Consider the following 144179-nt stretch of genomic DNA (forward strand, 5'->3'; position numbering starts at 1 on the left):
GCACATAACTCGGAAACGAAGCGAGCTATGGCAAAATGTGAAGAGACCTTTTGTGTAGAGAATTAAGTTTCCTACTTTTTATCTTCTATGATATTTTTTGATCAGATGCGTAGTTCTCGAGATATATCAAGATATTTAAAAGTTCCGAAGCCGCACCAACATAATACAGATACAGAAACACCGTGGCCCCTCTCTTTGAGATAACTCTGCACTATTGCGAGCTGGAAATGCCACTTCCAGTTTAGCTGTGCAGAAGAAGAACAACAAGAAGAAGAAATATCTCGAAATATGTCCGTTAGGCCCCTTCCCTTGAGATAAATGTGCAAATATCTCGGAAACGAAGCGAGCTATGGCAAAATGTTGAGAGACCTTTTTTGTAGAGAATTAAGTTTCCTACTTTTTATGTTCTATGATATTTTTTGATCAGATGCGTAGTTCTCGAGATATATCAAGATATTTAAAAGTTCCGAAGCCGCACCAACATAATAGAGATACAGAAACACCGTGGCCCCTTTCGTTGAGATAACTCTGCACTATTGCGAGCTGCAAATGCCACTTCCAGCTTAGCTGTGCAGAGGAAGAACAACAAGAAGAAGAAATATCTCGAAATATGTCCGTCAGGCAAGGTCCTTTGAGTTGAATCTGCAAATATCTCGGAAACGAAGCGAGCTATGGCAAAATGTTAAGAGACCTTTTTTGTAGAGAATTATGTTTCCTACAATTTATGTTCTATGATATTTTTTGATCAGAAGCGTAGTTTTCGAGATATATCGAGATATTTAAAAGTTCCGAAGCCGCACCAACATAATAGAGATACAGAAACACCGTGGCCCCTTTCTTTGAGATAACTCTGCACTATTGCGAGCTGGAAATGCCACTTCCAGTTTAGCTGTGCAGAAGAAGAACAACAAGAAGAAGAAATATCTCGAAATATGTCCGTTAGGCCCCTTCCCTTGAGATAAATCTGCAAATATCTCGGAAACGAAGCGAGCTATGGCAAAATGTTAAGAGACCTTTTTTGTAGAGAATTAAGTTTCCTACTTTTTATCTTCTATGATATTTTTTGATCAGATGCGTAGTTCTCGAGATATATCAAGATATTTAAAAGTTCCGAAGCCGCACCAACATAATAGAGATACAGAAACACCGTGGCCCCTTTCTTTGAGATAACTCTGCACTATTGCGAGCTGCAAATGCCACTTCCAGCTTAGCTGTGCAGAAGAAGAACAACAAGAAGAAGAAATGTCTCGAAATATGTCCGTCAGGCCCCTTCCCTTGAGATAAATATGCAAATATCTCGGAAACAAAGCGAGCTATGGCAAAATGTTAAGAGACCTTTTTTGTAGAGAATTAGGTTTCCTACTTTTTATGTTCTATGATATTTTTTGATCAGATGCGTAGTTCTCGAGATATATCAAGATATTTAAAAGTTCCGAAGCCGCACCAACATAATAGAGATACAGAAACACCGTGGCCCCTTTCTTTGAGATAACTCTGCACTATTGCGAGCTGCAAATGCCACTTCCAGCTTAGCTGTGCAGAGGAAGAACAACAAGAAGAAGAAATATCTCGAAATATGTCCGTCAGGCCAGTTCCTTTGAGTTGAATCTGCAAATATCTCGGAAACGAAGCGAGCTATGGCAAAATGTTAAGAGACCTTTTTTGTAGAGAATTATGTTTCCTACAATTTATGTTCTATGATATTTTTTGATCAGAAGCGTAGTTTTCGAGATATATCGGGATATTTAAAAGTTCCGAAGCCGCACCAACATAATAGAGATACAGAAACACCGTGGCCCCTTTCTTTGAGATAACTCTGCACTAGTGCGAGCCGCAAATGCCACTTCCAGCTTAGCTGTGCAGAAGAAGAACAACAAGAAGAAGAAATATCTCGAAATATGTCCGTCAGGCCCCTTCCCTTGAGATAAATCTGCACATATCTCGGAAACGAAGCGAGCTATGGCAAAATGTTGAGAGACCTTTTTTGTAGAGAATTAACTTTCCTACTTTTTATGTTCTATGATATTTTTTGATCAGATGCGTAGTTCTCGAGATATATCAAGATATTTAAAAGTTCCGAAGCCGCACCAACATAATAGAGATACAGAAACACCGTGGCCCCTTTCTTTGAGATAACTCTGCACTATTGCGAGCTGCAAATGCCACTTCCAGCTTAGCTGTGCAGAAGAAGAACAACAAGAAGAAGAAATGTCTCGAAATATGTCCGTCAGGCCCCTTCCCTTGAGATAAATCTGCAAATATCTCGGAAACGAAGCGAGCTATGGCAAAATGTTAAGCGACTTTATTTGTAGAGAATTAAGTTTCCTACTTTTTACGTTCTATGATATTTTTTAATCAGATGCGTAGTTCTCGAGATATATAAAGATATTTTAAAGTTCCGAAGCCGCACCAACATAATAGAGATACAGAAACACCGTGGCCCCTTTCTTCGAGATAACTCTGCACTATTGCGAGCTGCAAATGCCACTTCCAGCTTAGCTGTGCAGAAGAAGAACAACAAGAAGAAGAAATATCTCGAAATATGTCCGTCAGGCCAGTTCCTTTGAGTTGAATCTGCAAATATCTCGGAAACGAAGCGAGCTATGGCAAAATGTTAAGAGACCTTTTTTGTAGAGAATTATGTTTCCTACAATTTATGTTCTATGATATTTTTTGATCAGAAGCGTAGTTTCCGAGATATATCGAGATATTTAAAAGTTCCGAAGCCGCACCAACATAATAGAGATACAGAAACACCGTGGCCCCTTTCTTTGAGATAACTCTGCACTAGTGCGAGCCGCAAATGCCACTTCCAGCTTAGCTGTGCAGAAGAAGAACAACAAGAAGAAGAAATATCTCGAAATATGTCCGTCAGGCCCCTTCCCTTGAGATAAATCTGCACATAACTCGGAAACGAAGCGAGCTATGGCAAAATGTGAAGAGACCTTTTGTGTAGAGAATTAAGTTTCCTACTTTTTATCTTCTATGATATTTTTTGATCAGATGCGTAGTTCTCGAGATATATCAAGATATTTAAAAGTTCCGAAGCCGCACCAACATAATAGAGATACAGAAACACCGTGGCCCCTCTCTTTGAGATAACTCTGCACTATTGCGAGCTGGAAATGCCACTTCCAGTTTAGCTGTGCAGAAGAAGAACAACAAGAAGAAGAAATATCTCGAAATATGTCCGTTAGGCCCCGTCCCTTGAGATAAATGTGCAAATATCTCGGAAACGAAGCGAGCTATGGCAAAATGTTGAGAGACCTTTTTTGTAGAGAATTAAGTTTCCTACTTTTTATGTTCTATGATATTTTTTGATCAGAAGCGTAGTTCTCGAGATATATCAAGATATTTAAAAGTTCCGAAGCCGCACCAACATAATAGAGATACAGAAACACCGTGGCCCCTTTCTTTGAGATAACTCTGCACTAGTGCGAGCCGCAAATGCCACTTCCAGCTTAGCTGTGCAGAAGAAGAACAACAAGAAGAAGAAATATCTCGAAATATGTCCGTCAGGCCCCTTCCCTTGAGATAAATATGCAAATATCTCGGAAACGAAGCGAGCTATGGCAAAATGTTAAGAGACCTTTTTTGTAGAGAATTAGGTTTCCTACTTTTTATGTTCTATGATATTTTTTGATCAGATGCGTAGTTCTCGAGATATATCAAGATATTTAAAAGTTCCGAAGCCGCACCAACATAATAGAGATACAGAAACACCGTGGCCCCTTTCTTTGAGATAACTCTGCACTATTGCGAGCTGCAAATGCCACTTCCAGCTTAGCTGTGCAGAGGAAGAACAACAAGAAGAAGAAATATCTCGAAATATGTCCGTCAGGCCAGTTCCTTTGAGTTGAATCTGCAAATATCTCGGAAACGAAGCGAGCTATGGCAAAATGTTAAGAGACCTTTTTTGTAGAGAATTATGTTTCCTACAATTTATGTTCTATGATATTTTTTGATCAGAAGCGTAGTTTTCGAGATATATCGAGATATTTAAAAGTTCCGAAGCCGCACCAACATAATAGAGATACAGAAACACCGTGGCCCCTTTCTTTGAGATAACTCTGCACTAGTGCGAGTCGCAAATGCCACTTCCAGCTTAGCTGTGCAGAAGAAGAACAACAAGAAGAAGAAATATCTCGAAATATGTCGGTTAGGCCCCTTCCCTTGAGATAAATGTGCAAATATCTCGGAAACGAAGCGAGCTATGGCAAAATGTTGAGAAACCTTTTTTGTAGAGAATTAAGTTTCCTACTTTTTATGTTCTATGATATTTTTTGATCAGATGCGTAGTTCTCGAGATATATCAAGATATTTAAAAGTTCCGAAGCCGCACCAACATAATAGAGATACAGAAACACCGTGGCCCCTCTCTTTGAGATAACTCTGCACTATTGCGAGCTGGAAATGCCACTTCCAGTTTAGCTGTGCAGAAGAAGAACAACAAGAAGAAGAAATATCTCGAAATATGTCGGTTAGGCCCCTTCCCTTGAGATAAATGTGCAAATATCTCGGAAACGAAGCGAGCTATGGCAAAATGTTGAGAGACCTTTTTTGTAGAGAATTAAGTTTCCTACTTTTTATGTTCTATGATATTTTTTGATCAGATGCGTAGTTCTCGAGATATATCAACATATTTAAAAGTTCCGAAGCCGCACCAACATAATAGAGATACAGAAACACCGTGGCCCCTTTCTTTGAGATAACTCTGCACTATTGCGAGCTGCAAATGCCACTTCCAGCTTAGCTGTGCAGAGGAAGAACAACAAGAAGAAGAAATATCTCGAAATATGTCCGTCAGGCCAGTTCCTTTGAGTTGAATCTGCAAATATCTCGGAAACGAAGCGAGCTATGGCAAAATGTTAAGAGACCTTTTTTGTAGAGAATTATGTTTCCTACAATTTATGTTCTATGATATTTTTTGATCAGAAGCGTAGTTTTCGAGATATATCGAGATATTTAAAAGTTCCGAAGCCGCACCAACATAATAGAGATACAGAAACACCGTGGCCCCTTTCTTTGAGATAACTCTGCACTAGTGCGAGCCGCAAATGCCACTTCCAGCTTAGCTGTGCAGAAGAAGAACAACAAGAAGAAGAAATATCTCGAAATATGTCCGTCAGGCCCCTTCCCTTGAGATAAATCTGCACATAACTCGGAAACGAAGCGAGCTATGGCAAAATGTGAAGAGACCTTTTGTGTAGAGAATTAAGTTTCCTACTTTTTATCTTCTATGATATTTTTTGATCAGATGCGTAGTTCTCGAGATATATCAAGATATTTAAAAGTTCCGAAGCCGCACCAACATAATAGAGATACAGAAACACCGTGGCCCCTCTCTTTGAGATAACTCTGCACTATTGCGAGCTGGAAATGCCACTTCCAGTTTAGCTGTGCAGAAGAAGAACAACAAGAAGAAGAAATATCTCGAAATATGTCCGTTAGGCCCCTTCCCTTGAGATAAATGTGCAAATATCTCGGAAACGAAGCGAGCTATGGCAAAATGTTGAGAGACCTTTTTTGTAGAGAATTAAGTTTCCTACTTTTTATGTTCTATGATATTTTTTGATCAGATGCGTAGTTCTCGAGATATATCAAGATATTTAAAAGTTCCGAAGCCGCACCAACATAATAGAGATACAGAAACACCGTGGCCCCTTTCTTTGAGATAACTCTGCACTATTGCGAGCTGCAAATGCCACTTCCAGCTTAGCTGTGCAGAAGAAGAACAACAAGAAGAAGAAATATCTCGAAATATGTCCGTCAGGCCCCTTCCCTTGAGATAAATCTGCAAATATCTCGGAAACGAAGCGAGCTATGGCAAAATGTTAAGCGACTTTATTTGTAGAGAATTAAGTTTCCTACTTTTTACGTTCTATGATATTTTTTAATCAGATGCGTAGTTCTCGAGATATATAAAGATATTTTAAAGTTCCGAAGCCGCACCAACATAATAGAGATACAGAAACACCGTGGCCCCTTTCTTCGAGATAACTCTGCACTATTGCGAGCTGCAAATGCCACTTCCAGCTTAGCTGTGCAGAAGAAGAACAACAAGAAGAAGAAATATCTCGAAAAATGTCCGTCAGGCCCCTTCCCTTGAGATAAATCTGCAAATATCTCGGAAACGAAGCGAGCTATGGCAAAATGTTAAGAGACCTTTTTTGTAGAGAATTAAGTTTCCTACTTTTTATGTTCTATGATATTTTTTGATCAGATGCGTAGTTCTCGAGATATATCAAGATATTTAAAAGTTCCGAAGCCGCACCAACATAATAGAGATACAGAAACACCGTGGCCCCTTTCGTTGAGATAACTCTGCACTATTGCGAGCTGCAAATGCCACTTCCAGCTTAGCTGTGCAGAGGAAGAACAACAAGAAGAAGAAATATCTCGAAATATGTCCGTCAGGCAAGGTCCTTTGAGTTGAATCTGCAAATATCTCGGAAACGAAGCGAGCTATGGCAAAATGTTAAGAGACCTTTTTTGTAGAGAATTATGTTTCGTACAATTTATGTTCTATGATATTTTTTGATCAGAAGCGTAGTTTTCGAGATATACCGAGATATTTAAAAGTTCCGAAGCCGCACCAACATAATAGAGATACAGAAACACCGTGGCCCCTTTCTTTGAGATAACTCTGCACTATTGCGAGCTGCAAATGCCACTTCCAGCTTAGCTGTGCAGAGGAAGAACAACAAGAAGAAGAAATATCTCGAAATATGTCCGTCAGGCCAGTTCCTTTGAGTTGAATCTGCAAATATCTCGGAAACGAAGCGAGCTATGGCAAAATGTTAAGAGACCTTTTTTGTAGAGAATTATGTTTCCTACAATTTATGTTCTATGATATTTTTTGATCAGATGCGTAGTTCTCGAGATATATCAAGATATTTAAAAGTTCCGAAGCCGCACCAACATAATAGAGATACAGAAACACCGTGGCCCCTTTCTTTGAGATAACTCTGCACTATTGCGAGCTGCAAATGCCACTTCCAGCTTAGCTGTGCAGAAGAAGAACAACAAGAAGAAGAAATATCTCGAAATATGTCCGTTAGGCCCCTTCCCTTGAGATAAATCTGCAAATATCTCGGAAACGAAGCGAGCTATGGCAAAATGTTAAGCGACCTTTTTTGTAGAGAATTAAGTTTCCTACTTTTTATGTTCTATGATATTTTTTGATCAGATGCGTAGTTCTCGAGATATATCAAGATATTTAAAAGTTCCGAAGCCGCACCAACATAATAGAGATACAGAAACACCGTGGCCCCTTTCTTTGAGATAACTCTGCACTATTGCGAGCTGCAAATGCCACTTCCAGCTTAGCTGTGCAGAAGAAGAACAACAAGAAGAAGAAATATCTCGAAATATGTCCGTCAGGCCCCTTCCCTTGAGATATATCTGCAAATATCTCGGAAACGAAGCGAGCTATGGCAAAATGTTAAGAGACCTTTTTTGTAGAGAATTATGTTTCCTACAATTTATGTTCTATGATATTTTTTGATCAGAAGCGTAGTTTTCGAGATATATCGAGATATTTAAAAGTTCCGAAGCCGCACCAACATAATAGAGATACAGAAACACCGTGGCCCCTTTCTTTGAGATAACTCTGCACTATTGCGAGCTACAAATGCCACTTCCAGCTTAGCTGTGCAGAAGAAGAACAACAAGAAGAAGAAATATCTCGAAATATGTCCGTCAGGCCCCTTCCCTTGAGATATATCTGCAAATATCTCGGAAACGAAGCGAGCTATGGCAAAATGTTAAGAGACCTTTTTTGTAGAGAATTATGTTTCCTACAATTTATGTTCTATGATATTTTTTGATCAGAAGCGTAGTTTTCGAGATATATCGAGATATTTAAAAGTTCCGAAGCCGCACCAACATAATAGAGATACAGAAACACCGTGGCCCCTTTCTTTGAGATAACTCTGCACTAGTGCGAGCCGCAAATGCCACTTCCAGCTTAGCTGTGCAGAAGAAGAACAACAAGAAGAAGAAATATCTCGAAATATGTCCGTCAGGCCCCTTCCCTTGAGATAAATCTGCACGTAACTCGGAAACGAAGCGAGCTATGGCAAAATGTGAAGAGACCTTTTGTGTAGAGAATTAAGTTTCCTACTTTTTATCTTCTACGATATTTTTTGATCAGATGCGTAGTTCTCGAGATATATCAAGATATTTAAAAGTTCCGAAGCCGCACCAACATAATACAGATACAGAAACACCGTGGCCCCTCTCTTTGAGATAACTCTGCACTATTGCGAGCTGGAAATGCCACTTCCAGTTTAGCTGTGCAGAAGAAGAACAACAAGAAGAAGAAATATCTCGAAATATGTCCGTTAGGCCCCTTCCCTTGAGATAAATGTGCAAATATCTCGGAAACGAAGCGAGCTATGGCAAAATGTTGAGAGACCTTTTTTGTAGAGAATTAACTTTCCTACTTTTTATGTTCTATGATATTTTTTGATCAGATGCGTAGTTCTCGAGATATATCAAGATATTTAAAAGTTCCGAAGCCGCACCAACATAATAGAGATACAGAAACACCGTGGCCCCTTTCTTTGAGATAACTCTGCACTATTGCGAGCTGCAAATGCCACTTCCAGCTTAGCTGTGCAGAAGAAGAACAACAAGAAGAAGAAATATCTCGAAATATGTCCGTCAGGCCCCTTCCCTTGAGATAAATCTGCAAATATCTCGGAAACGAAGCGAGCTATGGCAAAATGTTAAGCGACTTTATTTGTAGAGAATTAAGTTTCCTACTTTTTACGTTCTATGATATTTTTTAATCAGATGCGTAGTTCTCGAGATATATAAAGATATTTTAAAGTTCCGAAGCCGCACCAACATAATAGAGATACAGAAACACCGTGGCCCATTTCTTCGAGATAACTCTGCACTATTGCGAGCTGCAAATGCCACTTCCAGCTTAGCTGTGCAGAAGAAGAACAACAAGAAGAAGAAATATCTCGAAATATGTCCGTCAGGCCAGTTCCTTTGAGTTGAATCTGCAAATATCTCGGAAACGAAGCGAGCTATGGCAAAATGTTAAGAGACCTTTTTTGTAGAGAATTATGTTTCCTACAATTTATGTTCTATGATATTTTTTGATCAGAAGCGTAGTTTTCGAGATATATCGAGATATTTAAAAGTTCCGAAGCCGCACCAACATAATAGAGATACAGAAACACCGTGGCCCCTTTCTTTGAGATAACTCTGCACTAGTGCGAGCCGCAAATGCCACTTCCAGCTTAGCTGTGCAGAAGAAGAACAACAAGAAGAAGAAATATCTCGAAATATGTCCGTCAGGCCCCTTCCCTTGAGATAAATCTGCACATAACTCGGAAACGAAGCGAGCTATGGCAAAATGTGAAGAGACCTTTTGTGTAGAGAATTAAGTTTCCTACTTTTTATCTTCTATGATATTTTTTGATCAGATGCGTAGTTCTCGAGATATATCAAGATATTTAAAAGTTCCGAAGCCGCACCAACATAATAGAGATACAGAAACACCGTGGCCCCTCTCTTTGAGATAACTCTGCACTATTGCGAGCTGGAAATGCCACTTCCAGTTTAGCTGTGCAGAAGAAGAACAACAAGAAGAAGAAATATCTCGAAATATGTCCGTTAGGCCCCTTCCCTTGAGATAAATGTGCAAATATCTCGGAAACGAAGCGAGCTATGGCAAAATGTTGAGAGACCTTTTTTGTAGAGAATTAAGTTGCCTATTTTTTATGTTCTATGATATTTTTTGATCAGATGCGTAGTTCTCGAGATATATCAAGATATTTAAAAGTTACGAAGCCGCACCAACATAATAGAGATACAGAAACACCGTGGCCCCTTTCTTTGAGATAACTCTGCACTATTGCGAGCTGCAAATGCCACTTCCAGCTTAGCTGTGCAGAAGAAGAACAACAAGAAGAAGAAATATCTCGAAATATGTCCGTCAGGCCCCTTCCCTTGAGATAAATCTGCAAATATCTCGGAAACGAAGCGAGCTATGGCAAAATGTTAAGCGACTTTATTTGTAGAGAATTAAGTTTCCTACTTTTTACGTTCTATGATATTTTTTAATCAGATGCGTAGTTCTCGAGATATATAAAGATATTTTAAAGTTCCGAAGCCGCACCAACATAATAGAGATACAGAAACACCGTGGCCCCTTTCTTTGAGATAACTCTGCACTATTGCGAGCTGCAAATGCCACTTCCAGCTTAGCTGTGCAGAAGAAGAACAACAAGAAGAAGAAATATCTCGAAATATGTCCGTCAGGCCCCTTCCCTTGAGATATATCTGCAAATATCTCGGAAACGAAGCGAGCTATGGCAAAATGTTAAGAGACCTTTTTTGTAGAGAATAATGTTTCCTACAATTTACGTTCTATGATATTTTTTGATCAGAAGCGTAGTTCTCGAGATATATCAAGATATTTAAAAGTTCCGAAGCCGCACCAACATAATAGAGATACAGAAACACCGTGGCCCCTTTCTTTGAGATAACTCTGCACTAGTGCGAGCCGCAAATGCCACTTCCAGCTTAGCTGTGCAGAAGAAGAACAACAAGAAGAAGAAATATCTCGAAATATGTCCGTCAGGCCCCTTCCCTTGAGATAAATATGCAAATATCTCGGAAACGAAGCGAGCTATGGCAAAATGTTAAGAGACCTTTTTTGTAGAGAATTAGGTTTCCTACTTTTTATGTTCTATGATATTTTTTGATCAGATGCGTAGTTCTCGAGATATATCAAGATATTTAAAAGTTCCGAAGCCGCACCAACATAATAGAGATACAGAAACACCGTGGCCCCTTTCTTTGAGATAACTCTGCACTATTGCGAGCTGCAAATGCCACTTCCAGCTTAGCTGTGCAGAGGAAGAACAACAAGAAGAAGAAATATCTCGAAATATGTCCGTCAGGCCAGTTCCTTTGAGTTGAATCTGCAAATATCTCGGAAACGAAGCGAGCTATGGCAAAATGTTAAGAGACCTTTTTTGTAGAGAATTATGTTTCCTACAATTTATGTTCTATGATATTTTTTGATCAGAAGCGTAGTTTTCGAGATATATCGAGATATTTAAAAGTTCCGAAGCCGCACCAACATAATAGAGATACAGAAACACCGTGGCCCCTTTCTTTGAGATAACTCTGCACTAGTGCGAGCCGCAAATGCCACTTCCAGCTTAGCTGTGCAGAAGAAGAACAACAAGAAGAAGAAATATCTCGAAATATGTCCGTCAGGCCCCTTCCCTTGAGATAAATCTGCACATAACTCGGAAACGAAGCGAGCTATGGCAAAATGTGAAGAGACCTTTTGTGTAGAGAATTAAGTTTCCTACTTTTTATCTTCTATGATATTTTTTGATCAGATGCGTAGTTCTCGAGATATATCAAGATATTTAAAAGTTCCGAAGCCGCACCAACATAATACAGATACAGAAACACCGTGGCCCCTCTCTTTGAGATAACTCTGCACTATTGCGAGCTGGAAATGCCACTTCCAGTTTAGCTGTGCAGAAGAAGAACAACAAGAAGAAGAAATATCTCGAAATATGTCCGTTAGGCCCCTTCCCTTGAGATAAATGTGCAAATATCTCGGAAACGAAGCGAGCTATGGCAAAATGTTGAGAGACCTTTTTTGTAGAGAATTAAGTTTCCTACTTTTTATGTTCTATGATATTTTTTGATCAGATGCGTAGTTCTCGAGATATATCAAGATATTTAAAAGTTCCGAAGCCGCACCAACATAATAGAGATACAGAAACACCGTGGCCCCTTTCGTTGAGATAACTCTGCACTATTGCGAGCTGCAAATGCCACTTCCAGCTTAGCTGTGCAGAGGAAGAACAACAAGAAGAAGAAATATCTCGAAATATGTCCGTCAGGCAAGGTCCTTTGAGTTGAATCTGCAAATGTCTCGGAAACGAGGCGAGCTATGGCAAAATGTTAAGAGACCTTTTTTGTAGAGAATTATGTTTCCTACAATTTATGTTCTATGATATTTTTTGATCAGAAGCGTAGTTTTCGAGATATATCGAGATATTTAAAAGTTCCGAAGCCGCACCAACATAATAGAGATACAGAAACACCGTGGCCCCTTTCTTTGAGATAACTCTGCACTATTGCGAGCTGGAAATGCCACTTCCAGTTTAGCTGTGCAGAAGAAGAACAACAAGAAGAAGAAATATCTCGAAATATGTCCGTTAGGCCCCTTCCCTTGAGATAAATCTGCAAATATCTCGGAAACGAAGCGAGCTATGGCAAAATGTTAAGAGACCTTTTTTGTAGAGAATTAAGTTTCCTACTTTTTATCTTCTATGATATTTTTTGATCAGATGCGTAGTTCTCGAGATATATCAAGATATTTAAAAGTTCCGAAGCCGCACCAACATAATAGAGATACAGAAACACCGTGGCCCCTTTCTTTGAGATAACTCTGCACTATTGCGAGCTGCAAATGCCACTTCCAGCTTAGCTGTGCAGAAGAAGAACAACAAGAAGAAGAAATGTCTCGAAATATGTCCGTCAGGCCCCTTCCCTTGAGATAAATATGCAAATATCTCGGAAACAAAGCGAGCTATGGCAAAATGTTAAGAGACCTTTTTTGTAGAGAATTGGGTTTCCTACTTTTTATGTTCTATGATATTTTTTGATCAGATGCGTAGTTCTCGAGATATATCAAGATATTTAAAAGTTCCGAAGCCGCACCAACATAATAGAGATACAGAAACACCGTGGCCCCTTTCTTTGAGATAACTCTGCACTATTGCGAGCTGCAAATGCCACTTCCAGCTTAGCTGTGCAGAGGAAGAACAACAAGAAGAAGAAATATCTCGAAATATGTCCGTCAGGCCAGTTCCTTTGAGTTGAATCTGCAAATATCTCGGAAACGAAGCGAGCTATGGCAAAATGTTAAGAGACCTTTTTTGTAGAGAATTATGTTTCCTACAATTTATGTTCTATGATATTTTTTGATCAGAAGCGTAGTTTTCGAGATATATCGGGATATTTAAAAGTTCCGAAGCCGCACCAACATAATAGAGATACAGAAACACCGTGGCCCCTTTCTTTGAGATAACTCTGCACTAGTGCGAGCCGCAAATGCCACTTCCAGCTTAGCTGTGCAGAAGAAGAACAACAAGAAGAAGAAATATCTCGAAATATGTCCGTCAGGCCCCTTCCCTTGAGATAAATCTGCACATATCTCGGAAACGAAGCGAGCTATGGCAAAATGTTGAGAGACCTTTTTTGTAGAGAATTAACTTTCCTACTTTTTATGTTCTATGATATTTTTTGATCAGATGCGTAGTTCTCGAGATATATCAAGATATTTAAAAGTTCCGAAGCCGCACCAACATAATAGAGATACAGAAACACCGTGGCCCCTTTCTTTGAGATAACTCTGCACTATTGCGAGCTGCAAATGCCACTTCCAGCTTAGCTGTGCAGAAGAAGAACAACAAGAAGAAGAAATGTCTCGAAATATGTCCGTCAGGCCCCTTCCCTTGAGATAAATCTGCAAATATCTCGGAAACGAAGCGAGCTATGGCAAAATGTTAAGCGACTTTATTTGTAGAGAATTAAGTTTCCTACTTTTTACGTTCTATGATATTTTTTAATCAGATGCGTAGTTCTCGAGATATATAAAGATATTTTAAAGTTCCGAAGCCGCACCAACATAATAGAGATACAGAAACACCGTGGCCCCTTTCTTCGAGATAACTCTGCACTATTGCGAGCTGCAAATGCCACTTCCAGCTTAGCTGTGCAGAAGAAGAACAACAAGAAGAAGAAATATCTCGAAATATGTCCGTCAGGCCAGTTCCTTTGAGTTGAATCTGCAAATATCTCGGAAACGAAGCGAGCTATGGCAAAATGTTAAGAGACCTTTTTTGTAGAGAATTATGTTTCCTACAATTTATGTTCTATGATATTTTTTGATCAGAAGCGTAGTTTCCGAGATATATCGAGATATTTAAAAGTTCCGAAGCCGCACCAACATAATAGAGATACAGAAACACCGTGGCCCCTTTCTTTGAGATAACTCTGCACTAGTGCGAGCCGCAAATGCCACTTCCAGCTTAGCTGTGCAGAAGAAGAACAACAAGAAGAAGAAATATCTCGAAATATGTCCGTCAGGCCCCTTCCCTTGAGATAAATCTGCACATAACTCGGAAACGAAGCGAGCTATGGCAAAATGTGAAGAGACCTTTTGTGTAGAGAATTAAGTTTCCTACTTTTTATCTTCTATGATATTTTTTGATCAGATGCGTAGTTCTCGAGATATATCAAGATATTTAAAAGTTCCGAAGCCGCACCAACATAATAGAGATACAGAAACACCGTGGCCCCTCTCTTTGAGATAACTCTGCACTATTGCGAGCTGGAAATGCCACTTCCAGTTTAGCTGTGCAGAAGAAGAACAACAAGAAGAAGAAATATCTCGAAATATGTCCGTTAGGCCCCTTCCCTTGAGATAAATGTGCAAATATCTCGGAAACGAAGCGAGCTATGGCAAAATGTTGAGAGACCTTTTTTGTAGAGAATTAAGTTTCCTACTTTTTATGTTCTATGATATTTTTTGATCAGATGCGTAGTTCTCGAGATATATCAAGATATTTAAAAGTTCCGAAGCCGCACCAACATAATAGAGATACAGAAACACCGTGGCCCCTTTCTTTGAGATAACTCTGCACTATTGCGAGCTGCAAATGCCACTTCCAGCTTAGCTGTGCAGAGGAAGAACAACAAGAAGAAGAAATATCTCGAAATATGTCCGTCAGGCCAGTTCCTTTGAGTTGAATCTGCAAATATCTCGGAAACGAAGCGAGCTATGGCAAAATGTTAAGAGACCTTTTTTGTAGAGAATTATGTTTCCTACAATTTATGTTCTATGATATTTTTTGATCAGAAGCGTAGTTTTCGAGATATATCGAGATATTTAAAAGTTCCGAAGCCGCACCAACATAATAGAGATACAGAAACACCGTGGCCCCTTTCTTTGAGATAACTCTGCACTAGTGCGAGCCGCAAATGCCACTTCCAGCTTAGCTGTGCAGAAGAAGAACAACAAGAAGAAGAAATATCTCGAAATATGTCCGTCAGGCCCCTTCCCTTGAGATAAATCTGCACATAACTCGGAAACGAAGCGAGCTATGGCAAAATGTGAAGAGACCTTTTGTGTAGAGAATTAAGTTTCCTACTTTTTATGTTCTATGATATTTTTTGATCAGATGCGTAGTTCTCGAGATATATCAAGATATTTAAAAGTTCCGAAGCCGCACCAACATAATAGAGATACAGAAACACCGTGGCCCCTTTCTTTGAGATAACTCTGCACTATTGCGAGCTGCAAATGCCACTTCCAGCTTAGCTGTGCAGAAGAAGAACAACAAGAAGAAGAAATATCTCGAAATATGTCCGTCAGGCCCCTTCCCTTGAGATAAATCTGCAAATATCTCGGAAACGAAGCGAGCTATGGCGAAATGTTAAGCGACTTTATTTGTAGAGAATTAAGTTTCCTACTTTTTACGTTCTATGATATTTTTTAATCAGATGCGTAGTTCTCGAGATATATAAAGATATTTTAAAGTTCCGAAGCCGCACCAACATAATAGAGATACAGAAACACCGTGGCCCCTTTCTTCGAGATAACTCTGCACTATTGCGAGCTGCAAATGCCACTTCCAGCTTAGCTGTGCAGAAGAAGAACAACAAGAAGAAGAAATATCTCGAAAAATGTCCGTCAGGCCCCTTCCCTTGAGATAAATCTGCAAATATCTCGGAAACGAAGCGAGCTATGGCAAAATGTTAAGAGACCTTTTTTGTAGAGAATTAAGTTTCCTACTTTTTATGTTCTATGATATTTTTTGATCAGATGCGTAGTTCTCGAGATATATCAAGATATTTAAAAGTTCCGAAGCCGCACCAACATAATAGAGATACAGAAACACCGTGGCCCCTTTCTTTGAGATAACTCTGCACTATTGCGAGCTGCAAATGCCACTTCCAGCTTAGCTGTGCAGAGGAAGAACAACAAGAAGAAGAAGTATCTCGAAATATGTCCGTCAGGCAAGGTCCTTTGAGCTGAATCTGCAAATATCTCGGAAACGAAGCGAGCTATGGCAAAATGTTAAGAGACCTTTTTTGTAGAGAATTATGTTTCCTACAATTTATGTTCTATGATATTTTTTGATCAGAAGCGTAGTTTTCGAGATATATCGAGATATTTAAAAGTTCCGAAGCCGCACCAACATAATAGAGATACAGAAACACCGTGGCCCCTTTCTTTGAGATAACTCTGCACTATTGCGAGCTGGAAATGCCACTTCCAGTTTAGCTGTGCAGAAGAAGAACAACAAGAAGAAGAAATATCTCGAAATATGTCCGTTAGGCCCCTTCCCTTGAGATAAATCTGCAAATATCTCGGAAACGAAGCGAGCTATGGCAAAATGTTAAGAGACCTTTTTTGTAGAGAATTAAGTTTCCTACTTTTTATGTTCTATGATATTTTTTGATCAGATGCGTAGTTCTCGAGATATATCAAGATATTTAAAAGTTCCGAAGCCGCACCAACATAATAGAGATACAGAAACACCGTGGCCCCTTTCTTTGAGATAACTCTGCACTATTGCGAGCTGCAAATGCCACTTCCAGCTTAGCTGTGCAGAAGAAGAACAACAAGAAGAAGAAATATCTCGAAATATGTCCGTCAGGCCCCTTCCCTTGAGATATATCTGCAAATATCTCGGAAACGAAGCGAGCTATGGCAAAATGTTAAGAGACCTTTTTTGTAGAGAATTATGTTTCCTACAATTTAGGTTCTATGATATTTTTTGATCAGAAGCGTAGTTATCGAGATATATCGAGATATTTAAAAGTTCCGAAGCCGCACCAACATAATAGAGATACAGAAACACCGTGGCCCCTTTCTTTGCGATAACTCTGCACTATTGCGAGCTGCAAATGCAACTTCCAGCATAGCTGTGCAGAAGAAGAACAACAAGAAGAAGAAATATCTCGAAATATGTCCGTCAGGCCCCTTCCCTTGAGATAAATTTGCAAATATCTCGGAAACGAAGCGAGCTACGGCAAAATGTTAAGAGACGTTTTTTGTAGAAAATTAGGTTTCCTACTTTTTATTTTCTATGATATTTTTTGATCAGATGCGTAGTTCTCGAGATATATCAAGATATTTAAAAGTTCCGAAGCCGCACCAACATAATAGAGATACAGAAACACCGTGGCCCCTTTCTTTGAGATAACTCTGCACTATTGCGAGCTGTAAATGCCACTTCCAGCTTAGCTGTGCAGAAGAAGAACAACAAGAAGAAGAAATATCTCGAAATATGTCCGTCAGGCCCCTTCCCTTGAGATATATCTGCAAATATCTCGGAAACGAAGCGAGCTATGGCAAAATGTTAAGAGACCTTTTTGGAGAGAATTATGTTTCCTACAATTTATGTTCTATGATATTTTTTGATCAGAAGCGTAGTTTTCGAGATATATCGAGATATTTAAAAGTTCCGAAGCCGCACCAACATAATAGAGATACAGAAACACCGTGGCCCCTTTCTTTGAGATAACTCTGCACTAGTGCGAGCCGCAAATGCCACTTCCAGCTTAGCTGTGCAGAAGAAGAACAACAAGGAGAAGAAATACCTCGAAATATGTCCGTCAGGCCCCTTCCCTTGAGATAAATCTGCAAATATCTCGGAAACGAAGAGAGATATGGCAAAATGTTAAGAGACCTTTTTTGTAGAGAATTAAGTTTCCTACTTTTTATGTTCTATGATATTTTTTGATCAGATGCGTAGTTCTCGAGATATATCGAGATATTTAAAAGTTCCTAAGCCGCACCAACATAATAGAGATACAGAAACACCGTGGCCCCTTTCTTTGAGATAACTCTGCACTATTGCGAGCTGGAAATGCCACTTCCAGTTTAGCTGTGCAGAAGAAGAACAACAAGAAGAAGAAATATCTCGAAATATGTCCGTTAGGCCCCTTCCCTTGAGATAAATCTGCAAATATCTCGGAAACGAAGCGAGCTATGGCAAAATGTTAAGAGACCTTTTTTGTAGAGAATTAAGTTTCCTACTTTTTATGTTCTATGATATTTTTTGATCAGATGCGTAGTTCTCGAGATATATCAAGATATTTAAAAGTTCCGAAGCCGCACCAACATAATAGAGATACAGAAACACCGTGGCCCCTTTCTTTGAGATAACTCTGCACTATTGCGAGCTGCAAATGCCACTTCCAGCTTAGCTGTGCAGAAGAAGAACAACAAGAAGAAGAAATATCTCGAAATATGTCCGTCAGGCCCCTTCCCTTGAGATATATCTGCAAATATCTCGGAAACGAAGCGAGCTATGGCAAAATGTTAAGAGACCTTTTTTGTAGAGAATTATGTTTCCTACAATTTAGGTTCTATGATATTTTTTGATCAGAAGCGTAGTTATCGAGATATATCGAGATATTTAAAAGTTCCGAAGCCGCACCAACATAATAGAGATACAGAAACACCGTGGCCCCTTTCTTTGCGATAACTCTGCACTATTGCGAGCTGCAAATGCAACTTCCAGCATAGCTGTGCAGAAGAAGAACAACAAGAAGAAGAAATATCTCGAAATATGTCCGTCAGGCCCCTTCCCTTGAGATAAATTTGCAAATATCTCGGAAACGAAGCGAGCTACGGCAAAATGTTAAGAGACGTTTTTTGTAGAAAATTAGGTTTCCTACTTTTTATTTTCTATGATATTTTTTGATCAGATGCGTAGTTCTCGAGATATATCAAGATATTTAAAAGTTCCGAAGCCGCACCAACATAATAGAGATACAGAAACACCGTGGCCCCTTTCTTTGAGATAACTCTGCACTATTGCGAGCTGTAAATGCCACTTCCAGCTTAGCTGTGCAGAAGAAGAACAACAAGAAGAAGAAATATCTCGAAATATGTCCGTCAGGCCCCTTCCCTTGAGATATATCTGCAAATATCTCGGAAACGAAGCGAGCTATGGCAAAATGTTAAGAGACCTTTTTGGAGAGAATTATGTTTCCTACAATTTATGTTCTATGATATTTTTTGATCAGAAGCGTAGTTTTCGAGATATATCGAGATATTTAAAAGTTCCGAAGCCGCACCAACATAATAGAGATACAGAAACACCGTGGCCCCTTTCTTTGAGATAACTCTGCACTAGTGCGAGCCGCAAATGCCACTTCCAGCTTAGCTGTGCAGAAGAAGAACAACAAGGAGAAGAAATACCTCGAAATATGTCCGTCAGGCCCCTTCCCTTGAGATAAATCTGCAAATATCTCGGAAACGAAGAGAGATATGGCAAAATGTTAAGAGACCTTTTTTGTAGAGAATTAAGTTTCCTACTTTTTATGTTCTATGATATTTTTTGATCAGATGCGTAGTTCTCGAGATATATCGAGATATTTAAAAGTTCCTAAGCCGCACCAACATAATAGAGATACAGAAACACCGTGGCCCCTTTCTTTGAGATAACTCTGCACTAGTGCGAGCCGCAAATGCCACTTCCAGCTTAGCTGTGCAGAAGAAGAACAACAAGAAGAAGAAATATCTCGAAATATGTCCGTCAGGCCCCTTCCCTTGAGATAAATCTGCAAATATCTCGGAAACGAAGCGAGCTATGGCAAAATGTTAAGACACCTTTTTTGTAGAGAATTAAGTTTCCTACTTTTTATGTTCTATGATATTTTTTGATCAGATGCGTAGTTCTCGAGATATATCAAGATATTTAAAAGTTCCGAAGCCGCACCAACATAATAGAGATGCAGAAACACCGTGGCCCCTTTCTTTGAGATAACTCTGCACTATTGCGAGCTGCAAATGCCACTTCCAGCTTAGCTGTGCAGAGGAAGAACAACAAGAAGAAGAAATATCTCGAAATATGTCCGTCAGGCCCGTTCCTTTGAGCTGAATCTGCAAATATCTCGGAAACGAAGCGAGCTATGGCAAAATGTTAAGGGACGTTTTTAGTAGAGAATTATGTTTCCTACAATTTATGTTCTATGATATTTTTTGATCAGAAGCGTAGTTTTCGAGATATATCGAGATATTTAAAAGTTCCGAAGCCGCACCAACATAATAGAGATACAGAAACACCGTGGCCCCTTCCTTTGAGATAACTCTGCACTAGTGCGAGCCGCAAATGCCACTTCCAGCTTAGCTGTGCAGAAGAAGAACAACAAGAAGAAGAAATATCTCGAAATATGTCCGTCAGGCCCCTTCCCTTGAGATAAATCTGCAAATATCTCGGAAACGAAGCGAGCTATGGCAAAATGTTAAGAAACCTTTTTTGTAGAGAATTAAGTTTCCTACTTTTTATGTTCTATGATATTTTTTGATCAGATGCGTAGTTCTCGAGATATATCAAGATATTTAAAAGTTCCGAAGCCGCACCAACATAATAGAGATACAGAAACACCGTGGCCCCTTTCTTTGAGATAACTCTGCACTATTACGAGCTGTAAATGCCACTTCCAGCTTAGCTGTGTAGAAGAAGAACAACACGAAGAAGAAATATCTCGAAATATGTCCGTCAGGCCCCTTCCCTTGAGATAAATCTGCAAATATCTCGGAAACGAAGCGAGCTATGGCAAAATGTTAAGAGACCTGTTTTGTAGAGAATTAAGTTTCCTACTTTTTATGTTCTATGATATTTTTCGATCAGATGCGTAGTTCTCGAGATATATCAAGATATTTAAAAGTTCCGAAGCCGCACCAACATAATAGAGATACAGAAACACCGTGGCCCCTTTCTTTGAGATAACTCTGCACTATTGCGAGCTGCAAATGCCACTTCGAGCTTAGCTGTGCAGAAGAAGAACAACAAGAAGAAGAAATATCTCGAAATATGTCCGTCAAGCCCCTTCCCTTGAGATAAATCTGCAAATATCTCGGAAACGAAGCGAGCTACTGCAAAATGTTAAGAGACCTTTTTTGTAGAAAATTAGGTTTCCTACTTTTTATGTTCTATGATATTTTTTGATCAGATGCGTAGTTCTCGAGATATATCAAGATATTTAAAAGTTCCGAAGCCGCACCAACATAATAGAGCTACAGAAACACCGTGGCCCCTTTCTTTGAGATAACTCTGCACTATTGCGCGCTGCAAATGCCACTTCCAGCTTAGCTGTGCAGAAGAAGAACAACAAGAAGAAGAAATATCTCGAAATATGTCCGTCAGGCCCCTTCCCTTGAGATAAATCTGCAAATATCTCGGAAACGAAGCGAGCTATGGCAAAATGTTAAGAGACCTTTTTTGTAGAGAAGTATGTTTCCTACAATTTACGTTCTATGATATTTTTTGATCAGAAGCGTAGTTTTCGAGATATATCGAGATATTTAAAAGTTCCGAAGCCGCACCAACATAATAGAGATACAGAAACACCGTGGCCCCTTTCTTTGAGATAACTCTGCACAATTGCGACCTGCAAATGCCACTTCCAGCTTAGCTGTGCAGAAGAAGAACAACAAGAAGAATAAATATCCCGAAATATGTCCGTCAGGCCCCTTCCCTTGAGATAAATCTGCAAATATCTCGGAAAGGAAGCGAACTATGGCAAAATGTTAAGACACCTTTTTTGTAGAGAATTATGTTTCCTACAATTTATGTTCTATGATATTTTTTGATCAGAAGCGTAGTTTTCGAGATATATCGAGATATTTAAAAGTTCCGAAGCCGCACCAACATAATAGAGATACAGAAACACCGTGGCCCCTTCCTTTGAGATAACTCTGCACTAGTGCGAGCCGCAAATGCCACTTCCAGCTTAGCTGTGCAGAAGAAGAACAACAAGAAGAAGAAATATCTCGAAATATGTCCGTCAAGCCCCTTCCCTTGAGATAAATCTGCAAATATCTCGGAAACGAAGCGAGCTACTGCAAAATGTTAAGAGACCTTTTTTGTAGAAAATTAGGTTTCCTACTTTTTATGTTCTATGATATTTTTTGATCAGATGCGTAGTTCTCGAGATATATCAAGATACTTAAAAGTTCCGAAGCCGCACCAACATAATAGAGATACAGAAACACCGTGGCCCCTTTCTTTGAGATAACTCTGCACTATTGCGAGCTGCAAATGCCACTTCCAGCTTAGCTGTGCAGAAGAAGAACAACAAGAAGAAGAAATATCTCGAAATATGTCCGTCAGGCCCCTTCCCTTGAGATAAATCTTCAAATATCTCGGAAACGAAGCGAGCTATGGCAAAATGTTAAGAGACCTTTTTTGTAGAGAATTATGTTTCCTACAATTTACGTTCTCTGATATTTTTTGATCAGAAGCGTAGTTTTCGAGATATATCGAGATATTTAAAAGTTCCGAAGCCGCACCAACATAATAGAGATACAGAAACACCGTGGCCCCTTTCTTTGAGATAACGCTGCACTATTGCGAGCTGCAAATGCCACTTCCAGCTTAGCTGTGCAGAAGAAGAACAACAAGAAGAAGAAATATCTCGAAATATGTCCGTCAGGCCCCTTCCCTTGAGATAAATCTGCAAATATCTCGGAAACGAAGCGAGCTATGGCAAAATGTTAAGAGACCTTTTTTGTAGAGAATTATGTTTCCTACTTTTTAGGTTCTATGATATTTTTTGATCAGACGCGTAGTTCTCGAGATATATCAAGATATTTAAAAGTTCCGAAGCCGGACCAACATAATAGAGATACAGAAACACCGTGGCCCCTTTCTTTGAGATAACTCTGCACTATTGCGAGCCGCAAATGCCACTTCCAGCTTAGCTGTGCAGAAGAAGAACAACAAGAAGAAGAAATATCTGGAAATATGTCCGTTAGGCCCCTTCCCTTGAGATATATCTGCAAATATCTCGGAAACGAAGCGAGCTATGGCAAAATGTTGAGAGACCTTTGTTGTAGAGAATTAAGTTTCCTACAATTTATGTTCTATGATATTTTTTGATCAGAAGCGTAATTTTCGAGATATATCGAGATATTTAAAAGTTCCGAAGCCGCACCAACATAATAGAGATACAGAAACACCGTGGCCCCTTTCTTTGAGATAACACTGCACTAGTGCGAGCCGCAAATGCCACTTCCAGCTTAGCTGTGAAGAAGAAGAACAACAAGAAGAAGAAGTATCTCGAAATATGTCCGTCAGGCCCCTTCCCTTGAGATAAATCTGCAAATATCTCGGAAACGAAGCGAGCTATGGCAAAATGTTAAGAGACCTTTTTTGTAGAGAATTAAGTTTCCTACTTTTTATGTTCTATGATATTTTTCGATCAGAGGCGTAGTTCTCGAGATATATCAAGATATTTAAAAGTTCCGAAGCCGCACCAACATAATAGAGATACAGAAACACCGTGGCCCCTTTCTTTGAGATAACTCTGCACTAGTGCGAGCCGCAAATGCCACTTCCAGTTTAGCTGTGCAGAAGAAGAACAACAAGAAGAAGAAATATCTCGAAATATGTCCGTCAGGCCCCTTCCCTTGAGATAAATCTGCAAATATCTCGGAAACGAAGCGAGCTATGGCAAAATGTTAAGAGACGTTTTTTGTAGAGAATTAAGTTTCCTACTTTTTATGTTCTATGATATTTTTTGATCAGATGCGTAGTTCTCGAGATATATCAAGATATTTAAAAGTTCCGAAGCCGCACCAACATAATAGAGATACAGAAACACCGTGGCCCCTTTCTTTGAGATAACTCTGCACTAGTGCGAGCCGCAAATGCCACTTCCAGCTTAGCTGTGCAGAAGAAGAACAACAAGAAGAAATATCTCGAAATATGTCCGTCAGGCCCCGTTCCTTGAGATAAATCTGCAAATATCTCGGAAACGAAGCGAGCTATGGCAAAATGTTAAGAGACCTTTTTTGTAGAGAATTAAGTTTTCTACTTTTTATGTTCCATGATATTTTTTGATCAGATGCGTAGTTCTCGAGATATATCAAGATATTTAAACGTTCTGAAGCTGCACCAACGTAATAGAGATACAGAAACACCGTGGCCCCTTTCTTTGAGATAACTCTGCACTAGTGCGAGCCGCAAATGCCACTTCCAGCTTAGCTGTGCAGAAGAAGAACAACAAGAAGAAGAAATATCTGGAAATATGTCCGTTAGGCCCCTTCCCTTGAGATATATCTGCAAATATCTCGGAAACGAAGCGAGCTATGGCAAAATGTTGAGAGACCTTTGTTGTAGAGAATTAAGTTTCCTACAATTTATGTTCTATGATATTTTTTGATCAGAAGCGTAGTTTTCGAGATATATCGAGATATTTAAAAGTTCCGAAGCCGCACCAACATAATAGAGATACAGAAACACCGTGGCCCCTTTCTTTGAGATTACACTGCACTAGTGCGAGCCGCAAATGCCACTTCCAGCTTAGCTGTGAAGAAGAAGAACAACAAGAAGAAGAAGTATCTCGAAATATGTCCGTCAGGCCCCTTCCCTTGAGATAAATCTGCAAATATCTCGGAAACGAAGCGAGCTATGGCAAAATGTTAAGAGACTTTTTTGTAGAGAATTAAGTTTCCTACTTTTTATGTTCTATGATATTTTTTGATCAGATGCGTAGTTCTCGAGATATATCAAGATATTTAAAAGTTCCGAAGCCGCACCAACATAATAGGGATACAGAAACACCGTGGCCCCTTTCTTTGTGATAACTCTGCACTATTGCGAGCTGCAAATGCCACGTCCAGCTTAGCTGTGCAGAAGAAGAACAACAAGAAGAAGAAATATCTGGAAATATGTCCGTTAGGCCCCTTCCCTTGAGATATATCTGCAAATATCTCGGAAACGAAGCGAGCTATGGCAAAATGTTGAGAGACCTTTGTTGTAGAGAATTAAGTTTCCTACAATTTATGTTCTATGATATTTTTTGATCAGAAGCGTAATTTTCGAGATATATCGAGATATTTAAAAGTTCCGAAGCCGCACCAACATAATAGAGATACAGAAACACCGTGGCCCCTTTCTTTGAGATAACACTGCACTAGTGCGAGCCGCAAATGCCACTTCCAGCTTAGCTGTGAAGAAGAAGAACAACAAGAAGAAGAAGTATCTCGAAATATGTCCGTCAGGCCCCTTCCCTTGAGATAAATCTGCAAATATCTCGGAAACGAAGCGAGCTATGGCAAAATGTTAAGAGACCTTTTTTGTAGAGAATTAAGTTTCCTACTTTTTATGTTCTATGATATTTTTCGATCAGAGGCGTAGTTCTCGAGATATATCAAGATATTTAAAAGTTCCGAAGCCGCACCAACATAATAGAGATACAGAAACACCGTGGCCCCTTTCTTTGAGATAACTCTGCACTAGTGCGAGCCGCAAATGCCACTTCCAGTTTAGCTGTGCAGAAGAAGAACAACAAGAAGAAGAAATATCTCGAAATATGTCCGTCAGGCCCCTTCCCTTGAGATAAATCTGCAAATATCTCGGAAACGAAGCGAGCTATGGCAAAATGTTAAGAGACGTTTTTTGTAGAGAATTAAGTTTCCTACTTTTTATGTTCTATGATATTTTTTGATCAGATGCGTAGTTCTCGAGATATATCAAGATATTTAAAAGTTCCGAAGCCGCACCAACATAATAGAGATACAGAAACACCGTGGCCCCTTTCTTTGAGATAACTCTGCACTAGTGCGAGCCGCAAATGCCACTTCCAGCTTAGCTGTGCAGAAGAAGAACAACAAGAAGAAATATCTCGAAATATGTCCGTCAGGCCCCGTTCCTTGAGATAAATCTGCAAATATCTCGGAAACGAAGCGAGCTATGGCAAAATGTTAAGAGACCTTTTTTGTAGAGAATTAAGTTTTCTACTTTTTATGTTCCATGATATTTTTTGATCAGATGCGTAGTTCTCGAGATATATCAAGATATTTAAACGTTCTGAAGCTGCACCAACGTAATAGAGATACAGAAACACCGTGGCCCCTTTCTTTGAGATAACTCTGCACTAGTGCGAGCCGCAAATGCCACTTCCAGCTTAGCTGTGCAGAAGAAGAACAACAAGAAGAAGAAATATCTGGAAATATGTCCGTTAGGCCCCTTCCCTTGAGATATATCTGCAAATATCTCGGAAACGAAGCGAGCTATGGCAAAATGTTGAGAGACCTTTGTTGTAGAGAATTAAGTTTCCTACAATTTATGTTCTATGATATTTTTTGATCAGAAGCGTAGTTTTCGAGATATATCGAGATATTTAAAAGTTCCGAAGCCGCACCAACATAATAGAGATACAGAAACACCGTGGCCCCTTTCTTTGAGATTACACTGCACTAGTGCGAGCCGCAAATGCCACTTCCAGCTTAGCTGTGAAGAAGAAGAACAACAAGAAGAAGAAGTATCTCGAAATATGTCCGTCAGGCCCCTTCCCTTGAGATAAATCTGCAAATATCTCGGAAACGAAGCGAGCTATGGCAAAATGTTAAGAGACTTTTTTGTAGAGAATTAAGTTTCCTACTTTTTATGTTCTATGATATTTTTTGATCAGATGCGTAGTTCTCGAGATATATCAAGATATTTAAAAGTTCCGAAGCCGCACCAACATAATAGGGATACAGAAACACCGTGGCCCCTTTCTTTGTGATAACTCTGCACTATTGCGAGCTGCAAATGCCACTTCCAGCTTAGCTGTGCAGAAGAAGAACAACAAGAAGAAGAAATATCTCGAAATATGTCCGTCAGGCCCCTTCCCTTGAGATATATCTGCAAATATCTCGGAAACGAAGCGAGCTATGGCAAAATGTTAAGAGACCTTTTTTGTAGAGAATTATGTTTCCTACAATTTGCGTTCTCTGATATTTTCTGATCAGAAGCGTAGTTTTCGAGATATATCGAGATATTTAAAAGTTCCGAAGCCGCACCAACATAATAGAGATACAGAAACACCGTGGCCCCTTTCCTTGAGATAACTCTGCACTATTGCGACCTGCAAATGCCACTTCCAGCTTAGCTGTACAGAAGAAGAACAACAAGAAGAAGAAATATCTCGAAATATGTCCGTCAGGCCCCTTCCCTTGAGATAAATCTGCAAATGTCTCCGAAACGAAGCGAGCTATGGCAAAATGTTAAGAGACCTTTTTTGTAGAGAATTAAGTTTTCTACTTTTTATGTTCCATGATATTTTTTGATCAGATGCGTAGTTCTCGAGATATATCAAGATATTTAAAAGTTCTGAAGCTGCACCAACGTAATAGAGATACAGAAACACCGTGGCCCCTTTCTTTGAGATAACTCTGCACTAGTGCGAGCCGCAAATGCCACTTCCAGCTTAGCTGTGCAGAAGAAGAACAACAAGAAGAAGAAATATCTGGAAATATGTCCGTTAGGCCCCTTCCCTTGAGATATATCTGCAAATATCTCGGAAACGAAGCGAGCTATGGCAAAATGTTGAGAGACCTTTGTAGTAGAGAATTAAGTTTCCTACAATTTATGATCTATGATATTTTTGGATCAGAAGCGTAGTTTTCGAGATATATCGAGATATTTAAAAGTTCCGAAGCCGCACCAACATAATAGAGATACAGAAACACCGTGGCCCCTTTCTTTGAGATAACACTGCACTAGTGCGAGCCGCAAATGCCACTTCCAGCTTAGCTGTGCAGAAGAAGAACAACAAGAAGAAGAAATATCTCGAAATATGTCCGTCAGGCCCCTTCCCTTGAGATAAATCTGCAAATATCTCGGAAACGAAGCGAGCTATGGCAAAATGTTAAGAGACCTTTGTAGTAGAGAATTAAGTTTCCTACTTTTTATGTTCTATGATATTTTTTGATCAGATGCGTAGTTCTCGAGATATATCAAGATATTTAAAAGTTCCGAAGCCGCACCAACATAATAGGGATACAGAAACACCGTGGCCCCTTTCTTTGAGATAACTCTGCACTATTGCGAGCTGCAAATGCCACTTCCAGCTTAGCTGTGCAGAAGAAGAACAACAAGAAGAAGAAATATCTCGAAATATGTCCGTCAGGCCCCTTCCCTTGAGATATATCTGCAAATATCTCGGAAACAAAGCGAGCTATGGCAAAATGTTAAGAGACCTTTTTTGTAGAGAATTATGTTTCCTACAATTTGCGTTCTCTGATATTTTCTGATCAGAAGCGTAGTTTTCGAGATATATCGAGATATTTAAAAGTTCCGAAGCCGCACCAACATAATAGAGATACAGAAACACCGTGGCCCCTTTCCTTGAGATAACTCTGCACTATTGCGACCTGCAAATGCCACTTCCAGCTTAGCTGTACAGAAGAAGAACAACAAGAAGAAGAAATATCTCGAAATATGTCCGTCAGGCCCCTTCCCTTGAGATAAATCTGCAAATGTCTCCGAAACGAAGCGAGCTATGGCAAAATGTTAAGAGACCTTTTTTGTAGAGAATTAAGTTTTCTACTTTTTATGTTCCATGATATTTTTTGATCAGATGCGTAGTTCTCGAGATATATCAAGATATTTAAAAGTTCTGAAGCTGCACCAACGTAATAGAGATACAGAAACACCGTGGCCCCTTTCTTTGAGATAACTCTGCACTAGTGCGAGCCGCAAATGCCACTTCCAGCTTAGCTGTGCAGAAGAAGAACAACAAGAAGAAGAAATATCTGGAAATATGTCCGTTAGGCCCCTTCCCTTGAGATATATCTGCAAATATCTCGGAAACGAAGCGAGCTATGGCAAAATGTTGAGAGACCTTTGTAGTAGAGAATTAAGTTTCCTACAATTTATGTTCTATGATATTTTTTGATCAGAAGCGTAGTTTTCGAGATATATCGAGATATTTAAAAGTTCCGAAGCCGCACCAACATAATAGAGATACAGAAACACCGTGGCCCCTTTCTTTGAGATAACACTGCACTAGTGCGAGCCGCAAATGCCACTTCCAGCTTAGCTGTGCAGAAGAAGAACAACAAGAAGAAGAAATATCTCGAAATATGTCCGTCAGGCCCCTTCCCTTGAGATAAATCTGCAAATATCTCGGAAACGAAGCGAGCTATGGCAAAATGTTAAGAGACGTTTTTTGTAGAGAATTAAGTTTCCTACTTTTTATGTTCTATGATATTTTTTGATCAGATGCGTAGTTCTCGAGATATATCAAGATATTTAAAAGTTCCGAAGCCGCACCAACATAATAGAGATACAGAAACACCGTGGCCCCTTTCTTTGAGATAACTCTGCACTAGTGCGAGCCGCAAATGCCACTTCCAGCTTAGCTGTGCAGAAGAAGAACAACAAGAAGAAATATCTCGAAATATGTCCGTCAGGCCCCGTCCCTTGAGATAAATCTGCAAATATCTCGGAAACGAAGCGAGCTATGGCAAAATGTTAAGAGACCTTTCTTGTAGAGAATTAAGTTGCCTACTTTTGATGTAGTATGATATTTTTTGATCAGATGCGTAGTTCTCGAGATATATCAAGATATTTAAAAGTTCCGAAGCCGCACCAACATAATAGAGATACAGAAACACCGTGGCCCCTTTCTTTGAGATAACTCTGCACTATTGCGAGCTGGAAATGCCACTTCCAGTCTAGCTGTGCAGAAGAAGAACAACAAGAAGAAGAAATATCTCGAAATATGTCCGTCAGGACCCTTCCCTTGAGATAAATCTGCAAATATCTCGGAAACGAAGCGAGCTATGGCAAAATGTTAAGAGCCCTTTTTTGTAGAGAATTAAGTTTCCTACTTTTTATCTTCTATGATATTTTTTGATCAGATGCGTAGTTCTCGAGATATATCAAGATATTTAAAAGTTCCGAAGCCGCACCAACATAATAGAGATACAGAAACACCGTGGCCCCTCTCTTTGAGATAACTCTGCACTATTGCGAGCTGGAAATGCCACTTCCAGTTTAGCTGTGCAGAAGAAGAACAACAAGAAGAAATATCTCGAAATATGTCCGTCAGGCCCCTTCCCTTGAGATAAATCTGCAAATATCTCGGAAACGAAGCGAGCTATGGCAAAATGTTAAGAGACCTTTTTTGTAGAGAATTAAGTTTCCTACTTTTTATGTTCTATGATATTTTTTGATCAGATGCGTAGTTCTCGAGATATATCAAGGTATTTAAAAGTTCCGAAGCCGCACCAACATAATAGAGATACAGAAACACCGTGGCCCCTTTCTTTGAGATAACTCTGCACTAGTGCGAGCCGCAAATGCCACTTCCAGCTTAGCTGTGCAGAAGAAGAACAACAAGAAGAAATATCTCGAAATATGTCAGTCAGGCCCCGTCCCTTGAGATAAATCTGCAAATATCTCGGAAACGAAGCGAGCTATGGCAAAATGTTAAGAGACCTTTCTTGTAGAGAATTAAGTTGCCTACTTTTGATGTAGTATGATATTTTTTGATCAGATGCGTAGTTCTCGAGATATATCAAGATATTTAAAAGTTCCGAAGCCGCACCAACGTAATAGAGATACAGAAACACCGTGGCCCCTTTCTTTGAGATAACTCTGCACTATTGCGAGCTGGAAATGCCACTTCCAGTTTAGCTGTGCAGAAGAAGAACAACAAGAAGAAGAAATATCTCGAAATATGTCCGTCAGGCCCCTTCCCTTGAGATAAATCTGCAAATATCTCGGAAACGAAGCGAGCTATGGCAAAATGTTAAGAGACCTTTTTTGTAGAGAATTATGTTTCCTACAATTTATGTTCTATGATATTTTTTGATCAGAAGCGTAGTTTTCGAGATATATCGAGATATTTAAAAGTTCCGAAGCCGCACCAACATAATAGAGATACAGAAACACCGTGGCCCCTTTCTTTGAGATAACACTGCACTAGTGCGAGCCGCAAATGCCACTTCCAGCTTAGCTGTGCAGAAGAAGAACAACAAGAAGAAGAAATATCTCGAAATATGTCCGTCAGGCCCCTTCCCTTGAGATAAATCTGCAAATATCTCGGAAACGAAGCGAGCTATGGCAAAATGTTAAGAGACCTTTGTAGTAGAGAATTAAGTTTCCTACTTTTTATGTTCTATGATATTTTTTGATCAGATGCGTAGTTCTCGAGATATATCAAGATATTTAAAAGTACCGAAGCCGCACCAACATAATAGGGATACAGAAACACCGTGGCCCCTTTCTTTGAGATAACTCTGCACTATTGCGAGCTGCAAATGCCACTTCCAGCATAGCTGTGCAGAAGAAGAACAACAAGAAGAAGAAATATCTCGAAATATGTCCGTCAGGCCCCTTCCCTTGAGATATATCTGCAAATATCTCGGAAACAAAGCGAGCTATGGCAAAATGTTAAGAGACCTTTTTTGTAGAGAATTATGTTTCCTACAATTTACGTTCTCTAATATTTTCTCATCAGAAGCGTAGTTTTCGAGATATATCGAGATATTTAAAAGTTCCGAAGCCGCACCAACATAATAGAGATACAGAAACACCGTGGCCCGTTTCCTTGAGATAACTCTGCACTATTGCGACCTGCAAATGCCACTTCCAGCTTAGCTGTACAGAAGAAGAACAACAAGAAGAAGAAATATCTCGAAATATGTCCGTCAGGCCCCTTCCCTTGAGATAAATCTGCAAATATCTCGGTAACGAAGCGAGCTATGGCAAAATGTTAAGAGACCTTTTTTGTAGAGAATTAAGTTTTCTACTTTTTATGTTCCATGATATTTTTTGATCAGATGCGTAGTTCTCGAGATATATCAAGATATTTAAAAGTTCTGAAGCTGCACCAACATAATAGAGATACAGAAACACCGTGGCCCCTTTCTTTGAGATAACTCTGCACTAGTGCGAGCCGCAAATGCCACTTCCAGCTTAGCTGTGCAGAAGAAGAACAACAAGAAGAAGAAATATCTGGAAATATGTCCGTTAGGCCCCTTCCCTTGAGATATATCTGCAAATATCTCGGAAACGAAGCGAGCTATGGCAAAATGTTGAGAGACCTGTGTTGTAGAGAATTAAGTTTCCTACAATTTATGTTCTATGATATTTTTTGATCAGAAGCGTAGTTTTCGAGATATATCGAGATATTTAAAAGTTCCGAAGCCGCACCAACATAATAGAGATACAGAAACACCGTGGCCCCTTTCTTTGAGATTACACTGCACTAGTGCGAGCCGCAAATGCCACTTCCAGCTTAGCTGTGAAGAAGAAGAACAACAAGAAGAAGAAGTATCTCGAAATATGTCCGTCAGGCCCCTTCCCTTGAGATAAATCTGCAAATATCTCGGAAACGAAGCGAGCTATGGCAAAATGTTAAGAGACTTTTTTGTAGAGAATTAAGTTTCCTACTTTTTATGTTCTATGATATTTTTTGATCAGATGCGTAGTTCTCGAGATATATCAAGATATTTAAAAGTTCCGAAGCCGCACCAACATAATAGGGATACAGAAACACCGTGGCCCCTTTCTTTGTGATAACTCTGCACTATTGCGAGCTGCAAATGCCACTTCCAGCTTAGCTGTGCAGAAGAAGAACAACAAGAAGAAGAAATATCTCGAAATATGTCCGTCAGGCCCCTTCCCTTGAGATATATCTGCAAATATCTCGGAAACGAAGCGAGCTATGGCAAAATGTTAAGAGACCTTTTTTGTAGAGAATTATGTTTCCTACAATTTGCGTTCTCTGATATTTTCTGATCAGAAGCGTAGTTTTCGAGATATATCGAGATATTTAAAAGTTCCGAAGCCGCACCAACATAATAGAGATACAGAAACACCGTGGCCCCTTTCCTTGAGATAACTCTGCACTATTGCGACCTGCAAATGCCACTTCCAGCTTAGCTGTACAGAAGAAGAACAACAAGAAGAAGAAATATCTCGAAATATGTCCGTCAGGCCCCTTCCCTTGAGATAAATCTGCAAATGTCTCCGAAACGAAGCGAGCTATGGCAAAATGTTAAGAGACCTTTTTTGTAGAGAATTAAGTTTTCTACTTTTTATGTTCCATGATATTTTTTGATCAGATGCGTAGTTCTCGAGATATATCAAGATATTTAAAAGTTCTGAAGCTGCACCAACGTAATAGAGATACAGAAACACCGTGGCCCCTTTCTTTGAGATAACTCTGCACTAGTGCGAGCCGCAAATGCCACTTCCAGCTTAGCTGTGCAGAAGAAGAACAACAAGAAGAAGAAATATCTGGAAATATGTCCGTTAGGCCCCTTCCCTTGAGATATATCTGCAAATATCTCGGAAACGAAGCGAGCTATGGCAAAATGTTGAGAGACCTTTGTAGTAGAGAATTAAGTTTCCTACAATTTATGATCTATGATATTTTTGGATCAGAAGCGTAGTTTTCGAGATATATCGAGATATTTAAAAGTTCCGAAGCCGCACCAACATAATAGAGATACAGAAACACCGTGGCCCCTTTCTTTGAGATAACACTGCACTAGTGCGAGCCGCAAATGCCACTTCCAGCTTAGCTGTGCAGAAGAAGAACAACAAGAAGAAGAAATATCTCGAAATATGTCCGTCAGGCCCCTTCCCTTGAGATAAATCTGCAAATATCTCGGAAACGAAGCGAGCTATGGCAAAATGTTAAGAGACCTTTGTAGTAGAGAATTAAGTTTCCTACTTTTTATGTTCTATGATATTTTTTGATCAGATGCGTAGTTCTCGAGATATATCAAGATATTTAAAAGTTCCGAAGCCGCACCAACATAATAGGGATACAGAAACACCGTGGCCCCTTTCTTTGAGATAACTCTGCACTATTGCGAGCTGCAAATGCCACTTCCAGCTTAGCTGTGCAGAAGAAGAACAACAAGAAGAAGAAATATCTCGAAATATGTCCGTCAGGCCCCTTCCCTTGAGATATATCTGCAAATATCTCGGAAACAAAGCGAGCTATGGCAAAATGTTAAGAGACCTTTTTTGTAGAGAATTATGTTTCCTACAATTTGCGTTCTCTGATATTTTCTGATCAGAAGCGTAGTTTTCGAGATATATCGAGATATTTAAAAGTTCCGAAGCCGCACCAACATAATAGAGATACAGAAACACCGTGGCCCCTTTCCTTGAGATAACTCTGCACTATTGCGACCTGCAAATGCCACTTCCAGCTTAGCTGTACAGAAGAAGAACAACAAGAAGAAGAAATATCTCGAAATATGTCCGTCAGGCCCCTTCCCTTGAGATAAATCTGCAAATGTCTCCGAAACGAAGCGAGCTATGGCAAAATGTTAAGAGACCTTTTTTGTAGAGAATTAAGTTTTCTACTTTTTATGTTCCATGATATTTTTTGATCAGATGCGTAGTTCTCGAGATATATCAAGATATTTAAAAGTTCTGAAGCTGCACCAACGTAATAGAGATACAGAAACACCGTGGCCCCTTTCTTTGAGATAACTCTGCACTAGTGCGAGCCGCAAATGCCACTTCCAGCTTAGCTGTGCAGAAGAAGAACAACAAGAAGAAGAAATATCTGGAAATATGTCCGTTAGGCCCCTTCCCTTGAGATATATCTGCAAATATCTCGGAAACGAAGCGAGCTATGGCAAAATGTTGAGAGACCTTTGTAGTAGAGAATTAAGTTTCCTACAATTTATGTTCTATGATATTTTTTGATCAGAAGCGTAGTTTTCGAGATATATCGAGATATTTAAAAGTTCCGAAGCCGCACCAACATAATAGAGATACAGAAACACCGTGGCCCCTTTCTTTGAGATAACACTGCACTAGTGCGAGCCGCAAATGCCACTTCCAGCTTAGCTGTGCAGAAGAAGAACAACAAGAAGAAGAAATATCTCGAAATATGTCCGTCAGGCCCCTTCCCTTGAGATAAATCTGCAAATATCTCGGAAACGAAGCGAGCTATGGCAAAATGTTAAGAGACGTTTTTTGTAGAGAATTAAGTTTCCTACTTTTTATGTTCTATGATATTTTTTGATCAGATGCGTAGTTCTCGAGATATATCAAGATATTTAAAAGTTCCGAAGCCGCACCAACATAATAGAGATACAGAAACACCGTGGCCCCTTTCTTTGAGATAACTCTGCACTAGTGCGAGCCGCAAATGCCACTTCCAGCTTAGCTGTGCAGAAGAAGAACAACAAGAAGAAATATCTCGAAATATGTCCGTCAGGCCCCGTCCCTTGAGATAAATCTGCAAATATCTCGGAAACGAAGCGAGCTATGGCAAAATGTTAAGAGACCTTTCTTGTAGAGAATTAAGTTGCCTACTTTTGATGTAGTATGATATTTTTTGATCAGATGCGTAGTTCTCGAGATATATCAAGATATTTAAAAGTTCCGAAGCCGCACCAACATAATAGAGATACAGAAACACCGTGGCCCCTTTCTTTGAGATAACTCTGCACTATTGCGAGCTGGAAATGCCACTTCCAGTCTAGCTGTGCAGAAGAAGAACAACAAGAAGAAGAAATATCTCGAAATATGTCCGTCAGGACCCTTCCCTTGAGATAAATCTGCAAATATCTCGGAAACGAAGCGAGCTATGGCAAAATGTTAAGAGCCCTTTTTTGTAGAGAATTAAGTTTCCTACTTTTTATCTTCTATGATATTTTTTGATCAGATGCGTAGTTCTCGAGATATATCAAGATATTTAAAAGTTCCGAAGCCGCACCAACATAATAGAGATACAGAAACACCGTGGCCCCTCTCTTTGAGATAACTCTGCACTATTGCGAGCTGGAAATGCCACTTCCAGTTTAGCTGTGCAGAAGAAGAACAACAAGAAGAAATATCTCGAAATATGTCCGTCAGGCCCCTTCCCTTGAGATAAATCTGCAAATATCTCGGAAACGAAGCGAGCTATGGCAAAATGTTAAGAGACCTTTTTTGTAGAGAATTAAGTTTCCTACTTTTTATGTTCTATGATATTTTTTGATCAGATGCGTAGTTCTCGAGATATATCAAGGTATTTAAAAGTTCCGAAGCCGCACCAACATAATAGAGATACAGAAACACCGTGGCCCCTTTCTTTGAGATAACTCTGCACTAGTGCGAGCCGCAAATGCCACTTCCAGCTTAGCTGTGCAGAAGAAGAACAACAAGAAGAAATATCTCGAAATATGTCAGTCAGGCCCCGTCCCTTGAGATAAATCTGCAAATATCTCGGAAACGAAGCGAGCTATGGCAAAATGTTAAGAGACCTTTCTTGTAGAGAATTAAGTTGCCTACTTTTGATGTAGTATGATATTTTTTGATCAGATGCGTAGTTCTCGAGATATATCAAGATATTTAAAAGTTCCGAAGCCGCACCAACGTAATAGAGATACAGAAACACCGTGGCCCCTTTCTTTGAGATAACTCTGCACTATTGCGAGCTGGAAATGCCACTTCCAGTTTAGCTGTGCAGAAGAAGAACAACAAGAAGAAGAAATATCTCGAAATATGTCCGTCAGGCCCCTTCCCTTGAGATAAATCTGCAAATATCTCGGAAACGAAGCGAGCTATGGCAAAATGTTAAGAGACCTTTTTTGTAGAGAATTATGTTTCCTACAATTTATGTTCTATGATATTTTTTGATCAGATGCGTAGTTCTGGAGATATATCAAGATATTTAAAAGTTCCGAAGCCGCACCAACATAATAGAGATACAGAAACACCGTGGCCCCTTTCTTTGAGATAACACTGCACTAGTGCGAGCCGCAAATGCCACTTCCAGCTTAGCTGTGCAGAAGAAGAACAACAAGAAGAAGAAATATCTCGAAATATGTCCGTCAGGCCCCTTCCCTTGAGATAAATCTGCAAATATCTCGGAAACGAAGCGAGCTATGGCAAAATGTTAAGAGACCTTTGTAGTAGAGAATTAAGTTTCCTACTTTTTATGTTCTATGATATTTTTTGATCAGATGCGTAGTTCTCGAGATATATCAAGATATTTAAAAGTACCGAAGCCGCACCAACATAATAGGGATACAGAAACACCGTGGCCCCTTTCTTTGAGATAACTCTGCACTATTGCGAGCTGCAAATGCCACTTCCAGCATAGCTGTGCAGAAGAAGAACAACAAGAAGAAGAAATATCTCGAAATATGTCCGTCAGGCCCCTTCCCTTGAGATATATCTGCAAATATCTCGGAAACAAAGCGAGCTATGGCAAAATGTTAAGAGACCTTTTTTGTAGAGAATTATGTTTCCTACAATTTACGTTCTCTAATATTTTCTCATCAGAAGCGTAGTTTTCGAGATATATCGAGATATTTAAAAGTTCCGAAGCCGCACCAACATAATAGAGATACAGAAACACCGTGGCCCGTTTCCTTGAGATAACTCTGCACTATTGCGACCTGCAAATGCCACTTCCAGCTTAGCTGTACAGAAGAAGAACAACAAGAAGAAGAAATATCTCGAAATATGTCCGTCAGGCCCCTTCCCTTGAGATAAATCTGCAAATATCTCGGTAACGAAGCGAGCTATGGCAAAATGTTAAGAGACCTTTTTTGTAGAGAATTAAGTTTTCTACTTTTTATGTTCCATGATATTTTTTGATCAGATGCGTAGTTCTCGAGATATATCAAGATATTTAAAAGTTCTGAAGCTGCACCAACATAATAGAGATACAGAAACACCGTGGCCCCTTTCTTTGAGATAACTCTGCACTAGTGCGAGCCGCAAATGCCACTTCCAGCTTAGCTGTGCAGAAGAAGAACAACAAGAAGAAGAAATATCTGGAAATATGTCCGTTAGGCCCCTTCCCTTGAGATATATCTGCAAATATCTCGGAAACGAAGCGAGCTATGGCAAAATGTTGAGAGACCTGTGTTGTAGAGAATTAAGTTTCCTACAATTTATGTTCTATGATATTTTTTGATCAGAAGCGTAGTTTTCGAGATATATCGAGATATTTAAAAGTTCCGAAGCCGCACCAACATAATAGAGATACAGAAACACCGTGGCCCCTTTCTTTGAGATAACACTGCACTAGTGCGAGCCGCAAATGCCACTTCCAGCTTAGCTGTGCAGAAGAAGAACAACAAGAAGAAGAAATATCTCGAAATATGTCCGTCAGGCCCCTTCCCTTGAGATAAATCTGCAAATATCTCGGAAACGAAGCGAGCTATGGCAAAATGTTAAGAGACGTTTTTTGTAGAGAATTAAGTTTCCTACTTTTTATGTTCTATGATATTTTTTGATCAGATGCGTAGTTCTCGAGATATATCAAGATATTTAAAAGTTCCGAAGCCGCACCAACATAATAGAGATTCAGAAACACCGTGGCCCCTTTCTTTGAGATAACTCTGCACTAGTGCGAGCCGCAAATGCCACTTCCAGCTTAGCTGTGCAGAAGAAGAACAACAAGAAGAAATATCTCGAAATATGTCCGTCAGGCCCCGTCCCTTGAGATAAATCTGCAAATATCTCGGAAACGAAGCGAGCTATGGCAAAATGTTAAGAGACCTTTCTTGTAGAGAATTAAGTTGCCTACTTTTGATGTAGTATGATATTTTTTGATCAGATGCGTAGTTCTCGAGATATATCAAGATATTTAAAAGTTCCGAAGCCGCACCAACATAATAGAGATACAGAAACACCGTGGCCCCTTTCTTTGAGATAACTCTGCACTATTGCGAGCTGGAAATGCCACTTCCAGTCTAGCTGTGCAGAAGAAGAACAACAAGAAGAAGAAATATCTCGAAATATGTCCGTCAGGACCCTTCCCTTGAGATAAATCTGCAAATATCTCGGAAACGAAGCGAGCTATGGCAAAATGTTAAGAGCCCTTTTTTGTAGAGAATTAAGTTTCCTACTTTTTATCTTCTATGATATTTTTTGATCAGATGCGTAGTTCTCGAGATATATCAAGATATTTAAAAGTTCCGAAGCCGCACCAACATAATAGAGATACAGAAACACCGTGGCCCCTCTCTTTGAGATAACTCTGCACTATTGCGAGCTGGAAATGCCACTTCCAGTTTAGCTGTGCAGAAGAAGAACAACAAGAAGAAATATCTCGAAATATGTCCGTCAGGCCCCTTCCCTTGAGATAAATCTGCAAATATCTCGGAAACGAAGCGAGCTATGGCAAAATGTTAAGAGACCTTTTTTGTAGAGAATTAAGTTTCCTACTTTTTATGTTCTATGATATTTTTTGATCAGATGCGTAGTTCTCGAGATATATCAAGATATTTAAAAGTTCCGAAGCCGCACCAACATAATAGAGATTCAGAAACACCGTGGCCCCTTTCTTTGAGATAACTCTGCACTAGTGCGAGCCGCAAATGCCACTTCCAGCTTAGCTGTGCAGAAGAAGAACAACAAGAAGAAATATCTCGAAATATGTCCGTCAGGCCCCGTCCCTTGAGATAAATCTGCAAATATCTCGGAAACGAAGCGAGCTATGGCAAAATGTTAAGAGACCTTTCTTGTAGAGAATTAAGTTGCCTACTTTTGATGTAGTATGATATTTTTTGATCAGATGCGTAGTTCTCGAGATACATCAAGATATTTAAAAGTTCCGAAGCCGCACCAACATAATAGAGATACAGAAACACCGTGGCCCCTTTCTTTGAGATAACTCTGCACTATTGCGAGCTGGAAATGCCACTTCCAGTCTAGCTGTGCAGAAGAAGAACAACAAGAAGAAGAAATATCTCGAAATATGTCCGTCAGGACCCTTCCCTTGAGATAAATCTGCAAATATCTCGGAAACGAAGCGAGCTATGGCAAAATGTTAAGAGCCCTTTTTTGTAGAGAATTAAGTTTCCTACTTTTTATCTTCTATGATATTTTTTGATCAGATGCGTAGTTCTCGAGATATATCAAGATATTTAAAAGTTCCGAAGCCGCACCAACATAATAGAGATACAGAAACACCGTGGCCCCTCTCTTTGAGATAACTCTGCACTATTGCGAGCTGGAAATGCCACTTCCAGTTTAGCTGTGCAGAAGAAGAACAACAAGAAGAAATATCTCGAAATATGTCCGTCAGGCCCCTTCCCTTGAGATAAATCTGCAAATATCTCGGAAACGAAGCGAGCTATGGCAAAATGTTAAGAGACCTTTTTTGTAGAGAATTAAGTTTCCTACTTTTTATGTTCTATGATATTTTTTGATCAGATGCGTAGTTCTCGAGATATATCAAGGTATTTAAAAGTTCCGAAGCCGCACCAACATAATAGAGATACAGAAACACCGTGGCCCCTTTCTTTGAGATAACTCTGCACTAGTGCGAGCCGCAAATGCCACTTCCAGCTTAGCTGTGCAGAAGAAGAACAACAAGAAGAAATATCTCGAAATATGTCAGTCAGGCCCCGTCCCTTGAGATAAATCTGCAAATATCTCGGAAACGAAGCGAGCTATGGCAAAATGTTAAGAGACCTTTCTTGTAGAGAATTAAGTTGCCTACTTTTGATGTAGTATGATATTTTTTGATCAGATGCGTAGTTCTCGAGATATATCAAGATATTTAAAAGTTCCGAAGCCGCACCAACGTAATAGAGATACAGAAACACCGTGGCCCCTTTCTTTGAGATAACTCTGCACTATTGCGAGCTGGAAATGCCACTTCCAGTTTAGCTGTGCAGAAGAAGAACAACAAGAAGAAGAAATATCTCGAAATATGTCCGTCAGGCCCCTTCCCTTGAGATATATCTGCAAATATCTCGGAAACGAAGCGAGCTATGGCAAAATGTTAAGAGACCTTTTTTGTAGAGAATTATGTTTCCTACAATTTATGTTCTATGATATTTTTTGATCAGAAGCGTAGTTTTCGAGATATATCGAGATATTTAAAAGTTCCGAAGCCGCACCAACATAATAGAGATACAGAAACACCGTGGCCCCTTTCTTTGGGATAACTCTGCACTATTGCGAGCTGGAAATGCCACTTCCAGTCTAGCTGTGCAGAAGAAGAACAACAAGAAGAAGAAATATCTCGAAATATGTCCGTCAGGACCCTTCCCTTGAGATAAATCTGCAAATATCTCGGAAACGAAGCGAGCTATGGCAAAATGTTAAGAGCCCTTTTTTGTAGAGAATTAAGTTTCCTACTTTTTATCTTCTATGATATTTTTTGATCAGATGCGTAGTTCTCGAGATATATCAAGATATTTAAAAGTTCCGAAGCCGCACCAACATAATAGAGATACAGAAACACCGTGGCCCCTCTCTTTGAGATAACTCTGCACTATTGCGAGCTGGAAATGCCACTTCCAGTTTAGCTGTGCAGAAGAAGAACAACAAGAAGAAATATCTCGAAATATGTCCGTCAGGCCCCTTCCCTTGAGATAAATCTGCAAATATCTCGGAAACGAAGCGAGCTATGGCAAAATGTTAAGAGACCTTTTTTGTAGAGAATTAAGTTTCCTACTTTTTATGTTCTATGATATTTTTTGATCAGATGCGTAGTTCTCGAGATATATCAAGGTATTTAAAAGTTCCGAAGCCGCACCAACATAATAGAGATACAGAAACACCGTGGCCCCTTTCTTTGAGATAACTCTGCACTAGTGCGAGCCGCAAATGCCACTTCCAGCTTAGCTGTGCAGAAGAAGAACAACAAGAAGAAATATCTCGAAATATGTCAGTCAGGCCCCGTCCCTTGAGATAAATCTGCAAATATCTCGGAAACGAAGCGAGCTATGGCAAAATGTTAAGAGACCTTTCTTGTAGAGAATTAAGTTGCCTACTTTTGATGTAGTATGATATTTTTTGATCAGATGCGTAGTTCTCGAGATATATCAAGATATTTAAAAGTTCCGAAGCCGCACCAACGTAATAGAGATACAGAAACACCGTGGCCCCTTTCTTTGAGATAACTCTGCACTATTGCGAGCTGGAAATGCCACTTCCAGTTTAGCTGTGCAGAAGAAGAACAACAAGAAGAAGAAATATCTCGAAATATGTCCGTCAGGCCCCTTCCCTTGAGATATATCTGCAAATATCTCGGAAACGAAGCGAGCTATGGCAAAATGTTAAGAGACCTTTTTTGTAGAGAATTATGTTTCCTACAATTTATGTTCTATGATATTTTTTGATCAGAAGCGTAGTTTTCGAGATATATCGAGATATTTAAAAGTTCCGAAGCCGCACCAACATAATAGAGATACAGAAACACCGTGGCCCCTTTCTTTGGGATAACTCTGCACTATTGCGAGCTGGAAATGCCACTTCCAGTCTAGCTGTGCAGAAGAAGAACAACAAGAAGAAGAAATATCTCGAAATATGTCCGTCAGGCCCGTTCCTTTGAGCTGAATCTGCAAATATCTCGGAAACGAAGCGAGCTATGGCAAAATGTTAAGAGACGTTTTTTGTAGAGAATTTTGTTTCCTACAATTCATGTTCTATGATATTTTTTGATCAGAAGCGTAGTTTTCGAGATATATCGAGATATTTAAAAGTTCCGAAGCCGCACCAACATAATAGAGATACAGAAACACCGTGGCCCCTTTCTTTGAGATAACTCTGCACTAGTGCGAGCCGCAAATGCCACTTCCAGCTTAGCTGTGCAGAAGAAGAACAACAAGAAGAAATATCTCGAAATATGTCCGTCAGGCCCCGTCCCTTGAGATAAATCTGCAAATATCTCGGAAACGAAGCGAGCTATGGCAAAATGTTAAGAGACCTTTCTTGTAGAGAATTAAGTTGCCTACTTTTGATGTAGTATGATGTTTTTTGATCAGATGCGTAGTTCTCGAGATATATCAAGATATTTAAAAGTTCCGAAGCCGCACCAACGTAATAGAGATACAGAAACACCGTGGCCCCTTTCTTTGAGATAACTCTGCACTATTGCGAGCTGGAAATGCCACTTCCAGTTTAGCTGTGCAGAAGAAGAACAACAAGAAGAAGAAATATCTCGAAATATGTCCGTCAGGCCCCTTCCCTTGAGATAAATCTGCAAATATCTCGGAAACGAAGCGAGCTATGGCAAAATGTTAAGAGACCTTTTTTGTAGAGAATTATGTTTCCTACAATTTATGTTCTATGATATTTTTTGATCAGAAGCGTAGTTTTCGAGATATATCGAGATATTTAAAAGTTCCGAAGCCGCACCAACATAATAGAGATACAGAAACACCGTGGCCCCTTTCTTTGGGATAACTCTGCACTATTGCGAGCTGGAAATGCCACTTCCAGTCTAGCTGTGCAGAAGAAGAACAACAAGAAGAAGAAATATCTCGAAATATGTCCGTCAGGCCCGTTCCTTTGAGCTGAATCTGCAAATATCTCGGAAACGAAGCGAGCTATGGCAAAATGTTAAGAGACGTTTTTTGTAGAGAATTTTGTTTCCTACAATTCATGTTCTATGATATTTTTTGATCAGAAGCGTAGTTTTCGAGATATATCGAGATATTTAAAAGTTCCGAAGCCGCACCAACATAATAGAGATACAGAAACACCGTGGCCCCTTTCTTTGAGATAACTCTGCACTAGTGCGAGCCGCAAATGCCACTTCCAGCTTAGCTGTGCAGAAGAAGAACAACAAGAAGAAGAAATATCTCGAAATATGTCCGTCAGGCCCCTTCCCTTGAGATAAATCTGCAAATATCTCGGAAACGAAGCGAGCTATGGCAAAATGTTAAGAGACGTTTTTTGTAGAGAATTAAGTTTCCTACTTTTTATGTTCTATGATATTTTTTGATCAGATGCGTAGTTCTCGAGATATATCAAGATATTTAAAAGTTCCGAAGCCGCACCAACATAATAGAGATACAGAAACACCGTGGCCCCTTTCTTTGAGATAACTCTGCACTAGTGCGAGCCGCAAATGCCACTTCCAGCTTAGCTGTGCAGAAGAAGAACAACAAGAAGAAATATCTCGAAATATGTCCGTCAGGCCCCGTCCCTTGAGATAAATCTGCAAATATCTCGGAAACGAAGCGAGCTATGGCAAAATGTTAAGAGACCTTTCTTGTAGAGAATTAAGTTGCCTACTTTTGATGTAGTATGATATTTTTTGATCAGATGCGTAGTTCTCGAGATATATCAAGATATTTAAAAGTTCCGAAGCCGCACCAACATAATAGAGATACAGAAACACCGTGGCCCCTTTCTTTGAGATAACTCTGCACTATTGCGAGCTGGAAATGCCACTTCCAGTCTAGCTGTGCAGAAGAAGAACAACAAGAAGAAGAAATATCTCGAAATATGTCCGTCAGGACCCTTCCCTTGAGATAAATCTGCAAATATCTCGGAAACGAAGCGAGCTATGGCAAAATGTTAAGAGCCCTTTTTTGTAGAGAATTAAGTTTCCTACTTTTTATCTTCTATGATATTTTTTGATCAGATGCGTAGTTCTCGAGATATATCAAGATATTTAAAAGTTCCGAAGCCGCACCAACATAATAGAGATACAGAAACACCGTGGCCCCTCTCTTTGAGATAACTCTGCACTATTGCGAGCTGGAAATGCCACTTTCAGTTTAGCTGTGCAGAAGAAGAACAACAAGAAGAAATATCTCGAAATATGTCCGTCAGGCCCCTTCCCTTGAGATAAATCTACAAATATCTCGGAAACGAAGCGAGCTATGGCAAAATGTTAAGAGACCTTTTTTGTAGAGAATTAAGTTTCCTACTTTTTATGTTCTATGATATTTTTTGATCAGATGCGTAGTTCTCGAGATATATCAAGGTATTTAAAAGTTCCGAAGCCGCACCAACATAATAGAGATACAGAAACACCGTGGCCCCTTTCTTTGAGATAACTCTGCACTAGTGCGAGCCGCAAATGCCACTTCCAGCTTAGCTGTGCAGAAGAAGAACAACAAGAAGAAATATCTCGAAATATGTCCGTCAGGCCCCGTCCCTTGAGATAAATCTGCAAATATCTCGGAAACGAAGCGAGCTATGGCAAAATGTTAAGAGACCTTTCTTGTAGAGAATTAAGTTGCCTACTTTTGATGTAGTATGATATTTTTTGATCAGATGCGTAGTTCTCGAGATATATCAAGATATTTAAAAGTTCCGAAGCCGCACCAACGTAATAGAGATACAGAAACACCGTGGCCCCTTTCTTTGAGATAACTCTGCACTATTGCGAGCTGGAAATGCCACTTCCAGTTTAGCTGTGCAGAAGAAGAACAACAAGAAGAAGAAATATCTCGAAATATGTCCGTCAGGCCCCTTCCCTTGAGATAAATCTGCAAATATCTCGGAAACGAAGCGAGCTATGGCAAAATGTTAAGAGACCTTTTTTGTAGAGAATTATGTTTCCTACAATTTATGTTCTATGATATTTTTTGATCAGAAGCGTAGTTTTCGAGATATATCGAGATATTTAAAAGTTCCGAAGCCGCACCAACATAATAGAGATACAGAAACACCGTGGCCCCTTTCTTTGGGATAACTCTGCACTATTGCGAGCTGGAAATGCCACTTCCAGTCTAGCTGTGCAGAAGAAGAACAACAAGAAGAAGAAATATCTCGAAATATGTCCGTCAGGCCCGTTCCTTTGAGCTGAATCTGCAAATATCTCGGAAACGAAGCGAGCTATGGCAAAATGTTAAGAGACGTTTTTTGTAGAGAATTTTGTTTCCTACAATTCATCTTCTATGATATTTTTTGATCAGAAGCGTAGTTTTCGAGATATATCGAGATATTTAAAAGTTCCGAAGCCGCACCAACATAATAGAGATACAGAAACACCGTGGCCCCTTTCTTTGAGATAACTCTGCACTAGTGCGAGCCGCAAATGCCACTTCCAGCTTAGCTGTGCAGAAGAAGAACAACAAGAAGAAGAAATATCTCGAAATATGTCCGTCAGGCCCCTTCCCTTGAGATAAATCTGCAAATATCTCGGAAACGAAGCGAGCTATGGCAAAATGTTAAGAGACCTTTTTTGTAGAGAATTAAGTTTCCTACTTTTTATATTCTATGATGTTTTTTGATGAGATGCGTAGTTCTCGAGATATATCAAGATATTTAAAAGTTCCGAAGCCGCACCAGCATAATAGAGATACAGAAACACCGTGGCCCCTTTCTTTGAGATAACTCTGCACTATTGCGAGCTGCAAATGCCACTTCCAGCTTAGCTGTGCAGAAGAAGAACAACAAGAAGAAGAAATATCGCGAAATATGTCCGTCAGGCCCCTTCCCTTGAGATAAATCTGCAAATATCTCGGAAACGAAGCGAGCTATGGCAAAATGTTAAGAGACCTTTTTTGTAGAGAATTAAGTTTCCTACTTTTTATGTTCTATGATATTTTTTGATCAGATGCGTAGTTCTCGAGATATATCAAGATATTTAAAAGTTCCGAAGCCGCACCAACATAATAGAGATACAGAAACACCGTGGCCCCTTTCTTTGAGATAACTCTGCACTATTGCGAGCTGTAAATGCCACTTCCAGCTTAGCTGTGCAGAAGAAGAACAACAAGAAGAAGGAATATCTCGAAATATGTCCGTCAGGCCCCTTCCCTTGAGATAAATCTGCAAATATCTCGGAAACGAAGCGAGCTATGGCAAAATGTTAAGAGACCTTATTTGTAGAGAATTAAGTTTCCTACTTTTTATGTTCTACGATATTTTTTGATCAGATGCGTAGTTCTCGAGATATATCAAGATATTTAAAAGTTCCGAAGTCGCACCAACATAATAGAGATACAGAAACACCGTGGCCCCTTTCTTTGAGATAACTCTGCACTCGTGCGAGCCGCAAATGCCACTTCCAGCTTAGCTGTGCAGAAGAAGAACAACAAGAAGAAGAAATATCTCGAAATATGTCCGTCAGGCCCCTTCCCTTGAGATAAATCTGCAAATATCTCGGAAACGAAGCGAGCTATGGCAAAATGTTAAGAGACGTTTTTTGTAGAGAATTATGTTTCCTACAATTTAGGTTCTATGAGATTTTTTGATCAGAAGCGTAGTTTTCGAGATATATCGAGATATTTAAAAGTTCCGAAGCCGCACCAACATAATAGAGATACAGAAACACCGTGGCCCCTTTCTTTGAGATAACTCTGCACTAGTGCGAGCCGCCAATGCCACTTCCAGTTTAGCTGTGCAGAAGAAGAACAACAAGAAGAAGAAATATCTCGAAATATGTCCGTCAGGCCCGTTCCTTTGAGCTGAATCTGCAAATATCTCGGAAACGAAGCGAGCTATGGCAAAATGTTAAGAGACGTTTTTTGTAGAGGATTATGTTTCCTACAAGTTATGTTCTATGATATTTTTTGATCAGAAGCGTAGTTTTCGAGATATATCGAGATATTTAAATGTTCCGAAGCCGCACCAACATAATAGAGGTACAGAAACACCGTGGCCTCCTTCTTTGAGATAACTCTGCACTATTGCGAGCTGCAAATGCCACTTCCAGCTTAGCTGTGCAGAAGAAGAACAACAAGAAGAAGAAATATCTCGAAATATGTCCGTCAGGCCCCTTCCCTTGAGATAAATCTGCAAATATCTCGGAAACGAAGCGAGCTACCGCAAAATGTTAAGAGACCTTTTTTCTAGAGAATTAAGTGTCCTACTTTTTATGTTCTCTGATATTTTTTGATCAGATGCGTAGTTCTCGAGATATATCAAGATATTTAAAAGTTCCGAAGCCGCACCAACATAATAGAGATACAGAAACACCGTGGCCCCTTTCTTTGAGATTACTCTGCACTATTGCGAGCTGTAAATGCCACTTCCAGCTTAGCTGTGCAGAAGAAGATCAACAAGAAGAAGGAATATCTCGAAATATGTCCGTCAGGCCCCTTCCCTTGAGATAAATCTGCAAATATCTCGGAAACGAAGCGAGCTATGGCAAAATGTTAAGAGACCTTATTTGTAGAGAATTAAGTTTCCTACTTTTTATGTTCTATGATATTTTTTGATCAGATGCGTAGTTCTCGAGATATATCAAGATATTTAAAAGTTCCGAAGCCGCACCAACATAATAGAGATACAGAAACACCGTGGCCCCTTCCTTAGAGATAACTCTGCACTATTGCGCGCTGCAAATGCCACTTCCAGCTTAGCTGTGCAGAAGAAGAACAACAAGAAGAAGAAATATCTCGAAATATGTCCGTCAGGCCCGTTCCTTTGAGCTGAATCTGCAAATATCTCGGAAACGAAGCGAGCTATGGCAAAATGTTAAGAGACGTTTTTTGTAGAGAATTATGTTTCCTACAAGTTATGTTCTATGATATTTTTTGATCAGAAGCGTAGTTTTCGAGATATATCGAGATATTTAAAAGTTCCGAAGCCGCACCAACATAATAGAGATACAGAAACACCGTGGCCCCTTTCTTTGAGATAACTCTGCACTAGTGCGAGCCGCAAATGCCACTTCCAGCTTAGCTGTGCAGAAGAAGAACAACAAGAAGAAGAAATATCTCGAAATATGTCCGTCAGGCCCCTTCCCTTGAGATAAATCTGCAAATATCTCGGAAACGAAGCGAGCTATGGCAAAATGTTAAGAGACCTTTTTTGTAGAGAATTAAGTTTCCTACTTTTTATATTCTATGATATTTTTTGATGAGATGCGTAGTTCTCGAGATATATCAAGATATTTAAAAGTTCCGAAGCCGCACCAGCATAATAGAGATACAGAAACACCGTGGCCCCTTTCTTTGAGATAACTCTGCACTATTGCGAGCTGCAAATGCCACTTCCAGCTTAGCTGTGCAGAAGAAGAACAACAAGAAGAAGAAATATCTCGAAATATGTCCGTCAGGCCCCTTCCCTTGAGATAAATCTGCAAATATCTCGGAAACGAAGCGAGCTATGGCAAAATGTTAAGAGACCTTTTTTGTAGAGAATTAAGTTTCCTACTTTTTATGTTCTATGATATTTTTTGATCAGATGCGTAGTTCTGGAGATATATCAAGATATTTAAAAGTTCCGAAGCCGCACCAACATAATAGAGATACAGAAACACCGTGGCCCCTTTCTTTGAGATAACTCTGCACTATTGCGAGCTGTAAATGCCACTTCCAGTTTAGCTGTGCAGAAGAAGAACAACAAGAAGAAATATCTCGAAATATGTCCGTCAGGCCCCTTCCCTTGAGATAAATCTGCAAATATCTCGGAAACGAAGCGAGCTATGGCAAAATGTTAAGAGACCTTTTTTGTAGAGAATTAAGTTTCCTACTTTTTATGTTCTATGATATTTTTTGATCAGATGCGTAGTTCTCGAGATATATCAAGGTATTTAAAAGTTCCGAAGCCGCACCAACATAATAGAGATACAGAAACACCGTGGCCCCTTTCTTTGAGATAACTCTGCACTAGTGCGAGCCGCAAATGCCACTTCCAGCTTAGCTGTGCAGAAGAAGAACAACAAGAAGAAATATCTCGAAATATGTCCGTCAGGCCCCGTCCCTTGAGATAAATCTGCAAATATCTCGGAAACGAAGCGAGCTATGGCAAAATGTTAAGAGACCTTTCTTGTAGAGAATTAAGTTGCCTACTTTTGATGTAGTATGATATTTTTTGATCAGATGCGTAGTTCTCGAGATATATCAAGATATTTAAAAGTTCCGAAGCCGCACCAACGTAATAGAGATACAGAAACACCGTGGCCCCTTTCTTTGAGATAACTCTGCACTATTGCGAGCTGGAAATGCCACTTCCAGTTTAGCTGTGCAGAAGAAGAACAACAAGAAGAAGAAATATCTCGAAATATGTCCGTCAGGCCCCTTCCCTTGAGATATATCTGCAAATATCTCGGAAACGAAGCGAGCTATGGCAAAATGTTAAGAGACCTTTTTTGTAGAGAATTATGTTTCCTACAATTTATGTTCTATGATATTTTTTGATCAGAAGCGTAGTTTTCGAGATATATCGAGATATTTAAAAGTTCCGAAGCCGCACCAACATAATAGAGATACAGAAACACCGTGGCCCCTTTCTTTGGGATAACTCTGCACTATTGCGAGCTGGAAATGCCACTTCCAGTCTAGCTGTGCAGAAGAAGAACAACAAGAAGAAGAAATATCTCGAAATATGTCCGTCAGGCCCGTTCCTTTGAGCTGAATCTGCAAATATCTCGGAAACGAAGCGAGCTATGGCAAAATGTTAAGAGACGTTTTTTGTAGAGAATTTTGTTTCCTACAATTCATGTTCTATGATATTTTTTGATCAGAAGCGTAGTTTTCGAGATATATCGAGATATTTAAAAGTTCCGAAGCCGCACCAACATAATAGAGATACAGAAACACCGTGGCCCCTTTCTTTGAGATAACTCTGCACTAGTGCGAGCCGCAAATGCCACTTCCAGCTTAGCTGTGCAGAAGAAGAACAACAAGAAGAAGAAATATCTCGAAATATGTCCGTCAGGCCCCTTCCCTTGAGATAAATCTGCAAATATCTCGGAAACGAAGCGAGCTATGGCAAAATGTTAAGAGACCTTTTTTGTAGAGAATTAAGTTTCCTACTTTTTATATTCTATGATATTTTTTGATGAGATGCGTAGTTCTCGAGATATATCAAGATATTTAAAAGTTCCGAAGCCGCACCAGCATAATAGAGATACAGAAACACCGTGGCCCCTTTCTTTGAGATAACTCTGCACTATTGCGAGCTGCAAATGCCACTTCCAGCTTAGCTGTGCAGAAGAAGAAATATCTCGAAATATTATCCGTCAGGCCCCTTCCCTTGAGATAAATCTGCAAATATCTCGGAAACGAAGCGATCTATGGCAAAATGTTAAGAGACCTTTTTTGTAGAGAATTAAGTTTCCTACTTTTTATGTTCTATGATATTTTTTGATCAGATGCGTAGTTCTGGAGATATATCAAGATATTTAAAAGTTCCGAAGCCGCACCAACATAATAGAGATACAGAAACACCGTGGCCCCTTTCTTTGAGATAACTCTGCACTATTGCGAGCTGTAAATGCCACTTCCAGCTTAGCTGTGCAGAAGAAGAACAACAAGAAGAAGGAATATCTCGAAATATGTCCGTCAGGCCCCTTCCCTTGAGATAAATCTGCAAATATCTCGGAAACGAAGCGAGCTATGGCAAAATGTTAAGAGACCTTATTTGTAGAGAATTAAGTTTCCTACTTTTTATGTTCTACGATATTTTTTGATCAGATGCGTAGTTCTCGAGATATATCAAGATATTTAAAAGTTCCGAAGTCGCACCAACATAATAGAGATACAGAAACACCGTGGCCCCTTTCCTTGAGATAACTCTGCACTCGTGCGAGCCGCAAATGCCACTTCCAGCTTAGCTGTGCAGAAGAAGAACAACAAGAAGAAGAAATATCGCGAAATATGTCCGTCAGGCCCCTTCCCTTGAGATAAATCTGCAAATATCTCGGAAACGAAGCGAGCTATGGCAAAATGTTAAGAGACCTTTTTTGTAGAGAATTAAGTTTCCTACTTTTTATGTTCTATGATATTTTTTGATCAGATGCGTAGTTCTCGAGATATATCAAGATATTTAAAAGTTCCGAAGCCGCACCAACATAATAGAGATACAGAAACACCGTGGCCCCTTTCCTTGAGATAACTCTGCACTATTGCGAGCTGTAAATGCCACTTCCAGCTTAGCTGTGCAGAAGAAGAACAACAAGAAGAAGAAATATCTCGAAATATGTCCGTCAGGCCCCTTCCCTTGAGATAAATCTGCAAATATCTCGGAAACGAAGCGAGCTATGGCAAAATGTTAAGAGACCTTTTTTGTAGAGAATTAAGTTTCCTACTTTTTATGTTCTATGATATTTTTTGATCAGATGCGTAGTTCTGGAGATATATCAAGATATTTAAAAGTTCCGAAGCCGCACCAACATAATAGAGATACAGAAACACCGTGGCCCCTTTCTTTGAGATAACTCTGCACTATTGCGAGCTGTAAATGCCACTTCCAGCTTAGCTGTGCAGAAGAAGAACAACAAGAAGAAGGAATATCTCGAAATATGTCGGTCAGGCCCCTTCCCTTGAGATAAATCTGCAAATATCTCGGAAACGAAGCGAGCTATGGCAAAATGTTAAGAGACCTTTTTTGTAGAGAATTAAGTTTCCTACTTTTTATATTCTATGATATTTTTTGATGAGATGCGTAGTTCTCGAGATATATCAAGATATTTAAAAGTTCCGAAGCCGCACCAGCATAATAGAGATACAGAAACACCGTGGCCCCTTTCTTTGAGATAACTCTGCACTATTGCGAGCTGCAAATGCCACTTCCAGCTTAGCTGTGCAGAAGAAGAAATATCTCGAAATATGTCCGTCAGGCCCCTTCCCTTGAGATAAATCTGCAAATATCTCGGAAACGAAGCGAGCTATGGCAAAATGTTAAGAGACCTTTTTTGTAGAGAATTAAGTTTCCTACTTTTTATGTTCTATGATATTTTTTGATCAGATGCGTAGTTCTGGAGATATATCAAGATATTTAAAAGTTCCGAAGCCGCACCAACATAATAGAGATACAGAAACACCGTGGCCCCTTTCTTTGAGATAACTCTGCACTATTGCGAGCTGTAAATGCCACTTCCAGCTTAGCTGTGCAGAAGAAGAACAACAAGAAGAAGGAATATCTCGAAATATGTCCGTCAGGCCCCTTCCCTTGAGATAAATCTGCAAATATCTCGGAAACGAAGCGAGCTATGGCAAAATGTTAAGAGACCTTATTTGTAGAGAATTAAGTTTCCTACTTTTTATGTTCTACGATATTTTTTGATCAGATGCGTAGTTCTCGAGATATATCAAGATATTTAAAAGTTCCGAAGTCGCACCAACATAATAGAGATACAGAAACACCGTGGCCCCTTTCCTTGAGATAACTCTGCACTCGTGCGAGCCGCAAATGCCACTTCCAGCTTAGCTGTGCAGAAGAAGAACAACAAGAAGAAGAAATATCGCGAAATATGTCCGTCAGGCCCCTTCCCTTGAGATAAATCTGCAAATATCTCGGAAACGAAGCGAGCTATGGCAAAATGTTAAGAGACCTTTTTTGTAGAGAATTAAGTTTCCTACTTTTTATGTTCTATGATATTTTTTGATCAGATGCGTAGTTCTCGAGATATATCAAGATATTTAAAAGTTCCGAAGCCGCACCAACATAATAGAGATACAGAAACACCGTGGCCCCTTTCCTTGAGATAACTCTGCACTATTGCGAGCTGTAAATGCCACTTCCAGCTTAGCTGTGCAGAAGAAGAACAACAAGAAGAAGAAATATCTCGAAATATGTCCGTCAGGCCCCTTCCCTTGAGATAAATCTGCAAATATCTCGGAAACGAAGCGAGCTATGGCAAAATGTTAAGAGACCTTTTTTGTAGAGAATTAAGTTTCCTACTTTTTATGTTCTATGATATTTTTTGATCAGATGCGTAGTTCTGGAGATATATCAAGATATTTAAAAGTTCCGAAGCCGCACCAACATAATAGAGATACAGAAACACCGTGGCCCCTTTCTTTGAGATAACTCTGCACTATTGCGAGCTGTAAATGCCACTTCCAGCTTAGCTGTGCAGAAGAAGAACAACAAGAAGAAGGAATATCTCGAAATATGTCCGTCAGGCCCCTTCCCTTGAGATAAATCTGCAAATATCTCGGAAACGAAGCGAGCTATGGCAAAATGTTAAGAGACCTTTTTTGTAGAGAATTAAGTTTCCTACTTTTTATATTCTATGATATTTTTTGATGAGATGCGTAGTTCTCGAGATATATCAAGATATTTAAAAGTTCCGAAGCCGCACCAGCATAATAGAGATACAGAAACACCGTGGCCCCTTTCTTTGAGATAACTCTGCACTATTGCGAGCTGCAAATGCCACTTCCAGCTTAGCTGTGCAGAAGAAGAAATATCTCGAAATATGTCCGTCAGGCCCCTTCCCTTGAGATAAATCTGCAAATATCTCGGAAACGAAGCGAGCTATGGCAAAATGTTAAGAGACCTTTTTTGTAGAGAATTAAGTTTCCTACTTTTTATGTTCTATGATATTTTTTGATCAGATGCGTAGTTCTGGAGATATATCAAGATATTTAAAAGTTCCGAAGCCGCACCAACATAATAGAGATACAGAAACACCGTGGCCCCTTTCTTTGAGATAACTCTGCACTATTGCGAGCTGTAAATGCCACTTCCAGCTTAGCTGTGCAGAAGAAGAACAACAAGAAGAAGGAATATCTCGAAATATGTCCGTCAGGCCCCTTCCCTTGAGATAAATCTGCAAATATCTCGGAAACGAAGCGAGCTATGGCAAAATGTTAAGAGACCTTATTTGTAGAGAATTAAGTTTCCTACTTTTTATGTTCTACGATATTTTTTGATCAGATGCGTAGTTCTCGAGATATATCAAGATATTTAAAAGTTCCGAAGTCGCACCAACATAATAGAGATACAGAAACACCGTGGCCCCTTTCCTTGAGATAACTCTGCACTCGTGCGAGCCGCAAATGCCACTTCCAGCTTAGCTGTGCAGAAGAAGAACAACAAGAAGAAGAAATATCGCGAAATATGTCCGTCAGGCCCCTTCCCTTGAGATAAATCTGCAAATATCTCGGAAACGAAGCGAGCTATGGCAAAATGTTAAGAGACCTTTTTTGTAGAGAATTAAGTTTCCTACTTTTTATGTTCTATGATATTTTTTGATCAGATGCGTAGTTCCCGAGATATATCAAGATATTTAAAAGTTCCGAAGCCGCACCAACATAATAGAGATACAGAAACACCGTGGCCCCTTTCCTTGAGATAACTCTGCACTATTGCGAGCTGTAAATGCCACTTCCAGCTTAGCTGTGCAGAAGAAGAACAACAAGAAGAAGAAATATCTCGAAATATGTCCGTCAGGCCCCTTCCCTTGAGATAAATCTGCAAATATCTCGGAAACGAAGCGAGCTATGGCAAAATGTTAAGAGACCTTTTTTGTAGAGAATTAAGTTTCCTACTTTTTATGTTCTATGATATTTTTTGATCAGATGCGTAGTTCTGGAGATATATCAAGATATTTAAAAGTTCCGAAGCCGCACCAACATAATAGAGATACAGAAACACCGTGGCCCCTTTCTTTGAGATAACTCTGCACTATTGCGAGCTGTAAATGCCACTTCCAGCTTAGCTGTGCAGAAGAAGAACAACAAGAAGAAGGAATATCTCGAAATATGTCCGTCAGGCCCCTTCCCTTGAGATAAATCTGCAAATATCTCGGAAACGAAGCGAGCTATGGCAAAATGTTAAGAGACCTTATTTGTAGAGAATTAAGTTTCCTACTTTTTATGTTCTACGATATTTTTTGATCAGATGCGTAGTTCTCGAGATATATCAAGATATTTAAAAGTTCCGAAGTCGCACCAACATAATAGAGATACAGAAACACCGTGGCCCCTTTCTTTGAGATAACTCTGCACTCGTGCGAGCCGCAAATGCCACTTCCAGCTTAGCTGTGCAGAAGAAGAACCACAAGAAGAAGAAATATCTCGAAATATGTCCGTCAGGCCCCTTCCCTTGAGATAAATCTGCCAATATCTCGGAAACGAAGCGAGCTATGGCAAAATGTTAAGAGACGTTTTTTGTAGAGAATTATGTTTCCTACAATTTAGGTTCTATGATATTTTTTGATCAGAAGCGTAGTTTTCGAGATATATCGAGATATTTAAAAGTTCCGAAGCCGCACCAACATAATAGAGATACAGAAACACCGTGGCCCCTTTCTTTGAGATAACTCTGCACTAGTGCGAGCCGCCAATGCCACTTCCAGTTTAGCTGTGCAGAAGAAGAACAACAAGAAGAAGAAATATCTCGAAATATGTCCGTCAGGCCCGTTCCTTTGAGCTGAATCTGCAAATATCTCGGAAACGAAGCGAGCTATGGCAAAATGTTAAGAGACGTTTTTTGTAGAGGATTATGTTTCCTACAAGTTATGTTCTATGATATTTTTTGATCAGAAGCGTAGTTTTCGAGATATATCGAGATATTTAAATGTTCCGAAGCCGCACCAACATAATAGAGGTACAGAAACACCGTGGCCTCCTTCTTTGAGATAACTCTGCACTATTGCGAGCTGCAAATGCCACTTCCAGCTTAGCTGTGCAGAAGAAGAACAACAAGAAGAAGAAATATCTCGAAATATGTCCGTCAGGCCCCTTCCCTTGAGATAAATCTGCAAATATCTCGGAAACGAAGCGAGCTACCGCAAAATGTTAAGAGACCTTTTTTGTAGAGAATTAAGTGTCCTACTTTTTATGTTCTATGATATTTTTTGATCAGATGCGTAGTTCTCGAGATATATCAAGATATTTAAAAGTTCCGAAGCCGCACCAACATAATAGAGATACAGAAACACCGTGGCCCCTTTCTTTGAGATTACTCTGCACTATTGCGAGCTGTAAATGCCACTTCCAGCTTAGCTGTGCAGAAGAAGATCAACAAGAAGAAGGAATATCTCGAAATATGTCCGTCAGGCCCCTTCCCTTGAGATAAATCTGCAAATATCTCGGAAACGAAGCGAGCTATGGCAAAATGTTAAGAGACCTTATTTGTAGAGAATTAAGTTTCCTACTTTTTATGTTCTATGATATTTTTTGATCAGATGCGTAGTTCTCGAGATATATCAAGATATTTAAAAGTTCCGAAGCCGCACCAACATAATAGAGATACAGAAACACCGTGGCCCCTTCCTTAGAGATAACTCTGCACTATTGCGCGCTGCAAATGCCACTTCCAGCTTAGCTGTGCAGAAGAAGAACAACAAGAAGAAGAAATATCTCGAAATATGTCCGTCAGGCCCGTTCCTTTGAGCTGAATCTGCAAATATCTCGGAAACAAAGCGAGCTATGGCAAAATGTTAAGAGACGTTTTTTGTAGAGAATTATGTTTCCTACAAGTTATGTTCTATGATATTTTTTGATCAGAAGCGTAGTTTTCGAGATATATCGAGATATTTAAAAGTTCCGAAGCCGCACCAACATAATAGAGATACAGAAACACCGTGGCCCCTTTCTTTGAGATAACTCTGCACTAGTGCGAGCCGCAAATGCCACTTCCAGCTTAGCTGTGCAGAAGAAGAACAACAAGAAGAAGAAATATCTCGAAATATGTCCGTCAGGCCCCTTCCCTTGAGATAAATCTGCAAATATCTCGGAAACGAAGCGAGCTATGGCAAAATGTTAAGAGACCTTTTTTGTAGAGAATTAAGTTTCCTACTTTTTATATTCTATGATATTTTTTGATGAGATGCGTAGTTCTCGAGATATATCAAGATATTTAAAAGTTCCGAAGCCGCACCAGCATAATAGAGATACAGAAACACCGTGGCCCCTTTCTTTGAGATAACTCTGCACTATTGCGAGCTGCAAATGCCACTTCCAGCTTAGCTGTGCAGAAGAAGAAATATCTCGAAATATGTCCGTCAGGCCCCTTCCCTTGAGATAAATCTGCAAATATCTCGGAAACGAAGCGAGCTATGGCAAAATGTTAAGAGACCTTTTTTGTAGAGAATTAAGTTTCCTACTTTTTATGTTCTATGATATTTTTTGATCAGATGCGTAGTTCTGGAGATATATCAAGATATTTAAAAGTTCCGAAGCCGCACCAACATAATAGAGATACAGAAACACCGTGGCCCCTTTCTTTGAGATAACTCTGCACTCGTGCGAGCCGCAAATGCCACTTCCAGCTTAGCTGTGCAGAAGAAGAACAACAAGAAGAAGAAATATCGCGAAATATGTCCGTCAGGCCCCTTCCCTTGAGATAAATCTGCAAATATCTCGGGAACGAAGCGAGCTATGGCAAAATGTTAAGAGACCTTTTTTGTAGAGAATTAAGTTTCCTACTTTTTATGTTCTATGATATTTTTTGATCAGATGCGTAGTTCTCGAGATATATCAAGATATTTAATAGTTCCGAAGCCGCACCAACATAATAGAGATACAGAAACACCGTGGCCCCTTTCTTTGAGATAACTCTGCACTAGTGCGAGCCGCAAATGCCACTTCCAGCTTAGCTGTGCAGAAGAAGAACAACAAGAAGAAGAAATATCTCGAAATATGTCCGTCAGGCCCCTTCCCTTGAGATAAATCTGCAAATATCTCGGAAACGAAGCGAGCTATGGCAAAATGTTAAGAGACGTTTTTTGTAGAGAATTATGTTTCCTACAATTTAGGTTCTATGATATTTTTTGATCAGAAGCGTAGTTTTCGAGATATATCGAGATATTTAAAAGTTCCGAAGCCGCACCAACATAATAGAGATACAGAAACACCGTGGCCCCTTTCTTTGAGATAACTCTGCACTAGTGCGAGCCGTCAATGCCACTTCTAGTTTAGCTGTGCAGAAGAAGAACAACAAGAAGAAGAAATATCTCGAAATATGTCCGTCAGGCCCGTTCCTTTGAGCTGAATCTGCAAATATCTCGGAAACGAAGCGAGCTATGGCAAAATGTTAAGAGACCTTATTTGTAGAGAATTAAGTTTCCTACTTTTTATGTTCTATGATATTTTTTGATCAGATGCGTAGTTCTCGAGATATATCAAGATATTTAAAAGTTCCGAAGCCGCACCAACATAATAGAGATACAGAAACACCGTGGCCCCTTTCTTTGAGATAACTCTGCACTCGTGCGAGCCGCAAATGCCACTTCCAGCTTAGCTGTGCAGAAGAAGAACAACAAGAAGAAGAAATATCGCGAAATATGTCCGTCAGGCCCCTTCCCTTGAGATAAATCTGCAAATATCTCGGGAACGAAGCGAGCTATGGCAAAATGTTAAGAGACCTTTTTTGTAGAGAATTAAGTTTCCTACTTTTTATGTTCTATGATATTTTTTGATCAGATGCGTAGTTCTCGAGATATATCAAGATATTTAATAGTTCCGAAGCCGCACCAACATAATAGAGATACAGAAACACCGTGGCCCCTTTCTTTGAGATAACTCTGCACTAGTGCGAGCCGTCAATGCCACTTCCAGTTTAGCTGTGCAGAAGAAGAACAACAAGAAGAAGAAATATCTCGAAATATGTCCGTCAGGCCCGTTCCTTTGAGCTGAATCTGCAAATATCTCGGAAACGAAGCGAGCTATGGCAAAATGTTAAGAGACGTTTTTTGTAGAGGATTATGTTTCCTACAAGTTATGTTCTATGATATTTTTTGATCAGAAGCGTAGTTTCCGAGATATATCGAGATATTTAAATGTTCCGAAGCCGCACCAACATAATAGAGATACAGAAACACCGCGGCCTCCTTCTTTGAGATAACTCTGCACTATTGCGAGCTGCAAATGCCACTTCCAGCTTAGCTGTGCAGAAGAAGAACAACAAGAAGAAGAAATATCTCGAAATATGTCCGTCAGGCCCCTTCCCTTGAGATAAATCTGCAAATATCTCGGAAACGAAGCGAGCTATCGCAAAATGTTAAGAGACCTTTTTTGTAGAGAATTAAGTTTCCTACTTTTTATGTTCTATGATATTTTTTGATCAGATGCGTAGTTCTCGAGATATATCAAGATATTTAAAAGTTCCGAAGCCGCACCAACATAATAGAGATACAGAAACACCGTGGCCCCTTTCTTTGAGATAACTCTGCACTCGTGCGAGCCGCAAATGCCACTTCCAGCTTAGCTGTGCAGAAGAAGAACAACAAGAAGAAGAAATATCGCGAAATATGTCCGTCAGGCCCCTTCCCTTGAGATAAATCTGCAAATATCTCGGGAACGAAGCGAGCTATGGCAAAATGTTAACAGACCTTTTTTGTAGAGAATTAAGTTTCCTACTTTTTATGTTCTATGATATTTTTTGATCAGATGCGTAGTTCTCGAGATATATCAAGATATTTAATAGTTCCGAAGCCGCACCAACATAATAGAGATACAGAAACACCGTGGCCCCTTTCTTTGAGATAACTCTGCACTAGTGCGAGCCGTCAATGCCACTTCCAGTTTAGCTGTGCAGAAGAAGAACAACAAGAAGAAGAAATATCTCGAAATATGTCCGTCAGGCCCGTTCCTTTGAGCTGAATCTGCAAATATCTCGGAAACGAAGCGAGCTATGGCAAAATGTTAAGAGACGTTTTTTGTAGAGGATTATGTTTCCTACAAGTTATGTTCTATGATATTTTTTGATCAGAAGCGTAGTTTCCGAGATATATCGAGATATTTAAATGTTCCGAAGCCGCACCAACATAATAGAGATACAGAAACACCGTGGCCTCCTTCTTTGAGATAACTCTGCACTATTGCGAGCTGCAAATGCCACTTCCAGCTTAGCTGTGCAGAAGAAGAACAACAAGAAGAAGAAATATCTCGAAATATGTCCGTCAGGCCCCTTCCCTTGAGATAAATCTGCAAATATCTCGGAAACGAAGCGAGCTATCGCAAAATGTTAAGAGACCTTTTTTGTAGAGAATTAAGTGTCCTACTTTTTATGTTCTATGATATTTTTTGATCAGATGCGTAGTTCTCGAGATATATCAAGATATTTAAAAGTTCCGAAGCCGCACCAACATAATAGAGATACAGAAACACCGTGGCCCCTTTCTTTGAGATAACTCTGCACTATTGCGAGCTGTAAATGCCACTTCCAGCTTAGCTGTGCAGAAGAAGATCAACAAGAAGAAGGAATATCTCGAAATATGTCCGTCAGGCCCCTTCCCTTGAGATAAATCTGCAAATATCTCGGAAACGAAGCGAGCTATGGCAAAATGTTAAGAGACCTTATTTGTAGAGAATTAAGTTTCCTACTTTTTATGTTCTATGATATTTTCTGATCAGATGCGTAGTTCTCGAGATATATCAAGATATTTAAAAGTTCCGAAGCCGCACCAACATAATAGAGATACAGAAACACCGTGGCCCCTTTCTTTGAGATAACTCTGCACTAGTGCGAGCCGTCAATGCCACTTCCAGTTTAGCTGTGCAGAAGAAGAACAACAAGAAGAAGAAATATCTCGAAATATGTCCGTCAGGCCCCTTCCCTTGAGATATATCTGCAAATATCTCGGAAACGAAGCGAGCTATGGCAAAATCTTAAGAGACCTTTTTTGTAGAGAATTATGTTTCCTACAATTTATGTTCTATGATATTTTTTGATCAGAAGCGTAGTTTTCGAGATATATCGAGATATTTAAAAGTTCCGAAGTCGCACCAACATAATAGAGATACAGAAACACCGTGGCCCCTTTCTTTGAGATAACTCTGCACTAGTGCGAGCCGTCAATGCCACTTCCAGTTTAGCTGTGCAGAAGAAGAACAACAAGAAGAAGAAATATCTCGAAATATGTCCGTCAGGCCCGTTCCTTTGAGCTGAATCTGCAAATATCTCGGAAACGAAGCGAGCTATGGCAAAATGTTAAGAGACGTTTTTTGTAGAGGATTATGTTTCCTACAAGTTATGTTCTATGATATTTTTTGATCAGAAGCGTAGTTTTCGAGATATATCGAGATATTTAAATGTTCCGAAGCCGCACCAACATAATAGAGATACAGAAACACCGTGGCCTCCTTCTTTGAGATAACTCTGCACTATTGCGAGCTGCAAATGCCACTTCCAGCTTAGCTGTGCAGAAGAAGATCAACAAGAAGAAGGAATATCTCGAAATATGTCCGTCAGGCCCCTTCCCTTGAGATAAATCTGCAAATATCTCGGAAACGAAGCGAGCTATGGCAAAATGTTAAGAGACCTTATTTGTAGAGAATTAAGTTTCCTACTTTTTATGTTCTATGATATTTTTTGATCAGATGCGTAGTTCTCGAGATATATCAAGATATTTTAAAGTTCCGAAGCCGCACCAGCATAATAGAGATACAGAAACACCGTGGCCCCTTTCTTTGAGATAACTCTGCACTCGTGCGAGCTGTAAATGCCACTTCCAGCTTAGCTGTGCAGAAGAAGAACAACAAGAAGAAGGAATATCTCGAAATATGTCCGTCAGGCCCCTTCCCTTGAGATAAATCTGCAAATATCTCGGAAACGAAGCGAGCTATCGCAAAATGTTAAGAGACCTTTTTTGTAGAGAATTAAGTTTCCTACTTTTTATGTTCTATGATATTTTCTGATCAGATGCGTAGTTCTCGAGATATATCAAGATATTTAAAAGTTCCGAAGCCGCACCAACATAATAGAGATACAGAAACACCGTGGCCCCTTTCTTTGAGATAACTCTGCACTCGTGCGAGCTGTAAATGCCACTTCCAGCTCAGCTGTGCAGAAGAAGAACAACAAGAAGAAGGAATATCTCGAAATATGTCCGTCAGGCCCCTTCCCTTGAGATAAATCTGCAAATATCTCGGAAACGAAGCGAGCTATGGCAAAATGTTAAGAGACCTTATTTGTAGAGAATTAAGTTTCCTACTTTTTATGTTCTATGATATTTTCTGATCAGATGCGTAGTTCTCGAGATATATCAAGATATTTAAAAGTTCCGAAGCCGCACCAACATAATAGAGATACAGAAACACCGTGGCCCCCTTCTTTGAGATAACTCTGCACTATTGCGAGCTGTAAATGCCACTTCCAGCTTAGCTGTGCAGAAGAAGAACAACAAGAAGAAGAAATATCTCGAAATATGTCCGTCAGGCCCCTTCCCTTGAGATAAATCTGCAAATATCTCGGAAACGAAGCGAGCTATGGCAAAATGTTAAGAGACCTTTTTTGTAGAGAATTAAGTTTCCTACTTTTTATGTTCTATGATATTTTTTGATCAGATGCGTAGTTCTCGAGATATATCAAGATATTTAAAAGTTTCGAAGCTGCACCAACATAATAGAGATACAGAAACACCGTGGCCCCTTTCTTTGAGATAACTCTGCACTATTGCGAGCTGCAAATGCCACTTCCAGCTTAGCTGTGCAGAAGAAGAACAACAAGAAGAAGAAATATCTCGAAATATGTCCGTCAGGCCCCTTCCCTTGAGATATATCTGCAAATATCTCGGAAACGAAGCGAGCTATGGCAAAATCTTAAGAGACCTTTTTTGTAGAGAATTATGTTTCCTACAATTTATGTTCTATGATATTTTTTGGTCAGAAGCGTAGTTTTCGAGATATATCGAGATATTTAAAAGTTCCGAAGCCGCACCAACATAATAGAGATACAGAAACACCGTGGCCCCTTTCTTTGAGATAACTCTGCACTAGTGCGAGCCGCAAATGCCACTTCTAGTTTAGCTGTGCAGAAGAAGAACAACAAGAAGAAGAAATATCTCGAAATATGTCCGTCAGGCCCGTTCCTTTGAGCTGAATCTGCAAATATCTCGGAAACGAAGCGAGCTATGGCAAAATGTTAAGAGACCTTATTTGTAGAGAATTAAGTTTCCTACTTTTTATGTTCTATGATATTTTTTGATCAGATGCGTAGTTCTCGAGATATATCAAGATATTTAAAAGTTCCGAAGCCGCACCAACATAATAGAGATACAGAAACACCGTGGCCCCTTTCTTTGAGATAACTCTGCACTCGTGCGAGCCGCAAATGCCACTTCCAGCTTAGCTGTGCAGAAGAAGAACAACAAGAAGAAGAAATATCGCGAAATATGTCCGTCAGGCCCCTTCCCTTGAGATAAATCTGCAAATATCTCGGGAACGAAGCGAGCTATGGCAAAATGTTAAGAGACCTTTTTTGTAGAGAATTAAGTTTCCTACTTTTTATGTTCTATGATATTTTTTGATCAGATGCGTAGTTCTCGAGATATATCAAGATATTTAATAGTTCCGAAGCCGCACCAACATAATAGAGATACAGAAACACCGTGGCCCCTTTCTTTGAGATAACTCTGCACTAGTGCGAGCCGCAAATGCCACTTCCAGCTTAGCTGAGCAGAAGAAGAACAACAAGAAGAAGAAATATCTCGAAATATGTCCGTCAGGCCCCTTCCCTTGAGATAAATCTGCAAATATCTCGGAAACGAAGCGAGCTATGGCAAAATGTTAAGAGACGTTTTTTGTAGAGAATTATGTTTCCTACAATTTAGGTTCTATGATATTTTTTGATCAGAAGCGTAGTTTTCGAGATATATCGAGATATTTAAAAGTTCCGAAGCCGCACCAACATAATAGAGATACAGAAACACCGTGGCCCCTTTCTTTGAGATAACTCTGCACTAGTGCGAGCCGTCAATGCCACTTCTAGTTTAGCTGTGCAGAAGAAGAACAACAAGAAGAAGAAATATCTCGAAATATGTCCGTCAGGCCCGTTCCTTTGAGCTGAATCTGCAAATATCTCGGAAACGAAGCGAGCTATGGCAAAATGTTAAGAGACCTTATTTGTAGAGAATTAAGTTTCCTACTTTTTATGTTCTATGATATTTTTTGATCAGATGCGTAGTTCTCGAGATATATCAAGATATTTAAAAGTTCCGAAGCCGCACCAACATAATAGAGATACAGAAACACCGTGGCCCCTTTCTTTGAGATAACTCTGCACTCGTGCGAGCCGCAAATGCCACTTCCAGCTTAGCTGTGCAGAAGAAGAACAACAAGAAGAAGAAATATCGCGAAATATGTCCGTCAGGCCCCTTCCCTTGAGATAAATCTGCAAATATCTCGGGAACGAAGCGAGCTATGGCAAAATGTTAAGAGACCTTTTTTGTAGAGAATTAAGTTTCCTACTTTTTATGTTCTATGATATTTTTTGATCAGATGCGTAGTTCTCGAGATATATCAAGATATTTAATAGTTCCGAAGCCGCACCAACATAATAGAGATACAGAAACACCGTGGCCCCTTTCTTTGAGATAACTCTGCACTAGTGCGAGCCGTCAATGCCACTTCCAGTTTAGCTGTGCAGAAGAAGAACAACAAGAAGAAGAAATATCTCGAAATATGTCCGTCAGGCCCGTTCCTTTGAGCTGAATCTGCAAATATCTCGGAAACGAAGCGAGCTATGGCAAAATGTTAAGAGACGTTTTTTGTAGAGGATTATGTTTCCTACAAGTTATGTTCTATGATATTTTTTGATCAGAAGCGTAGTTTCCGAGATATATCGAGATATTTAAATGTTCCGAAGCCGCACCAACATAATAGAGATACAGAAACACCGCGGCCTCCTTCTTTGAGATAACTCTGCACTATTGCGAGCTGCAAATGCCACTTCCAGCTTAGCTGTGCAGAAGAAGAACAACAAGAAGAAGAAATATCTCGAAATATGTCCGTCAGGCCCCTTCCCTTGAGATAAATCTGCAAATATCTCGGAAACGAAGCGAGCTATCGCAAAATGTTAAGAGACCTTTTTTGTAGAGAATTAAGTGTCCTACTTTTTATGTTCTATGATATTTTTTGATCAGATGCGTAGTTCTCGAGATATATCAAGATATTTAAAAGTTCCGAAGCCGCACCAACATAATAGAGATACAGAAACACCGTGGCCCCTTTCTTTGAGATAACTCTGCACTATTGCGAGCTGTAAATGCCACTTCCAGCTTAGCTGTGCAGAAGAAGATCAACAAGAAGAAGGAATATCTCGAAATATGTCCGTCAGGCCCCTTCCCTTGAGATAAATCTGCAAATATCTCGGAAACGAAGCGAGCTATGGCAAAATGTTAAGAGACCTTATTTGTAGAGAATTAAGTTTCCTACTTTTTATGTTCTATGATATTTTTTGATCAGATGCGTAGTTCTCGAGATATATCAAGATATTTTAAAGTTCCGAAGCCGCACCAGCATAATAGAGATACAGAAACACCGTGGCCCCTTTCTTTGAGATAACTCTGCACTCGTGCGAGCTGTAAATGCCACTTCCAGCTTAGCTGTGCAGAAGAAGAACAACAAGAAGAAGGAATATCTCGAAATATGTCCGTCAGGCCCCTTCCCTTGAGATAAATCTGCAAATATCTCGGAAACGAAGCGAGCTATGGCAAAATGTTAAGAGACCTTATTTGTAGAGAATTAAGTTTCCTACTTTTTATGTTCTATGATATTTTCTGATCAGATGCGTAGTTCTCGAGATATATCAAGATATTTAAAAGTTCCGAAGCCGCACCAACATAATAGAGATACAGAAACACCGTGGCCCCTTTCTTTGAGATAACTCTGCACTAGTGCGAGCCGTCAATGCCACTTCCAGTTTAGCTGTGCAGAAGAAGAACAACAAGAAGAAGAAATATCTCGAAATATGTCCGTCAGGCCCCTTCCCTTGAGATATATCTGCAAATATCTCGGAAACGAAGCGAGCTATGGCAAAATCTTAAGAGACCTTTTTTGTAGAGAATTATGTTTCCTACAATTTATGTTCTATGATATTTTTTGATCAGAAGCGTAGTTTTCGAGATATATCGAGATATTTAAAAGTTCCGAAGCCGCACCAACATAATAGAGATACAGAAACACCGTGGCCCCTTTCTTTGAGATAACTCTGCACTAGTGCGAGCCGTCAATGCCACTTCCAGTTTAGCTGTGCAGAAGAAGAACAACAAGAAGAAGAAATATCTCGAAATATGTCCGTCAGGCCCGTTCCTTTGAGCTGAATCTGCAAATATCTCGGAAACGAAGCGAGCTATGGCAAAATGTTAAGAGACGTTTTTTGTAGAGGATTATGTTTCCTACAAGTTATGTTCTATGATATTTTTTGATCAGATGCGTAGTTCTCGAGATATATCAAGATATTTAAAAGTTCCGAAGCCGCACCAACATAATAGAGATACAGAAACACCGTGGCCCCTTTCTTTGAGATAACTCTGCACTATTGCGAGCTGTAAATGCCACTTCCAGCTTAGCTGTGCAGAAGAAGATCAACAAGAAGAAGGAATATCTCGAAATATGTCCGTCAGGCCCCTTCCCTTGAGATAAATCTGCAAATATCTCGGAAACGAAGCGAGCTATGGCAAAATGTTAAGAGACCTTATTTGTAGAGAATTAAGTTTCCTACTTTTTATGTTCTATGATATTTTTTGATCAGATGCGTAGTTCTCGAGATATATCAAGATATTTTAAAGTTCCGAAGCCGCACCAGCATAATAGAGATACAGAAACACCGTGGCCCCTTTCTTTGAGATAACTCTGCACTCGTGCGAGCTGTAAATGCCACTTCCAGCTTAGCTGTGCAGAAGAAGAACAACAAGAAGAAGGAATATCTCGAAATATGTCCGTCAGGCCCCTTCCCTTGAGATAAATCTGCAAATATCTCGGAAACGAAGCGAGCTATGGCAAAATGTTAAGAGACCTTATTTGTAGAGAATTAAGTTTCCTACTTTTTATGTTCTATGATATTTTCTGATCAGATGCGTAGTTCTCGAGATATATCAAGATATTTAAAAGTTCCGAAGCCGCACCAACATAATAGAGATACAGAAACACCGTGGCCCCTTTCTTTGAGATAACTCTGCACTAGTGCGAGCCGTCAATGCCACTTCCAGTTTAGCTGTGCAGAAGAAGAACAACAAGAAGAAGAAATATCTCGAAATATGTCCGTCAGGCCCCTTCCCTTGAGATATATCTGCAAATATCTCGGAAACGAAGCGAGCTATGGCAAAATCTTAAGAGACCTTTTTTGTAAAGAATTATGTTTCCTACAATTTATGTTCTATGATATTTTTTGATCAGAAGCGTAGTTTTCGAGATATATCGAGATATTTAAAAGTTCCGAAGCCGCACCAACATAATAGAGATACAGAAACACCGTGGCCCCTTTCTTTGAGATAACTCTGCACTAGTGCGAGCCGTCAATGCCACTTCCAGTTTAGCTGTGCAGAAGAAGAACAACAAGAAGAAGAAATATCTCGAAATATGTCCGTCAGGCCCGTTCCTTTGAGCTGAATCTGCAAATATCTCGGAAACGAAGCGAGCTATGGCAAAATGTTAAGAGACGTTTTTTGTAGAGGATTATGTTTCCTACAAGTTATGTTCTATGATATTTTTTGATCAGATGCGTAGTTCTCGAGATATATCAAGATATTTAAAAGTTCCGAAGCCGCACCAACATAATAGAGATACAGAAACACCGTGGCCCCTTTCTTTGAGATAACTCTGCACTATTGCGAGCTGTAAATGCCACTTCCAGCTTAGCTGTGCAGAAGAAGATCAACAAGAAGAAGGAATATCTCGAAATATGTCCGTCAGGCCCCTTCCCTTGAGATAAATCTGCAAATATCTCGGAAACGAAGCGAGCTATGGCAAAATGTTAAGAGAGCTTATTTGTAGAGAATTAAGTTTCCTACTTTTTATGTTCTATGATATTTTTTGATCAGATGCGTAGTTCTCGAGATATATCAAGATATTTTAAAGTTCCGAAGCCGCACCAGCATAATAGAGATACAGAAACACCGTGGCCCCTTTCTTTGAGATAACTCTGCACTCGTGCGAGCTGTAAATGCCACTTCCAGCTTAGCTGTGCAGAAGAAGAACAACAAGAAGAAGGAATATCTCGAAATATGTCCGTCAGGCCCCTTCCCTTGAGATAAATCTGCAAATATCTCGGAAACGAAGCGAGCTATGGCAAAATGTTAAGAGACCTTATTTGTAGAGAATTAAGTTTCCTACTTTTTATGTTCTATGATATTTTCTGATCAGATGCGTAGTTCTCGAGATATATCAAGATATTTAAAAGTTCCGAAGCCGCACCAACATAATAGAGATACAGAAACACCGTGGCCCCCTTCTTTGAGATAACTCTGCACTATTGCGAGCTGTAAATGCCACTTCCAGCTTAGCTGTGCAGAAGAAGAACAACAAGAAGAAGAAATATCTCGAAATATGTCCGTCAGGCCCCTTCCCTTGAGATAAATCTGCAAATATCTCGGAAACGAAGCGAGCTATGGCAAAATGTTAAGAGACCTTTTTTGTAGAGAATTAAGTTTCCTACTTTTTATGTTCTATGATATTTTTTGATCAGATGCGTAGTTCTCGAGATATATCAAGATATTTAAAAGTTTCGAAGCTGCACCAACATAATAGAGATACAGAAACACCGTGGCCCCTTTCTTTGAGATAACTCTGCACTATTGCGAGCTGCAAATGCCACTTCCAGCTTAGCTGTGCAGAAGAAGAACAACAAGAAGAAGAAATATCTCGAAATATGTCCGTCAGGCCCCTTCCCTTGAGATATATCGGCAAATATCTCGGAAACGAAGCGAGCTATGGCAAAATCTTAAGAGACCTTTTTTGTAGAGAATTATGTTTCCTACAATTTATGTTCTATGATATTTTTTGATCAGAAGCGTAGTTTTCGAGATATATCGAGATATTTAAAAGTTCCGAAGCCGCACCAACATAATAGAGATACAGAAACACCGTGGCCCCTTTCTTTGAGATAACTCTGCACTAGTGCGAGCCGTCAATGCCACTTCCAGTTTAGCTGTGCAGAAGAAGAACAACAAGAAGAAGAAATATCTCGAAATATGTCCGTCAGGCCCGTTCCTTTGAGCTGAATCTGCAAATATCTCGGAAACGAAGCGAGCTATGGCAAAATGTTAAGAGACGTTTTTTGTAGAGGATTATGTTTCCTACAAGTAATGTTCTATGATATTTTTTGATCAGAAGCGTAGTTTTCGAGATATATCGAGATATTTAAATGTTCCGAAGCCGCACCAACATAATAGAGATACAGAAACACCGTGGCCTCCTTCTTTGAGATAACTCTGCACTATTGCGAGCTGCAAATGCCACTTCCAGCTTAGCTGTGCAGAAGAAGAACAACAAGAAGAAGAAATATCTCGAAATATGTCCGTCAGGCCCCTTCCCTTGAGATAAATCTGCAAATATCTCGGAAACCAAGCGAGCTATCGCAAAATGTTAAGAGACCTTTTTTGTAGAGAATTAAGTGTCCTACTTTTTATGTTCTATGATATTTTTTGATCAGATGCGTAGTTCTCGAGATATATCAAGATATTTAAAAGTTCCGAAGCCGCACCAACATAATAGAGATACAGAAACATCGTGGCCCCTTTCTTTGAGATAACTCTGCACTATTGCGAGCTGTGAATGCCACTTCCAGCTTAGCTGTGCAGAAGAAGATCAACAAGAAGAAGGAATATCTCGAAATATGTCCGTCAGGCCCCTTCCCTTGAGATAAATCTGCAAATATCTCGGAAACCAAGCGAGCTATGGCAAAATGTTAAGAGACCTTATTTGTAGAGAATTAAGTTTCCTACTTTTTATGTTCTATGATATTTTTTGATCAGATGCGTAGTTCTCGAGATATATCAAGATATTTTAAAGTTCCGAAGCCGCACCAGCATAATAGAGATACAGAAACGCCGTGGCCCCTTTCTTTGAGATAACTCTGCACTCGTGCGAGCTGTAAATGCCACTTCCAGCTCAGCTGTGCAGAAGAAGAACAACAAGAAGAAGGAATATCTCGAAATATGTCCGTCAGGCCCCTTCCCTTGAGATAAATCTGCAAATATCTCGGAAACGAAGCGAGCTATGGCAAAATGTTAAGAGACCTTATTTGTAGAGAATTAAGTTTCCTACTTTTTATGTTCTATGATATTTTCTGATCAGATGCGTAGTTCTCGAGATATATCAAGATATTTAAAAGTTCCGAAGCCGCACCAACATAATAGAGATACAGAAACACCGTGGCCCCCTTCTTTGAGATAACTCTGCACTATTGCGAGCTGTAAATGCCACTTCCAGCTTAGCTGTGCAGAAGAAGAACAACAAGCAGAAGAAATATCTCGAAATATGTCCGTCAGGCCCCTTCCCTTGAGATAAATCTGCAAATATCTCGGAAACGAAGCGAGCTATGGCAAAATGTTAAGAGACCTTTTTTGTAGAGAATTAAGTTTCCTACTTTTTATGTTCTATGATATTTTTTGATCAGATGCGTAGTTCTCGAGATATATCAAGATATTTAAAAGTTTCGAAGCTGCACCAACATAATAGAGATACAGAAACACCGTGGCCCCTTTCTTTGAGATAACTCTGCACTATTGCGAGCTGCAAATGCCACTTCCAGCTTAGCTGTGCAGAAGAAGAACAACAAGAAGAAGAAATATCTCGAAATATGTCCGTCAGGCCCCTTCCCTTGAGATATATCTGCAAATATCTCGGAAACGAAGCGAGCTATGGCAAAATCTTAAGAGACCTTTTTTGTAGAGAATTATGTTTCCTACAATTTATGTTCTATGATATTTTTTGGTCAGAAGCGTAGTTTTCGAGATATATCGAGATATTTAAAAGTTCCGAAGCCGCACCAACATAATAGAGATACAGAAACACCGTGGCCCCTTTCTTTGAGATAACTCTGCACTAGTGCGAGCCGCAAATGCCACTTCCAGCTTAGCTGTGCAGAAGAAGAACAACAAGAAGAAGAAATATCTCGAAATATGTCCGTCAGGCCCCTTCCCTTGAGATAAATCTGCAAATATCTCGGAAACGAAGCGAGCTATGGCAAAATGTTAAGAGACGTTTTTTGTAGAGAATTATGTTTCCTACAATTTAGGTTCTATGATATTTTTTGATCAGAAGCGTAGTTTTCGAGATATATCGAGATATTTAAAAGTTCCGAAGCCGCACCAACATAATAGAGATACAGAAACACCGTGGCCCCTTTCTTTGAGATAACTCTGCACTAGTGCGAGCCGCCAATGCCACTTCCAGTTTAGCTGTGCACAAGAAGAACAACAAGAAGAAGAAATATCTCGAAATATGTCCGTCAGGCCCGTTCCTTTGAGCTGAATCTGCAAATATCTCGGAAACGAAGCGAGCTATGGCAAAATGTTAAGAGACGTTTTTTGTAGAGGATTATGTTTCCTACAAGTTATGTTCTATGATATTTTCTGATCAGATGCGTAGTTCTCGAGATATATCAAGATATTTAAAAGTTCCGAAGCCGCACCAACATAATAGAGATACAGAAACACCGTGGCCCCCTTCTTTGAGATAACTCTGCACTATTGCGAGCTGTAAATGCCACTTCCAGCTTAGCTGTGCAGAAGAAGAACAACAAGAAGAAGAAATATCTCGAAATATGTCCGTCAGGCCCCTTCCCTTGAGATAAATCTGCAAATATCTCGGAAACGAAGCGAGCTATGGCAAAATGTTAAGAGACCTTTTTTGTAGAGAATTAAGTTTCCTACTTTTTATGTTCTATGATATTTTTTGATCAGATGCGTAGTTCTCGAGATATATCAAGATATTTAAAAGTTTCGAAGCTGCACCAACATAATAGAGATACAGAAACACCGTGGCCCCTTTCTTTGAGATAACTCTGCACTATTGCGAGCTGCAAATGCCACTTCCAGCTTAGCTGTGCAGAAGAAGAACAACAAGAAGAAGAAATATCTCGAAATATGTCCGTCAGGCCCCTTCCCTTGAGATATATCTGCAAATATCTCGGAAACGAAGCGAGCTATGGCAAAATCTTAAGAGACCTTTTTTGTAGAGAATTATGTTTCCTACAATTTGTGTTCTATGATATTTTTTGGTCAGAAGCGTAGTTTTCGAGATATATCGAGATATTTAAAAGTTCCGAAGCCGCACCAACATAATAGAGATACAGAAACACCGTGGCCCCTTTCTTTGAGATAACTCTGCACTATTGCGAGCTGCAAATGCCACTTCCAGCTTAGCTGTGCAGAAGAAGAACAACAAGAAGAAGAAATATCTCGAAATATGTCCGTCAGGCCCCTTCCCTTGAGATATATCTGCAAATATCTCGGAAACGAAGCGAGCTATGGCAAAATCTTAAGAGACCTTTTTTGTAGAGAATTATGTTTCCTACAATTTATGTTCTATGATATTTTTTGGTCAGAAGCGTAGTTTTCGAGATATATCGAGATATTTAAAAGTTCCGAAGCCGCACCAACATAATAGAGATACAGAAACACCGTGGCCCCTTTCTTTGAGATAACTCTGCACTATTGCGAGCTGTGAATGCCACTTCCAGCTTAGCTGTGCAGAAGAAGATCAACAAGAAGAAGGAATATCTCGAAATATGTCCGTCAGGCCCCTTCCCTTGAGATAAATCTGCAAATATCTCGGAAACCAAGCGAGCTATGGCAAAATGTTAAGAGACCTTATTTGTAGAGAATTAAGTTTCCTACTTTTTATGTTCTATGATATTTTTTGATCAGATGCGTAGTTCTCGAGATATATCAAGATATTTTAAAGTTCCGAAGCCGCACCAGCATAATAGAGATACAGAAACGCCGTGGCCCCTTTCTTTGAGATAACTCTGCACTCGTGCGAGCTGTAAATGCCACTTCCAGCTCAGCTGTGCAGAAGAAGAACAACAAGAAGAAGGAATATCTCGAAATATGTCCGTCAGGCCCCTTCCCTTGAGATAAATCTGCAAATATCTCGGAAACGAAGCGAGCTATGGCAAAATGTTAAGAGACCTTATTTGTAGAGAATTAAGTTTCCTACTTTTTATGTTCTATGATATTTTCTGATCAGATGCGTAGTTCTCGAGATATATCAAGATATTTAAAAGTTCCGAAGCCGCACCAACATAATAGAGATACAGAAACACCGTGGCCCCCTTCTTTGAGATAACTCTGCACTATTGCGAGCTGTAAATGCCACTTCCAGCTTAGCTGTGCAGAAGAAGAACAACAAGCAGAAGAAATATCTCGAAATATGTCCGTCAGGCCCCTTCCCTTGAGATAAATCTGCAAATATCTCGGAAACGAAGCGAGCTATGGCAAAATGTTAAGAGACCTTTTTTGTAGAGAATTAAGTTTCCTACTTTTTATGTTCTATGATATTTTTTGATCAGATGCGTAGTTCTCGAGATATATCAAGATATTTAAAAGTTTCGAAGCTGCACCAACATAATAGAGATACAGAAACACCGTGGCCCCTTTCTTTGAGATAACTCTGCACTATTGCGAGCTGCAAATGCCACTTCCAGCTTAGCTGTGCAGAAGAAGAACAACAAGAAGAAGAAATATCTCGAAATATGTCCGTCAGGCCCCTTCCCTTGAGATATATCTGCAAATATCTCGGAAACGAAGCGAGCTATGGCAAAATCTTAAGAGACCTTTTTTGTAGAGAATTATGTTTCCTACAATTTATGTTCTATGATATTTTTTGGTCAGAAGCGTAGTTTTCGAGATATATCGAGATATTTAAAAGTTCCGAAGCCGCACCAACATAATAGAGATACAGAAACACCGTGGCCCCTTTCTTTGAGATAACTCTGCACTAGTGCGAGCCGCAAATGCCACTTCCAGCTTAGCTGTGCAGAAGAAGAACAACAAGAAGAAGAAATATCTCGAAATATGTCCGTCAGGCCCCTTCCCTTGAGATAAATCTGCAAATATCTCGGAAACGAAGCGAGCTATGGCAAAATGTTAAGAGACGTTTTTTGTAGAGAATTATGTTTCCTACAATTTAGGTTCTATGATATTTTTTGATCAGAAGCGTAGTTTTCGAGATATATCGAGATATTTAAAAGTTCCGAAGCCGCACCAACATAATAGAGATACAGAAACACCGTGGCCCCTTTCTTTGAGATAACTCTGCACTAGTGCGAGCCGCCAATGCCACTTCCAGTTTAGCTGTGCACAAGAAGAACAACAAGAAGAAGAAATATCTCGAAATATGTCCGTCAGGCCCGTTCCTTTGAGCTGAATCTGCAAATATCTCGGAAACGAAGCGAGCTATGGCAAAATGTTAAGAGACGTTTTTTGTAGAGGATTATGTTTCCTACAAGTTATGTTCTATGATATTTTCTGATCAGATGCGTAGTTCTCGAGATATATCAAGATATTTAAAAGTTCCGAAGCCGCACCAACATAATAGAGATACAGAAACACCGTGGCCCCCTTCTTTGAGATAACTCTGCACTATTGCGAGCTGTAAATGCCACTTCCAGCTTAGCTGTGCAGAAGAAGAACAACAAGAAGAAGAAATATCTCGAAATATGTCCGTCAGGCCCCTTCCCTTGAGATAAATCTGCAAATATCTCGGAAACGAAGCGAGCTATGGCAAAATGTTAAGAGACCTTTTTTGTAGAGAATTAAGTTTCCTACTTTTTATGTTCTATGATATTTTTTGATCAGATGCGTAGTTCTCGAGATATATCAAGATATTTAAAAGTTTCGAAGCTGCACCAACATAATAGAGATACAGAAACACCGTGGCCCCTTTCTTTGAGATAACTCTGCACTATTGCGAGCTGCAAATGCCACTTCCAGCTTAGCTGTGCAGAAGAAGAACAACAAGAAGAAGAAATATCTCGAAATATGTCCGTCAGGCCCCTTCCCTTGAGATATATCTGCAAATATCTCGGAAACGAAGCGAGCTATGGCAAAATCTTAAGAGACCTTTTTTGTAGAGAATTATGTTTCCTACAATTTGTGTTCTATGATATTTTTTGGTCAGAAGCGTAGTTTTCGAGATATATCGAGATATTTAAAAGTTCCGAAGCCGCACCAACATAATAGAGATACAGAAACACCGTGGCCCCTTTCTTTGAGATAACTCTGCACTATTGCGAGCTGCAAATGCCACTTCCAGCTTAGCTGTGCAGAAGAAGAACAACAAGAAGAAGAAATATCTCGAAATATGTCCGTCAGGCCCCTTCCCTTGAGATATATCTGCAAATATCTCGGAAACGAAGCGAGCTATGGCAAAATCTTAAGAGACCTTTTTTGTAGAGAATTATGTTTCCTACAATTTATGTTCTATGATATTTTTTGGTCAGAAGCGTAGTTTTCGAGATATATCGAGATATTTAAAAGTTCCGAAGCCGCACCAACATAATAGAGATACAGAAACACCGTGGCCCCTTTCTTTGAGATAACTCTGCACTAGTGCGAGCCGCAAATGCCACTTCCAGCTTAGCTGTGCAGAAGAAGAACAACAAGAAGAAGAAATATCGCGAAATATGTCCGTCAGGCCCCTTCCCTTGAGATAAATCTGCAAATATCTCGGAAACGAAGCGAGCTATGGCAAAATGTTAAGAGACCTTTTTTGTAGAGAATTAAGTTTCCTACTTTTTATGTTCTATGATATTTTTTGATCAGATGCGTAGTTCTCGAGATATATCAAGATATTTAAAAGTTCCGAAGCCGCACCAACATAATAGAGATACAGAAACACCGTGGCCCCTTTCTTTGAGATAACTCTGCACTAGTGCGAGCCGCAAATGCCACTTCCAGCTTAGCTGTGCAGAAGAAGAACAACAAGAAGAAGAAATATCGCGAAATATGTCCGTCAGGCCCCTTCCCTTGAGATAAATCTGCAAATATCTCGGAAACGAAGCGAGCTATGGCAAAATGTTAAGAGACCTTTTTTGTAGAGAATTAAGTTTCCTACTTTTTATGTTCTATGATATTTTTTGATCAGATGCGTAGTTCTCGAGATATATCAAGATATTTAAAAGTTCCGAAGCCGCACCAACATAATAGAGATACAGAAACACCGTGGCCCCTTTCCTTGAGATAACTCTGCACTATTGCGAGCTGTAAATGCCACTTCCAGCTTAGCTGTGCAGAAGAAGAACAACAAGAAGAAGAAATATCTCGAAATATGTCCGTCAGGCCCCTTCCCTTGAGATAAATCTGCAAATATCTCGGAAACGAAGCGAGCTATGGCAAAATGTTAAGAGACCTTTTTTGTAGGGAATTAAGTGGCTTACTTTTTATGTTCTATGATATTTTTTGATCAGATGCGTAGTTCTCGAGATATATCAAGATATTTAATAGTTCCGAAGCCGCACCAACATAATAGAGATACAGAAACACCGTGGCCCCTTTCTTTGAGATAACTCCGCACTATTGCGAGCTGTAAATGCCACTTCCAGCTTAGCTGTGCAGAAGAAGAACAACAAGAAGAAGAAATATCTCGAAATATGTCCGTCAGGCCCGTTCCTTTGAGCTGAATCTGCAAATATCTCGGAAACGAAGCGAGCTATGGCAAAATGTTAAGAGACGTTTTTTGTAGAGAATTATGTTTCCTACAACTTATGTTCTATGATATTTTTTGATCAGAAGCGTAGTTTTCGAGATATATCGAGATATTTAAAAGTTCCGAAGCCGCACCAACATAATAGAGATACAGAAACACCGTGGCCCCTTTCTTTGAGATAACTCTGCACTAGTGCGAGCCGCAAATGCCACTTCCAGCTTAGCTGTGCAGAAGAAGAACAACAAGAAGAAGAAATATCTCGAAATATGTCCGTCAGGCCCCTTCCCTTGAGATAAATCTGCAAATATCTCGGAAACGAAGCGAGCTATGGCAAAATGCTAAGAGACCTTTTTTGTAGAGAATTAAGTTTCCTACTTTTTATATTCTATGATATTTTTTGATGAGATGCGTAGTTCTCGAGATATATCAAGATATTTAAAAGTTCCGAAGCCGCACCAGCATAATAGAGATACAGAAACACCGTGGCCCCTTTCTTTGAGATAACTCTGCACTATTGCGAGCTGCAAATGCCACTTCCAGCTTAGCTGTGCAGAAGAAGAACAACAAGAAGAAGAAATATCTCGAAATATGTCCGTCAGGCCCCTTCCCTTGAGATAAATCTGCAAATATCTCGGAAACGAAGCGAGCTATGGCAAAATGTTAAGAGACCTTTTTTGTAGGGAATTAAGTGGCTTACTTTTTATGTTCTATGATATTTTTTGATCAGATGCGTAGTTCTCGAGATATATCAAGATATTTAATAGTTCCGAAGCCGCACCAACATAATAGAGATACAGAAACACCGTGGCCCCTTTCTTTGAGATAACTCCGCACTATTGCGAGCTGTAAATGCCACTTCCAGCTTAGCTGTGCAGAAGAAGAACAACAAGAAGAAGAAATATCTCGAAATATGTCCGTCAGGCCCGTTCCTTTGAGCTGAATCTGCAAATATCTCGGAAACGAAGCGAGCTATGGCAAAATGTTAAGAGACGTTTTTTGTAGAGAATTATGTTTCCTACAAGTTATGTTCTATGATATTTTTTGATCAGAAGCGTAGTTTTCGAGATATATCGAGATATTTAAAAGTTCCGAAGCCGCACCAACATAATAGAGATACAGAAACACCGTGGCCCCTTTCTTTGAGATAACTCTGCACTAGTGCGAGCCGCAAATGCCACTTCCAGCTTAGCTGTGCAGAAGAAGAACAACAAGAAGAAGAAATATCTCGAAATATGTCCGTCAGGCCCCTTCCCTTGAGATAAATCTGCAAATATCTCGGAAACGAAGCGAGCTATGGCAAAATGTTAAGAGACCTTTTTTGTAGAGAATTAAGTTTCCTACTTTTTATATTCTATGATATTTTTTGATGAGATGCGTAGTTCTCGAGATATATCAAGATATTTAAAAGTTCCGAAGCCGCACCAGCATAATAGAGATACAGAAACACCGTGGCCCCTTTCTTTGAGATAACTCTGCACTATTGCGAGCTGCAAATGCCACTTCCAGCTTAGCTGTGCAGAAGAAGAACAACAAGAAGAAGAAATATCTCGAAATATGTCCGTCAGGCCCCTTCCCTTGAGATAAATCTGCAAATATCTCGGAAACGAAGCGAGCTATGGCAAAATGTTAAGAGACCTTTTTTGTAGAGAATTAAGTTTCCTACTTTTTATGTTCTATGATATTTTTTGATCAGATGCGTAGTTCTGGAGATATATCAAGATATTTAAAAGTTCCGAAGCCGCACCAACATAATAGAGATACAGAAACACCGTGGCCCCTTTCTTTGAGATAACTCTGCACTCGTGCGAGCCGCAAATGCCACTTCCAGCTTAGCTGTGCAGAAGAAGAACAACAAGAAGAAGAAATATCGCGAAATATGTCCGTCAGGCCCCTTCCCTTGAGATAAATCTGCAAATATCTCGGAAACGAAGCGAGCGATGGCAAAATGTTAAGAGACCTTTTTTGTAGAGAATTAAGTTTCCTACTTTTTATGTTCTATGATATTTTTTGATCAGATGCGTAGTTCTCGAGATATATCAAGATATTTAAAAGTTCCGAAGCCGCACCAACATAATAGAGATACAGAAACACCGTGGCCCCTTTCTTTGAGATAACTCTGCACTAGTGCGAGCCGTCAATGCCACTTCCAGTTTAGCTGTGCAGAAGAAGAACAACAAGAAGAAGAAATATCTCGAAATATGTCCGTCAGGCCCGTTCCTTTGAGCTGAATCTGCAAATATCTCGGAAACGAAGCGAGCTATGGCAAAATGTTAAGAGACGTTTTTTGTAGAGGATTATGTTTCCTACAAGTTATGTTCTGTGATATTTTTTGATCAGAAGCGTAGTTTTCGAGATATATCGAGATATTTAAATGTTCCGAAGCCGCATCAACTTAATAGAGGTACAGAAACACCGTGGCCTCCTTCTTTGAGATAACTCTGCACTATTGCGAGCTGCAAATGCCACTTCCAGCTTAGCTGTGCAGAAGAAGAACAACAAGAAGAAGAAATATCTCCAAATATGTCCGTCAGGCCCCTTCCCTTGAGATAAATCTGCAAATATCTCGGAAACGAAGCGAGCTATCGCAAAATGTTAAGAGACCTTTTTTGTAGAGAATTAAGTGTCCTACTTTTTATGTTCTATGATATTTTTTGATCAGATGCGTAGTTCTCGAGATATATCAAGATATTTAAAAGTTCCGAAGCCGCACCAACATAATAGAGATACAGAAACACCGTGGCCCCTTTCTTTGAGATAACTCTGCACTATTGCGAGCTGTAAATGCCACTTCCAGCTTAGCTGTGCAGAAGAAGATCAACAAGAAGAAGGAATATCTCGAAATATGTCCGTCAGGCCCCTTCCCTTGAGATAAATCTGCAAATATCTCGGAAACGAAGCGAGCTATGGCAAAATGTTAAGAGACCTTATTTGTAGAGAATTAAGTTTCCTACTTTTTATGTTCTATGATATTTTTTGATCAGATGCGTAGTTCTCGAGATATATCAAGATATTTAAAAGTTCCGAAGCCGCACCAACATAATAGAGATACAGAAACACCGTGGCCCCTTTCTTTGAGATAACTCTGCACTCGTGCGAGCCGCAAATGCCACTTCCAGCTTAGCTGTGCAGAAGAAGAACAACAAGAAGAAGAAATATCGCGAAATATGTCCGTCAGGCCCCTTCCCTTGAGATAAATCTGCAAATATCTCGGAAACGAAGCGAGCTATGGCAAAATGTTAAGAGACCTTTTTTGTAGAGAATTAAGTTTCCTACTTTTTATATTCTATGATATTTTTTGATGAGATGCGTAGTTCTCGAGATATATCAAGATATTTTAAAGTTCCGAAGCCGCACCAGCATAATAGAGATACAGAAACACCGTGGCCCCTTTCTTTGAGATAACTCTGCACTATTGCGAGCTGCAAATGCCACTTCCAGCTTAGCTGTGCAGAAGAAGAACAACAAGAAGAAGAAATATCTCGAAATATGTCCGTCAGGCCCCTTCCCTTGAGATAAATCTGCAAATATCTCGGAAACGAAGCGAGCTATGGCAAAATGTTAAGAGACCTTTTTTGTAGAGAATTAAGTGGCCTACTTTTTATGTTCTATGATATTTTTTGATCAGATGCGTAGTTCTCGAGATATATCAAGATATTTAATAGTTCCGAAGCCGCACCAACATAATAGAGATACAGAAACACCGTGGCCCCTTTCTTTGAGATAACTCCGCACTATTGCGAGCTGTAAATGCCACTTCCAGCTTAGCTGTGCAGAAGAAGAACAACAAGAAGAAGAAATATCTCGAAATATGTCCGTCAGGCCCGTTCCTTTGAGCTGAATCTGCAAATATCTCGGAAACGAAGCGAGCTATGGCAAAATGTTAAGAGACGTTTTTTGTAGAGAATTATGTTTCCTACAAGTTATGTTCTATGATATTTTTTGATCAGAAGCGTAGTTTTCGAGATATATCGAGATATTTAAAAGTTCCGAAGCCGCACCAACATAATAGAGATACAGAAACACCGTGGCCCCTTTCTTTGAGATAACTCTGCACTAGTGCGAGCCGCAAATGCCACTTCCAGCTTAGCTGTGCAGAAGAAGAACAACAAGAAGAAGAAATATCTCGAAATATGTCCGTCAGGCCCGTTCCTTTGAGCTGAATCTGCAAATATCTCGGAAACGAAGCAAGCTATGGCAAAATGTTAAGAGACGTTTTTTGTAGAGAATTTTGTTTCCTACAATTTATGTTCTATGATATTTTTTGATCAGAAGCGTAGTTTTCGAGATATATCGAGATATTTAAAAGTTCCGAAGCCGCACCAACATAATAGAGATACAGAAACACCGTGGCCCCTTTCTTTGAGATAACTCTGCACTAGTGCGAGCCGCAAATGCCACTTCCAGCTTAGCTGTGCAGAAGAAGAACAACAAGAAGAAGAAATATCTCGAAATATGTCCGTCAGGCCCCTTCCCTTGAGATAAATCTGCAAATATCTCGGAAACGAAGCGAGCTATGGCAAAATGTTGAGAGACCTTTTTTGTAGAGAATTAAGTTTCCTACTTTTTATATTCTATGATATTTTTTGATGAGATGCGTAGTTCTCGAGATATATCAAGATATTTAAAAGTTCCGAAGCCGCACCAGCATAATAGAGATACAGAAACACCGTGGCCCCTTTCTTTGAGATAACTCTGCACTATTGCGAGCTGCAAATGCCACTTCCAGCTTAGCTGTGCAGAAGAAGAACAACAAGAAGAAGAAATATCTCGAAATATGTCCGTCAGGCCCCTTCCCTTGAGATAAATCTGCAAATATCTCGGAAACGAAGCGAGCTATGGCAAAATGTTAAGAGACCTTTTTTGTAGAGAATTAAGTTTCCTACTTTTTATGTTCTATGATATTTTTTGATCAGATGCGTAGTTCTGGAGATATATCAAGATATTTAAAAGTTCCGAAGCCGCACCAACATAATAGAGATACAGAAACACCGTGGCCCCTTTCTTTGAGATAACTCTGCACTCGTGCGAGCCGCAAATGCCACTTCCAGCTTAGCTGTGCAGAAGAAGAACAACAAGAAGAAGAAATATCGCGAAATATGTCCGTCAGGCCCCTTCCCTTGAGATAAATCTGCAAATATCTCGGAAACGAAGCGAGCTATGGCAAAATGTTAAGAGACCTTTTTTGTAGAGAATTAAGTGGCCTACTTTTTATGTTCTATGATATTTTTTGATCAGATGCGTAGTTCTCGAGATATATCAAGATATTTAATAGTTCCGAAGCCGCACCAACATAATAGAGATACAGAAACACCGTGGCCCCGTTCTTTGAGATAACTCCGCACTATTGCGAGCTGTAAATGCCACTTCCAGCTTAGCTGTGCAGAAGAAGAACAACAAGAAGAAGAAATATCTCGAAATATGTCCGTCAGGCCCGTTCCTTTGAGCTGAATCTGCAAATATCTCGGAAACGAAGCGAGCTATGGCAAAATGTTAAGAGACGTTTTTTGTAGAGAATTATGTTTCCTACAAGTTATGTTCTATGATATTTTTTGATCAGAAGCGTAGTTTTCGAGATATATCGAGATATTTAAAAGTTCCGAAGCCGCACCAACATAATAGAGATACAGAATCACCGTGGCCCCTTTCTTTGAGATAACTCTGCACTATTGCGAGCTGTAAATGCCACTTCCAGCTTAGCTGTGCAGAAGAAGATCAACAAGAAGAAGGAATATCTCGAAATATGTCCGTCAGGCCCCTTCCCTTGAGATAAATCTGCAAATATCTCGGAAACGAAGCGAGCTATGGCAAAATGTTAAGAGACCTTATTTGTAGAGAATTAAGTTTCCTACTTTTTATGTTCTATGATATTTTTTGATCAGATGCGTAGTTCTCGAGATATATCAAGATATTTAAAAGTTCCGAAGCCGCACCAACATAATAGAGATACAGAAACACCGTGGCCCCTTTCTTTGAGATAACTCTGCACTCGTGCGAGCCGCAAATGCCACTTCCAGCTTAGCTGTGCAGAAGAAGAACAACAAGAAGAAGAAATATCTCGAAATATGTCCGTCAGGCCCCTTCCCTTGAGATAAATCTGCAAATATCTCGGAAACGAAGCGAGCTATGGCAAAATGTTAAGAGACCTTATTTGTAGAGAATTAAGTTTCCTACTTTTTATGTTCTATGATATTTTTTGATCAGATGCGTAGTTCTCGAGATATATCAAGATATTTAAAAGTTCCGAAGCCGCACCAACATAATAGAGATACAGAAACACCGTGGCCCCTTTCTTTGAGATAACTCTGCACTCGTGCGAGCCGCAAATGCCACTTCCAGCTTAGCTGTGCAGAAGAAGAACAACAAGAAGAAGAAATATCGCGAAATATTTCCGTCAGGCCCCTTCCCTTGAGATAAATCTGCAAATATCTCGGAAACGAAGCGAGCTATGGCAAAATGTTAAGAGACGTTTTTTGTAGAGAATTATGTTTCCTACAATTTAGGTTCTATGATATTTTTTGATCAGAAGCGTAGTGTTCGAGATATATCGAGATATTTAAAAGTTCCGAAGCCGCACCAACATAATAGAGATAGAGAAACACCGTGGCCCCTTTCTTTGAGATAACTCTGCACTAGTGCGAGCCGTCAATGCCACTTCCAGTTTAGCTGTGCAGAAGAAGAACAACAAGAAGAAGAAATATCTCGAAATATGTCCGTCAGGCCCGTTCCTTTGAGCTGAATCTGCAAATATCTCGGAAACGAAGCGAGCTATGGCAAAATGTTAAGAGACGTTTTTTGTAGAGGATTATGTTTCCTACAAGTTATGTTCTGTGATATTTTTTGATCAGAAGCGTAGTTTTCGAGATATATCGAGATATTTAAATGTTCCGAAGCCGCATCAACTTAATAGAGGTACAGAAACACCGTGGCCTCCTTCTTTGAGATAACTCTGCACTATTGCGAGCTGCAAATGCCACTTCCAGCTTAGCTGTGCAGAAGAAGAACAACAAGAAGAAGAAATATCTCCAAATATGTCCGTCAGGCCCCTTCCCTTGAGATAAATCTGCAAATATCTCGGAAACGAAGCGAGCTATCGCAAAATGTTAAGAGACCTTTTTTGTAGAGAATTAAGTGTCCTACTTTTTATGTTCTATGATATTTTTTGATCAGATGCGTAGTTCTCGAGATATATCAAGATATTTAAAAGTTCCGAAGCCGCACCAACATAATAGAGATACAGAAACACCGTGGCCCCTTTCTTTGAGATAACTCCGCACTATTGCGAGCTGTAAATGCCACTTCCAGCTTAGCTGTGCAGAAGAAGAACAACAAGAAGAAGAAATATCTCGAAATATGTCCGTCAGGCCCGTTCCTTTGAGCTGAATCTGCAAATATCTCGGAAACGAAGCGAGCTATGGCAAAATGTTAAGAGACGTTTTTTGTAGAGAATTATGTTTCCTACAAGTTATGTTCTATGATATTTTTTGATCAGAAGCGTAGTTTTCGAGATATATCGAGATATTTAAAAGTTCCGAAGCCGCACCAACATAATAGAGATACAGAAACACCGTGGCCCCTTTCTTTGAGATAACTCTGCACTAGTGCGAGCCGCAAATGCCACTTCCAGCTTAGCTGTGCAGAAGAAGAACAACAAGAAGAAGAAATATCTCGAAATATGTCCGTCAGGCCCCTTCCCTTGAGATAAATCTGCAAATATCTCGGAAACGAAGCGAGCTATGGCAAAATGTTGAGAGACCTTTTTTGTAGAGAATTAAGTTTCCTACTTTTTATATTCTATGATATTTTTTGATGAGATGCGTAGTTCTCGAGATATATCAAGATATTTAAAAGTTCCGAAGCCGCACCAGCATAATAGAGATACAGAAACACCGTGGCCCCTTTCTTTGAGATAACTCTGCACTATTGCGAGCTGCAAATGCCACTTCCAGCTTAGCTGTGCAGAAGAAGAACAACAAGAAGAAGAAATATCTCGAAATATGTCCGTCAGGCCCCTTCCCTTGAGATAAATCTGCAAATATCTCGGAAACGAAGCGAGCTATGGCAAAATGTTAAGAGACCTTTTTTGTAGAGAATTAAGTTTCCTACTTTTTATGTTCTATGATATTTTTTGATCAGATGCGTAGTTCTCGAGATATATCAAGATATTTAAAAGTTCCGAAGCCGCACCAACATAATAGAGACACAGAAACACCGTGGCCCCTTTCCTTGAGATAACTCTGCACTATTGCGAGCTGTAAATGCCACTTCCAGCTTAGCTGTGCAGAAGAAGAACAACAAGAAGAAGAAATATCTCGAAATATGTCCGTCAGGCCCGTTCCTTTGAGCTGAATCTGCAAATATCTCGGAAACGAAGCGAGCTATGGCAAAATGTTAAGAGACGTTTTTTGTAGAGAATTATGTTTCCTACAAGTTATGTTCTATGATATTTTTTGATCAGAAGCGTAGTTTTCGAGATATATCGAGATATTTAAAAGTTCCGAAGCCGCACCAACATAATAGAGATACAGGAACACCGTGGCCCCTTTCTTTGAGATAACTCTGCACTAGTGCGAGCCGCAAATGACACTTCCAGCTTAGCTGTGCAGAAGAAGAACAACAAGAAGAAGAAATATCTCGAAATATGTCCATCAGGCCCCTTCCCTTGAGATAAATCTGCAAATATCTCGGAAACGAAGCGAGCTATGGCAAAATGTTAAGAGACCTTTTTTGTAGAGAATTAAGTTTCCTACTTTTTATATTCTATGATATTTTTTGATGAGATGCGTAGTTCTCGAGATATATCAAGATATTTAAAAGTTCCGAAGCCGCACCAGCATAATAGAGATACAGAAACACCGTGGCCCCTTTCTTTGAGATAACTCTGCACTATTGCGAGCTGCAAATGCCACTTCCAGCTTAGCTGTGCAGAAGAAGAACAACAAGAAGAAGAAATATCTCGAAATATGTCCGTCAGGCCCCTTCCCTTGAGATAAATCTGCAAATATCTCGGAAACGAAGCGAGCTATGGCAAAATGTTAAGAGACCTTATTTGTAGAGAATTAAGTTTCCTACTTTTTATGTTCTATGATATTTTTTGATCAGATGCGTAGTTCTCGAGATATATCAAGATATTTAAAAGTTCCGAAGCCGCACCAACATAATAGAGATACAGAAACACCGTGGCCCCTTTCTTTGAGATAACTCTGCACTAGTGCGAGCCGTCAATGCCACTTCCAGTTTAGCTGTGCAGAAGAAGAACAACAAGAAGAAGAAATATCTCGAAATATGTCCGTCAGGCCCGTTCCTTTGAGCTGAATCTGCAAATATCTCGGAAACGAAGCGAGCTATGGCAAAATGTTAAGAGACGTTTTTTGTAGAGGATTATGTTTCCTACAAGTTATGTTCTGTGATATTTTTTGATCAGAAGCGTAGTTCTCGAGATATATCAAGATATTTAAATGTTCCGAAGCCGCATCAACTTAATAGAGGTACAGAAACACCGTGGCCTCCTTCTTTGAGATAACTCTGCACTATTGCGAGCTGCAAATGCCACTTCCAGCTTAGCTGTGCAGAAGAAGAACAACAAGAAGAAGAAATATCTCCAAATATGTCCGTCAGGCCCCTTCCCTTGAGATAAATCTGCAAATATCTCGGAAACGAAGCGAGCTATCGCAAAATGTTAAGAGACCTTTTTTGTAGAGAATTAAGTTTCCTACTTTTTATGTTCTATGATATTTTTTGATCAGATGCGTAGTTCTCGAGATATATCAAGATATTTAAAAGTTCCGAAGCCGCACCAACATAATAGAGACACAGAAACACCGTGGCCCCTTTCCTTGAGATAACTCTGCACTATTGCGAGCTGTAAATGCCACTTCCAGCTTAGCTGTGCAGAAGAAGAACAACAAGAAGAAGAAATATCTCGAAATATGTCCGTCAGGCCCGTTCCTTTGAGCTGAATCTGCAAATATCTCGGAAACGAAGCGAGCTATGGCAAAATGTTAAGAGACGTTTTTTGTAGAGAATTATGTTTCCTACAAGTTATGTTCTATGATATTTTTTGATCAGAAGCGTAGTTTTCGAGATATATCGAGATATTTAAAAGTTCCGAAGCCGCACCAACATAATAGAGATACAGAAACACCGTGGCCCCTTTCTTTGAGATAACTCTGCACTAGTGCGAGCCGCAAATGACACTTCCAGCTTAGCTGTGCAGAAGAAGAACAACAAGAAGAAGAAATATCTCGAAATATGTCCATCAGGCCCCTTCCCTTGAGATAAATCTGCAAATATCTCGGAAACGAAGCGAGCTATGGCAAAATGTTAAGGGACCTTTTTTGTAGAGAATTAAGTTTCCTACTTTTTATATTCTATGATATTTTTTGATGAGATGCGTAGTTCTCGAGATATATCAAGATATTTAAAAGTTCCGAAGCCGCACCAGCATAATAGAGATACAGAAACACCGTGGCCCCTTTCTTTGAGATAACTCTGCACTATTGCGAGCTGCAAATGCCACTTCCAGCTTAGCTGTGCAGAAGAAGAACAACAAGAAGAAGAAATATCTCGAAATATGTCCGTCAGGCCCCTTCCCTTGAGATAAATCTGCAAATATCTCGGAAACGAAGCGAGCTATGGCAAAATGTTAAGAGACCTTTTTTGTAGAGAATTAAGTTTCCTACTTTTTATGTTCTATGATATTTTTTAATCAGATGCGTAGTTCTGGAGATATATCAAGATATTTAAAAGTTCCGAAGCCGCACCAACATAATAGAGATACAGAAACACCGTGGCCCCTTTCTTTGAGATAACTCTGCACTCGTGCGAGCCGCAAATGCCACTTCCAGCTTAGCTGTGCAGAAGAAGAACAACAAGAAGAAGAAATATCGCGAAATATGTCCGTCAGGCCCCTTCCCTTGAGATAAATCTGCAAATATCTCGGAAACGAAGCGAGCTATGGCAAAATGTTAAGAGACCTTTTTTGTAGAGAATTAAGTTTCCTACTTTTTATATTCTATGATATTTTTTGATGAGATGCGTAGTTCTCGAGATATATCAAGATATTTAAAAGTTCCGAAGCCGCACCAGCATAATAGAGATACAGAAACACCGTGGCCCCTTTCTTTGAGATAACTCTGCACTATTGCGAGCTGCAAATGCCACTTCCAGCTTAGCTGTGCAGAAGAAGAACAACAAGAAGAAGAAATATCTCGAAATATGTCCGTCAGGCCCCTTCCCTTGAGATAAATCTGCAAATATCTCGGAAACGAAGCGAGCTATGGCAAAATGTTAAGAGACCTTTTTTGTAGAGAATTAAGTTTCCTACTTTTTATATTCTATGATATTTTTTGATGAGATGCGTAGTTCTCGAGATATATCAAGATATTTAAAAGTTGCGAAGCCGCACCAGCATAATAGAGATACAGAAACACCGTGGCCCCTTTCTTTGAGATAACTCTGCACTATTGCGAGCTGCAAATGCCACTTCCAGCTTAGCTGTGCAGAAGAAGAACAACAAGAAGAAGAAATATCTCGAAATATGTCCGTCAGGCCCCTTCCCTTGAGATAAATCTGCAAATATCTCGGAAACGAAGCGAGCTATGGCAAAATGTTAAGAGACCTTTTTTGTAGAGAATTAAGTGGCCTACTTTTTATGTTCTATGATATTTTTTGATCAGATGCGTAGTTCTCGAGATATATCAAGATATTTAATAGTTCCGAAGCCGCACCAACATAATAGAGATACAGAAACACCGTGGCCCCTTTCTTTGAGATAACTCCGCACTAGTGCGAGCCGCAAATGCCACTTCCAGCTTAGCTGTGCAGAAGAAGAACAACAAGAAGAAGAAATATCTCGAAATATGTCCGTCAGGCCCCTTCCCTTGAGATAAATCTGCAAATATCTCGGAAACGAAGCGAGCTATGGCAAAATGTTAAGAGACGTTTTTTGTAGAGAATTATGTTTCCTACAATTTAGGTTCTATGATATTTTTTGATCAGAAGCGTAGTGTTCGAGATATATCGAGATATTTAAAAGTTCCGAAGCCGCACCAACATAATAGAGATACAGAAACACCGTGGCCCCTTTCTTTGAGATAACTCTGCACTAGTGCGAGCCGTCAATGCCACTTCCAGTTTAGCTGTGCAGAAGAAGAACAACAAGAAGAAGAAATATCTCGAAATATGTCCGTCAGGCCCGTTCCTTTGAGCTGAATCTGCAAATATCTCGGAAACGAAGGGAGCTATGGCAAAATGTTAAGAGACCTTTTTTGTAGAGAATTAAGTTTCCTACTTTTTATGTTCTATGATATTTTTTGATCAGATGCGTAGTTCTGGAGATATATCAAGATATTTAAAAGTTCCGAAGCCGCACCAACATATTAGAGATACAGAAACACCGTGGCCCCTTTCTTTGAGATAACTCTGCACTATTGCGAGCTGTAAATGCCACTTCCAGCTTAGCTGTGCAGAAGAAGAACAACAAGAAGAAGGAATATCTCGAAATATGTCCGTCAGGCCCCTTCCCTTGAGATAAATCAGCAAATATCTCGGAAACGAAGCGAGTTATGGCAACATGTTAGGAGACATTTTTTGTAGAGAATTTTGTTTCCTACAATTTATGTTCTATGATATTTTTTGATCAGAAGCGTAGTTTTCGAGATATATCGAGATATTTAAAAGTTCCGAAGCCGCACCAACATAATAGAGATACAGAAACACCGTGGCCCCTTTCTTTGAGATAACTCTGCACTAGTGCGAGCCGCAAATGCCACTTCCAGCTTAGCTGTGCAGAAGAAGAACAACAAGAAGAAGAAATATCTCGAAATATGTCCGTCAGGCCCCTTCCCTTGAGATAAATCTGCAAATATCTCGGAAACGAAGCGAGCTATGGCAAAATGTTGAGAGACCTTTTTTGTAGAGAATTAAGTTTCCTACTTTTTATGTTCTATGATATTTTTTGATCAGATGCGTAGTTCTCGAGATATATCAAGATATTTAAAAGTTTCGAAGCCGCACCAACATAATAGAGATACAGAAACACCGTGGCCCCTTTCTTTGAGATACCTCTGCACTATTGCGAGCTGCAAATGCCACTTCCAGCTTAGCTGTGCAGAAGAAGAACAACAAGAAGAAGAAATATCCTGAAATATGTCCGTCAGGCCCCTTCCCTTGAGATATATCTGCAAATATCTCGGAAACGAAGCGAGCTATGGCAAAATGTTAAGAGACCTTTTTTGTAGAGAATTAAGTTTCCTACTTTTTATGTTCTCTGATATTTTTTGATCAGATGCGTAGTTCTCGAGATATATGAAGATATTTAAAAGTTCCGAAGCCGCACCAACATAATAGAGATACAGAAACACCGTGGCCCCTTTCTTTGAGATAACTCTGCACTCGTGCGAGCCGCAAATGCCACTTCCAGCTTAGCTGTGCAGAAGAAGAACAACAAGAAGAAGAAATATCGCGAAATATGTCCGTCAGGCCCCTTCCCTTGAGATAAATCTGCAAATATCTCGGAAACGAAGCGAGCTATGGCAAAATGTTAAGAGACCTTTTTTGTAGAGAATTAAGTTTCCTACTTTTTATGTTCTATGATATTTTTTGATCAGATGCGTAGTTCTCGAGATATATCAAGATATTTAAAAGTTCCGAAGCCGCACCAACATAATAGAGATACAGAAACACCGTGGCCCCTTTCCTTGAGATAACTCTGCACTATTGCGAGCTGTAAATGCCACTTCCAGCTTAGCTGTGCAGAAGAAGAACAACAAGAAGAAGGAATATCTCGAAATATGTCCGTCAGGCCCCTTCCCTTGAGATAAATCTGCAAATATCTCGGAAACGAAGCGAGCTATGGCAAAATGTTAAGAGACCTTTTTTGTAGAGAATTAAGTGGCCTACTTTTTATGTTCTATGATATTTTTTGATCAGATGCGTAGTTCTCGAGATATATCAAGATATTTAATAGTTCGGAAGCCGCACCAACATAATAGAGATACAGAAACACCGTGGCCCCTTTCTTTGAGATAACTCCGCACTATTGCGAGCTGTAAATGCCACTTCCAGCTTAGCTGTGCAGAAGAAGAACAACAAGAAGAAGAAATATCTCGAAATATGTCCGTCAGGCCCGTTCCTTTGAGCTGAATCTGCAAATATCTCGGAAACGAAGCGAGCTATGGCAAAATGTTAAGAGACGTTTTTTGTAGAGAATTATGTTTCCTACAAGTTATGTTCTATGATATTTTTTGATCAGAAGCGTAGTTTTCGAGATATATCGAGATATTTAAAAGTTCCGAAGCCGCACCAACATAATAGAGATACAGAAACACCGTGGCCCCTTTCTTTGAGATAACTCTGCACTAGTGCGAGCCGCAAATGCCACTTCCAGCTTAGCTGTGCAGAAGAAGAACAACAAGAAGAAGAAATATCTCCAAATATGTCCGTCAGGCCCCTTCCCTTGAGATAAATCTGCAAATATCTCGGAAACGAAGCGAGCTATCGCAAAATGTTAAGAGACCTTTTTTGTAGAGCATTAAGTGTCCTACTTTTTATGTTCTATGATATTTTTTGATCAGATGCGTAGTTCTCGAGATATATCAAGATATTTAAAAGTTCCGAAGCCGCACCAACATAATAGAGATACAGAAACACCGTGGCCCCTTTCTTTGAGATAACTCTGCACTATTGCGAGCTGTAAATGCCACTTCCAGCTTAGCTGTGCAGAAGAAGATCAACAAGAAGAAGGAATATCTCGAAATATGTCCGTCAGGCCCCTTCCCTTGAGATAAATCTGCAAATATCTCGGAAACGAAGCGAGCTATGGCAAAATGTTAAGAGACCTTATTTGTAGAGAATTAAGTTTCCTACTTTTTATGTTCTATGATATTTTTTGATCAGATGCGTAGTTCTCGAGATATATCAAGATATTTAAAAGTTCCGAAGCCGCACCAACATAATAGAGATACAGAAACACCGTGGCCCCTTTCTTTGAGATAACTCTGCACTCGTGCGAGCCGCAAATGCCACTTCCAGCTTAGCTGTGCAGAAGAAGAACAACAAGAAGAAGAAATATCGCGAAATATGTCCGTCAGGCCCCTTCCCTTGAGATAAATCTGCAAATATCTCGGAAACGAAGCGAGCTATGGCAAAATCTTAAGAGACCTTTTTTGTAGAGAATTAAGTTTCCTACTTTTTATATTCTATGATATTTTTTGATGAGATGCGTAGTTCTCGAGATATATCAAGATATTTTAAAGTTCCGAAGCCGCACCAGCATAATAGAGATACAGAAACACCGTGGCCCCTTTCTTTGAGATAACTCTGCACTATTGCGAGCTGCAAATGCCACTTCCAGCTTAGCTGTGCAGAAGAAGAACAACAAGAAGAAGAAATATCTCGAAATATGTCCGTCAGGCCCGTTCCTTTGAGCTGAATCTGCAAATATCTCGGAAACGAAGCGAGCTATGGCAAAATGTTAAGAGACGTTTTTTGTAGAGAATTATGTTTCCTACAAGTTATGTTCTATGATATTTTTTGATCAGAAGCGTAGTTTTCGAGATATATCGAGATATTTAAAAGTTCCGAAGCCGCACCAACATAATAGAGATACAGAAACACCGTGGCCCCTTTCTTTGAGATAACTCTGCACTAGTGCGAGCCGCAAATGCCACTTCCAGCTTAGCTGTGCAGAAGAAGAACAACAAGAAGAAGAAATATCTCGAAATATGTCCGTCAGGCCCGTTCCTTTGAGCTGAATCTGCAAATATCTCGGAAACGAAGCAAGCTATGGCAAAATGTTAAGAGACGTTTTTTGTAGAGAATTTTGTTTCCTACAATTTATGTCCTATGATATTTTTTGATCAGAAGCGTAGTTTTCGAGATATATCGAGATATTTAAAAGTTCCGAAGCCGCACCAACATAATAGAGATACAGAAACACCGTGGCCCCTTTCTTTGAGATAACTCTGCACTAGTGCGAGCCGCAAATGCCACTTCCAGCTTAGCTGTGCAGAAGAAGAACAACAAGAAGAAGAAATATCTCGAAATATGTCCGTCAGGCCCCTTCCCTTGAGATAAATCTGCAAATATCTCGGAAACGAAGCGAGCTATGGCAAAATGTTAAGAGACCTTTTTTGTAGAGAATTAAGTTTCCTACTTTTTATATTCTATGATATTTTTTGATGAGATGCGTAGTTCTCGAGATATATCAAGATATTTAAAAGTTCCGAAGCCGCACCAGCATAATAGAGGTACAGAAACACCGTGGCCTCCTTCTTTGAGATAACTCTGCACTATTGCGAGCTGTAAATGCCACTTCCAGCTTAGCTGTGCAGAAGAAGAACAACAAGAAGAAGGAATATCTCGAAATATGTGCGTCAGGCCCCTTCCCTTGAGATAAATCTGCAAATATCTCGGAAACGAAGCGAGCTATGGCAAAATGTTAAGAGACCTTATTTGTAGAGAATTAAGTTTCCTACTTTTTATGTTCTATGATATTTTTTGATCAGATGCGTAGTTCTCGAGATATATCAAGATATTTGAAAGTTCCGAAGCCGCACCAACATAATAGAGATACAGAAACACCGTGGCCCCTTTCTTTGAGATAACTCTGCACTCGTGCGAGCCGCAAATGCCACTTCCAGCTTAGCTGTGCAGAAGAAGAACAACAAGAAGAAGAAATATCGCGAAATATGTCCGTCAGGCTCCTTCCCTTGAGATAAATCTGCAAATATCTCGGAAACGAAGCGAGCTATGGCAAAATGTTAAGAGACCTTTTTTGTAGAGAATTAAGTTTCCTACTTTTTATGTTCTATGATATTTTTTGATCAGATGCGTAGTTCTCGAGATATATCAAGATATTTAATAGTTCCGAAGCCGCACCAACATAATAGAGATACAGAAACACCGTGGCCCCTTTCTTTGAGATAACTCTGCACTAGTGCGAGCCGCAAATGCCACTTCCAGCTTAGCTGTGCAGAAGAAGAACAACAAGAAGAAGAAATATCTCGAAATATGTCCGTCAGGCCCCTTCCCTTGAGATAAATCTGCAAATATCTCGGAAACGAAGCGAGCTATGGCAAAATGTTAAGAGACGTTTTTTGTAGAGAATTATGTTTCCTACAATTTAGGTTCTATGATATTTTTTGATCAGAAGCGTAGTGTTCGAGATATATCGAGATATTTAAAAGTTCCGAAGCCGCACCAACATAATAGAGATACAGAAACACCGTGGCCCCTTTCTTTGAGATAACTCTGCACTAGTGCGAGCCGTCAATGCCACTTCCAGTTTAGCTGTGCAGAAGAAGAACAACAAGAAGAAGAAATATCTCGAAATATGTCCGTCAGGCCCGTTCCTTTGAGCTGAATCTGCAAATATCTCGGAAACGAAGCGAGCTATGGCAAAATGTTAAGAGACGTTTTTTGTAGAGGATTATGTTTCCTACAAGTTATGTTCTGTGATATTTTTTGATCAGAAGCGTAGTTTTCGAGATATATCGAGATATTTAAATGTTCCGAAGCCGCACCAACATAATAGAGGTACAGAAACACCGTGGCCTCCTTCTTTGAGATAACTCTGCACTATTGCGAGCTGTAAATGCCACTTCCAGCTTAGCTGTGCAGAAGAAGAACAACAAGAAGAAGGAATATCTCGAAATATGTCCGTCAGGCCCCTTCCCTTGAGATAAATCTGCAAATATCTCGGAAACGAAGCGAGCTATGGCAAAATGTTAAGAGACCTTATTTGTAGAGAATTAAGTTTCCTACTTTTTATGTTCTATGATATTTTTTGATCAGATGCGTAGTTCTCGAGATATATCAAGATATTTAAAAGTTCCGAAGCCGCACCAACATAATAGAGATACAGAAACACCGTGGCCCCTTTCTTTGAGATAACTCTGCACTCGTGCGAGCCGCAAATGCCACTTCCAGCTTAGCTGTGCAGAAGAAGAACAACAAGAAGAAGAAATATCGCGAAATATGTCCGTCAGGCCCCTTCCCTTGAGATAAATCTGCAAATATCTCGGAAACGAAGCGAGCTATGGCAAAATGTTAAGAGACCTTTTTTGTAGAGAATTAAGTTTCCTACTTTTTATGTTCTATGATATTTTTTGATCAGATGCGTAGTTCTCGAGATATATCAAGATATTTAAAAGTTCCGAAGCCGCACCAACATAATAGAGATACAGAAACACCGTGGCCCCTTTCCTTGAGATAACTCTGCACTATTGCGAGCTGTAAATGCCACATCCAGCTTAGCTGTGCAGAAGAAGAACAACAAGAAGAAGAAATATCTCGAAATATGTCCGTCAGGCCCCTTCCCTTGAGATAAATCTGCAAATATCTCGGAAACGAAGCGAGCTATGGCAAAATGTTAAGAGACCTTTTTTGTAGAGAATTAAGTGGCATACTTTTTATGTTCTATGATATTTTTTGATCAGATGCGTAGTTCTCGAGATATATCAAGATATTTAATAGTTCCGAAGCCGCACCAACATAATAGAGATACAGAAACACCGTGGCCCCTTTCTTTGAGATAACTCCGCACTACTGCGAGCTGTAAATGCCACTTCCAGCTTAGCTGTGCAGAAGAAGAACAACAAGAAGAAGAAATATCTCGAAATATGTCCGTCAGGCCCGTTCCTTTGAGCTGAATCTGCAAATATCTCGGAAACGAAGCGAGCTATGGCAAAATGTTAAGAGACGTTTTTTGTAGAGAATTATGTTTCCTACAAGTTATGTTGTATGATATTTTTTGATCAAAAGCGTAGTTTTCGAGATATATCGAGATATTTAAAAGTTCCGAAGCCGCACCAACATAATAGAGGTACAGAAACACCGTGGCCTCCTTCTTTGAGATAACTCTGCACTATTGCGAGCTGCAAATGCCACTTCCAGCTTAGCTGTGCAGAAGGAGAACAACAAGAAGAAGAAATATCTCGAAATATGTCCGTCAGGCCCCTTCCCTTGAGATAAATCTGCAAATATCTCGGAAACGAAGCGAGCTATGGCAAAATGTTAAGAGACCTTTTCTGTAGAGAATTAAGTGTCCTACTTTTTATGTTCTATGATATTTTTTGATCAGAAGCGTAGTTTTCGAGATATATCGAGATATTTAAAAGTTCCGAAGCCGCACCAACATAATAGAGATACAGAAACACCGTGGCCCCTTTCTTCGAGATAACTCTGCACTAGTGCGAGCCGCAAATGCCACTTCCAGCTTAGCTGTGCAGAAGAAGAACAACAAGAAGAAGAAATATCTCGAAATATGTCCGTCAGGCCCGTTCCTTTGAGCTGAATCTGCAAATATCTCGGAAACGAAGCGAGCTATGGCAAAATGTTAAGAGACGTTTTTTGTAGAGAATTTTGTTTCCTACAATTTATGTTCTATGATATTTTTTGATCAGAAGCGTAGTTTTCGAGATATATCGAGATATTTAAAAGTTCCGAAGCCGCACCAACATAATAGAGATACAGAAACACCGTGGCCCCTTTCTTTGAGATAACTCTGCACTAGTGCGAGCCGCAAATGCCACTTCCAGCTTAGCTGTGCAGAAGAAGAACAACAAGAAGAAGAAATATCTCGAAATATGTCCGTCAGGCCCCTTCCCTTGAGATAAATCTGCAAATATCTCGGAAACGAAGCGAGCTATGGCAAAATGTTAAGAGACCTTTTTTGTAGAGAATTAAGTTTCCTACTTTTTATATTCTATGATATTTTTTGATGAGATGCGTAGTTCTCGAGATATATCAAGATATTTAAAAGTTCCGAAGCCGCACCAACATAATAGAGATACAGAAACACCGTGGCCCCTTTCTTTGAGATAACTCTGCACTATTGCGAGCTGCAAATGCCACTTCCAGCTTAGCTGTGCAGAAGAAGAACAACAAGAAGAAGAAATATCTCGAAATATGTCCGTCAGGCCCCTTCCCTTGAGATAAATCTGCAAATATCTCGGAAACGAAGCGAGCTATGGCAAAATGTTGAGAGACCTTTTTTGTAGAGAATTAAGTTTCCTACTTTTTATGTTCTATGATATTTTTTGATCAGATGCGTAGTTCTCGAGATATATCAAGATATTTAAAAGTTTCGAAGCCGCACCAACATAATAGAGATACAGAAACACCGTGGCCCCTTTCTTTGAGATAACTCTGCACTAGTGCGAGCCGCAAATGCCACTTCCAGCTTAGCTGTGCAGAAGAAGAACAACAAGAAGAAGAAATATCTCGAAATATGTCCGTCAGGCCCCTTCCCTTGAGATAAATCTGCAAATATCTCGGAAACGAAGCGAGCTATGGCAAAATGTTAAGAGACGTTTTCTGTAGAGAATTATGTTTCCTACAATTTAGGTTGTATGATATTTTTTGATCAGAAGCGTAGTTTTCGAGATATATCGAGATATTTAAAAGTTCCGAAGCCGCACCAACATAATAGAGATACAGAAACACCGTGGCCCCTTTCTTTGAGATAACTCTGCGCTATTGCGAGCTGGAGACGCCACTTCCAGTTTAGCTGTGCAGAAGAAGAACAACAAGAAGAAGAAATATCTCGAAATATGTCCGTCAGGCCCCTTCCCTTGAGATATATCTGCAAATATCTCGGAAACGAAACGAGCTATGGCAAAATGTTGAGAGACCTTTTTTGTAGAGAATTATGTTTCCTACAATTTATGTTCTATGATATTTTTTGATCGGAAGCGTAGTTTTCGAGATATATCGAGATATTTAAAAGTTCCGAAGCCGCACCAACATAATAGAGATACAGAAACACCGTGGCCCCTTTCTTTGAGATAACTCTGCACTAGTGCGAGCCGCAAATGCCACTTCCAGCTTAGCTGTGCAGAAGAAGAACAACAAGAAGAAGAAATATCTCGAAATATGTCCGTCAGGCCCCTTCCCTTGAGATATATCTGCAAATATCTCGGAAGCGAAGCGAGCTATGGCAAAATGTTAAGAAACTTTATTTGTAGAGAATTAAGTTTCCTACTTTTTCTGTTCTATGATATTTTTTGATCAGATGCGTAGTTCTCGAGATATATCAAGATATTTAAAAGTTCCGAAGCCGCACCAACATAATAGAGATACAGAAACACCGTGGCCCCTTTCTTTGAGATAACTCTGCACTATTGCGAGCTGTAAATGCCACTTCCAGCTTAGCTGTGCAGAAGAAGAACGACAAGAAGAAGAAATATCTCGAAATATGTCCGTCAGGCCCCTTCCCTTGAGATAAATCTGCACATATCTCGGAAACGAAGCGAGCTATGGCAAAATGGTAAGAAACTTTATTTGTAGAGAATTAAGTTTCCTACTTTTTCTGTTCTATGATATTTTTTCATCAGATGCGTAGTTCTCGAGATATATCAAGATATTTAAAAGTTCCGAAGCCGCACCAACATAATAGAGATACAGAAACACCGTGGCCCCTTTCTTTGAGATAACTCTGCACTATTGCGAGCCGCAAATGCCACTTCCAGCTTAGCTGTGCAGAAGAAGAACAACAAGAAGAAGAAATATCTCGAAATATGTCCGTCAGGCCCCTTCCCTTGAGATAAATCTGCAAATATCTCGGAAACGAAGCGAGCTATGGCATAATGTTAAGAGACCTTTTTTGTAGAGAATTAAGTTTCGTACTTTTTATGTTCTATGATATTTTTTGATCAGATGCGTAGTTCTCGAGATATATCGAGATATTTAAAAGTTCCGAAGCCGCACCAACATAATAGAGATACAGAAACACCGTGGCCCCTTTCTTTGAGATAACTCTGCACTAGTGCGAGCTGGAAATGCCACTTCCAGCTTAGCTGTGCAGAAGAAGAACAACAAGAAGAAGAAATATCTCGAAATATGTCCGTCAGGCCCCTTCCCTTGAGATATATCTGCAAATATCTCGGAAACGAAGCGAGCTATGGCAAAATGGTAAGAGACCTTTTTTGTAGAGAATTATGTTTCCTACAAGTTATGTTCTATGATATTTTTTGATCAGAAGCGTAGTTTTCGAGATATATCGAGATATTTAAAAGTTCCGAAGCCGCACCAACATAATAGAGATACAGAAACACCGTGGCCCCTTTCTTTGAGATAACTCTGCACTCTTGCGAGCTGGAAATACCACTTCCAGCTTAGCTGTGCAGAAGAAGAACAACAAGAAGAAGAAATATCTCGGAATATGTCCGTCAGGCCCCTTCCCTTGAGATATATCTGCAAATATCTCGGAAACGAAGCGAGCTATGGCAAAATGGTAAGAGACCTTTTTTGTAGAGAATTATGTTTCCTACAAGTTATGTTCTATGATATTTTTTGATCAGAAGCGTAGTTTTCGAGATATATCGAGATATTTAAAAGTTCCGAAGCCGCACCAACATAATAGAGATACAGAAACACCGTGGCCCCTTTCTTTGAGATAACTCTGCACTATTGCGAGCTGGAAATGCCACTTCCAGCTTAGCTGTGCAGAAGAAGAACAACAAGAAGAAGAAATATCTCGAAATATGTCCGTCAGGCCCCTTCCCTTGAGATATATCTGCAAATATCTCGGAAACGAAGCGAGCTATGGCAAAATGGTAAGAGACCTTTTTTGTAGAGAATTATGTTTCGTACAAGTTATGTTCTATGATATTTTTTTATCAGAAGCGTAGTTTTCGAGATATATCGAGATATTTAAAAGTTCCGAAGCCGCACCAACATAATAGAGATACAGAAACACCGTGGCCCCTTTATTTGAGATAACTCTGCACTATTGCGAGCTGGAAATGCCACTTCCAGCTTAGCTGTGCAGAAGAAGAACAACAAGAAGAAGAAATATCTCGAAATATGTCCGTCAGGCCCCTTCCCTTGAGATATATCTGCAAATATCTCGGAAACGAAGCGAGCTATGGCAAAATGTTAAGAGACCTTTTTTGTAGAGAGTTATGTTTCCTACAAGTTATGTTCTATGATATTTTTTGATCAGAAGCGTAGTTCTCGAGATATATCAAGATATTTAAAAGTTCCGAAGCCGCACCAACATAATAGAGATACAGAAACACCGTGGCCCCCTTCTTTGAGATAACTCTGCACTATTGCGAGCTGCAAATGCCACTTCCAGCTTAGCTGTGCAGAAGAAGAACAACAAGAAGAAGAAATATCTCGAAATATGTCCGTCAGGCCCCTTCCCTTGAGATAAATCTGCCAGTATCTCGGAAACGAAGCGAGCTATGGCAAAATGTTAAGAGACCTTTTTTGTAGAGAATTAAGTTTCCTACTTTTTATGTTCTATGATATTTTTTGATCAGATGCGTAGATCTCGAGATATATCAAGATATTTAAAAGTTCCGAAGCTGCACCAACATAATAGAGGTACAGAAACACCGTGGCCTCTTTCTTTGAGATAACTCTGCACTATTGCGAGCTGCAAATGCCACTTCCAGCTTAGCTGTGCAGAAGAAGAACAACAAGAAGATGAAATATCTCGAAATATGTCCGTCAGGCCCCTTCCCTTGAGATAAATCTGCAAATATCTCGGAAACGAAGCGAGCTATGGCAAAATGTTGAGAGACCTTTCTTGTAGAGAATTATGTTTCCTACAATTTATGTTCTATGATATTTTTTGATCAGAAGCGTAGTTTTCGAGATATATCGAGATATTTAAAAGTTCCGAAGCCGCACCAACATAATAGAGATACAGAAACACCGTGGCCCCTTTCATTGAGATAACTCTGCACTAGTGCGAGCCGCGAATGCCACTTCCAGCTTAGCTGTGCAGAAGAAGAACAACAAGAAGAAGAAATATCTCGAAATATGTCCGTCAGGCCACTTCCCTCGAGATAAATCTGCAAATATCTCGGAAACGAAGCGAGCTGTGGCAAAATGTTAAGAGACCTTTTTTGTAGAGAATTAAGTTTCCTACTTTTTATGTTCTATGATATTTTTTGATCAGATGCGTAGATCTCGAGATATATCAAGATATTTAAAAGTTCCGAAGCTGCACCAACATAATAGAGGTACAGAAACACCGTGGCCTCTTTCTTTGAGATAACTCTGCACTATTGCGAGCTGCAAATGCCACTTCCAGCTTAGCTGTGCAGAAGAAGAACAACCAGAAGAAGAAATATCTCGAAATATGTCCGTCAGGCCCCTTCCCTTGAGATAAATCTGCAAATATCTCGGAAACGAAGCGAGCTATGGCAAAATGTTAAGAGACCTTTCTTGTAGAGAATTAAGTTTCCTACTTTTTATGTAGTATGATATTTTTTGATCAGATGCGTAGTTCTCGAGATATATCAAGATATTTAAAAGTTCCGAAGCCGCACCAACATAATAGAGATACAGAAACACCGTGGCCCCTTTCTTTGAGATAACTCTGCACTATTGCGAGCTGCAAATGCCACTTCCAGCTTAGCTGTGCAGAAGAAGAACAACAAGAAGAAGAAATATCTCGAAATATGTCCGTCAGGCCCCTTCCCTTGAGATAAATCTGCACATATCTCGGAAACGAAGCGAGCTATGGCAAAATGGTAAGAGACCTTTTTTGTAGAGAATTAAGTTTCCTACTTTTTATGTTCTATGATATTTTTTGATCAGACGCGTAGTTTTCGAGATATATCGAGATATTTAAAAGTTCCGAAGCCGCACCAACATAATAGAGATACAGAAACACCGTGGCCCCTTCCTTTGAGATAACTCTGCACTATTGCGAGCTGCAAATGCCACTTCCAGCTTAGCTGTGCAGAAGAAGAACAACAAGAAGAAGAAATATCTCGAAATATGTCCGTCAGGCCCCTTCCCTTGAGATAAATCTGCAAATATCTCGGAAACGAAGCGAGCTATGGCAAAATGTTAAGAGACCTTTCTTGTAGAGAATTAAGTTTCCTACTTTTTATGTAGTATATTTTTTGATCAGATGCGTAGTTCTCGAGATATATCAAGATATTTAAAAGTTCCGAAGCCGCACCAACATAATAGAGATACAGAAACACCGTGGCCCCTTTCTTTGAGATAACTCTGCACTAGTGCTTGCCGCAAATGCCACTTCCAGCTTAGCTGTGCAGAAGAAGAACAACAAGAAGAAGAAATATCTCGAAATATGTCCGTCAGGACCCTTCCCTTGAGATAAATCTGCCAATATCTCGGAAACGAAGCGAGCTATGGCAAAATGTTAAGAGACCTTTTTTGTAGAGAATTAAGTTTCCTACTTTTTATGTTCTATGATATTTTTTGATCAGATGCGTAGATCTCGAGATATATCAAGATATTTAAAAGTTCCGAAACTGCACCAACATAATAGAGGTACAGAAACACCGTGGCCTCTTTCTTTGAGATAACTCTGCACTATTGCGAGCTGCAAATGCCACTTCCAGCTTAGCTGTGCAGAAGAAGAACAACAAGAAGAAGAAATATCTCGAAATATGTCCGTCAGGCCCCTTCCCTTGAGATAAATCTGCAAATATCTCGGAAACGAAGCGAGCTATGCCAAAATGTTAGGAGACTTTATTTGTAGAGAATTAAGTTTCCTACTTTTTATGTTCTATGATATTTTTTGATCAGATGCGTAGTTCTCGAGATATATCAAGATATTTAAAAGTTCCGAAGCCGCACCAACATAATAGAGATACAGAAACACCGTGGCCCCTTTCTTTGAGATAACTCTGCACTAGTGCTTGCCGCAAATGCCACTTCCAGCTTAGCTGTGCAGAAGAAGAACAACAAGAAGAAGAAATATCTCGAAATATGTCCGTCAGGCCCCTTCCCTTGAGATAAATCTGCCAATATCTCGGAAACGAAGGGAGCTATGGCAAAATGTTAAGAGACCTTTTTTGTAGAGAATTAAGTTTCCTACTTTTTATGTTCTATGATATTTTTTGATCAGATGCGTAGATCTCGAGATATATCAAGATATTTAAAAGTTCCGAAGCTGCACCAACATAATAGAGGTACAGAAACACCGTGGCCTCTTTCTTTGAGATAACTCTGCACTATTGCGAGCTGCAAATGCCACTTCCAGCTTAGCTGTGCAGAAGAAGAACAACAAGAAGAAGAAATATCTCGAAATATGTACGTCAGGCCCCTTCCCTTGAGATAAATCTGCCAATATCTCGGAAACGAAGCGAGCTGTGGCAAAGTGTTAAGAGACCTTTTTTGTAGAGAATTAAGTTTCCTACTTTTTATGTTCTATGATATTTTTTGATCAGATGCGTAGATCTCGAGATATATCAAGATATTTAAAAGTTCCGAAGCTGCACCAACATAATAGAGGTACAGAAACACCGTGGCCTCTTTCTTTGAGATAACTCTGCACTATTGCGAGCTGCAAATGCCACTTCCAGCTTAGCTGTGCAGAAGAAGAACAACAAGAAGAAGAAATATCTCGAAATATGTCCGTCAGGCCCCTTCCCTTGAGATAAATCTGCACATATCTCGGAAACGAAGCGAGCTATGGCAAAATTGTAAGAGACCTTTTTTGTAGAGAATTAAGTTTCCTACTTTTTATGTTCTATGATATTTTTTGATCAGACGCGTAGTTTTCGAGATATATCGAGATATTTAAAAGTTCCGAAGCCGCACCAACATAATAGAGATACAGAAACACCGTGGCCCCTTCCTTTGAGATAACTCTGCACTATTGCGAGCTGCAAATGCCACTTCCAGCTTAGCTGTGCAGAAGAAGAACAACAAGAAGAAGAAATATCTCGAAATATGTCCGTCAGGCCCCTTCCCTTGAGATAAATCTGCAAATATCTCGGAAACGAAGCGAGCTATGGCAAAATGTTAAGAGACCTTTCTTGTAGAGAATTAAGTTTCCTACTTTTTATGTTCTATGATATTTTTTGATCAGATGCGTAGATCTCGAGATATATCAAGGTATTTAAAAGTTCCGAAACTGCACCAACATAATAGAGGTACAGAAACACCGTGGCCTCTTTCTTTGAGATAACTCTGCACTATTGCGAGCTGCAAATGCCACTTCCAGCTTAGCTGTGCAGAAGAAGAACAACAAGAAGAAGAAATATCTCGAAATATGTCCGTCAGGCCCCTTCCCTTGAGATATATCTGCAAATATCTCGGAAACGAAGCGAGCTATGGCAAAATGGTAAGAGACCTTTTTTGTAGAGAATTATGTTTCCTACAAGTTATGTTCTATGATATTTTTTGATCAGAAGCGTAGTTTTCGAGATATATCGAGATATTTAAAAGTTCCGAAGCCGCACCAACATAATAGAGATACAGAAACACCGTGGCCCCTTTCTTTGAGATAACTCTGCACTCTTGCGAGCTGGAAATGCCACTTCCAGCTTAGCTGTGCAGAAGAAGAACAACAAGAAGAAGAAATATCTCGGAATATGTCCGTCAGGCCCCTTCCCTTGAGATATATCTGCAAATATCTCGGAAACGAAGCGAGCTATGGCAAAATGGTAAGAGACCTTTTTTGTAGAGAATTATGTTTCCTACAAGTTATGTTCTATGATATTTTTTGATCAGAAGCGTAGTTTTCGAGATATATCGAGATATTTAAAAGTTCCGAAGCCGCACCAACATAATAGAGATACAGAAACACCGTGGCCCCTTTCTTTGAGATAACTCTGCACTATTGCGAGCTGGAAATGCCACTTCCAGCTTAGCTGTGCAGAAGAAGAACAACAAGAAGAAGAAATATCTCGAAATATGTCCGTCAGGCCCCTTCCCTTGAGATATATCTGCAAATATCTCGGAAACGAAGCGAGCTATGGCAAAATGGTAAGAGACCTTTTTTGTAGAGAATTATGTTTCGTACAAGTTATGTTCTATGATATTTTTTTATCAGAAGCGTAGTTTTCGAGATATATCGAGATATTTAAAAGTTCCGAAGCCGCACCAACATAATAGAGATACAGAAACACCGTGGCCCCTTTCTTTGAGATAACTCTGCACTATTGCGAGCTGGAAATGCCACTTCCAGTTTAGCTGTGCAGAAGAAGAACAACACGAAGAAGAAATATCTCGAAATATGTCCGTCAGGCCCCTTCCCTTGAGATATATCTGCAAATATCTCGGAAACGAAGCGAGCAATGGCAAAATGGTAAGAGACCTTTTTTGTAGAGAATTATGTTTCCTACAAGTTATGTTCTATGCAATTTTTTGATCAGAAGCGTAGTTTTCGAGATATATCGAGATATTTAAAAGTTCCGAAGCCGCACCAACATAATAGAGATACAGAAACACCGTGGCCCCTTTATTTGAGATAACTCTGCACTAGTGCTTGCCGCAAATGCCACTTCCAGCTTAGCTGTGCAGAAGAAGAACAACAAGAAGAAGAAATATCTCGAAATATGTCCGTCAGGACCCTTCCCTTGAGATAAATCTGCCAATATCTCGGAAACGAAGCGAGCTATGGCAAAATGTTAAGAGACCTTTTTTGTAGAGAATTAAGTTTCCTACTTTTTATGTTCTATGATATTTTTTGATCAGATGCGTAGATCTCGAGATATATCAAGATATTTAAAAGTTCCGAAACTGCACCAACATAATAGAGGTACAGAAACACCGTGGCCTCTTTCTTTGAGATAACTCTGCACTATTGCGAGCTGCAAATGCCACTTCCAGCTTAGCTGTGCAGAAGAAGAACAACAAGAAGAAGAAATATCTCGAAATATGTCCGTCAGGCCCCTTCCCTTGAGATAAATCTGCAAATATCTCGGAAACGAAGCGAGCTATGCCAAAATGTTAGGAGACTTTATTTGTAGAGAATTAAGTTTCCTACTTTTTATGTTCTATGATATTTTTTGATCAGATGCGTAGTTCTCGAGATATATCAAGATATTTAAAAGTTCCGAAGCCGCACCAACATAATAGAGATACAGAAACACCGTGGCCCCTTTCTTTGAGATAACTCTGCACTAGTGCTTGCCGCAAATGCCACTTCCAGCTTAGCTGTGCAGAAGAAGAACAACAAGAAGAAGAAATATCTCGAAATATGTCCGTCAGGCCCCTTCCCTTGAGATAAATCTGCCAATATCTCGGAAACGAAGGGAGCTATGGCAAAATGTTAAGAGACCTTTTTTGTAGAGAATTAAGTTTCCTACTTTTTATGTTCTATGATATTTTTTGATCAGATGCGTAGATCTCGAGATATATCAAGATATTTAAAAGTTCCGAAGCTGCACCAACATAATAGAGGTACAGAAACACCGTGGCCTCTTTCTTTGAGATAACTCTGCACTATTGCGAGCTGCAAATGCCACTTCCAGCTTAGCTGTGCAGAAGAAGAACAACAAGAAGAAGAAATATCTCGAAATATGTACGTCAGGCCCCTTCCCTTGAGATAAATCTGCCAATATCTCGGAAACGAAGCGAGCTATGGCAAAGTGTTAAGAGACCTTTTTTGTAGAGAATTAAGTTTCCTACTTTTTATGTTCTATGATATTTTTTGATCAGATGCGTAGATCTCGAGATATATCAAGATATTTAAAAGTTCCGAAGCTGCACCAACATAATAGAGGTACAGAAACACCGTGGCCTCTTTCTTTGAGATAACTCTGCACTATTGCGAGCTGCAAATGCCACTTCCAGCTTAGCTGTGCAGAAGAAGAACAACAAGAAGAAGAAATATCTCGAAATATGTCCGTCAGGCCCCTTCCCTTGAGATAAATCTGCACATATCTCGGAAACGAAGCGAGCTATGGCAAAATTGTAAGAGACCTTTTTTGTAGAGAATTAAGTTTCCTACTTTTTATGTTCTATGATATTTTTTGATCAGACGCGTAGTTTTCGAGATATATCGAGATATTTAAAAGTTCCGAAGCCGCACCAACATAATAGAGATACAGAAACACCGTGGCCCCTTCCTTTGAGATAACTCTGCACTATTGCGAGCTGCAAATGCCACTTCCAGCTTAGCTGTGCAGAAGAAGAACAACAAGAAGAAGAAATATCTCGAAATATGTCCGTCAGGCCCCTTCCCTTGAGATAAATCTGCAAATATCTCGGAAACGAAGCGAGCTATGGCAAAATGTTAAGAGACCTTTCTTGTAGAGAATTAAGTTTCCTACTTTTTATGTTCTATGATATTTTTTGATCAGATGCGTAGATCTCGAGATATATCAAGATATTTAAAAGTTCCGAAACTGCACCAACATAATAGAGGTACAGAAACACCGTGGCCTCTTTCTTTGAGATAACTCTGCACTATTGCGAGCTGCAAATGCCACTTCCAGCTTAGCTGTGCAGAAGAAGAACAACAAGAAGAAGAAATATCTCGAAATATGTCCGTCAGGCCCCTTCCCTTGAGATATATCTGCAAATATCTCGGAAACGAAGCGAGCTATGGCAAAATGGTAAGAGACCTTTTTTGTAGAGAATTATGTTTCCTACAAGTTATGTTCTATGATATTTTTTGATCAGAAGCGTAGTTTTCGAGATATATCGAGATATTTAAAAGTTCCGAAGCCGCACCAACATAATAGAGATACAGAAACACCGTGGCCCCTTTCTTTGAGATAACTCTGCACTCTTGCGAGCTGGAAATGCCACTTCCAGCTTAGCTGTGCAGAAGAAGAACAACAAGAAGAAGAAATATCTCGGAATATGTCCGTCAGGCCCCTTCCCTTGAGATATATCTGCAAATATCTCGGAAACGAAGCGAGCTATGGCAAAATGGTAAGAGACCTTTTTTGTAGAGAATTATGTTTCCTACAAGTTATGTTCTATGATATTTTTTGATCAGAAGCGTAGTTTTCGAGATATATCGAGATATTTAAAAGTTCCGAAGCCGCACCAACATAATAGAGATACAGAAACACCGTGGCCCCTTTCTTTGAGATAACTCTGCACTATTGCGAGCTGGAAATGCCACTTCCAGCTTAGCTGTGCAGAAGAAGAACAACAAGAAGAAGAAATATCTCGAAATATGTCCGTCAGGCCCCTTCCCTTGAGATATATCTGCAAATATCTCGGAAACGAAGCGAGCTATGGCAAAATGGTAAGAGACCTTTTTTGTAGAGAATTATGTTTCGTACAAGTTATGTTCTATGATATTTTTTTATCAGAAGCGTAGTTTTCGAGATATATCGAGATATTTAAAAGTTCCGAAGCCGCACCAACATAATAGAGATACAGAAACACCGTGGCCCCTTTCTTTGAGATAACTCTGCACTATTGCGAGCTGGAAATGCCACTTCCAGTTTAGCTGTGCAGAAGAAGAACAACACGAAGAAGAAATATCTCGAAATATGTCCGTCAGGCCCCTTCCCTTGAGATATATCTGCAAATATCTCGGAAACGAAGCGAGCAATGGCAAAATGTTAAGAGACCTTTTTTGTAGAGAGTTATGTTTCCTACAAGTTATGTTCTATGATATTTTTTGATCAGACGCGTAGTTTTCGAGATATATCGAGATATTTAAAAGTTCCGAAGCCGCACCAACATAATAGAGATACAGAAACACCGTGGCCCCTTCCTTTGAGATAACTCTGCACTATTGCGAGCTGCAAATGCCACTTCCAGCTTAGCTGTGCAGAAGAAGAACAACAAGAAGAAGAAATATCTCGAAATATGTCCGTCAGGCCCCTCCCCTTGAGATAAATCTGCCAATATCTCGGAAACGAAGCGAGCTATGGCAAAGTGTTAAGAGACCTTTTTTGTAGAGAATTAAGTTTCCTACTTTTTATGTTCTATGATATTTTTTGATCAGATGCGTAGATCTCGAGATATATCAAGATATTTAAAAGTTCCGAAGCTGCACCAACATAATAGAGGTACAGAAACACCGTGGCCTCTTTCTTTGAGATAACTCTGCACTATTGCGAGCTGCAAATGCCACTTCCAGCTTAGCTGTGCAGAAGAAGAACAACAAGAAGAACAAATATCTCGAAATATGTCCGTCAGGCCCCTTCCCTTGAGATAAATCTGCAAATATCTCGGAAACGAAGCGAGCTATGGCAAAATGTTAAGAGACCTTTCTTGTAGAGAATTAAGTTTCCTACTTTTTATGTAGTATGATATTTTTTGATCAGATGCGTAGTTCTCGAGATATATCAAGATATTTAAAAGTTCCGAAGCCGCACCAACATAATAGAGATACAGAAACACCGTGGCCCCTTTCTTTGAGATAACTCTGCACTATTGCGAGCTGCAAATGCCACTTCCAGCTTAGCTGTGCAGAAGAAGAACAACAAGAAGAAGAAATATCTCGAAATATGTCCGTCAGGCCCCTTCCCTTGAGATAAATCTGCAAATATCTCGGAAACGAAGCGAGCTATGGCAAAATGTTAAGAGACCTTTTTTGTAGAGAATTAAGTTTCCTACTTTTTATGTTCTATGATATTTTTTGATCAGATGCGTAGATCTCGAGATATATCAAGATATGTAAAAGTTCCGAAGCTGCACCAACATAATAGAGGTACAGAAACACCGTGGCCTCTTTCTTTGAGATAACTCTGCACTATTGCGAGCTGCAAATGCCACTTCCAGCTTAGCTGTGCAGAAGAAGAACAACAAGAAGAAGAAATATCTCGAAATATGTCCGTCAGGCCCCTTCCCTTGAGATAAATCTGCAAATATCTCGGAAACGAAGCGAGCTATGGCAAAATGTTAGGAGACTTTATTTGTAGAGAATTAAGTTTCCTACTTTTTATGTTCTATGATATTTTTTGATCAGATGCGTAGTTCTCGAGATATATCAAGATATTTAAAAGTTCCGAAGCCGCACCAACATAATAGAGATACAGAAACACCGTGGCCCCTTTCTTTGAGATAACTCTGCACTAGTGCTTGCCGCAAATGCCACTTCCAGCTTAGCTGTGCAGAAGAAGAACAACAAGAAGAAGAAATATCTCGAAATATGTCCGTCAGGCCCCTTCCCTTGAGATAAATCTGCCAATATCTCGGAAACGAAGGGAGCTATGGCAAAATGTTAAGAGACCTTTTTTGTAGAGAATTAAGTTTCCTACTTTTTATGTTCTATGATATTTTTTGATCAGATGCGTAGATCTCAAGATATATCAAGATATTTAAAAGTTCCGAAGCTGCACCAACATAATAGAGGTACAGAAACACCGTGGCCTCTTTCTTTGAGATAACTCTGCACTATTGCGAGCTGCAAATGCCACTTCCAGCTTAGCTGTGCAGAAGAAGAACAACAAGAAGAAGAAATATCTCGAAATATGTCCGTCAGGCCCCTTCCCTTGAGATAAATCTGCCAATATCTCGGAAACGAAGCGAGCTATGGCAAAGTGTTAAGAGACCTTTTTTGTAGAGAATTAAGTTTCCTACTTTTTATGTTCTATGATATTTTTTGATCAGATGCGTAGATCTCGAGATATATCAAGATATTTAGAAGTTCCGAAGCTGCACCAACATAATAGAGGTACAGAAACACCGTGGCCTCTTTCTTTGAGATAACTCTGCACTATTGCGAGCTGCAAATGCCACTTCCAGCTTAGCTGTGCAGAAGAAGAACAACAAGAAGAAGAAATATCTCGAAATATGTCCGTCAGGCCCCTTCCCTTGAGATAAATCTGCACATATCTCGGAAACGAAGCGAGCTATGGCAAAATTGTAAGAGACCTTTTTTGTAGAGAATTAAGTTTCCTACTTTTTATATTCTATGATATTTTTTGATCAGACGCGTAGTTTTCGAGATATATCGAGATATTTAAAAGTTCCGAAGCCGCACCAACATAATAGAGATACAGAAACACCGTGGCCCCTTCCTTTGAGATAAGTCTGCACTATTGCGAGCTGCAAATGCCACTTCCAGCTTAGCTGTGCAGAAGAAGAACAACAAGAAGAAGAAATATCTCGAAATATGTCCGTCAGGCCCCTTCCCTTGAGATAAATCTGCAAATATCTCGGAAACGAAGCGAGCTATGGCAAAATGTTAAGAGACCTTTCTTGTAGAGAATTAAGTTTCCTACTTTTTATGTAGTATATTTTTTGATCAGATGCGTAGTTCTCGAGATATATCAAGATATTTAAAAGTTCCGAAGCCGCACCAACATAATAGAGATACAGAAACACCGTGGCCCCTTTCTTTGAGATAACTCTGCACTAGTGCTTGCCGCAAATGCCACTTCCAGCTTAGCTGTGCAGAAGAAGAACAACAAGAAGAAGAAATATCTCGAAATATGTCCGTCAGGCCCCTTCCCTTGAGATAAATCTGCCAATATCTCGGAAACGAAGCGAGCTATGGCAAAATGTTAAGAGACCTTTTTTGTAGAGAATTAAGTTTCCTACTTTTTATGTTCTGTGATATTTTTTGATCAGATGCGTAGATCTCGAGATATATCAAGATATTTAAAAGTTCCGAAACTGCACCAACATAATAGAGGTACAGAAACACCGTGGCCTCTTTCTTTGAGATAACTCTGCACTATTGCGAGCTGCAAATGCCACTTCCAGCTTAGCTGTGCAGAAGAAGAACAACAAGAAGAAGAAATATCTCGAAATATGTCCGTCAGGCCCCTTCCCTTGAGATAAATCTGCAAATATCTCGGAAACGAAGCGAGCTATGGCAAAATGTTTGGAGACTTTATTTGTAGAGAATTGAGTTTCCTACTTTTTATGTTCTATGATATTTTTTGATCAGATGCGTAGTTCTCGAGATATATCAAGATATTTAAAAGTTCCGAAGCCGCACCAACATAATAGAGATACAGAAACACCGTGGCCCCTTTCTTTGAGATAACTCTGCACTAGTGCTTGCCGCAAATGCCACTTCCAGCTTAGCTGTGCAGAAGAAGAACAACAAGAAGAAGAAATATCTCGAAATATGTCCGTCAGTCCCCTTCCCTTGAGATAAATCTGCCAATATCTCGGAAACGAAGGGAGCTATGGCAAAATGTTAAGAGACCTTTTTTGTAGAGAATTAAGTTTCCTACCTTTTATGTTCTATGATATTTTTTGATCAGATGCGTAGATCTCCAGATATATCAGGATATTTAAAAGTTCCGAAGCTGCACCAACATAATAGAGGTACAGAAACACCGTGGCCTCTTTCTTTGAGATAACTCTGCACTATTGCGAGCTGCAAATGCCACTTCCAGCTTAGCTGTGCAGAAGAAGAACAACAAGAAGAAGAAATATCTCGAAATATGTCCGTCAGGCCCCTTCCCTTGAGATATATCTGCCAATATCTCGGAAACGAAGCGAGCTATGGCAAAATGTTAAGAGACCTTTTTTGTAGAGAATTAAGTTTCCTACTTTTTATGTTCTATGATATTTTTTGATCAGATGCGTAGTTCTCGAGATATATCAAGATATTTAGAAGTTCCGAAGCCGCACCAACATAATAGAGATACAGAAACACCGTGGCCCCTTTCTTTGAGATAACTCTGCACTATTGCGAGCTGGAAATGCCACTTCCAGTTTAGCTGTGCAGAAGAAGAACAACAAGAAGAAGAAATATCTCGAAATATGTCCGTCAGGCCCCTTCCCTTGAGATAAATCTGCACATATCTCGGAAACGAAGCGAGCTATGGCAAAATGGTAAGAGACCTTTTTTGTAGAGAATTAAGTTTCCTACTTTTTATGTTCTATGATATTTTTTGATCAGATGCGTAGTTCTCGAGATATATCAAGATATTTAAAAGTTCCGAAGCCGCACCAACATAATAGAGATACAGAAACACCGTGGCCCCTTTCTTTGAGATAACTCTGCACTAGTGCGAGCCGCAAATGCCACTTCCAGCTTAGCTGTGCAGAAGAAGAACAACAAGAAGAAGAAATATCTCGAAATATGTCCGTCAGGCCCCTTCCCTTGAGATAAATCTGCACATATCTCGGAAACGAAGCGAGCTATGGCAAGATGTTAAGAGACCTTTTTTGTAGAGAATTAAGTTTCCTACTTTTTATGTTCTATGATATTTTTTGATCAGATGCGTAGATCTCGAGATATATCAAGATATTTAAAAGTTCCGAAACTGCACCAACATAATAGAGGTACAGAAACACCGTGGCCTCTTTCTTTGAGATAACTCTGCACTATTGCGAGCTGCAAATGCCACTTCCAGCTTAGCTGTGCAGAAGAAGAACAACAAGAAGAAGAATTATCTCGAAATATGTCCGTCAGGCCCCATCCCTTGAGATAAATCTGCAAGTATCTCGGAAACGAAGCGAGCTATGGCAAAATGTTAAGAGACCTTTCTTGTAGAGAATTAAGTTTCCTACTTTTTATGTTCTATGATATTTTTTGATCAGATGCGTAGTTCTCGAGATATATCAAGATATTTAGAAGTTCCGAAGCCGCACCAACATAATAGAGATACAGAAACACCGTGGCCCCTTTCTTTGAGATAACTCTGCACTATTGCGAGCTGGAAATGCCACTTCCAGTTTAGCTGTGCAGAAGAAGAACAACAAGAAGAAGAAATATCTCGAAATATGTCCGTCAGGCCCCTTCCCTTGAGATAAATCTGCACATATCTCGGAAACGAAGCGAGCTATGGCAAAATGGTAAGAGACCTTTTTTGTAGAGAATTAAGTTTCCTACTTTTTATGTTCTATGATATTTTTTGATCAGATGCGTAGTTCACGAGATATATCAAGATATTTAAAAGTTCCGAAGCCGCACCAACATAATAGAGATACAGAAACACCGTGGCCCCTTTCTTTGAGATAACTCTGCACTAGTGCGAGCCGCAAATGCCACTTCCAGCTTAGCTGTGCAGAAGAAGAACAACAAGAAGAAGAAATATCTCGAAATATGTCCGTCAGGCCCCTTCCCTTGAGATAAATCTGCACATATCTCGGAAACGAAGCGAGCTATGGCAAAATGGTAAGAGACCTTTTTTGTAGAGAATTAAGTTTCCTACTTTTTATGTTCTATGAAATTTTTTGATCAGACGCGTAGTTTTCGAGATATATCGAGATATTTAAAAGTTCCGAAGCCGCACCAACATAATAGAGATACAGAAACACCGTGGCCCCTTTCTTTGAGATAACTCTGCACTATTGCGAGCTGCAAATGCCACTTCCAGCTTAGCTGTGCAGAAGAAGAACAACAAGAAGAAGAAATATCTCGAAATATGTCCGTCAGGCCCCTTCCCTTGAGATAAATCTGCAAATATCTCGGAAACGAAGCGAGCTATGGCAAAATGTTAAGAGACCTTTCTTGTAGAGAATTAAGTTTCCTACTTTTTATGTAGTATATTTTTTGATCAGATGCGTAGTTCTCGAGATATATCAAGATATTTAAAAGTTCCGAAGCCGCACCAACATAATAGAGATACAGAAACACCGTGGCCCCTTTCTTTGAGATAACTCTGCACTAGTGCTTGCCGCAAATGCCACTTCCAGCTTAGCTGTGCAGAAGAAGAACAACAAGAAGAAGAAATATCTCGAAATATGTCCGTCAGGCCCCTTCCCTTGAGATAAATCTGCCAATATCTCGGAAACGAAGCGAGCTATGGCAAAATGTTAAGAGACCTTTTTTGTAGAGAATTAAGTTTCCTACTTTTTATGTTCTATGATATTTTTTGATCAGATGCGTAGATCTCGAGATATATCAAGATATTTAAAAGTTCCGAAACTGCACCAACATAATAGAGGTACAGAAACACCGTGGCCTCTTTCTTTGAGATAACTCTGCACTATTGCGAGCTGCAAATGCCACTTCCAGCTTAGCTGTGCAGAAGAAGAACAACAAGAAGAAGAATTATCTCGAAATATGTCCGTCAGGCCCCATCCCTTGAGATAAATCTGCAAGTATCTCGGAAACGAAGCGAGCTATGGCAAAATGTTAAGAGACCTTTCTTGTAGAGAATTAAGTTTCCTACTTTTTATGTTCTATGATATTTTTTGATCAGATGCGTAGTTCTCGAGATATATCAAGATATTAAAAAGTTCCGAAGCCGCACCAACATAATAGAGATACAGAAACACCGTGTCCCCTTTCTTTGCGATAACTCTGCACTATTGCGAGCTGCAAATGCCACTTCCAGCTTAGCTGTGCAGAAGAAGAACAACAAGAAGAAGAAATATCTCGAAATATGTCCGTCAGGCCCCTTCCCTCGAGATAAATCTGCAAATATCTCGGAAACGAAGCGAGCTATGGCAAAATGTTAAGAGACCTTTGTTGTAGAGAATTAAGTTTCCTACTTTTTATGTTCTATGATATTTTTTGATCAGATGCGTTGTTCTCGAGATATATCAAGATATTTAAAAGTTCCGAAGCCGCAACAACATAATAGAGATACAGAAACACCGTGGCCCCTTTCTTTGAGATAACTCTGCACTATTGCGAGCTGGAAATGCCACTTCCAGTTTAGCTGTGCAGAAGAAGAACAACAAGAAGAAGAAATATCTCGAAATATGTCCGTCAGGCCCCTTCCCTTGAGATATATCTGCAAATATCTCGGAAACGAAGCGAGCTATGGCAAAATGTTAAGAGACCTTTTTTGTAGAGAATTATGTTTCCTACAAGTTATGTTCTATGATATTTTTTGATCAGAAGCGTAGTTTTCGAGATATATCGAGATATTTAAAAGTTCCGAAGCCGCACCAACATAATAGAGATACAGAAACACCGTGGCCCCTTTCTTTGAGATAACTCTGCACTATTGCGAGCTGCAAATGCCACTTCCAGCTTAGCTGTGCAGAAGAAGAACAACCAGAAGAAGAAATATCTCGAAATATGTCCGTCAGGCCCCTTCCCTTGAGATAAATCTGCAAATATCTCGGAAAGGAAGCGAGCTATGGCAAAATGTTAAGAGACCTTTCTTGTAGAGAATTAAGTTTCCTACTTTTTATGTAGTATGATATTTTTTGATCAGATGCGTAGTTCTCGAGATATATCAAGATATTTAAAAGTTCCGAAGCCGCACCAACATAATAGAGATACAGAAACACCGTGGCCCCTTTCTTTGAGATAACTCTGCACTAGTGCTTGCCGCAAATGCCACTTCCAGCTTAGCTGTGCAGAAGAAGAACAACAAGAAGAAGAAATATCTCGAAATATGTCCGTCAGGCCCCTTCCCTTGAGATAAATCTGCCAATATCTCGGAAACGAAGCGAGCTATGGCAAAATGTTAAGAGACCTTTTTTGTAGAGAATTAAGTTTCCTACTTTTTATGTTCTATGATATTTTTTGATCAGATGCGTAGATCTCGAGATATATCAAGATATTTAAAAGTTCCGAAGCTGCACCAACATAATAGAGGTACAGAAACACCGTGGCCTCTTTCTTTGAGATAACTCTGCACTATTGCGAGCTGCAAATGCCACTTCCAGCTTAGCTGTGCAGAAGAAGAACAACAAGAAGAAGAAATATCTCGAAATATGTCCGTCAGGCCCCTTCCCTTGAGATAAATCTGCCAATATCTCGGAAACGAAGCGAGCTATGGCAAAGTGTTAAGAGACCTTTTTTGTAGAGAATTAAGTTTCCTACTTTTTATGTTCTATGATATTTTTTGATCAGATGCGTCGATCTCGAGATATATCAAGATATTTAAAAGTTCCGAAGCTGCACCAACATAATAGAGGTACAGAAACACCGTGGCCTCTTTCTTTGAGATAACTCTGCACTATTGCGAGCTGCAAATGCCACTTCCAGCTTAGCTGTGCAGAAGAAGAACAACAAGAAGAACAAATATCTCGAAATATGTCCGTCAGGCCCCTTCCCTTGAGATAAATCTGCCAATATCTCGGAAACGAAGCGAGCTATGGCAAAATGTTAAGAGACCTTTTTTGTAGAGAATTATGTTTCCTACTTTTTATGTTCTATGATATTTTTTGATCAGATGCGTAGATCTCGAGATATATCAAGATATTTAAAAGTTCCGAAGCTGCACCAACATAATAGAGGTACAGAAACACCGCGGCCTCTTTCTTTGAGATAACTCTGCACTATTGCGAGCTGCAAATGCCACTTCCAGCTTAGCTGTGCAGAAGAACAACAAGAAGAAGAAATATCTCGAAATATGTCCGTCAGGCCCCTTCCCTTGAGATAAATCTGCAAATATCTCGGAAACGAAGCGAGCTATGGCAAAATGTTAGGAGACTTTATTTGTAGAGAATTAAGTTTCCTACTTTTTATGTTCTATGATATTTTTTGATCAGATGCGTAGTTCTCGAGATATATCAAGATATTTAAAAGTTCCGAAGCCGCACCAACATAATAGAGATACAGAAACACCGTGGCCCCTTTCTTTGAGATAACTCTGCACTTTTGCGAGCTGCAAATGCCACTTCCAGCTTAGCTGTGCAGAAGAAGAACAACAAGAAGAAGAAATATCTCGAAATATGTCCGTCAGGCCCCTTCCCTTGAGATAAATCTGCAAATATCTCGGAAACGAAGAGAGCTATGGCAAAATGTTAAGACACCTTTTTTGTAGAGAATTATGTTTCCTACAATTTATGTTGTATGATATTTTTTGATCAGAAGCGTAGTTTTCTAGATATATCGAGATATTTAAAAGTTCCGAAGCCGCACCAACATAATAGAGATACAGAAACACCGTGGCCCCTTTCTTTGAGACAACTCTGCACTAGTGCGAGCCGCAAATGCCACTTCCAGCTTAGCTGTGCAGAAGAAGAACAACAAGAAGAAGAAATATCTCGAAATATGTCCGTCAGGCCCCTTCCCTCGAGATAAATCTGCAAATATCTCGGAAACGAAGCGAGCTATGGCAAAATGTTAAGAGACCTTTGTTGTAGAGAATTAAGTTTCCTACTTTTTATGTTCTATGATATTTTTTGATCAGATGCGTAGTTCTCGAGATATATCAAGATATTTAAAAGTTCCGAAGCCGCACCAACATAATAGAGATACAGAAACACCGTGGCTCCTTTCTTTGAGATAACTCTGCACTAGTGCGAGCCGCAAATGCCACTTCCAGCTTAGCTGTGCAGAAGAAGAACAACAAGAAGAAGAAATATCTCGAAATATGTCCGTCAGGCCCCTTCCCTCGAGATAAATCTGCAAATATCTCGGAAACGAAGCGAGCTATGGCAAAATGTTAAGAGACCTTTGTTGTAGAGAATTAAGTTTCCTACTTTTTATGTTCTATGATATTTTTTGATCAGATGCGTAGTTCTCGAGATATATCAAGATATTTAAAAGTTCCGAAGCCGCACCAACATAATAGAGATACAGAAACACCGTGGCTCCTTTCTTTGAGATAACTCTGCACTATTGCGAGCTGGAAATGCCACTTCCAGTTTAGCTGTGCAGAAAAAGAACAACAAGAAGAAGAAATATCTCGAAATATGTCCGTCAGGCCCCTTCCCTTGAGATAAATCTGCAAATATCACGGAAACGAAGCGATTTATGGCAAAATGTTAAGAGACCTTTTTTGTAGAGAATTAAGTTTCGTACTTTTTATCTTCTATCATATTTTTTGATCAGATGCGTAGTTCTCGAGATATATCGAGATATTTAAAAGTTCCGAAGCCGCACCAACATAATAGAGATACAGAAACACCGTGGCCCCTTTCTTTGAGACAACTCTGCACTAGTGCGAGCCGCAAATGCCACTTCCAGCTTAGCTGTGCAGAAGAAGAACAACAAGAAGAAGAAATATCTCGAAATATGTCCGTCAGGCCCCTTCCCTCGAGATAAATCTGCAAATATCTCGGAAACAAAGCGAGCTATCGCAAAATGTTAAGAGACCTTTGTTGTAGAGAATTAAGTGTCCTACTTTTTATGTTCTATGATATTTTTTGATCAGATGCGTAGTTCTCGAGATATATCAAGATATTTAAAAGTTCCGAAGCCGCCCCAACATAATAGAGATACAGAAACACCGTGGCTCCTTTCTTTGAGATAACTCTGCACTATTGCGAGCTGGAAATGCCACTTCCAGCTTAGCTGTGCAGAAGAAGAACAACAAGAAGAAGAAATATCTCGAAATATGTCCGTCAGGCCCCTTCCCTTGAGATAAATCTGCAAATATCTCGGAAACGAAGCGAGCTATGGCAAAATGTTAAGAGACCTTTCTTGTAGAGAATTAAGTTTCCTACTTTCTATGTAGTATATTTTTTGATCAGATGCGTAGTTCTCGAGATATATCAAGATATTTAAAAGTTCCGAAGCCGCACCAACATAATAGAGATACAGAAACACCGTGGCCCCTTTCTTTGAGATAACTCTGCACTAGTGCTTGCCGCAAAGGCCACTTCCAGCTTAGCTGTGCAGAAGAAGAACAACAAGAAGAAGAAATATCTCGAAATATGTCCGTCAGGCCCCTTCCCTTGAGATAAATCTGCCAATATCTCGGAAACGAAGCGAGCTATGGCAAAATGTTAAGATACCTTTTTTGTAGAGAATTAAGTTTCCTACTTTTTATGTTCTATGATATTTTTTGATCAGATGCGTAGATCTCGAGATATATCAAGATATTTAAAAGTTCCGAAACTGCACCAACATAATAGAGGTACAGAAACACCGTGGCCTCTTTCTTTGAGATAACTCTGCACTATTGCGAGCTGCAAATGCCACTTCCAGCTTAGCTGTGCAGAAGAAGAACAACAAGAAGAAGAAATATCTCGAAATATGTCCGTCAGGCCCCTTCCCTTGAGATAAATCTGCAAATATCTCGGAAACGAAGCGAGCTATGGCAAAATGTTAGGAGACTTTATTTGTAGAGAATTAAGTTTCCTACTTTTTATGTTCTATGATATTTTTTGATCAGATGCGTAGTTCTCGAGATATATCAAGATATTTAAAAGTTCCGAAGCCGCACCAACATAATAGAGATACAGAAACACCGTGGCCCCTTTCTTTGAGATAACTCTGCACTTTTGCGAGCTGCAAATGCCACTTCCAGCTTAGCTGTGCAGAAGAAGAACAACAAGAAGAAGAAATATCTCGAAATATGTCCGTCAGGCCCCTTCCCTTGAGATAAATCTGCAAATATCTCGGAAACGAAGAGAGCTATGCCAAAATGTTAAGAGACCTTTTTTGTAGAGAATTAAGTTTCCTACTATTTATGATCTACGATATTTTTTGATCTGATGCGTAGTTCTCGAGATATATCAAGATATTTAAAAGTTCCGAAGCCGCACCAACATAATAGAGATACAGAAACACCGTGGCCCCTTTCTTTGAGATAACTCTGCACTAGTGCGAGCCGCAAATGCCACTTCCAGCTTAGCTGTGCAGAAGAAGAACAACAAGAAGAAGAAATATCTCGAAATATGTCCGTCAGGCCCCTTCCCTTGAGATAAACCTGCAAATATCTCGGAAACGAAGCGAGCTATGGCAAAATGTTAAGAGATCTTTTTTGTAGAGAACAATGTTTCCTACTTTTTATGTTCTATGATATTTTTTGATCAGATGCGTAGATCTCGAGATATATCAAGATATTTAAAAGTTCCGAAGCTGCACCAACATAATAGAGGTACAGAAACACCGTGGCCTCTTTCTTTGAGATAACTCTGCACTATTGCGAGCTGCAAATGCCACTTCCAGCTTAGCTGTGCAGAAGAACAACAAGAAGAAGAAATATCTCGAAATATGTCCGTCAGGCCCCTTCCCTTGAGATAAATCTGCCAATATCTCGGAAACGAAGCGAGCTATGGCAAAATGTTAAGAGACCTTTTTTGTAGAGAATTAAGGTTCCTACTTTTTATGTTCTATGATATTTTTTGATCAGATGCGTAGATCTCGAGATATATCAAGATATTTAAAAGTTCCGAAACTGCACCAACATAATAGAGGTACAGAAACACCGTGGCCTCTTTCTTTGAGATAACTCTGCACTATTGCGAGCTGCAAATGCCACTTCCAGCTTAGCTGTGCAGAAGAAGAACAACAAGAAGAAGAAATATCTCGAAATATGTCCGTCAGGCCCCATCCCTTGAGATAAATCTGTAAGTATCTCGGAAACGAAGCGAGCTATGGCAAAATGTTAAGAGACCTTTCTTGTAGAGAATTAAGTTTCCTACTTTTTATGTTCTATGATATTTTTTGATCAGATGCGTAGTTCTCGAGATATATCAAGATATTAAAAAGTTCCGAAGCCGCACCAACATAATAGAGATACAGAAACACCGTGTCCCCTTTCTTTGCGATAACTCTGCACTATTGCGAGCTGCAAATGCCACTTCCAGCTTAGCTGTGCAGAAGAAGAACAACAAGAAGAAGAAATATCTCGAAATATGTCCGTCAGGCCCCTTCCCTTGAGATATTTCTGCAAATATCTCGGAAACCAAACGAGCTATGGCAAAATGTTGAGAGACCTTTTTTGTAGAGAATTATGTTTCCTACAATTTATGTTGTATGATATTTTTTGATCAGAAGCGTAGTTTTCTAGATATATCGAGATATTTAAAAGTTCCGAAGCCGCACCAACATAATAGAGATACAGAAACACCGTGGCCCCTTTCTTTGAGACAACTCTGCACTAGTGCGAGCCGCAAATGCCACTTCCAGCTTAGCTGTGCAGAAGAAGAAAAACAAGAAGAAGAAATATCTCGAAATATGTCCGTCAGGCCCCTTCCCTCGAGATAAATCTGCAAATATCTCGGAAACGAAGCGAGCTATCGCAAAATGTTAAGAGACCTTTGTTGTAGAGAATTAAGTTTCCTACTTTTTATGTTCTATGATATTTTTTGATCAGATGCGTAGTTCTCGAGATATATCAAGATATTTAAAAGTTCCGAAGCCGCACCAACATAATAGACATACAGAAACACCGTGGCCCCTTTCCTTGAGATAACTCTGCACTATTGCGAGCTGTAAATGCCACTTCCAGCTTAGCTGTGCAGAAGAAGAACAACAAGAAGAAGAAATATCTCGAAATATGTCCGTCAGGCCCCTTCCCTTGAGATATATCTGCAAATATCTCGGAAACGAAGCGAGCTATGGCAAAATGTTAAGAGACCTTATTTGTAGAGAATTAAGTGTCCTACTTTTTATGTTCTATGATATTTTTTGATCAGATGCGTAGTTCTCGAGATATATCAAGATATTTAAAAGTTCCGAAGCCGCCCCAACATAATAGAGATACAGAAACACCGTGGCTCCTTTCTTTGAGATAACTCTGCACTATTGCGAGCTGGAAATGCCACTTCCAGCTTAGCTGTGCAGAAAAAGAACAACAAGAAGAAGAAATATCTCGAAATATGTCCATCAGGCCCCTTCCCTTGAGAGAAATCTGCAAATATCACGGAAACGAAGCGAGCTATGGCAAAATGTTAAGAGACGTTTTTTGTAGAGAATTATGTTTCCTACAATTTATGTTCTACGATATTTTTTGATCAGAAGCGTAGTTTTCGAGATATATCGAGATATTTAAAAGTTCCGAAGCCGCACCAACATAATAGAGATACAGAAACACCGTGGCTCCTTTCTTTGAGATAACTCTGCACTATTGCGAGCTGGAAATGCCACTTCCAGTTTAGCTGTGCAGAAAAAGAACAACAAGAAGAAGAAATATCTCGAAATATGTCCATCAGGCCCCTTCCCTTGAGAGAAATCTGCAAATATCACGGAAACGAAGCGAGCTATGGCAAAATGTTAAGAGACGTTTTTTGTAGAGAATTATGTTTCCTACAATTTATGTTCTACGATATTTTTTGATCAGAAGCGTAGTTTTCGAGATATATCGAGATATTTAAAAGTTCCGAAGCCGCACCAACATAATAGAGATACAGAAACACCGTGGCCCCTTTCTTTGAGATAACTCTGCACTATTGCGAGCTGCAAATGCCACTTCCAGCTTAGCTGTGCAGAAGAAGAACAACAAGAAGAAGAAATATCTCGAAATATGTCCGTCAGGCCCCTTCCCTTGAGATAAATCTGCAAATATCTCGGAAACGAAGCGAGCTATGGCAAAATGTTAAGAGACCTTTTTTGTAGAGAATTAAGTTTCGTACTTTTTATCTTCTATGATATTTTTTGATCAGATGCGTAGTTCTCGAGATATATCGAGATATTTAAAAGTTCCGAAGCCGCACCAACATAATAGAGATACAGAAACACCGTGGCCCCTTTCTTTGAGACAACTCTGCACTAGTGCGAGCCGCAAATGCCACTTCCAGCTTAGCTGTGCAGAAGAAGAACAACAAGAAGAAGAAATATCTCGAAATATGTCCGTCAGGCCCCTTCCCTCGAGATAAATCTGCAAATATCTCGGAAACGAAGCGAGCTATCGCAAAATGTTAAGAGATCTTTGTTGTAGAGAATTAAGTTTCCTACTTTTTATGTTCTATGATATTTTTTGATCAGATGCGTAGTTCTCGAGATATATCAAGATATTTAAAAGTTCCGAAGCCGCACCAACATAATAGAGATACAGAAACACCGTGGCCCCTTTCTTTGAGATAACTCTGCACTATTGCGAGCTGTAAATGCCACTTCCAGCTTAGCTGTGCAGAAGAAGAACAACAAGAAGAAGAAATATCTCGAAATATGTCCGTCAGGCCAGTTCCTTTAAGCTGAATCTGCAAATATCTCGGAAACGAAGTGAGCTATGGCAAAATGTTAAGAGCCCTTTTTTGTAGAGAATTAAGTTTCCTACTTTTTATGTTCTATGATATTTTTTGATCAGATGCGTAGTTCTCGAGATATATCAAGATATTTAAAAGTTCCGAAGCCGCACCAACATAATAGAGATACAGAAACACCGTGGCCCCTCTCTTTGAGATAACTCTGCACTATTGCGAGCTGGAAATGCCACTTCCAGTTTAGCTGTGCAGAAGAAGAACAACAAGGAGAAGAAATATCTCGAAATATGTCCGTTAGGGCCCTTCCCTTGAGATAAATCTGCAAATATCTCGGAAACGAAGCGAGCTATGGCAAAATGTTAAGAGACCTTTTTTGTAGAGAATTATGTTTCCTACTTTTTATGTTGTATGATATTTTTTGATCAGACGCGTAGTTCTCGAGATATATCAAGATATTTAAAAGTTCCGAAGCCGCACCAACATAATAGAGATACAGAAACACCGTGGCCCCTTTCTTTGAGATAACTCTGCACTATTGCGAGCTGCAAATGCCACTTCCAGCTTAGCTGTGCAGAGGTAGAACAACAAGAAGAAGAAATATCTCGAAATATGTCCGTCAGGCCAGTTCCTTGGAGCTGAATCTGCAAATATCTCGGAAACGAAGCGAGCTATGGCAAAATGTTAAGAGACGTTTTTTGTAGAGAATTATGTTTCCTACAATTTATCTTCTACGATATTTTTTGATCAGAAGCGTAGTTCTCGAGATATATCAAGATATTTAAAAGTTCCGAAGCCGCACCAACATAATAGAGACACAGAAACACCGTGGCCCCTTTCTTTGAGATAACTCTGCACTATTGCGAGCTGCAAATGCCACTTCCAGTTTAACTGTGCAGAAGAAGAACAACAAGGAGAAGAAATATCTCGAAATATGTCCGTTAGGGCCCTTCCCTTGAGATAAATCTGCAAATATCTCGGAAACGAAGCGAGCTATGGCAAAATGTTAAGAGACCTTTTTTGTAGAGAATTAAGTTTTCTACTTTTTATGTTCTATGATATTTTTTGATCAGATGCGTAGTTCTCGAGATATATCAAGATATTTAAAAGTTCCGAAGCCGCACCAACATAATAGAGATACAGAAACACCGTGGCTCCTTTCTTTGAGATAACTCTGCACTATTGCGAGCTGGAAATGCCACTTCCAGTTTAGCTGTGCAGAAGAAGAACAACAAGAAGAAGAAATATCTCGAAATATGTCCGTTAGGGCCCATCCCTTGAGATAAATCTGCAAATATCTCGGAAACGAAGCGAGCTATGGCAAAATGTTAAGAGACCTTATTTGTAGAGAATTAAGTTTGCTACTTTTTATGTTCTATGATATTTTTTGATCAGATGCGTAGTTCTCGAGATATATCAAGATATTTAAAAGTTCCGAAGCCGCACCAACATAATAGAGATACAGAAACACCGTGGCTCCTTTCTTTGAGATAACTCTGCACTATTGCGAGCTGGAAATGCCACTTCCAGTTTAGCTGTGCAGAAGAAGAACAACAAGAAGAAGAAATATCTCGAAATATGTCCGTCAGGCCCCTTCCCTTGAGATAAATCTGCAAATATCTCGGAAACGGAGCGAGCTATGGGAAAATGTTAAGAGACCTTTTTTGTAGAGAATTATGTTTCCTACTTTTTATGTTGTATGATATTTTTTGATCAGACGCGTAGTTCTCGAGATATATCAAGATATTTAAAAGTTCCGAAGCCGCACCAACATAATAGAGATACAGAAACACCGTGGCCCCTTTCTTTGAGATAACTCTGCACTATTGCGAGCTGCAAATGCCACTTCCAGCTTAGCTGTGCAGAGGTAGAACAACAAGAAGAAGAAATATTTCGAAATATGTCCGTCAGGCCAGTTCCTTGGAGCTGAATCTGCAAATATCTCGGAAACGAAGCGAGCTATGGCAAAATGTTAAGAGACGTTTTTTGTAGAGAATTATGTTTCCTACAATTTATGTTCTACGATATTTTTTGATCAGAAGCGTAGTTTTCGAGATATATCGAGATAGTTAAAAGTTCCGAAGCCGCACCAACATAATAGAGATACAGAAACACCGTGGCCCCTTTCTTTGAGGTAACTCTGCACTATTGCGAGCTGGAACTGCCACTTCCAGTTTAGCTGTGCAGAAGAAGAACAACAAGAAGAAGAAATATCTCGAAATTTGTCCGTCAGGCCCCTTCCCTCGAGATAAATCTGCAAATATCTCGGAAACGAAGCGAGCTATGGCAATATGTTAAGAGACCTTTTTTGTAGAGAATTAAGTTTCCTACATTTTATGTTCTATGATATTTTTTGATCAGATGCGTAGTTCTCGAGATATATCAAGATATTTAAAAGTTCCGAAGCCGCACCAACATAATAGAGATACAGAAACACCGTGGCCCCTTTCTTTGAGATAACTCTGCACTATTGCGAGCTGCAAATGCCACTTCGAGCTTAGCTGTGCAGAAGAAGAACAACAAGAAGAAGAAATATCTCGAAATATGTCCGTCAGACCCCTTCCCTTGAGATAAATCTGCAAATATCTCGGAAACGAAGCGAGCTATGGCAAAATGTTAAGAGACCTTTTTTGTAGAGAATTATGTTCCCTACAATCTACGTTCTATGATATTTTTTGATCAGAAGCGTAGTTTTCGAGATATATCGAGATATTTAAAAGATCCGAAGCCGCACCAACATAATAGAGATACAGAAACACCGTGGTCCCTTTCTTTGAGATAACTCTGCACTATTGCGAGCTGCAAATGCCACTTCCAGCTTAGCTGTGCAGAGGTAGAACAACAAGAAGAAGAAATATCTCGAAATATGTCCGTCAGGCCAGTTCCTTTGAGCTGAATCTGCAAATATCTCGAAAACGAAGCGAGCTATGGCAAAATGTTAAGAGGCCTTTTTTGTAGAGAATTAAGTTTCCTACTTTTTATGTTCTATGATATTTTTTGATCAGACGCGTAGTTCTCGAGATATATCAAGATATTTAAAAGTTCCGAAGCCGCACCAACATAATAGAGACAGAGAAACACCGTGGCCCCTTTCTTTGAGATAACTCTGCACTATTGCGAGCTGCAAATGCCACTTCCAGCTTAGCTGTGCAGAGGAAGAACAACAAGGAGAAGAAATATCTCGAAATATGTCCGTCAGGCCCCTTCCCTTGAGATAAATCTGCAAATATCTCGGAAACGAAGCGAGCTATGGCAAAATGTTAAGAGACCTTATTTGTACAGAATTAAGTTTCCTACTTTTTATGTTCTATGATATTTTTTGATCAGATGCGTAGTTCTCGAGATATATCAAGATATTTAAAAGTTCCGAAGCCGCACCAACATAATAGAGATACAGAAACACCGTGGCTCCTTTCTTTGAGATAACTCTGCACTATTGCGAGCTGGAAATGCCACTTCCAGTTTAGCTGTGCAGAAGAAGAACAACAAGAAGAAGAAATATCTCGAAATATGTCCGTTAGGGCCCTTCCCTTGAGATAAATCTGCAAATATCTCGGAAACGAAGCGAGCTATGGCAAAATGTTAAGAGACCTTATTTGTAGAGAATTAAGTTTGCAACTTTTTATGTTCTATGATATTTTTTGATCAGATGCGTAGTTCTCGAGATATATCAAGATATTTAAAAGTTCCGAAGCCGCACCAACATAATAGAGATACAGAAACACCGTGGCTCCTTTCTTTGAGATAACTCTGCACTATTGCGAGCTGGAAATGCCACTTCCAGTTTAGCTGTGCAGAAGAAGAACAACAAGAAGAAGAAATATCTCGAAATATGTCCGTCAGGCCCCTTCCCTTGAGATAAATCTGCAAATATCTCGGAAACGGAGCGAGCTATGGGAAAATGTTAAGAGACCTTTTTTGTAGAGAATTATGTTTCCTACTTTTTATGTTGTATGATATTTTTTGATCAGACGCGTAGTTCTCGAGATATATCAAGATATTTAAAAGTTCCGAAGCCGCACCAACATAATAGAGATACAGAAACACCGTGGCCCCTTTCTTTGAGATAACTCTGCACTATTGCGAGCTGCAAATGCCACTTCCAGCTTAGCTGTGCAGAGGTAGAACAACAAGAAGAAGAAATATTTCGAAATATGTCCGTCAGGCCAGTTCCTTGGAGCTGAATCTGCAAATATCTCGGAAACGAAGCGAGCTATGGCAAAATGTTAAGAGACGTTTTTTGTAGAGAATTATGTTTCCTACAATTTATGTTCTACGATATTTTTTGATCAGAAGCGTAGTTTTCGAGATATATCGAGATAGTTAAAAGTTCCGAAGCCGCACCAACATAATAGAGATACAGAAACACCGTGGCCCCTTTCTTTGAGATAACTCTGCACTAGTGCGAGCCGCAAATGCCACTTCCAGCTTAGCTGTGCAGAAGAAGAACAACAAGAAGAAGAAATATCTCGAAATATGTCCGTCAGGCCAGTTCCTTTAAGCTGAATCTGCAAATATCTCGGAAACGAAGTGAGCTATGGCAAAATGTTAAGAGCCCTTTTTTGTAGAGAATTAAGTTTCCTACTTTTTATGTTCTATGATATTTTTTGATCAGATGCGTAGTTCTCGAGATATATCAAGATATTTAAAAGTTCCGAAGCCGCACCAACATAATAGAGATACACAAACACCGTGGCCCCTCTCTTTGAGATAACTCTGCACTATTGCGAGCTGGAAATGCCACTTCCAGTTTAGCTGTGCAGAAGAAGAACAACAAGGAGAAGAAATATCTCGAAATATGTCCGTTAGGGCCCTTCCCTTGAGATAAATCTGCAAATATCTCGGAAACGAAGCGAGCTATGGCAAAATGTTAAGAGACCTTTTTTGTAGAGAATTATGTTTCCTACTTTTTATGTTGTATGATATTTTTTGATCAGACGCGTAGTTCTCGAGATATATCAAGATATTTAAAAGTTCCGAAGCCGCACCAACATAATAGAGATACAGAAACACCGTGGCCCCTTTCTTTGAGATAACTCTGCACTATTGCGAGCTGCAAATGCCACTTCCAGCTTAGCTGTGCAGAGGTAGAACAACAAGAAGAAGAAATATCTCGAAATATGTCCGTCAGGCCAGTTCCTTGGAGCTGAATCTGCAAATATCTCGGAAACGAAGCGAGCTATGGCAAAATGTTAAGAGACGTTTTTTGTAGAGAATTATGTTTCCTACAATTTATCTTCTACGATATTTTTTGATCAGAAGCGTAGTTCTCGAGATATATCAAGATATTTAAAAGTTCCGAAGCCGCACCAACATAATAGAGACACAGAAACACCGTGGCCCCTTTCTTTGAGATAACTCTGCACTATTGCGAGCTGCAAATGCCACTTCCAGTTTAACTGTGCAGAAGAAGAACAACAAGGAGAAGAAATATCTCGAAATATGTCCGTTAGGGCCCTTCCCTTGAGATAAATCTGCAAATATCTCGGAAACGAAGCGAGCTATGGCAAAATGTTAAGAGACCTTATTTGTAGAGAATTAAGTTTGCTACTTTTTATGTTCTATGATATTTTTTGATCAGATGCGTAGTTCTCGAGATATATCAAGATATTTAAAAGTTCCGAAGCCGCACCAACATAATAGAGATACAGAAACACCGTGGCTCCTTTCTTTGAGATAACTCTGCACTATTGCGAGCCGCAAATGCCACTTCCAGCTTAGCTGTGCAGAAGAAGAACAACAAGAGGAAGAAATATCTCGAAATATGTCCGTCAGGCCCCTTCCCTTGAGATAAATCTGCAAATATCTCGGAAACGAAGAGAGCTATGGCAAAATGTTAAGAGACCTTTTTTGTAGAGAATTAAGTTTCCTACTTTTTATGTTCTATGATATTTTTTGATCAGACGCGTAGTTCTCGAGATATATCAAGATATTTAAAAGTTCCGAAGCCGCACCAACATAATAGAGACACAGAAACACCGTGGCCCCTTTCTTTGAGATAACTCTGCACTATTGCGAGCTGCAAATGCCACTTCCAGTTTAGCTGTGCAGAAGAAGAACAACAAGGAGAAGAAATATCTCGAAATATGTCCGTTAGGGCCCTTCCCTTGAGATAAATCTGCAAATATCTCGGAAACGAAGCGAGCTATGGCAAAATGTTAAGAGACCTTTTTTGTAGACAATTAAGTTTCCTACTTTTTATGTTCTATGATATTTTTTGATCAGATGCGTAGTTCTCGAGATATATCCAGATACTTAAAAGTTCCGAAGCGGCACCAACATAATAGAGATACAGAAACACCGTGGCCCCTTTCTTTGAGGTAACTCTGCACTATTGCGAGCTGGAACTGCCACTTCCAGTTTAGCTGTGCAGAAGAAGAACAACAAGAAGAAGAAATATCTCGAAATATGTCCGTCAGGACCCTTCCCTTGAGATAAATCTGCAAATATCTCGGAAACGAAGCGAGCTATGGCAAAACGTTAAGAGACCTTTTTTGTAGAGAATTATGTTTCCTACAATTTATCTTCTATGATATTTTTTGATCAGAAGCGTAGTTTTCGAGATATAACGAGATATTTAAAAGTTCCGAAGCCGCACCAACATAATAGAGATACAGAAACACCGTGGCCCCTTTCTTTGAGATAACTCTGCACTAGTGCGAGCCGCAAATGCCGCTTCCAGCTTAGGTGTGCAGAAGAAGAACAACAAGAAGAAGAAATATCTCGAAATTTGTCCGTCAGGCCCCTTCCCTCGAGATAAATCTGCAAATATCTCGGAAACGAAGCGAGCTATGGCAATATGTTAAGAGACCTTTTTTGTAGAGAATTAAGTTTCCTACATTTTATGTTCTATGATATTTTTTGATCAGATGCGTAGTTCTCGAGATATATCAAGATATTTAAAAGTTCCGAAGCCGCACCAACATAATAGAGATACAGAAACACCGTGGCCCCTTTCTTTGAGATAACTCTGCACTATTGCGAGCTGCAAATGCCACTTCGAGCTTAGCTGTGCAGAAGAAGAACAACAAGAAGAAGAAATATCTCGAAATATGTCCGTCAGACCCCTTCCCTTGAGATAAATCTGCAAATATCTCGGAAACGAAGCGAGCTATGGCAAAATGTTAAGAGACCTTTTTTGTAGAGAATTATGTTCCCTACAATCTACGTTCTATGATATTTTTTGATCAGAAGCGTAGTTTTCGAGATATATCGAGATATTTAAAAGATCCGAAGCCGCACCAACATAATAGAGATACAGAAACACCGTGGTCCCTTTCTTTGAGATAACTCTGCACTATTGCGACCTGCAAATGCCACTTCCAGCTTAGCTGTGCAGAAGAAGAACAACAAGAAGAAGAAATATCTCGAAATATGTCCGTCAGGCCCCTTCCCTTGAGATAAATCTGCAAATATCTCGGAAACGAAGCGAGCTATGGCAAAATGTTAAGAGACCTTTTTTGCAGAGAATTAAGTTTCCTACTTTTTATGTTCTGTGATATTTTTTGATCAGATGCGTAGTTCTCGAGATATATCAAGATATTTAAAAGTTCCGAAGCCGCACCAACATAATAGAGATACAGAAACACCGTGGCCCCTTCCTTTGTGATAACTCTGCACTATTGCGAGCTGCAAATGCCACTTCCAGCTTAGCTGTGCAGAAGAAGAACAACAAGAAGAAGAAATATTTCGAAATATGTCCGTCAGGCCCCTTCCCTTGAGATAAATCTGCAAATATCTCGGAAACGAAGCGAGGTATGGCAAAATGTTGAGAGACCTTTTTTGTAGAGAATTATGTTCCCTACAATCTACGTTCTATGATATTTTTTGATCAGAAGCGTAGTTTTCGAGATATATCGAGATATTTAAAAGATCCGAAGCCGCACCAACATAATAGAGATACAGAAACACCGTGGTCCCTTTCTTTGAGATAACTCTGCACTATTGCGACCTGCAAATGCCACTTCCAGCTTAGCTGTGCAGAAGAAGAACAACAAGAAGAAGAAATATCTCGAAATATGTCCGTTAGGGCCCTTCCCTTGAGATAAATCTGCAAATATCTCGGAAACGAAGCGAGCTATGGTAAAATGTTAAGAGACCTTTTTTGTAGAAAATTAAGTTTCCTACTTTTTATGTTCTATGATATTTTTTGATCAGATGCGTAGTTCTCGAGATATATCCAGATACTTAAAAGTTCCGAAGCGGCACCAACATAATAGAGATACAGAAACACCGTGGCCCCTTTCTTTGAGGTAACTCTGCACTATTGCGAGCTGGAAATGCCACTTCCAGTTTAGCTGTGCAGAAGAAGAACAACAAGAAGAAGAAATATCTCGAAATATGTCCGTCAGGACCCTTCCCTTGAGATATATCTGCAAATATCTCGGAAACGAAGCGAGCTATGGCAAAACGTTAAGAGACCTTTTTTGTAGAGAATTAAGTTTCCTACTTTTTATGTTCTATGATATTTTTCGATCAGATGCGTAGTTCTCGAGATATATCAAGATATTTAAAAGTTCCGAAGCCGCACCAACATAATAGAGATACAGAAACACCGTGGCCCCTTCCTTAGAGATAACTCTGCACTATTGCGCGCTGCAAATGCCACTTCCAGCTTAGCTGTGCAGAAGAAGAACAACAAGAAGAAGAAATATCTCGAAATATGTCCGTCAGGACCCTTCCCTTCAGATAAATCTGCAAATATCTCGGAAACGAAGCGAGGTATGGCAAAATGTTGAGAGACCTTTTTTGTAGAGAATTAAGTTTCCTACTTTTTATGTTCTATGATATTTTTCGATCAGATGCGTAGTTCTCGAGATATATCAAGATATTTAAAAGTTCCGAAGCCGCACCAACATAATAGAGATACAGAAACACCGTGGCCCCTTTCTTTGAGATAACTCTGCACTATTGCGAGCTGGAAATGCCACTTCCAGTTTAGCTGTGCAGAAGAAGAACAACAAGGAGAAGAAATATCCCGAAATATGTCCGTCAGGACCCTTCCCTTGAGATAAATCTGCAAATATCTCGGAAACGAAGCGAGCTATGGCAAAATGTTAAGAGACCGTTTTTGTAGAGAATTATGTTTCCTACAATTTATGTTCTATGATATTTTTTGATCAGAAGCGTAGTTTTCGAGATATAGCGAGATATTTAATAGTTCCGAAGCCGCACCAACATAATAGAGATACAGAAACACCGTGGCCCCTTTCTTTGAGATAACTCTGCACTATTGCGAGCTGCAAATGCCACTTCCAGCTTAGCTGTGCAGAAGAAGAACAACAAGAAGAAGAAATATCTCGAAATATGTCCGTCAGGCCCCTTCCCTTGAGATAAATCTGCATATATCTCGGAAACGAAGCGAGCTATGGCAAAACGTTAAGAGACCTTTTTTGTAGAGAATTATGTTTCCTACAATTTATGTTCTACGATATTTTTTGATCAGAAGCGTAGTTTTCGAGATATAACGAGATATTTAAAAGTTCCGAAGCCGCACCAACATAATAGAGATACAGAAACACCGTGGCCCGTTTTTTTGAGATAACTCTGCACTAGTGCGAGCCGCAAATGCCGCTTCCAGCTTAGCTGTGCAGAAGAAGAACAACAAGAAGAAGAAATATCTCGAAATATGTCCTTCAGGCCCCTTCCCTCGAGATAAATCTGCAAATATCTCGGAAACGAAGCGAGCTATGGCAAAATGTTAAGAGACCTTTTTTGTAGAGAATTAAGTTTCCTACTTTTTATATTCTATGATATTTTTTGATCAGATGCGTAGTTCTCGAGATATATCAAGATATTTAAAAGTTCCGAAGCTGCACCAACATAATAGAGGTACAGAAACACCGTGGCCCCTTTCTTTGAGATAACTCTGCACTATTGCGAGCTGCAAATGCCACTTCCAGCTTAGCTGTGCAGAAGAAGAACAACAAGAAGAAGAAATATCTCGAAATATGTCCGTCAGGCCCCTTCCCTTGAGATAAATCTGCAAATATCTCAGAAACGAAGCGAGCTATGGCAAAATGTTAAGAGACCTTTTTTGTAGAGAATTAAGTTTCCTACTTTTTACGTTCTATGATATTTTTCGATCAGATGCGTAGTTCTCGAGATATATCAAGATATTTAAAAGTTCTGAAGCCGCACCAACATAATAGAGATACAGAAACACCGTGGCCCCTTTCTTTGAGGTAACTCTGCACTATTGCGAGCTGGAAATGCCACTTCCAGTTTAGCTGTGCAGAAGAAGAACAACAAGAAGAAGAAATAACTCGAAATATGTCCGTCAGGACCCTTCCCTTGAGATAAATCTGCAAATATCTCGGAAACGAAGCGAGCTATGGCAAAATGTTAAGAGACCTTTTTTGTAGACAATTAAGTTTCCTACTTTTTATGTTGTATGATATTTTTTGATCAGATGCGTAGTTCTCGAGATATATCAAGATATTTAAAAGTTCCGAAGCTGCACCAACATAATAGAGGTACAGAAACACCGTGGCCCCTTTCTTTGAGATAACTCTGCACTAGTGCGAGCCGCCAATGCCGCTTCCAGCTTAGCTGTGCAGAAGAAGAACAACAAGAAGAAGAAATATCTCGAAATATGTCCGTCAGGCCCCTTCCCTCGAGATAAATCTGCAAATATCTCGGAAACGAAGCGAGCTATGGCAAAATGTTAAGAGACCTTTTTTGTAGAGAATTAAGTTTCCTACTTTTTATGTTCTATGATATTTTTCGATCAGATGCGTAGTTCTCGAGATATATCCTGTCACGTAGACAGACCGTTTTTATCAAACGTGTCTCCTTTCAAATAAGCTTAAACATCTGGAAAGGAAAACTCTCGGGCAAACCGACCATTTACTCTCGTAATAAACAGAAGGCCCACCGATAGCAGAACCAAACACTTGGGAAAGCAATGGGTCCGCCGTAATCAAATAGCAGATGCAACCACTCTAAACTGTCGCAGAGGCAGGTGGACCCAGCCTGATCACTCGATTAGTAACCAGACCACCCTTCTTAATTAGTATATAAACCCGTTCGTACCAACGATCGGGGGCAGTACCAGAGTTCATCTCGTGTCGAGCACGTCGTGTACGGTAGTGAGTTGGTTACTATTAGTGAGATCGGGTTGAAGTCCCCTTCGAGCAACATTCACCTTATAGAATCCGCGAGTCGTGTTTCTATTTGGCATTACAATCAACCACACACAACACCCCCGCATTGCCAGTGCGTGAACACCGAGCATAGTGGAAATAGGTAATATATCACATTATACACCTATATTCGCGACAACAACATCTGTAATAGACCAAGATTGTAGAATATATACATTGCTGTGTCAAACCCACATTAGCATTCTCCTTTAAACCCAGTAAAACCTTGTGACAGTTCCTACCACAATACAATCTTACCGCTCGGGTTGTATTGATAATAAAATAAGTTACGCGGCCGCCAATCAGAAAGCCTCTGATAGCCACGCGCGCTGCCAAGTCGTCGGCCACGTAACAGAACTGGTGACAGCGGTGGGATTGTAGTCACATAGATCATTTTCACTGGCATAATTACTTTCGTGGAATTTGACACACGGCTATTACTTTGTTGAACAACGATTGTATACTAGTTTTCCTAGTCAATCGGGTAACAAGAGGTATATACTAGTTTTCCTAGTTACATTCTTTAACCAACAAATTCATTCAACATGGCGAATGAACAAGCCAATATTTCTTCAGCCGATCTTATGAACTTAACAGTTTCGATCGCAAATTCTATGACACTTTTGACACAAAGATCCTGCATACAAAATGTTGCGTTAACAATACCAACATTTGATGGTGAGAATCCACCTTTATCACGTTTTGCACAACTGGTAGAAGATGGATTGACCTTGATTCCTGAGGGAACAGAAAGGGAATACCTTACAATTATTTTAACTAAATTCACCGGTCCGGCGCGAAGAAGTACTTTAGAACATCAATTCACTTCGGTATCCGCGTTGATCAAGCATTTGAAGAGAAGATTTGGACCAGGAAAGAGCTTATCGCAATTTCAAACAGAAATTGCCAGGCTTCAAATTAGGGAATACGAAAGTTTGAGAAACTACATCGATAGAACAAGCCATCTTGTTTATTGTACAAGAGGAGCGATTAAAGAGAAATATCCTAGACATTCAGAGGAAAATATTAAACAAATGGAAATGGATATTTTAGAAAATTTCCTAGATGGATTACCAGACCGCATCTCTTTTAAGGTATCAGCACAAAATAGAGACATTAAAAACTTAGAGGAAGCTTTTGACGCTGTGCTAGAGGTAGACAGGAAATTAAGAAGTCGTCGTGATTTGGCACGAAACACATCACCAGGAGGCTGGAACAACAGGGATCACCACAGCAACGAACGTCGAAATGAAATTTCATACCCTCAATCTCCAACACGACACGATCGATATAGAGATCGACAGAGGAGACCATCTAACTCTGAAGACGAGAGAGAAGGACGACCACGTACATCAGCATGGACTGTGCGATCCAGGAATCAATCGAATTCACCTTCTTATCATTCAAATTCACCACGCACAGATCAAGATGAAAAACGGTTTACAGTTTTAAAACGCAGTGAAAAGGATGATACTTCGCAGCTATATTGTTGGCGATGTGATACCCAAGGACACGATGAAAAACGTTGTAGGAGGAATTCGCAAAATTTCAGACAGCGATCATACTCTCGAAATTCTTCAGTCGAATCAAACAAGTCTTTAAACTCAGAAAACGCTCAACGGAAAGGCGAGGCGGTGAGCGATCTGCAAAGACCTCGCCAAAAGATAGTCAGATTCACGGGAGAATCCTCATCAAGGAAACCCCAGCACCAAGAATAAAAATCAAAGTTCCGGAATTAGAATTAGAAACAGCTGAATTTTTAATTGACGGTGGCGCGGCAGTTAACTTAATAGTGCGCGATGTTCTCGGAGATCAAGCCAAACGTATCACTAAAGAAGTTATTGAAATCACAGGACTTACAAAATCACCTATTTATAGCATAGGAACCACAATTCTTCACATTCACGGTAAGCCTGCATTATTTTACGTAGTAGAGAACCTTGCAATAGAAGCCGATGGAATTATAGGCAGCCCATTTTTATTACAAGAAGAAGCAGAAATTTCATATTATCATGGAACACTAGTATTGAAAGATAAACCTATTCGACCACTTCGTTTTTCAAATTACCGAGATTTAGCTCAGCAGAAAAATCCGAAATCGACTAAACACCGTATCGAAGCTCGAACAACAAAACAAATTGCAATTCACATAGCTAATCCAAATATTAAAGAGGGATACTTACCGCGACTCAAAACATCAGAAAATATATACATTGGCGAAGCAGCAGTATATAATCGTGACGGCATTTGTTACGCGTTAGCAACGAATACCGGAGAAGACGATGTAGACATCGAAATTGAACCTCAATACATTCATCCTTACGATATTTACGACTCGTCGGACGACGACCCAATTTCTTCATATATGACCGAAAACACACCAGAAAATAGAGCAACACGAATTAGAAATCTTTTGAGAACCGATCATCTCAATGCAGAAGAACGTAAACATGTATTCAACATCGTCGACGAATTTTCAGACAGATTTTACTTGCCTGGAGACAAACTAGGAGAAGTACCGAATTTTTACCATTCAATTCATACAACAGATGACGTACCGATTAATACAAGACAATACCGATATCCACCAGTACACCAAGACGAAATACAACGTCAAGTAAAGGCTCTGTTATTACAAGGAGTCATACAGCCATCTAGTTCACCATATAATTCTCCGTTATGGATTGTACCAAAGAAACCAGACGCTAAGGGCAATAAGCGTTGGCGTATGGTAATCGATTTCCGAGCCTTAAACGAAAAGACTTTGAGTGATAAATTTCCTTTGCCGAATATCACCGAAATTCTAGATAAATTGGGAGGAGCAAAATATTTCACAATTTTTGATATAGCAAATGGATTTCATCAAGTTCAAATGGATCCTAAGGATTGTCCGAAAACAGCATTCACAACACCGGATGGGCATTTTGAATTTGTACGCATGCCATTTGGTTTAAAAAATGCACCACCGACATTTCAACGCTTAATGAATCAAGTTATATCTGGTCTAGAGAACGCTCATGTATTCATAGACGATATGGTTGTTTTCTCTTCATCACTACGAGAACATGAAATAAAAGTAAAAAAATTACTCAATCGGCTCAGAGAATTTGGACTTACACTGCAGATTGATAAATGCGAATTCTTACGTAAGGAGGTTACTTATTTAGGACACATTTTAACAGAAAATGGTGTTAAGCCAGATCCTCGTAAATTACAAGCTGTAAAAGAATTTCCCATTCCTAAAACACAGAAAAATGTCCAGCAGTTCTTGGGACTGACAGGATATTATCGCCGTTTCATAAAGGATTATTCTATTAAATCAAAACCATTAGTTCAGTTATTAGGTAAAGGAATTCGTTTTAAGTGGACCGAAGACCAGCAAAAAAGTTTTGAAAATTTACGCGACGAACTCTGTACACAACCAATTTTACAATATCCGGATTTTAATCGACCATTCATTGTTACCACTGACGCATCAGATTACGCAATTGGAGCTGTACTTAGTCAAGGAGAAATAGGAAACGATCTACCAATTGCCTACGCATCTCGTACCTTAAATAAAGCCGAAAGGAATTATTCTGCTACAGAAAAGGAATGTCTTGCAATGGTTTACGCAGTACAATATTTCAGACCGTATCTTTATGGAACAAAATTCACACTCGTCACAGATCACCGACCGTTAGTCTGGTTACACTCTGTCAAGGATCCGACATCACGACTTATGAAGTGGAGACTCAGACTCTTAGAGTACGAATATCAGGTTATCCATAAAGCAGGAAAGACGAACAAGAACGCAGACGCATTATCACGTAACCCAGTACTATCTTGCTTACCACTTATACCCCGAGATCCTCAAGACCCCGATTACAAGCACATAGGACAGAAACCAGAAATCGACACGGATTCCATAGGATTTCGTGTGCGGCAACTACAAAGGGACAGGGAAAGGAGACCGAAATATCAAGAGGAAAACACTAGCTCTGATGAAGAACCAGCCCGTGGGAAGGTTCAACATTCTCCAATAGCAGATAGACCGAGAGTCTTACCTAACTTATCGCACGAGATAAGTATGCCAGATGAACACATGGAAACAATAAACTTTCATCCGCAAGCAAATTCTACTAAAATCACATCGACAGAAGAAGACGTAAACTTGATTTCATTCGAAGAACCATCAGAAAATACCATTACGGAAAACACGATAATCGCAAACCCGCAACAGGATTTACTTAACCATACACCATTATCACTTGTAACAAATGAGGGAATTTTACAACCACAACCTGTTAACGAAACAATAGGAACGGCAATCCAGCAACCACAGGAAAACTTTGACCGTACCGTTGACCCTTATCCGTTCACACTTCTTGACACAGACACTCTTTCCACGGAGGGAGATGACCTGCGAAGAAAAGTGCAACCTTCACAGACACTTGAGGTTATTATCTCTCCAAACACCCTGACCACCGAGGAAGGTCATTACGCACATTTCATACCTGCGGACTGTAAATTGGTAACCCCCATTGGAAAACTGTTACTGGACACAGAAGCAATAGATTTACAACAGCTCATGTCAAAGAAACCGCAGAAAGGAGACGTAATAGAATCAGCAAATGGCTCATACAAAGTTTACAGTATAATAATATCAGATAATTTTTACGACACCATTAAAAGTGAAGATATACTAAACGGACTACAAACACTGAAACAGCATTTAGATCAAAATCCAATTAAATCATTTAGAATATCAGCAGTCGGAGATTTTCATAAATTACCAACCAATGAATTAACTAAATTAATAAAGGACGTTTTCAACGGTACAACACAGAAAATCATCATATGCAATTGTTCAACGATTACACCATCAGAAGAAGATCGATTACAAATAATTCGCGAAGCTCACGACAGTTTGATAGGAGGACATAAAGGAGTCACAAAAACATATAAACGCATCAGAGCGAAATATCAATGGCCAGAAATGCACAACGAAATACGAAATTATATCAGGAAATGTCCAAGCTGTCAAGAAGAGAAATTAGTTAGAGCAAAAACTCGTCAACCAATGTTAATTACCGATACCCCGATAGAACCATTTGATAAAGTTGCTTTAGACACCGTAGGACCTTTACCTTTAACGCCTAGCGGAAATAAATACATTCTCACAATGCAAGATTGTTTAACGAAATATTGTATAGCAGTAGCAATACCAAACATTAGAGCAGCCACAATAGCAGACGCTTTCGCGAGACATTTTATTGCCATATATGGAACACCACGAGCAATATTAACAGACAAGGGAACTAGTTTTATCGGAAGCTTAATGAAAAATCTTTCAGAAATATTCAAAATCAAACAAATCACAACTTCTGGATACAGACCACAAACTAATGGATCACTAGAACGAAGTCATATAGTACTAACAGAATATCTTAAACATTACATGGATAATTATGAAGATTGGGACCTATTAATACCATTTGCCATGTTTTCTTATAATACTTCCGTACATGAAGCAACAAATTTCTCTCCATATGAATTAATATTTGGAAAACCAGCCCGTGAACCAAGTTCGTTTCCAACTGGCGAAAGGTTAAAATCATATGGCGACTATTTAACAGAATTAATAACTCATACTATAAAAATCCGCAACATAGCAGCCGATAATTTGATTGCCTCCAAGCACCGTTCGAAGAAGTACTATGATAAACATTCCCGACCGGTAGAATTCAATGTAGGCGATTATGCTTATGCATTGCTAGAACCACGAATTAGTAAATTTGATCCACATTATGTAGGGCCATATGAGATCATTAATGTAACAGATATGAACAACCAACTGAGAGGGACACCAGTCGCATCGAGCTGCTGATGAACTTGACGGCCCGCCTGTGCATGCGCAGCACTTGCTACAGATTAGACGTTGGCATTGTCTGTATGCAGTGTGCTCTCGAAGCAGCCCTTGGAGCAGCAAGGATCTATGACATGGCGGAGGTACACTATCCACTACCAACGGCATATCCGCCTGGGGCCTGCGATATTTGCAGCGCGCCCCTGATGGAGTTGCAGGCCGCCTACCACTGCGAGGAGTGTATTGCCGCCATCATCATGGAAATGGAATACCAAAGAGCAAACCAACCCATACCACCGCCTGCAATAGTACCAACCTGGTACACCGAGAGACAAATCCGATCGAGGCAGCCTGGACCCAGACGTACGCTTCGACTTCATACCGCAGTTAGCAGCATCACCAACCATCACACGTAGCGATAAGTACACACACATCACACATAACACCCGACATATTGCATTACAACACCAAAACTTCAACACATTCTAGTGAGTGTTTTCCTTTCCAATTGAAAGCATCACGATTACCGCGATGTTTCATCTAAGGGGGGAGGTGTCACGTAGACAGACCGTTTTTATCAAACGTGTCTCCTTTCAAATAAGCTTAAACATCTGGAAAGGAAAACTCTCGGGCAAACCGACCATTTACTCTCGTAATAAACAGAAGGCCCACCGATAGCAGAACCAAACACTTGGGAAAGCAATGGGTCCGCCGTAATCAAATAGCAGATGCAACCACTCTAAACTGTCGCAGAGGCAGGTGGACCCAGCCTGATCACTCGAATAGTAACCAGACCACCCTTCTTAATTAGTATATAAACCCGTTCGTACCAACGATCGGGGGCAGTACCAGAGTTCATCTCGTGTCGAGCACGTCGTGTACGGTAGTGAGTTGGTTACTATTAGTGAGATCGGGTTGAAGTCCCCTTCGAGCAACATTCACCTTATAGAATCCGCGAGTCGTGTTTCTATTTGGCATTACAATCAACCACACACAACACCCCCGCATTGCCAGTGCGTGAACACCGAGCATAGTGGAAATAGGTAATATATCACATTATACACCTATATTCGCGACAACAACATCTGTAATAGACCAAGATTGTAGAATATATACATTGCTGTGTCAAACCCACATTAGCATTCTCCTTTAAACCCAGTAAAACCTTGTGACAGTTCCTACCACAATACAATCTTACCGCTCGGGTTGTATTGATAATAAAATAAGTTACGCGGCCGCCAATCAGAAAGCCTCTGATAGCCACGCGCGCTGCCAAGTCGTCGGCCACGTAACAATCCAGATACTTAAAAGTTCCGAAGCGGCACCAACATAATAGAGATACAGAAACACCGTGGCCCCTTTCTTTGAGATAACTCTGCACTATTGCGAGCTGCAAATGCCACTTCCAGCTTAGCTGTGCAGAAGAAGAACAACAAGAAGAAGAAATATCTCGAAATATGTCCGTCAGGCCCCTTCCCTCGAGATAAATCTGCAAATATCTCGGAAACGAAGCGAGCTATGGCAAAATGTTAAGAGACCTTTTTTGTAGAGAATTAAGTTTCCTACTTTTTAAGTTCTATGATATTTTTCGATCAGATGCGTAGTTCTCGAGATATATCCAGATACTTAAAAGTTCCGAAGCCGCACCAACATAATAGAGATTCAGAAACACCGTGGCCCCTTTCTTTGAGATAACTCTGCACTAGTGCGAGCCGCAAATGCCGCTTCCAGCTTAGGTGTGCAGAAGAAGAACAACAAGAAGAAGAAATATCTCGAAATTTGTCCGTCAGGCCCCTTCCCTCGAGATAAATCTGCAAATATCTCGGAAACGAAGCGAGCTATGGCAAAATGTTAAGAGACCTTTTTTGTAGAGAATTAAGTTTCCTATATTTTATGTTCTATGATATTTTTTGATCAGATGCGTAGTTCTCGAGATATATCAAGATATTTAAAAGTTCCGAAGCCGCACCAACATAATAGAGATACAGAAACACCGTGGCCCCTTTCTTTGAGATAACTCTGCACTATTGCGAGCTGCAAATGCCACTTCGAGCTTAGCTGTGCAGAAGAAGAACAACAAGAAGAAGAAATATCTCAAAATATGTCCGTCAGGCCCCTTCCCTTGAGATAAATCTGCAAATATCTCGGAAACGAAGCGAGCTATGGCAAAATGTTAAGAGACCTTTTTTGTAGAGAATTAAGTTTCCTACTTTTTATGTTCTATGATATTTTTTGATCAGATGCGTAGTTCTCGAGATATATCAAGATATTTAAAAGTTCCGAAGCCGCACCAACATAATAGAGATACAGAAACACCGTGGCCCCTTTCTTTGTGATAACTCTGCACTATTGCGAGCTGCAAATGCCACTTCCAGCTTAGCTGTGCAGAAGAAGAAGAACAAGAAGAAGAAGTATCTCGAAATATGTCCGTCAGGCCCCTTCCCTTGAGATAAATCTGCAAATATCTCGGAAACGAAGCGAGGTATGGCAAAATGTTGAGAGACCTTTTTTGTAGAGAATTAAGTTTCCTACTTTTTATGTTCTATGATATTTTTCGATCAGATGCGTAGTTCTCGAGATACATCAAGATATTTAAAAGTTCCGAAGCCGCACCAACATAATAGAGATACAGAAACACCGTGGCCCCTTTCTTTGAGATAACTCTGCACTATTGCGAGCTGGAAATGCCACTTCCAGTTTAGCTGTGCAGAAGAAGAACAACAAGGAGAAGAAATATCCCGAAATATGTCCGTCAGGACCCTTCCCTTGAGATAAATCTGCACATATCTCGGAAACGAAGTGAGCTATGGCAAAATGTTAAGAGACCTTTTTTGTAGAGAATTATGTTTCCTACAATTTATGTTCTATGATATTTTTTGATCAGAAGCGTAGTTTTCGAGATATAGCGAGATATTTAATAGTTCCGAAGCCGCACCAACATAATAGAGATACAGAAACACCGTGGCCCCTTTCTTTGAGATAACTCTGCACTATTGCGAGCTGCAAATGCCACTTCCAGCTTAGCTGTGCAGAAGAAGAACAACAAGAAGAAGAAATATCTCGAAATATGTCCGTCAGGCCCCTTCCCTTGAGATAAATCTGCATATATCTCGGAAACGAAGCGAGCTATGGCAAAACGTTAAGAGACCTTTTTTGTAGAGAATTATGTTTCCTACAATTTATGTTCTACGATATTTTTTGATCAGAAGCGTAGTTTTCGAGATATAACGAGATATTTAAAAGTTCCGAAGCCGCACCAACATAATAGAGATACAGAAACACCGTGGCCCCTTTTTTTGAGATAACTCTGCACTAGTGCGAGCCGCAAATGCCGCTTCCAGCTTAGCTGTGCAGAAGAAGAACAACAAGAAGAAGAAATATCTCGAAATATGTCCTTCAGGCCCCTTCCCTCGAGATAAATCTGCAAATATCTCGGAAACGAAGCGAGCTATGGCAAAATGTTAAGAGACCTTTTTTGTAGAGAATTAAGTTTCCTACAATTTATGTTCTACGATATTTTTTGATCAGAAGCGCAGTTTTCGAGATATAACGAGATATTTAAAAGTTCCGAAGCCGCACCAACATAATAGAGATACAGAAACACCGTGGCCCCTTTTTTTGAGATAACTCTGCACTAGTGCGAGCCGCAAATGCCGCTTCCAGCTTAGCTGTGCAGAAGAAGAACAACAAGAAGAAGAAATATCTCGAAATATGTCCGTCAGACCCCTTCCCTTGAGATAAATCTGCAAATATCTCAGAAACGAAGCGAGCTATGGCAAAATGTTAAGAGACCTTTTTTGTAGAGAATTAAGTTTCCTACTTTTTATGTTCTATGATATTTTTCGATCAGATGCGTAGTTCTCGAGATATATCAAGATATTTAAAAGTTCCGAAGCCGCACCAACATAATAGAGATACAGAAACACCGTGGCCCCTTTCTTTGAGGTAACTCTGCACTATTGCGAGCTGGAAATGCCACTTCCAGTTTAGCTGTGCAGAAGAAGAACAACAAGAAGAAGAAATAACTCGAAATATGCCCGTCAGGACCCTTCCCTTGAGATAAATCTGCAAATATCTCGGAAACGAAGCGAGCTATGGCAAAACGTTAAGAGACCTTTTTTGTAGAGAATTATGTTTCCTACAATTTATGTTCTATGATACTTTTTGATCAGAAGCGTAGTTTTCGAGATATAACGAGATATTTAAAAGTTCCGAAGCCGCACCAACATAATAGAGATACAGAAACACTGTGGCCCCTTTCTTTGAGATAACTCTGCACTACTGCGAGTTGCAAATGCCACTTCCAGCTTAGCTGTGCAGAAGAAGAACA

The sequence above is a fragment of the Osmia lignaria genome, unplaced genomic scaffold (assembly GCF_051020975.1).
Source record: "Osmia lignaria lignaria isolate PbOS001 unplaced genomic scaffold, iyOsmLign1 scaffold0012, whole genome shotgun sequence".
In the NCBI taxonomy this organism is placed as follows: domain Eukaryota; kingdom Metazoa; phylum Arthropoda; class Insecta; order Hymenoptera; family Megachilidae; genus Osmia; species Osmia lignaria.